General features: G+C 41.2%; 3 protein-coding genes across 3 annotated transcripts; 2 read left to right on the top strand and 1 right to left on the bottom strand.

Annotated features, from left to right (window-relative positions):
- Positions 1-9,410: 9,410 nt before the first annotated feature.
- Positions 9,411-19,232, bottom strand: RBM11 (RNA binding motif protein 11). The gene is made up of 5 exons (XM_075197094.1): positions 19,081-19,232; positions 14,275-14,437; positions 12,070-12,148; positions 10,605-10,701; positions 9,411-10,072 (listed from the first exon to the last, which is right to left on the bottom strand). Exons 1-5 carry the CDS (start codon positions 19,174-19,176, stop codon positions 9,749-9,751), a joined length of 759 nt encoding a protein of 252 aa, XP_075053195.1. The 5' UTR covers positions 19,177-19,232; the 3' UTR covers positions 9,411-9,748.
- A 77-nt stretch (positions 19,233-19,309) lies between these two features.
- LOC142140493 (stomatin-like) lies at positions 19,310-64,444 on the top strand. The gene is made up of 8 exons (XM_075198215.1): positions 19,310-19,393; positions 36,412-36,696; positions 37,493-37,590; positions 37,737-37,806; positions 48,661-48,743; positions 56,459-56,662; positions 58,328-58,462; positions 64,126-64,444. Exons 2-8 carry the CDS (start codon positions 36,561-36,563, stop codon positions 64,312-64,314), a joined length of 915 nt encoding a protein of 304 aa, XP_075054316.1. The 5' UTR covers positions 19,310-19,393; positions 36,412-36,560; the 3' UTR covers positions 64,315-64,444.
- A 7,628-nt stretch (positions 64,445-72,072) lies between these two features.
- On the top strand, positions 72,073-102,966 carry LIPI (lipase I). The gene is made up of 10 exons (XM_075198214.1): positions 72,073-72,243; positions 80,781-81,157; positions 85,287-85,395; positions 87,474-87,575; positions 89,487-89,576; positions 91,326-91,493; positions 93,461-93,556; positions 97,601-97,712; positions 98,838-99,011; positions 101,541-102,966. The coding sequence occupies exons 1-10, from the start codon at positions 72,189-72,191 to the stop codon at positions 101,668-101,670; spliced, it is 1,413 nt and encodes a 470-aa protein (XP_075054315.1). The 5' UTR covers positions 72,073-72,188; the 3' UTR covers positions 101,671-102,966.
- Positions 102,967-107,212: the final 4,246 nt, after the last annotated feature.

Here is a 107,212-nt window from a genome sequence, read left to right as displayed (position 1 = left end):
TTTTGGGGAGGAGAGTTCCCACCGACCCTTTATTCATCCATAGCTAGCAGGCAACACAACACATATATTATAAAGTGTGGTTAGGAAGGATGCAAGGAGGAGCTGCCCCTCTATCTGCAAACACTGGGGTGCAGATCATCTTTGGTGCTGCTGTGTGCACAGATTTTTGCCAAAATGCAATGGTTAGCGGAGGTTGATGGCTGTATGTGCAGAGGAGCAGACGTTTGCACCTATCAATGGGAAGAGTTGGGCAGTGGAGACGTCCCTTGCAAAATATGGAGTCTAGTTTAGCACAAAAAAGGAGATTTTATTTCGTTTGAAGTTATGTAAATGGGCGTAGAGGGCATTTCTTTGCAGTCATTTTCACTCCTCAAAAGGACTTGATTTTTGGACTTTAGCCTGTACTTTTAATGAGATGCACTTTGCATTACCTGTGCTGCTTCAGCAGAGAAGTGCATTTGTAGGCAAAGTAAATCTTCAAACACATAAAAGTGCCATATGTAATAAAGGTAGATGTAAACAAGGCTTAGTACAGAAGAATTTAGGAGTAAACACTGGAATGCGAGTCCGATCCCTAATAAGCGCTGGACGACCTATGTAGACGCAGTGGTGTAAAACAAGGCATTGCGCTGCCATTCGTAAAGTAGGTCCAGTGGACAGAGATTAGCACAGAGTAAATCAACCAGGCAATCTCCATATATGAAGCATACATGCTCCATGGTTGTATGTCACTTATATTATATGTGAATGATGCATGCCTGTATGTGTTATTACCTCTAAAACTGCTCTCACGTATTACCCAGCCTATACAGTGCTCAGTAAAATCAAACTATTATCTTTAAATAATATACTGGTTTGTGAGCAACTTTCCTTCTAAGGTACTCTGTAACTAATAATTATTCAGGCCCCCACACACAGATTCAAGTGATCCATTCACACTCTTGTGACAGCGGAGGTGGGTTGGGTACGCTTGACCAATGAGGAAAAATTCGACATCGACAAGCCCTCCAAATAAAATCCGAATTTCCGATTGGAAAATAAACAGACTTACCTTGAAGCAGACGCTGGAGATCTCCGATTGGATCATCAAGTTCTTCCGATTGGAGAAGTGTTCTGTACTGCGGCTTGACGTCATCGCGACGTCTGTCAATAGACATTTAAAGCCGCTTTAAATTTCTATTCACAGACGTCGCAATGACATCAAGCTGCAGTGCCGAACGCTTGTCCAATCGGAATAACTTGCTGTCAGCATGGTGATCCAATCGGAGATCTCCAGCGTCGGGTTCAAGGTAAGTCTGTTTATTTTCCAATCGTTTTTTCATAAATTCGGATTTTCTTTGTAGGGATTGTCGATGTCGGATTATTGGTAATCGTGAAAACGATTACCCCCGGCGGAGGTGATGGCTACTTCCTCTCTTTGCTTTGCTCTCCTTAATGATTTTGGCCCAGCGCCTCTATGTGATATTTGAGATCATTCAGGCAGGACCAATGGTGTTAATTAATTGTGCTGAATGATCCAAGATGAACTAGAGAGTGATGTGGAGGCAGGAGGTGGAGAACATGACATATAAACTGGTAAGTTGCCGGGGGATAGCTTAATCGGTCCAATACTAGCAAATGTGGGGTATCTGTGCAACAGGTGGCTGAGATTTGAAAAAGGTTTCTCTGCAATATATGGCTGGTAATGATAATAGTTAATGGTGTGTTTGGAACACAAAGGACATCTCTGACAGCCTATGATTTCGAGGGTGGGACAGTAAGGGCGTGCCATGTGTCGAGCCAATGCAGTCAGCGCCCCGATTTAAGCTCTGGGCATCTCTCAGGTATGTAATTTGCAGTCGAAACACTTGCACCAGCTACAGGTCTGGTGTAAGTACCAAGTGACAGTGATGACAGATGTGTATACATACGTTTGTAATCAGGAGCAATTGTAAAAATGCATTTTATGGACAGTAGACATTAATAACATCCAGATAAATGTATTTCATGTAAAAAAAAAAAAAAAAAAGTGTCTCATTCAATGTTCCACATATATAATGGTCACTGGATTGAAGCCTTTCCTTGGAGTTACAGACTAAATAAAAAAAAAAATAGTCATTGCACATATCTAAAGTGTATTGATCCTGGACATTCTAAAAAGTACATTTCTGTGTGATTGCCAAAATTATGACACCAAATTCTTCTATCTAGGGTGGTGGGAGCGTGAGACTGTCAGATTAAGTAACGGTTGGCACTCAGTAGCCACAGCGCAGTACATGCATTGCTAAACACCAGTATGTACGTACGTACGTACGTACGTACCCCAATCCAAATGTACTGGAAAATCTGCACAGGTAAGATCTGCAGTGAACTATTGATCTGCAGATAATTTCCACAGACACAGTAATATATGATAATCAGTGCCGTAACTAGACATTTTAGTGCCCTGGGCGAGACAGGGTACCGCCCCCCCCCCCCCCCCCAAGTGGGAGTGACATTTCCCAAGTAGGTGTGGCCAACCTAATATGGGGGTGGGGCTAGCACTTTACTGAAAGAATACTGTTACATGTCTGTAGACCTCAAACATGAGCACAAAAGCATGGAGGAGAAGAAGCTCCTCTGTAAGGTGACGTACAAGGGGTCTCATAGGCGACCACCGACTCATTCACCTCCAGCTATTATCTGCTGTCAGTATCACAGATTTACATCTCTTCACTGAGGAAATCTCAGATAATATGTAAACTTGTCTTATCCATCCCTGATATTAGTTATTGCTGCCACTACCTGAAGTTTTAGTTTACTTTCCCTTATTTAATTTGTGGGGAGCGAGAGAGAGGGGGAGAGCGAGAGAGAGGGGGAGAGCGAGAGAGAGGGGGAGAGCGAGAGAGAGGGGGAGAGCGAGAGAGAGGGGGAGAGCGAGAGAGAGGGGGAGAGCAAGAGAGAGGGGGAGAGCAAGAGAGAGGGGGAGAGCGAGAGAGAGGGGGAGAGCGAGAGAGAGGGGGAGAGCGAGAGAGAGGGGGGGAGCGAGAGAGAGGGGGGGAGCGAGAGAGAGGGGGGGAGAGCGGGAGAGAGGGGGTGGAGAGAGTGAGATAGCGGGCGGCTGCTGCGCCCCCTTAGGCTTGCGCCCTGGGCGACGGCACCGCCCGCACCTGCCTAGTTACGTCTCTGATGATAATATAATATTGCACTTCTACTAATGCTATGAAGATAAAATGTTTTATGTGAATCGCTGCATGGTAAATGCTATGACAAACATAGGCAAATACTCTGAATGAGTCCCATAATCTAAAAAAATAAATTCTTAATCACTTACAAAATATTTGGAAATATTCCCCCAACCAAGTTACTTCTGTTCCTTCACAAGTTGACCTAGGTTTGATATACTGCACTGCATGTATGTGCCATTTAAAAAAATATTTCTGTACCATAGGATACACTGTGGCAAGATGTACAGAAACACTATATTGTTGGATTAATATCATATGCTTTTCGCTGACGTTCAGTACTGACTCGTTACGCCAAATGTTATCCTTTGATGTCTTATACTGTACCACCAGTTATGTTTAATTTAAGCAGATGAGAAGATAAAAAGAAAAAAAAAGACCTTTATATATTTCATTTTAATAACTTAATATTTCCATGTCGTATCATTACCAGCGGAACTGTAAAACATACATACACCTTACTGCATTGTTCATGTATGACATGTAACATTCACACAATTTGAGAATAACTAGTCATCGATTTGCAGCCCGGATCTGGGTAAAGTGCACAACACATCACTGCCTTTGATGCAGTGCTGTATAACATTTTCAGTACATAAGAGGTTTACTACATAAAGCAATGTTTAGTGGTCCAGGTTGGGTCCATGTATCCACTTCACCATGTTCCTGTGGTCCATTTAGTGAAATACACAGACGTGTTTTGCAGCCAGTGTTCTGGATCAATGCTTTCTTCTCTTAGCTTTGTGTTTTTTGCTAGACTCATGTTTTTGGATACTCGTTTCTGGGCTGTCACTGTCCGTGTCGCTGGTCTCTGCTGCTCTCCTTCGCTTACAGGGTATTCTCGTGGCTCGGTTCACTCTGAAGTCCTGTGAAGTCTTTGAATCCCAACCCAAAGTACTTGGGCCTGCACTACAGTTTGCTCTGGGTTCATTGTATGGGGCAAATGAAGCTTCACTGTTCAATAGATGGGGGGGCATGATACCTTGTTGCTCTGGAGCCATCCAACTATATGCAGGATGCTGGAGGGCTAAAAACTGGTTCATCTAAAAGGGGGAAAACAATAGCTCCGACTATTAAATTGTAAGAATTCTCATATTTACAATTGTACTGACTTCAAGGGGACATTCATATATATGCAAAATAATCTCAAATAGCATAAAACATAATTTTTATATGTAATCTTATATTTTTAAACAACTGCTAAAGTAAGGTATATAGTATACGTGTATAATATATAAACAAGATCATGTTTTATTTTCGACATTTCAAACTTAATTATATGAATGAGATCTCTGTACAGCGCTGCGGAATCAGTGGCGCTATATAAATAAATGGTGATGATAATGATGATGCTCAAAAATGTATTGCAAAAGCTTTTTCCTAAGTGCACACAAGGATTCCTATTGAAAGTATGCGATTGCATTACCTCAGTGCAGTTTGTTTGATGGACACAAAGCACAAAAGCAAAGACAACAATGTCACAAACTCTTCTTTTTTTTTTTAAACAAAATGAACAAAACATGTTTTTCAAAGGATAGAGCTTTTTCTACCATAAAGTAGCCATAATTGCTTACCATGCCTTGAAAATATAAATATGCCTGAGAGAAATAGGTGCTATCCACAGGGGGCATAGGAACAGGGGATGCATAACTTTCTCCCATTACCGGCATTCTGCAAAAATACAGAACAACGAATAGTTATGGACAATGTTTCAGTCACCATTAGAGGCGTATATACTCAGAAACCTTGTATTGTTTTCCTGTATTTGTATAAATTATATGCAGCTCACACACACTACCATGTGACCCCTATGTCAAACAGCTTCCACCACACATGCCCCCTGTGCCAGCCCTGCATTCACCACACATGCCCCCTGTGCCAGCCCTGCTTCCACCACACATGCCCCCTGTGCCAGCCCTGCTTCCACCACACATGCCCCCTGTGCCAGCCCTGCTTCCACCACACATGCCTTCTATGCCAGCCCTGCTTCCACCACACATGCCCCCTGTGCCAGCCCTGCTTCCACCACACATGCCCCCTGTGCCAGCCCTGCTTCCACCACACATGCCCCCTGTGCCAGCCCTGCTTCCACCACACATGCCCCCTGTGCCAGCCCTGCTTCCACCACACATGCCCCCTGTGCCAGCCCTGCTTCCACCACACATGCCCCCTGTGCCAGCCCTGCTTCCTCCACACATGCCCCCTGTGTCAGCCCTGCATCCACCACACATGCCCCCTGTGCCAGCCCTGCTTCCACCACACATGCCCCCTGTTCCAGCCCTGCTTCCACCACACATGCCCCCTGTGCCAGCCCTGCTTCCACCACCCACACATGCCCCCTGTGCCAGCCCTGCTTCCACCACACATGCCCCCTGTGCCAGCCCTGCTTCCACCACACATGCCCCCTGTTCCAGCCCTGCTTCCACCACACATGCCCCCTGTGCCAGCCCTGCTTCCACCACCCACACATGCCCCCTGTGCCAGCCCTGCTTCCACCACACATGCCCCCTGTGCCAGCCCTGCTTCCACCACACATGCCCCCTGTGCCAGCCCTGCTTCCACCACACATGCCCCCTGTGCCAGCCCTGCATCCACCACACACTAGCTTCCCTTCTACTTACCTTTTTGTACACGATAGCAGCCAAGATCCGAAAGAAACGATGGCGCTCCTGCACGGATAATACAGCCTTCCAGCAGCCCGCCTAACACTTTGTACCATGTGACCGCTGCGATCACATGACCCTGTGACGTCATATAGACGTGCCAGGGTACCTAAAGCGAAGGGGATTTAGCTGCTACCATGGCTGTATGTGCAGAGGAGCAGACATTTGCACCTATCAATGGGAAAAGTTGGGCAGTGGAGACGTCCCTTGCAAAATATGGAGTCTAGTTTAGCACAAAAAAGGAGATTTTATTTCGTTTGAAGTTATGTAAATGGGCGTAGAGGGCATTTCTTTGCAGTCATTTTCACTCCTCAAAAGGACTTGATTTTTGGACCTCAGCCTGTACTTTTAATGAGATGCACTTTGCATTTACCTGTGCTGCTTCAGCAGAGAAGTGCATTTGTAGGCAAAGTAAATTTTCAAACACATAAAAGTGCCATATGTAATAAAGGTAGATGTAAACAAGCTTAGTAAAGAAGAATTTAGGAGTAAACACAGGAATGCGAGTCCGATTCTTAATAAGCGCTGGACGACCTATGTAGACGCAGCGGTGTAAAACAAGGCATTGCGCTGCCATTCGTAAAGTAGGTCCAGTGGACAGAGATTAGCACAGAGTAAATCAACCAGGCAATCTCCATATATGAAGCATGCATGCTCCATGGTTGTGTCACTTATATTATATGTGAATGATGCATGCCTGTATGTGTTATTACCTCTAAAACTGCTCTCACATATTACCCAGCCTATACAGTGCTCAGTAAAATCAAACTATTATCTTTAAATAATATACTGGTTTGTGAGCAACTTTCCTTCTAAGGTACTCTGTAATTAATAATTATTCAGGCCCCCACACACAGATTCAAGTGTTTCATTCACACTCTTGTGACAGCGGAGGTGGGTTGGGTACGCTTGACCAATGAGGAAAAATTCGACATCGACAAGCCCTCCAAATAAAATCCGAATTTCCGATTGGAAAATAAACAGACTTACCTTGAAGCAGACGCTGGAGATCTCTGATTGGATCATCAAGTTCTTCCAATTGGAGAAGTGTTCGGTACTGCGGCTTGACGTCATCGCGACGTCTGTCAATAGACATTTAAAGCCGCTTTAAATTTCTATTCACAGACGTCGCAATGACGTCAAGCTGCAGTGCCGAACGCTTGTCCAATCGGAATAACTTGCTGTCAGCATGGTAATCCAATCGGAGATCTCCAGCGTCGGGTTCAAGGTAAGTCTGTTTATTTTCCAATCGTTTTTTCATAAATTCGGATTTTCTTTGTAGGGATTGTCGATGTCGGATTATTGGTAATCGTGAAAACGATTACCCCCGGCGGAGGTGATGGCTACTTCCTCTCTTTGCTTTGCTCTCCTTAATGATTTTGGCCCAGCGCCTCTATGTGATATTTGAGATCATTCAGGCAGGACCAATGGTGTTAATTAATTGTGCTGAATGATCCAAGATGAACTAGAGAGTGATGTGGAGGCAGGAGGTGGAGAACATGACATATAAACTGGTAAGTTGCCGGGGGATAGCTTAATCGGTCCAATACTAGCAAATGTGGGGTATCTGTGCAACAGGTGGCTGAGATTTGAAAAAGGTTTCTCTGCAATATATGGCTGGTAATGATAATAGTTAATGGTGTTTTTGGAACACAAAGGACATCTCTGACAGCCTATGATTTCGAGGGTGGGACAGTAAGGGCGTGCCATGTGTCGAGCCAATGCAGTCAGCGCCCCGATTTAAGCTCTGGGCATCTCTCAGGTATGTAATTTGCAGTCGAAACACTTGCACCAGCTACAGGTCTGGTGTAAGTACCAAGTGACAGTGATGACAGATGTGTATACATACGTTTGTAATCAGGAGCAATTGTAAAAATGCATTTTATGGACAGTAGACATTAATAACATCCAGATAAATGTATTTCATGTAAAAAAAAAAAAAAAAAAGTGTCTCATTCAATGTTCCACATATATAATGGTCACTGGATTGAAGCATTTCCTTGGAGTTACAGACTAAATAAAAAAAAAAAATAGTCATTGCACATATCTAAAGTGTATTGATCCTGGACATTCTAAAAAGTACATTTCTGTGTGATTGCCAAAATTATGACACCAAATTCTTCTATCTAGGGTGGTGGGAGCGTGAGACTGTCAGATTAAGTAACGGTTGGCACTCAGTAGCCACAGCGCAGTACATGCATGGCTAAACACCAGTATGTACGTACGTACGTACCCCAATCCAAATGTACTGGAAAATCTGCACAGGTAAGATCTGCAGTGAACTATTGATCTGCAGATAATTTCCACAGACACAGTAATATATGATAATCAGTGCCGTAACTAGACATTTTAGTGCCCTGGGCGAGACAGGGTACCGCCCCCCCCCCCAAGTGGGAGTGACATTTCCCAAGTAGGTGTGGCCAACCTAATATGGGGGTGGGGCTAGCACTTTACTGAAAGAATACTGTTACATGTCTGTAGACCTCAAACATGAGCACAGAAGCATGGAGGAGAAGAAGAAGCTCCTCTGTAAGGTGACGTACAAGGGGTCTCATAGGCGACCACCGACTCATTCACCTCCAGCTATTATCTGCTGTCAGTATCACAGATTTACATCTCTTCACTGAGGAAATCTCAGATAATATGTAAACTTGTCTTATCCATCCCTGATATTAGTTATTGCTGCCACTACCTGAAGTTTTAGTTTACTTTCCCTTATTTAATTTGTGGGGAGCGAGAGAGAGGGGGAGAGCGAGAGAGAGGGGGAGAGCGAGAGAGAGGGGGAGAGCGAGAGAGAGGGGGAGAGCGAGAGAGAGGGGGAGAGCGAGAGAGAGGGGGAGAGCGAGAGAGAGGGGGAGAGCGAGAGAGAGGGGGGGAGAGCGAGAGAGAGGGGGGGAGAGCGAGAGAGAGGGGGGGAGAGCGAGAGAGAGGGGGGGAGAGCGAGAGAGAGGGGGGGGAGAGCGAGAGAGAGGGGGGGAGAGCGGGAGAGAGGGGGGGAGAGCGGGAGAGAGGGGGTGGAGAGAGTGAGATAGCGGGCGGCTGCTGCGCCCCCTTAGGCTTGCGCCCTGGGCGACGGCACCGCCCGCACCTGCCTAGTTACGTCTCTGATGATAATATAATATTGCACTTCTACTAATGCTATGAAGATAAAATGTTTTATGTGAATCGCTGCATGGTAAATGCTATGACAAACATAGGCAAATACTCTGAATGAGTCCCATAATCTAAAAAAATAAATTCTTAATCACTTACAAAATATTTGGAAATATTCCCCCAACCAAGTTACTTCTGTTCCTTCACAAGTTGACCTAGGTTTGATATACTGCACTGCATGTATGTGCCATTTAAAAAAATATTTCTGTACCATAGGATACACTGTGGCAAGATGTACAGAAACACTATATTGTTGGATTAATATCATATGCTTTTCGCTGACGTTCAGTACTGACTCGTTACGCCAAATGTTATCCTTTGATGTCTTATACTGTACCACCAGTTATGTTTAATTTAAGCAGATGAGAAGATAAAAAGAAAAAAAAAGACCTTTATATATTTCATTTTAATAACTTAATATTTCCATGTCGTATCATTACCAGCGGAACTGTAAAACATACATACACCTTACTGCATTGTTCATGTATGGCATGTAACATTCACACAATTTGAGAATAACTAGTCATCGATTTGCAGCCCGGATCTGGGTAAAGTGCACAACACATCACTGCCTTTGGTGCAGTGCTGTATAACATTTTCAGTACATAAGAGGTTTACTACATAAAGCAATGTTTAGTGGTCCAGGTTGGGTCCATGTATCCACTTCACCATGTTCCTGTGGTCCATTTAGTGAAATACACAGACGTGTTTTGCAGCCAGTGTTCTGGATCAATGCTTTCTTCTCTTAGCTTTGTGTTTTTTGCTAGACTCATGTTTTTGGATACTCGTTTCTGGGCTGTCACTGTCCGTGTCGCTGGTCTCTGCTGCTCTCCTTCGCTTACAGGGTATTCTCGTGGCTCGGTTCACTCTGAAGTCCTGTGAAGTCTTTGAATCCCAACCCAAAGTACTTGGGCCTGCACTACAGTTTGCTCTGGGTTCATTGTATGGGGCAAATGAAGCTTCACTGTTCAATAGATGGGGGGGCATGATACCTTGTTGCTCTGGAGCCATCCAACTATATGCAGGATGCTGGAGGGCTAAAAACTGGTTCATCTAAAAGGGGGAAAACAATAGCTCCGACTATTAAATTGTAAGAATTCTCATATTTACAATTGTACTGACTTCAAGGGGACATTCATATATATGCAAAATAATCTCAAATAGCATAAAACATAATTTTTATATGTAATCTTATATTTTTAAACAACTGCTAAAGCAAGGTATATAGTATACGTGTATAGTATATAAACAAGATCATGTTTTATTTTCGACATTTTAAACTTAATTATATGAATGAGATCTCTGTACAGCGCTGCGGAATCAGTGGCGCTATATAAATAAATGGTGATGATAATGATGATGCTCAAAAATGTATTGCAAAAGCTTTTTCCTAAGTGCACACAAGGATTCCTATTGAAAGTATGCGATTGCATTACCTCAGTGCAGTTTGTTTGATGGACACAAAGCACAAAAGCAAAGACAACAATGTCACAAACTCTTCTTTTTTTTTTTTAAACAAAATGAACAAAACATGTTTTTCAAAGGATAGAGCTTTTTCTACCATAAAGTGGCCATAATTGCTTACCATGCCTTGAAAATATAAATATGCCTGAGAGAAATAGGTGCTATCCACAGGGGGCATAGGAACAGGGGATGCATAACTTTCTCCCATTACCGGCATTCTGCAAAAATACAGAACAACGAATAGTTATGGACAATGTTTCAGTCACCATTAGAGGCGTATATACTCAGAAACCTTGTATTGTTTTTCTGTATTTGTATAAATTATATGCAGCTCACCCTGTCACCATTTAAAGGCACACTAACCCTTATATCTGTCTAATGTCTATTAGGATATGAAAGCATAATATTCCAGTTGCAGGATTATATGTGGCTTCTAAAAATTGTTAATAATCCTTCACACCATTGAATTTTCTGACACCGTCCTTTTGTGGTTAACATCCTACCTCGCCAACCGCTCCGTCTGTTTCTACCTCTGGTTCATCCACCTTCCCCCCACCCCCCATCAATCCCTCCTATGGCCCTCTACTCTTTTCTCTGTACACCTCCTCCCTTTGTGATCTAATCAGTTCCTTCAGCCTACAGTACCACCACTATGAAGACGACACCCAACTCTACATCGGGGTTGAAAACATAACAATTTTGGGTACATAGCCAGGAAACTCCCCAGACCTTAATCTCATTGAGAACTTGTGGTCAATCATCAAGAGGCGGGTGGAGAAACAAAAACCCACAAATTCTGACAAACTCCAAGCATTGATTAGACAAGAATGAGCGGCCATCAGTCAGTATGTGGCCCAGAAGTTGATTGACAGCATGCCAGGGCGCATTGCAGAGGTCTTCAAAAGAAGGGTCAACACTGCAAATACTGACTCTTTGCATAAACTTAATGTAGTGGTCAATAAAAGCCTTTGACACTTATGAAAATGCTTGTAATTTTACTTCAGTATATCATAGTAACATCTGACAAAAAGGTCTAAAAACACTGAAGCAGCAAACTGTGAAAACCAATACTTGTGTCACTCTCAAAACTTTTGCCCATGACTGTAGTATATACCTCATCCTCTTTCCTACATCTCTCGCTTCTTGCCCTTAGATCCTCTTACATTGGCTCAACCCATGTGTCAATTGTTTGTCTGTCCACTTCTCTTTAGATTGTAAGCTCTAGTGAGCATTGCCCTCTTCCCTTCTGTTCTTATTACCAATAACTTTTTTTCCCCAGGCTATCAGTAACTGTGTTTAGAGTTCTAGTGTTATTTGTTTTCTGTATTGTACTGTTATAACATGTACTGTCTTGTTGTTTGCCCTCTATATGGCGCTGCAGACCTCATGTGGGGGTAGGGGATAGGGTCCAGAGTCCCGACAACTCTAAGTTTGCTTAGCCAGTACATAGAAATAGCATAACATAAGTAATAATCATATGATGATGTTGAGGATAATATATGCTTTCTCCTGTATTATGCACAAGGAAACAATTGAGGTTAGCGTGCCTTTAAACATTTATGTCTCATGAATACGCAGATTCTCACCCACAGTCTGCTGGATTTCTCACAAAACCATTATCCGATCCTTGGAAGACATTGTTTGACTCAGCAGAATAAGAACTTCCTATGTAGAAAAGAAAACATTGCTGTTAAGATGCATACAGTATTCCATTACCTCATTTTCAAGGACATCTATCAATTTTCACTAGAATACTGCAAACACTCATTTTACCAAAGATACATGTAAATCTCTGCAACTAAGACAGCGATGGGCAACAGGTGGCCCTAGGGCCACAGGAGGCCCTTAGAGTCTTCACCTGTGGCCCTAGCTCCTTTCTGCTTTATCGGCATATTTGTTTGTTATAGCTTGTGTGACAAAGACACTGGAATAGTGTTTGCAGGCAGGTATATTAGTCCCAGGTTTCTCACCTACATGTTTTAAAACCCACAGGGAGAGTGTTTATATTTAGGAAATGATTCCCAGAGAGATGTTCAGCTTTAAAGGAAAAGCTGGCAAGGGTCCCGGTGATGTAAATGGAGAGAGAAGGGTGGGCTCCATTTACAAGGCCCACACCGGCTCTTCTGTTTCACTGTTAGACAGATTAATGCTTGCACCTGTGAACTGTGTTTAACAGACTGCTAGGCAGTGGATTCAGTCTCTCACTACCTGGGGAAAGGGACTGCAGAGTCTCAGAGGAGATCTTTGCTGTGAGAAAACTGTGCTGGAACTTCCTAGGTTTTGTTTTAGGTTGTTAGTCAGGAGTGACTTGTATTTAGTTAGTGCTGGACAGGCAAGGTGTTTATTTTGTAGTTTCTTTTATTTTCTTGCATAATAAAACTGGTGGAGACCAATTGTATCCAAAGCCAGTTGTAAGCCAAACGCTAGGAGATGGCATCTGTTCCCTGTAACCAAGCTACACTTGTAACACTACTGAACTATGGAGACATGGTCATGCGGGGGTCACAGGTTGAAAGGACCCACAGGATTCTAGAACCATAGTCCTGACATACAACCCTAGTTGGATTCATAAGACTAGTGAGCAGCACCAGCAATTTTACTGCAAACCTAATGCTTAGGTTTGCATCTTGGATTCAGTCTAGCGTGTCACATCAACAAAAATCCCATACAAACATGATTCCTGCGAGTGTCTATCTTTGGTCGCTAAAAGCATATCTGCAGTATAAAAAGATGCACAAAATAACTGTCCCCGATCAGCCTAAAAATAGTGGCCAGCTTGCACAGGTCATTGTACTTGCTAGGGTATTATACAAACGGGGCTCCTTTATCATCTTTCTATTGTTTTTTTGTTCACATCTAAACATTACTTACGCATATTTACTACTTCTTATTTTATACTATTAATACAAAACACCATGCACATAAAGATGTCAGAGCATATGTTATTAAACAGAGAAATATAGCAGGTTGGAGCCCATAGTTCAGTGTCATGGTAGCGTACATATAAAAGGCCTACCTTGTTATCACATAATACAGTGTATCTAATGGATTACACATACATACTTCATTCCATAAATCTGTACTAAATACCCACTCTGACAAACTGACTATGATGGAGAACAAACATATGAGATTATCCCTAATACATTCATGAGTGCTGGATGCACAGAACAAGCATGCATCAATTCTACACTATAATACCATAACAAACATATAACACTAGATAAAGGCAGCTTAAGGGGAGTCTTCTTGTTTATGACAATGACCTTGGGGGTATGTTGCCTGCTGTTTGTATTCGTAGACCTGGGCTGAAGAGCTTGCAGCAAGTTCTTATAAAAATGTCAACCTGAAAACGGATTAGCAATGGATTGTATATAATTATTATGTGCATTTCTGGACATGGGAAATGCATATGGAGTACAGTCCATGCTGTCAGCATGGACCAGTGTCGATCGTTGTAGTTCCAGGTCACTGCTGATCTACCCGCGAGCAGTTGAACAGCCTCCACTGACGGTTTTCCCAATATTTGTTTCCCAGGAGCTGAATGCAGCATTGACCGTCCTCAAAATATCACAATTGTGCCCATGTGCATGCTGCCACTTGTAGTGCTACAAGTTCACCATCTGGAAATATTGTTGCCACATCAGAAAAACATTATTGCCCCACTGGTAATAACATAAGTCTTTGTGGCTCTGTGCAAATCTGTTTTACTAGTATAATAAAATAAGCAATGAGTATAGTACATGTATTAAAATAACAATCTTTGTGTTAAATAAATCCTTTACACTTACCAAAACGATACTGAAGTTTAATGGGCCTTCCAAATAAGCGGATGCCATTTAGCAAGGATATAGCATATGGCACAGATTCAGTGTGTTTAAAGCAGACAAAGCCAAAGGACTTAAAGTTGCCCTCTTTATCTTTAGCAATAGTCACTTTGGTCAAGGGTCCTGCCTGCAATAAAAAAAATAAAAATTAAAAGACAAATGGAGAACTGCACAGAGATGCTTGAAAATCCTCCTACCAATGTAAAGTCATTAAAATAAGGTGGAATAAAATAACCATTGTGACTGCAAACCTCAATACATACACATCAAATTGTCTTCTAACACCAGGTGATTTCATTAATCTCTTATAACTTAATGGAAACACTTTTATTGTGTCAAATTCCTTACCTTGTAAGCTCTTGTGGGCAGTGCCATCTTTACATTCTGTTTATTGTCATTGTATGTTATTTATTTGTATCATGACCCCCTTAATGAACAATGCTGTGTAATAGGTCAGCACTTTATAAATAATAAAAATTATAATAAATGGGTTCCCCAAAGTGTAATATTGAAACCCCATGCCTGGCACAATGGAAGTATTGAAACCCCATGGACCCCATAGATGGCACCATGGAAGAATCAGTCGAATGATTACTGTGCCTCAGAGAACCTCAGAGTGGATACGATTTTCTGATAGGGACGGGGAGAGGATACTGGAGTTTTTTTGGTCTTACTAAAAAGGAATGAGCCCTGCGCTGAGCAGCCTGGGGCTGTTTTCCTAGAAGTAAGGGGACCTCATGCTCATGGTGTTCAGCATAGAGCGGAAAACCAGCCCTGGCTGTCGGGTATTGGGGCTGGTCGAGGACTAGGGTAGGGGGCACGATGCCTGTTTCTTTCAATAGTGTGTCTTGTTATTACACAAGGCGGCACCTGTGGTCTGAGCACCAGAGATAATCTCTTGCAGCTCTTTGCTATTCAACCATGTGCAATATTTATAGATGAAACATGGTAAAACCTCAGGACAGCAAGTTTTAGCTCAAAGGTCATAGGCCCCTGGGGGCCACACAGCTACACATTTATTAGCATACAGAGTACTAATGCAGACTACTAGTGGTATGCATTTCAGCCCTCCCTCAAAGGGATCATACGCAGCCCAGCAGACACATAAAGACATCCATAGGTTACCCTAATGCTTGGTCTGTGTGAAAATCAAATTGCTCATGCTCAGAAAATGTTGCCAGCCGAGTGGCATTAAGAAGCAGCCAGGTGGGGGCAGTTGTAATACGTTGCAATAGTAATGAAAAATGTTGGAGGATTTTGCCCACCTTTGGTCTAACACACACTGTTGGCTGTAGTGCTCACATAGTGTCTGTTCTAATAGGAGAAACAACGGTTTATTTTATTATACTAGGACTCTGTTGGGCACCAAGAGCTGGGTGGCAAGTAAAAAAATAAAAAAAAAAAGCCCAATGGAGCACCGGGGAAATAGGTGCTTAGGAGAACATGGTCTGATATTATAAAATGATGTACACAGGTAACGTGTGGCTCTCTTCTGGTACCAAGGGTCAATTGTGAAGCCCCTGGAAAACGTCACGTTACCCACCAATGGTCTCCTGCATGAACTGCGATGTCAGGTTCCAGTAATATCTCTCGTGCAAATCCCAGCTGATGACAATCATACTATATAGTATCTGGAAAGACACACATTGAAAAGCAGAGACCTAAAATAGCTGCTAAAGTATCCAAAGCGGAGCCCTAGCTTGGGATATGTAAAATATTCTATATTAACTGCTGCTAAAATCTATTGTTCCTGCAAGACACAAAGTTGGTATAAACCTGTGTGATTACTGACTAATAACGCTCAGTTTCCTGTACTGCACTGGACTCCGGCAGCCAATTGGCTACTGCTAAACAGGAAACAGAGCTATAGCACAGCTCTGGGAACCAGCAGGAGTGATTACCTGTCCTGCCTGCTGCTTGCGAGTCAGTAAGGCTGAAGATCATGGATATATTTGAAGGAGAATACTGTCCGCAGACGATCCTGTGACATACTGGCTGCCAACATCTTCATGACGCAGCAGTGAGAGGTGCAAAAGATGCTGCATTTATAAACACATTTACAGTATACGCACATAATATGCTGATGTATAGACTGTCTCCCTTTGACAGCAGTCTTGCTATTCCTCCTTTTGTTTATCTTCTTTCACTTGTATACATTAAAATGGTTTTGCCCAATTTTCCTACAGACTGTACCATCACCCCCTCAGGTTGGGCCTTTGTACACCCAATGTTTTCTTAGCGATGCAGATCTGGTGACTGGGAATTTGCAGCAGCATTAAAGGACCTTTTGGCATGGACAGTTAGCAAGCGTAAAAAGCACATTCACAGGAGGGCAAAATGCTGCTATGGAGGATGTACAACTGTTCTGTTGTGTTCACTATGTTGCTCTACTTGTATCATGTGACCCAATATGTGTCACAAAAAAAAAAATAATCAAAAAGAAAATCACTGCACAATATTATATCACCACCCTGAAATGTTAACACTTTTACAGATTGATCCATGCCTGTGGCTATATACTGGTCCCCTTATTACTACTACAAAAGTCATCAGACCAAATTATGTTTCCCAATCCTGTAGTGCACATTTTTTCTTAGTATCCTCCAACTACACCCTCTTGTGTTTTACTGGCAGGAGTGGTAGACAGTGGTGCAGTTGGCCGGTATACAACACCCATAATTGAATGTGCCCATTTCAGCACAGCAGTTAGTTGACGGTCTATTACTCTGAATACACTGAGTCACTCTCCTTAGTCCCCTTTCATCCACTGTGTGTTTCTGACTGCTGTTGGCTGGATGCTATTTGGATGGTGGCCAATTCCTTGATAAATCTGTGACACTGTCAGAAGTAAAATCTCCAGCAGTATCACTGTTCCTGATACATTCATAACGATGTACAGGCGTTCTCTACCACGCAGTTATCAAAGTCACAAATTTATTGCCAAAACTCCTTCGGAATTATACCCATACCATGATCCTCTGGAACCTGCTTTACACAGTATTGTCTGCACATATGATGTGGTCATTGATTGAGCAGATTACTTGGGATGGGCATGTGTACGTAATAATGTGACCACTCAGCATACAGCATTACGATGCACCTCTTCATCTCGCTGTTGTTCCACTGGTTCTATAGCTGTCTACAAAGAGTTTTAGTCACTAAGTGTTCTCTTTAATAATTACAAGCATCAATGCACAATAATAATTTTCATGCAATTTTTATTAAGTCATTTACAACATCACTAGTGCATTATTAACAACATATAAACCTATATTATGGCAATAGTTATTTAGTGAACCGTTTATGGACACTAAGGAAGAAATCTGCTAAAGTCACATAGATTTGTAAATGTTACCAGAGTGGACATTTTTATTAAGAGATAAGCACACCTGAGATTCAGTAAATGCAATGTAACCTTTGCACACCAGGATGTAACTGTCCATCCAGCTGCAGGGTGCTTTCGCACATCAGGCTGTACAATACATCCTTCATTTCAGGCGCTGCAATACGCGCAAGTATGGGTATTGCAGCGCCTGAAAGTGCCAGTCTGACGAAGACTGATTCTTACTTAATAACCAGAAACCAGTTATTCCCAGCAATTACATCACTCCTGTGCAGCATTTACTATATGTATGGGAAACAAAGCCTACCTCCCCATGTGGATATCAGCACTGTAGTTACGAAAGCGCTAGGAGACCCCCTGGGTCTTACAAGACCCAGAGAGACTCTGCACACTCTGCCCCTACAGTTAAAACATGTTGTTTTAAAAATAAAAAAAAATTATAATAATCCCATAGGGGGTTAAAAGATTTAAAAAAACAAAAAACACACAACATTTATATATAACATTTATTATGACTCAGTTATTGTAATCTGTAATAAAAGTACACATTTTAGTTAACCCTATAAAAACATTACAAGTCACAAAATAAATGTAGCAATATTGAACAATGTAAAAACAACAAGGTGTGAACCCATTGCTAATTTTTACCCCTATTTCCATTCTAAAATAAAATACTACCAAAAGTGTAGACTACAAAAATAACAATAATAATAAACAAAAAACAAAGCAGTTACTCCTGATGAAAGTGACTTCTGAGAATTGCATTGAAATACATGGTTATTAAGGTGTTACGCTGCATTGGTAATTAAACTGTACACTTAAAAGAGAAAAAGAAAAATCAGACCCCACCTGTCACAGTAATGATGCAGCCAGAATTGAGACTGTAAACCCTTTATTTAATACACAAATTGTTGCAGATTAGTGCTTCCAATTACAGTTCTGGAGAAATTTTTAAATGTCATTTTTATGCATCAGTAAAAAATGCCATATTTCTGTATATTTTGTATACAATGGCTAGTAAAGTAAATAAATCACAGACTGACAGCCCTGCTTTAAACTGAATTAGTTAATCGTGCTTATTTTAGGATTGCAGAGATTATTAAGCTCCTATATTCAGATATTGCATGTTTTCCTCTTCACACAGGTAAAACTTGCAGTGCTTTAGGAAACAATGCTGTGCATTGCTGATTATCAGGGTGACTAGACAGTCTGCTGCCTCTGATAGATGTTCTGCAGCATTCTCTTCATTCCCTGCCCTACAGCCTGATGTTCAGGGATAACCTCATAGACAATAACAGGATCTCAACAGATAACTAAACCTTATCCACTATGTAAATAAATCCATTATATCCCCTCCCCCGTCCAAAAAAATATTCACAGCCCAGCTTTCCCCAAACCCTGATTATCCATCATCTCTACAGAATTACCTGCAGAAAGAGCTCGTAGAGAATCTCTTCCTTCACGTTACAGTCCAAGTTTCCGACGAAGATAGTTCTGTCTGCCTCATCCTGTCTCTTTAACATGATCAGACACAGCAGAGTTATCCCTGCATGTCTGTGCACAGCCTGCAACGCCGAGAGACCCGTCACTAGAGGGCGAACTGGGCACATAGAGATTACTTTTTCAACGTCTCTCTAATGACGGGACCAGCGGCCATTTTGGTGAAGACCTACTCTCCAGGTGGAGGTGTTTGTGGCACAATGGTTAAACAGGTCGTCTGAGAGATGGTGAATTACCACGGTAGTTATTTTTCTTTCACTTTTATGGGGGTTTCTGACTTTCATGCAGCTAAATATGAACAGTTATTACTAAGTAATATACTTTGGGCTTGTTTATTTTAATATGAAGGCCATTGAGGTGTTCTGTTTTTTAAATTAATTTAAAATACGCGTGCAGTGTATGTGTTGGGGCTGTGTTCTGTGCAGGCTCCAAGAACACAGTTTCCAATCCTTACACATATTTCCTACTGACCATTTTTGGTGACACATTAATACTCTATATTAAAATTTGAACTAAAATACAAAATTAGACGCAGCATTTTAAAATAAAATGTGAATCAACAATTGTAAGTAACTTGCTCACAACCCTACACAATCTCTAGATCATTGGTGTCATTGGTGCATACTTGCCGACTTTAAGAAGATGGCGTCTGGGAGCTGCCTGGGGGAGGTGGCCGTTTTGGAGGTGGGGCAATGCAAATCGCCCATTTTGGGGCCAAATCATTCTGCCCACTTCCTAGTGAAGTGGGCAGATGCGGAAGGATGCCATACTCTCCCTACCCGGAATCCGGGAGTCTCCGGACATTCCGAGAGAGTTGGCATGTATACATTGGTGTCATATGTCTGAGGAGGGAACCGAAGCCCCCGACCCTCTACATCTGCTGAGCAGTGGGCCCCATTACCTCCATGGGCCCCAGTGGATAGCACCTGCCGCACCATTGGTAGTTCTGCCACTGGTCTTGTTGCATCAGGAGGGTGTCTAATTTTAGCCATAGTTGCCTCCTTTCCCAAAATGACTGGGAGACACCTGAATTAGGGGGAGACCAGACCTCCAAGAGAACAGGCAATTCCACCACAAGGTGTGCCTGCAAGGTGTGTGGGGATGTGACATGACGATATAAATTGTGTCATCAAACCCCGCCAATCCCAGTGATCACTGAGTGGAAAGGGGTATGATGACGCAGCTAGTGTTATCATATGTCTTGTATCGCCTGTTTTTGTTATTAAGTTGTGCCCACCTCTTCTTTTGATACCTGCCCTCTGAATATCCATCAGAAGAGGTAAGAACAGTAGGCAAGTATGATTTTTACTGACCTTTTCTTTTTCTTACTTATTTATGGAAATGTAACCCTAAGGCAATAATCCAATCAAGTTGATGTTTTTCTACAAAACACCAGTTTGCAGGAATCTATGACCTGCAAACTAGATTTGTTCTAGGGGAAAGGATTTCCACAGGGGTAAGGATTTCCACCTCGCATCAGCAAGTGGGTAAGGCAGCAAGCCTCCCGAATAGGCTAAGGCATCCTGCAAAAAACGGAGCAGTGCATGCGCGCGCTTTCCCGCGATTCGCGTGCCAGTTAGATCACATGCACGCTCGCGGTTACGATATAATCTGATGGTAGCTGATGCTAGGCCTGACTCACGTTTAGAAGCTAAGAAGTCCAATGCTAAATGGTTTAATGATGCCTGGTGAGAAGCTAAGAAGTCCAATGCTAAATGGTTTAATGATGCCTGGTGAGAGGGACCCCTTTGAGATCGTCAGAGGTCGAACTTTTTAATTATTGCGCAGTATCTAGCTTTCGTTTGGGGCCTTAAGGAGGCAATAATTAAAGATTTTGTGGGGGATGCAAGGGATACATTTGTTAGCAACCTATTAATATTGCCGTCCTAATACATTGGAGAAGTTTCTCTAGTATGTCCGCAATAACTGCGGCTAAAGTAATGTCTGCATTCAGCGACAATTGCTGCTCTGAAGTAATTTTAGGAAGGGGTGTGGATGAAAGGTATTCAGCCAAGATGGGAACTTGGGTATTTCTATGGGAGGAAGGCACATTAAGGTTATAAAGAGAAGAATAAAACTCCCTGAATTAGTTAACAATAGTTGCCGGGTCATAAGTAATATCCCCTGAAGGAAGCTGACGTATTTTATCGATGTGATTCTAGGCTACTTTTTTCCGGAGTTTTCTAGCAAGCACCGAGTCGGCTTTATCATAGTAACGCTGCTGTAGTTTCTGCATAGTGATGTCCGCTCTATGGGAAAGAAGGGTGTTTAATTGATTCTTCAATGAGGCAATCTTAGGAAGCAGGGCTGGGTCATGATGAGCTTGGTGTTGGGTGAGGATAGACGCTAATCTGAGTTCCAAAGAGGATCCGTCCTCATCCGCTTTTTTACTGGCCATTACCGACTGACTAATCAACTGGCCCTGTATAGTAGCTTTATGGGCCTCCTATACGATTCCAGGGACACGTCAGGGGTTGAATTTTCTATAACATAATTAGTAATAGATGTCGTTATATCTAGGCATGTGGATCTATTTAGTAACAGCGAGTCGTCTAGACGCCATCTACTACGCTGAGGGAGCGGTTTAAGTAGATCTATAAGGCAGGACACACCAGAATGATGAGTCCAGGTGAGTGGGGTTATGTCTGCCTGTATTACATGGTAGGTAAGAGCGTGCAAAACGTGTAGCATATCTATGCGTGTATATAGTTAGTGAGGAGCAGAGAAATGGGTATAATCCCTAGCATCCGCGTTACATAGCCTCCACGAATCAAATAGACGATGTTGTGTAAGCAACATGGACAAACAGGTAGAATCTAGGAAGGAAGAGGCGCCCCGCCGAGAGTAGGAGGGAGGAGACCGGTAGAGGACCGGATTGAGGGTTACATTAAAGTCACCGCCAATGATGATATGGCCCTGCGCCAACCACTCAATGGGGCATATTCAATTAGCTTTTGGATTCGCGGTAACGCGCCGGAACGGCCGCGAAACGTAATACATGGTACCGCAATAACGTGGATTTTCGTTCGCAGCCCATAGGGTTGTGTACGAAAATCCGCGTTAATGCAGTACCGTAATACACGCAAGAACGCGCACTTTTCGCGGTAACGCGCGTTACTGCGAATCCAAAAGCTAATTGAATATGCTCCAATGTGTTTAAAACTTTTTGTAAAAAAAGGTTTTCGTCTCTGGTTAGGAGCATAGACTGATATCAAAGTAACAGGGGCAGACCGGAGAGTGCCGTTCACCAACAGAAATTGGCCTTCCGGATCTGCATAGGTCTTGAAATGAAGAAAGGTGACTTTACTATGAATCAAAACAGCAACGCCCCGTTTCTTACAGTCCGCAGAGGCAAAGAAGGTCTGGGAAAACTGCTTACCCTGAAGTTGTGAATGGACTCCAGTAAGATGAGTTTCCTGTAGAAATACGATGTTTGTTTTTTCTCTCCTTCAAGCGCCCAAGAGGATTGTGCGTTTTCAAGGGGAGTTGAGGCTGTTCACATTGACCGAGAAGATCTTCAAAACCATGGCACTCGCACGGAGCCAACTTCCAATGATAGCACTAGACACTTACAAGGGGAGCATAACCAGATAGTTCGTCAATGAAACAATTGTGCTAAGAACAAGTGAAAAAGAAGATCATAGTCACTAAGGAAAGAAAGGGAAGAGAAAAAGAGAAGAAGCCCATTTGGACGAGAACCCTGAATGAAAGGAATCCTAAGAGGATTCGGGGACAATTTCAAAATCCAGTAGATAACAAAGTAAACAATGTCTGAGGGTGCGTGGGGAGTTGTCCTAGGTCTTTTTTTTCTGATGAGACCCAAAAGAAAAAAAATACATATTACAGAAACTATACTAGCTGTAGAACAGTGTGTGGGGTAGATATAACATAAACATTATTCACTTAGAAGAATATGGAGAATGGAAGGGAAGGAGGGATGGGCCGTGATAAAGGAGGTGGAGGGAAAGAAAGGGAGTCCCTATCCCGCTAGGGGGTAGGGTAAATAGACAAGATTATGGTGGATTATATCACAGAGTATAGACTAGCCCAGTACACATTAGACAAAAGTACCCTGGGAGTAACCCCTGTATCCAATGGAATAGCAGTATGTTAAACAAAAAAATAATTTAGTTATACTAATCACATAAGAGGGGAGGGGGGGAGGTAAGGGGGACAAAGGAAAGGGAAGGGGAAAGGTAAGTAGGGAAAGACATAGCTCTTCAGGTTAACAAGTCAAAAAGCAATATAATACAAACAAGACAACAGAGCTTTAAGTGGCATCATTGGTTGTAACAAAATGGAAAATTACAGAGAATTGACAACCAAGCCAAACTGGTGAACATTAAAAAAAAAACCCGAACTGAGTAATATATTTATACTTTTTCAAGGAACTAAAGAAACCCGAAATTATTATGCCGAGTAAACAGTTCCACCTGGCATTGAGATATCATCTGCAAAAGAAAGGCAAATTAAGGAAAAAAAACTTTGCACTAACAATGTCATATTATGGTGGATCTGTGTCCTGATGATGTCGTCTGGAGGGCCGGGACCACTCAGGCTGAGAGAGGACTGGGTGTTGAGCCTTAGAGGGTGGAGAATGAGGAGCCAAGGCCATAGGAGGGATACCCAGCTTGGACAGGAGACTCTGACTTTGATCTAACGTTTTAACAAAGTGAGAGGGGTTAGTGGCTGTAACTTGGAGCTGGAATGGGAAACACCAATGGTAACAAATATTATACTGGCGGAGAATCTTGGTGACTGGCTGCAGGTCCCTCCGTTTTTGTATAGTGAACGGAGCGAGGTCCTGGAATAACTGGATATCCATGTCCCGAAAAGAGAAAACAGGCTGATCCCTGGTAGCAAAAAGGATGCGTTCCCTGGTTCGAAATTAATGTAGAAGGACTATAATGTCCCGAGGGGGTTGTCCGCTGGTAGGTTTAGCTCTCACGATGGGCCCGGTTCATTAGACAGTCAGCTTCACCAATATTCGCGAGGATGTTGAGAAAGACTGACTTGAGGAAAGGCTGAATGTCCGTAGCTTCTTCCGACACATTTCTGATGCGGATATTATTACGGCGGGATCGATTTTCAGAATCCTGTCTTTCTTTCAAGCTTTCAACTTTGTAACGCAGACGGGAGAGTTCCTTGTCAAAAGCAGAGTTGGAACGGTAAATATCATCCATTTTTGATTCCAGGTCATCCGTCCTGTTACCCAACGAGTTTAGCTCAGTTTTGAACTCACTGACCACGTTTGTCAGCTCTTGATAGAAAGTCATCTTCACCCCCTCCAGTAGACTGTTAGTTTCCACTCGAATCTGGGGATCTAGCTCAACATCAGAAGGCAAAAAGCCAGATGGCCCCTGGCGATCAGCTTGGGGGTAAGAGGGTTTCGTTTTTGCTCCAAAGAAATTTGCTGACGTTCCTGATGTCACTTTCTTAGGTTTAGTGAACATGGTTGAGCTTAACCAATAGGCAGGCGGGAAAGGTAGGAAGGTAAAAGAGGTGATCGCGCACTGAACTCAGCTTAGATAGAAGGGGTCTGACTCAGGATGGGCAGCATAGTCAAATTAACATCGGGGCTGAAAACTAAGTATTAGACGGCTGTGTCAAATCACATGGAGAGACAGACTCTAGCACTGAATGGTAGTGGTAGATACGCTTCATTCTTATAATAAAAGACACCTCCAGTTTCAGCATTGGGGACCTCCCACATTCACTGTTCCCACTGCACTTCAATAATCCGGATAAAAGACACCTGCAGTTTCAGCATTGGGGACCTCCCACCTTCACTGTTCCCAATGCACTCCAATAATCCGGATACAGGTGAGGGAGGGGAGAGCAGGGACTCTATTGTACACTAGCCTGAGGGCTAAAGATATTAAATTGACTGCATGGCAGGGGTAGAGGTACGAGGACCTACTTCTCTGAAGAAAGGCGCTACGATCACGTCGACCGGAATTTCGCGTCCAAGAACAGGAAGTTCAGGGAGCGGGACGTTGGAAGCACTCCAGGCCGGGGACCCAGCAGGCCACACGCCGCTCCTCCACAGACCAGACGGCAATCTGCTCCTGAGCTTCATCGACACTCCCGGGGCCACACTCCCCACAGAACTGTAAACCAGGAGGCGCCCGCTGGAGGGATGCACCTCGGGGTCCGTATGTGGGTTGGGCCACTCTCACAGCTGGGTCAGTAAGGAGGACTGCCTTGCATGTAAGGGGCCTCTGGGTCACACCTCTCGTGCCTGGCCTCCTCAACAGCTGCAGTGAATAATTGGCAGCCACTGTAGGGATGCCTGCCAGGCAAAAAGGCCACCACTACTGCGGAGCTCTGCCAAGAGACGTCTCGTCGATATGGTGCCCAAGCCATGCCCCTAGGAGGCTTTTTATTTAATATTGAGCTGGTTAGGGGGAAGAAGGCCTAATTGTTAAAGGTGGGTGTTATTAATTTAATGTCGGGGCTATATGGAGGAAAATAGACATTACACTTAAATGCTATTAATTAAATTCTGGAGTTGATTGGGTGGATGTAGGCCTGTTTATTAAACAGAAAAAGCTACTGATTTAATGTCTGTCTGGTTGTGGGGAGGGGGGCCTAGATTCTTTATTCACTGGTCAACTTTTCAGAAGGTGAATAATAGCTACTTCTTTTTCAAACAGGACCCCAACATTTCAGAATTCAGCCAAACAGCAACGGATCATAAGACCAGCAGGCAGAAAGCGTTGCGTAACCACTGAGAGGCAGCATCTACTCCCACACAGGTATGTTGTGGAGGGAGGGAACCTGGTGATCCAGTGGCGAATGCGGTGTAGGCATCGCATACTAATCAATATGGCCGTGTCATCCATTGATAGAATATTGGTACTACACCTTGTACAAGATTCTATCAATGGATAACGCTGCCAAATTCAGTAGAATGTAATGGCTGCTTTTGCACGGACTGCATAGACTGCCTGCACCACTTTCTCTAATGACAGTGCTACAGGGCGCCTTCCCTAGACTACGGGAGCCCTGTAGCAACAGAGGACTATGTGTAAGTGCGATCACCACAGTATCGATGGGCCAGGGTGTCCGATTATAATCAGACAGGTATGTAAAAAAGGGAAGGAAATATAAAATAAAATGCAATATAAAGGCAGGCTTGTTTTTTGTTACATTATTTATTTTCATTATTTAAAATTTACATTTATAATGATAAAAGTACCGCTGGATTAAGCAACACTAAAATAATCTCTTTATATATATATATATATATATATATATATATATATATATATTGTACTGCAAACAACCCTTTAAGGATAGGCTGCTACTTATGGGCCAGTGCTGTGTGCTTGCCCCCCGGGCTGAAGTCTGCCAGTAAGCCCCTGCCTGATTTGCAGACTTATTTATAATGAGCACAATACCAGTTGAGAGTTTGATTCTCTGTAGAGATGAGCGCACTCGGATTTCTGAAATCCGAGCCCACCCGAACGTTGCCGATCCGAGTCGGATCCGAGACAGATCCGGGTATTGGCGCCAAATTCAAATCTGAAACTGAGGCTCTGACTCATAATCCCGTTGTCGGATCTCACGATACTCGGATACTATAAATTCCCCGCTAGTCGCCGCCATCTTCACTCGGGCATTGATCAGGGTAGAGGGAGGGTGTGTTAGGTGGTCCTCTGTCCTGGTAGATCTCATGCTGTGCTGTTTAGTTCTGTGCTGTGCTGTTTAGTTTTGTGCTGTGCTGTGCTGTGCTGTGTTCTGCAGTATCAGTCCAGTGGTGCTGTGTGCTGTGCTCTGTCCTTCTGAGGTCAGTGGTGCTGCTGGGTCCTGTGCTGTGTCCTGTTCAGTCCAGTGGTGCTGTGTCCTGTGCTCTGTGCTTCTAAGGGCATAGTTATTTCCCCAATATTCCCCTGTGTTTAAAAAAATAAAAAAAAGTTATTTAAAAAAATACCAAAAACTAATTTAATTTTTTTTAATTACCACAAAATTTGCACAACCAATCCTGCAGTATAAGCCCATTGGTACTGCAATATTACCAAGTTCACACATTCAGCAGTAAAAGTCCAGTGGTACTGCAATATTACAAAGTTCACACATTCTGCAGTATCAGTCCAGTGGTGCTGTGTCCTGTGCTCTGTCCTGCTGAGTTCCGTAGTGCTGCTGGGTCCTGTGCCGTGTCCTGTTCAGTCCAGTGGTGCTGTGTCCTGTGCTCTGTGCTTCTAAGGGCATAGTTATTTCCCTATTATTCCCAAGTTTTTAAAAAATAAAAAAAAAGTAAAAAAAAATAAAAAATAAAAAATTAAAAAAAAAATATATAATTATAACCAAATTTGCAAAACCAATCCAGCAGTATAAGTCCATTGGTACTGCAATATTACACAGTTCACACATTCTGCAGTATCAGTCCAGTGGTGCTGTGTCCTGTGCTCTGTCCTGCTGAGTTCCGTAGTGCTGCTGGGTCCTGTGCCGTGTCCTGTTCAGTCCAGTGGTGCTGTGTCCTGTGCTCTGTGCTTCTAAGGGCATAGTTATTTCCCCATTATTCCCAAGTTTTTAAAAAAAAAAAAAAAGTAAAAAAAAATAAAAAATTAAAAAAAAAAAATATAATTATAACCAAATTTGCAAAACCAATCCAGCAGTATAAGTCCATTGGTACTGCAATATTACAAAGTTCACACATTCTGCAGTATCAGTCCAGTGGTGCTGTGTCCTGTGCTCTGTCCTGCTGAGTTCCGTAGTGCTGCTGGGTCCTGTGCCGTGTCCTGTTCAGTCCAGTGGTGCTGTGTCCTGTGCTCTGTGCTTCTAAGGGCATAGTTATTTCCCCATTATTCCCAAGTTTTTAAAAAATAAAAAAAAAGTAAAAAAAAATTAAAAATTAAAAATGAAAACAAAAAAAATATAATTATAACCAAATTTGCAAAACCAATCCAGCAGTATAAGTCCATTGGTACTGCAATATTACCAAGTTCACACATTCTGCAGTATCTTGTGCTACATATAATGGAGACCAAAAATTTGGAGGATAAAGTAGGGAAAGATCAAGACCCACTTCCTCCTAATGCTGAAGCTGCTGCCACTAGTCATGACATAGACGATGAAATGCCATCAACGTCGTCTTCCAAGCCCGATGCCCAATCTCGTAGTACCGGGCATGTAAAATCCAAAAAGCCCAAGTTAAGAAAAAGTAGCAAAAAGAGAAACTTAAAATCATCTGAGGAGAAACGTAAAGTTGCCAATATGCCATTTACGACACGGAGTGGCAAGGAACGGCTTAGGCCCTGGCCCGTGTTCATGACTAGTGGTTCAGCTTCACCCACGGATCTTAGCCCTCCTCCTCCTCCCCCCCCCCACAAAAAATTGAAGAGAGTTATGCTGTCAGCAACAAAACAGCAAACAACTCTGCCTTCTAAAGAGAAATTATCACAAATCCACAAGGCGAGTCCAAGGATGTTGGTGGTTGTCAAGCCTGACCTTCCCATCACTGTACGGGAAGAGGTGGCTCGGGAGGAGGCTATTGATGATGTAGCTGGCGCTGTGGAGGAACTTGATGATGAGGATGGTGATGTGGTTATTGTAAATGAGGCACCAGGGGGGGAAACAGCTGATGTCCATGGGATGAAAAAACCCATCGTCATGCCTGGTCAGAAGACCAAAAAATGCACCTCTTCGGTCTGGAGTTATTTTTATCCAAATCCAGACAACCAATGTATGGCCATATGTAGCTTATGTAAAGCTCAAATAAGCAGGGGTAAGGATCTTGCCCACCTAGGAACATCCTCCCTTATACGTCACCTGAATAACCTTCATAGTTCAGTGGTTAGTTCAGGAACTGGGGCTAGGACCCTCATCGGTACAGGGACACCTAAATCCCGTGGTCCAGTTGGATACACACCAGCAACACCCTCCTCGTCAACTTCCTCCACAATCTCCATCAGATTCAGTCCTGCAGCCCAAGTCAGCAGCCAGACTGAGTCCTCCTCAATACGGGATTCATCCGAGGAATCCTGCAGCGGTACGCCTACTACTGCCACTGCTGCTGTTGCTGCTGTTAGTCGGTCATCTTCCCAGAGGGCAAGTCGTAAGACTGCTAAGTCTTTCACAAAACAATTGACCGTCCAACAGTCGTTTGCCATGACCACAAAATACGATAGTAGTCACAATATTGCAAAGCGTATAACTGCGGCTGTAACTGCAATGTTGGTGTTAGACGTGCGCCCGGTGTCCGCCATCAGTGGAGTGGGATTTAGAGGGTTGATGGAGGTATTGTGTCCCCGGTACCAAATCCCGTCGAGATTCCACTTCACTAGGCAGGCGATACCAAAAATGTACAGAGAAGTACGATCAAGTGTCCTCAGTGCTCTAAAAAATGCGGTTGTACCCACTGTCCACTTAACCACGGACATGTGGACAAGTGGTTCTGGGCAAACGAAGGACTATATGACTGTGACAGCCCATTGGGTAGATGCATCCCCTTCCGCAGCAACAGCAACAGCTGCATCAGTAGCAGCAACTACAAAATGGCTGCTCGTGCAAAGTCAGGCAACATTGTGTATTACAGGCTTTAATAAGAGGCACAACGCTGACAACATATTAGAGAAACTGAGGGAAAATATCTCCCAGTAGCTTACCCCACTTAGACTCTCATGGGGATTTGTGGTGTCAGACAATGCCAGTAACATTGTGCGGGCATTAAATATGGGCAATTTCCAGCACGTCCCATGTTTTGCCCACACCATTAATTTGGTGGTGCAGCATTACCTCAAGAGTGACAGGGGTGTGCAGGAGATGCTTGCGGTGGCGTGCAAAATTGCTGGACACTTTCGGCATTCAGCCAGTGCCTACCGCAGACTAGAGGCACATCAAAAAAGCATGAACCTGCCCTGCCATCACCTCAAACAAGAGGTTGTGACGCGCTGGAACTCCACCCTCTATATGCTGCAGAGGATGGAGGAGCAGCAAAAGGCCATTCAGGCCTACACAGCCACCTAAGACATAGGCAAAGGAGTGGGGATGCGCCTCAGTCAAGCGCAGTGGAGACTGATTTCCGTGTTGTGCAAGGTTCTGCAGCCATTTGAACTTGCCACACGAGAAGTCAGTTCCGACACTGCCAGCTTGAGTCAGGTCATTTCCCCTGATCAGGCTGTTGCAGAAGCAGCTGGAGAAAGTGAGGGAGGAGCTGGTAAGCCATTGCGATTACACCTAGCATGTAGCTCTTGTGGATGTAGCCCTTCGTACGCTTTGCCAGGATTCGAGGGTGGTCACTCTTTTAAAGTCAGAGGAATACATTCTGGCCACCGTGCTCGATCCTCGGTTTAAAGCGTATGTTGTGTCTCTGTTTCCGGCGGACACAAGTCTACAGCGGTGCAAAGACCTGCTGGTCAGGAGATTGTCCTCTGAAGAGGACCGTGACATGCCAACAGCTCCACCCTCATTTTCTTCCACATCTATGGCTGCGAGGAAAAAGCTCAGTTTTCCCAAAAGAGGCACTGGCGGGGATGCTGATAACATCTGGTCCGGACTGAAGGACCTGCCAACCATTGCAGACATGTCTACTCTCGCTGCATTGGATGCTGTCACAATTGAAAAAATTGTGGATGATTACTTTGCTGACACCATCCAAGTAGACATGTCAGACAGTCCATATTGTTATTGGCAGGAAAAAAAGGCAGTTTGGAAGCCCCTGTACAAACTGGCTCTATTTTACCTGAGTTGTCCCCCCTCCAGTGTGTACTCGGAAAGAGTTTTTAGTGCAGCGGGGAACCTGGTCAGTGAGCGGCGAAGGAGGTTGCTTCCTCATAACGTTGAAAAAATGATGTTTATAAAAATGAATAATCAATTCCTCAATGAAGTACAGCACTGCCCTCCAGATACTACAGAGGGACCTGTGGTTGTGGAGTCCAGCGGGGACGAATTGATAATGTGTGATGAGGAGGAAGTACACACTGTAGGGGGAGAGGAATCAGAGGTTGAGGATGAGGACGACATCTTGCCTCAGTAGAGCCTGTTTAGTCTGTACAGGGAGAGATGAATAGCTTTTTTGGTGTGGGGGCCCAAACAAACCAATCATTTCAGCCAAAGTTGTTTGGTAGGCCCTGTCGCTGAAATGATTGGTTTGTTAAAGTGTGCATGTCCTATTTCAACAACATAAGGGTGGGTGTGAGGGCCCAAGGACAATTCCATCTTGGAACTTTTTTTTTTGCATTATATGACCAATCAACAGTCGTTTGCCATGTTCAAAAAGTAAAACCAAATTTAAACAAATTCAAGAAATTAAACCAAAAGTAAAATGCCCTGTCATAATTTAAAACAAGAGGTATTGACGTGCTCTAAAACTACTGTATTGTTGTTTATATTTTATAAACACTACACTTGTAAGCTTGAGTCTTTCAATAAAAAAGTAACTGTCCATTGCACGAATATTTGCAACAGGGACAATTTTAGGGTTAAGAAAGTCAACTAATAACACTTCGACGCTGTCTGTCTTTATAAACACTACACTTGGAAGTTGGAGGAGGTATTGTGGCCCCGGCACCAAATTTACTACCGGGGCCACTCCACTGTGCAGTCCATATTTAGTTGTATCAGATATTAAACAACGGTGACAGTTGATGCCCAATTTTTTAATTATATTGTGGCCTCGGTACCAAATTGTGTACCAGGGCCACCACACTACGCAGTCCATACCCTTTTTTGGTGGAATTCTGACCCGTGGAGGGTTTTTTAATTATATTGTGGCCTCGGTATCAAATTGTGTACCGGGGCCACCACACTACGCAGTCAAGATAGATAGATGCGTATCATAGATAAAGTACATTCAGTGGTGTGGGGCAAATTGAAAAATATTCAAAATGCACTGACATTATCAAAAACAAGAGGTTGTCACATGCTAAAACTCCAACATGTATATGATGGAGAGGATGGAGGAGCAGCCGTATGTGCAGTGTAATGCAGACCTGTTGAAGGTTTTTTATATATTTTATTGTGGTGCCCAGTGCCCACTCCTCTACGCAGTCCAGATACATTTATTGGTGCGAATCATAAAAGTTCAGGGTTTTTAATATATATTGTGGTGACCCACTCCTCTACGCAGTCCAGGTACATTTATTGGTGCGAATCATACAAGTTGATGGTTTTCTTATTATATATATTGTGGTGACCCACTCCTCTACGCAGTCCAGATACATTTATTGGTGCGAATCATAAAAGTTCAGGGTTTTTAATATATATTGTGGTGACCCACTCCTCTACGCAGTCCAGGTACATTTATTGGTGCGAATCATACAAGTTGATGGTTTTCTTATTATATATATTGTGGTGACCCACTCCTCTACGCAGTCCAGGTACATTTATTGGTGCGAATCATACAAGTTGATGGTTTTCTTATATATATTGTGGTGACCCACTCCTCTACGCAGTCCAGATACATTTATTGGTGCGAATCATAAAAGTTCAGGGTTTTTAATATATATTGTGGTGACCCACTCCTCTACGCAGTCCAGGTACATTTATTGGTGCGAATCATACAAGTTGATCGTTTTCTTATTATATATATTGTGGTGACCCACTCCTCTACGCAGTCCAGATACATTTATTGGTGCGAATCATAAAAGTTCAGGGTTTTTAATATATATTGTGGTGACCCACTCCTCTACGCAGTCCAGGTACATTTATTGGTGCGAATCATACAAGTTCAGGGTTTTTAATATATATTGTGGTGACCCACTCCTCTACGCAGTCCAGATACATTTATTGGTGCGAATCATAAAAGTTCAGGGTTTTTAATATATATTGTGGTGACCCACTACTCTACGCAGTCCAGATACATTTATTGGTGCGAATCATAAAAGTTCAGGGTTTTTAATATATATTGTGGTGACCCACTCCTCTACGCAGTCCAGGTACATTTATTGGTGCGAATCATACAAGTTCAGGGTTTTTAATTTATATTGTGGTGACCCACTCCTCTACGCAGTCCAGGTACATTATTGGTGCGAATCATACAAGTTGATGGTTTTCTTATTATATATATTGTGGTGACCCACTCCTCTACGCAGTCCAGAAAGATACCTCGTTGCAACGTTTTGGACTAATAACTATATTGTGAGGTGTTCAGAATACACTGTAAATTAGTGGAAATGCTTGTTATTGAATGTTATTGAGGTTACTAATAGCATAGGAATGAAAATAAGCCCAAAAACTTGATTTTTAAACTTTTTATGTTTTTTCCAAAAAAAATCCGAATCCAAAACCTTAAATCCGAACCGAGACCTTTCGTCAAGTGTTTTGCGAGACAAATCCGAACCCCAAAAATAATGAAAATCCGGATCCAAAACACAAAACACGAGACCTCAAAAGTCGCCGGTGCACATCCCTAATTCTCTGTGGCCTAGTTGTAGTCATAGTGATTGCAGCTTCTCTGAGTATTATGCCATGTAACAGATTGTGGTCCATGATATGATGTTTTGCATGTGTGTTTATTTTAGTGCAAATTTGGTTACTTTCCTGGTATGTCTGGGAGACTCCCAAATTAGGGACAGACCTTTCAGCCTCCCGGAAGTGGGTGGTGACTATGTATATCGTGTCATCAAGCCACGCCCACCTCAGTGAAGATAGAATGACGCAATAAGAGGCATCATGCACATTGCCCCGCCCACTTGATTACGTGAAGGACGTTGTCAAGTCACCATCAGCTCTACTAGCTATCATACTTTTATTTTTGTGCAACTCTGACTTAATGGATCAGTAAGCTACATACAGAATGCTCCTTACAATAGATCTAGTAACATTCACAAGCGTACTCCTTGTGGCAAACTGTAGACGCTTCCTTTTATTTAAGACAGAGAAGGTGAAATATCCCAGACTCAACCCAAAATAACTCATACTTCTAAAGGAAATATGTTTATTTACGGAACAGGAGAAAAAAGGCAAAAGGTAGGGAGGGATGCTCTGCAATTCGCCTCTCTCTACCCTTTTAGGAAGGGTTAAAGTTACACATTAGTTATAAATTATTACAATTGAAAGATAATTCATACATAAAAAGGCAAATATTCCTATTCTGTTTAACCAACTATGAGCAATATAATATATAAATTCCTTTGGGCCAGTTTAGGTCTTTTGGCCCCCCAGCCACTTCCTAGTGCAGTGGGGAGGATGGGAGCCTCCATGACGCGATTTGCGATGATTCGCTTAATTTTGTCACTGCCCCTGCAATGAAATGACGCTAAATGACATGATTCGTCGCACCCTGACTCCTTTCCACCCTCACACTCACCTCCCCTCCGGGTTCTCCCAGAGGGGAGGGATAAAAAATTGGTAAGTGTGCTTTTACTTGTACCTGTCGCAACCTACTGTACTCCTCTTTACTATTACCTCTTTCTATGATTCCAACGCTAGAACTTTTTTTTATCTATTAATGAGCACTTTTTGTACTGTGAAGTACTCTCCTCAGCTCTACTTCCTATCTTTGGTTTACATGTAATGTGTAACACTCTCCCTTACCCACTTAATTCCTTTTTTACTTCACTTGTAGTTTTCAATTTAGTGTCCCTTTGTCCATAGCTCCCAACATTTGGGAATCCAGCCTTGGGACAGGAAGCATAGTCATATCATGATGGGGTGCGCCTAGCGTTTTTGAAGTGCTAGACTGCTCTGTATTGTCTTCCCCTTTCCTCCAAACACAGTGAATGTGACATATCTCCCAAATCTCCCATCTGCAGGACAAAGATGTCCAAATTGAGATGGCAAGATAGAGCCCTCAGAATGGGATTGTCCCATCTAAATCAGGAGAGTTGAGAGATTTGTTTTGTGTATCATGATCTACTGAATGTTCCTGTCTCCCTTTTGTCCCTTTTCTTGCTTTGACCCATTCTTTATTTTATCTCTCCCATCCTGTTAATCTTCAATATATCCTATTTTCTCCCTATTTCTGCTACTCCTTCTTTCTTCACTTTTTATTGGTTCACCCCGTCCTCCGCATGCTCCTGCCTTATCTTGACTATCCCTTCTGTAAATGATACGGCTGAGACAAGCGCACTTTCGAGAAATCCAGTGCTTCAATCGGCCACAATTTTTTGGCACATTCTCGGCAACTCTTTATTATAAATTGCCTACATTTGTCCCCCCGACCGATTCGCCATTCAAGTCGAAGGCAGTCAGTAATATAATTTGTATTCAGGCATGAATTGCATGGAATTACGTTCATTGGCATAAGTTCCGCTACGAGAAATGCGCAGATCGAAATCGTGCAGACACATCATGCAAATGAACTCACGTCTGAACGTGATTAAATCATCCAAATTATAATCATTGCTGATATCGCAGTGTAAACTAATTTTTACTCTATTCAGTACTGATGTTATTGAGTAGTAACAAATAATTGTTCCTAATCTGCACTTTGCTACATGTAGCTTTAGTACACATTGGTCATTGTTTCCAGTCGTAAGATCTGTTGACAGGAATTGTTGATGCAAAGAAGATGTGTCAAAAAGGTGGCTCAGTTATCCGTGTGGCAATAAGATGTGTTAGAGATGGAGCCAGCATCTGTGCGCCAAGAAGATGTGTTTTAGATGACTCCATCATCCGTGTGCCAAGAAGATGTGTTAGAGATGACTCCGTCATCTGTGTGCCAAGAACATGTTAGAGATTACTCCATCATCCGTGTGTCAAGAAAATTTGTTAGAGATGACTCCATCGTCTCCACATTAGAGATATCGCTTCTGTCTTCAGCTGCACCAAGAAGCTCTGGACCCAGTTTATGGGTGCGTTGACAATACTAAGTAGTGAAATATTAGAGAATAAAGCACACAGCATTATAGGTCAGGAGACATGGACCAAACTAAATAAATATTCCCAAAATTCGTTTCTCAGGACTATTTCTAGCTACTTCAATGAGGCTAGATCTTGCAAATAGTAGGGCATGGAACACCCACCAACTGAACTGTACACAATTCTCATGGTAAGGTCTCACCAGTGAGCAATAACATGGCAATATAACATTCCTAATACACCTTTCAATAGTTAGTGAAAGAAGAAGTTGTAACAATCCCACCCATGTCCCATAAAAGGATTACATCCCTACTGACAGTAGAGTCACATATAGTATGACATATTAGTGTCTTCCACTTGGAGACTCGTGAAACCCAATTCTCAGTGAGGTGATCTCCCTCATTATTATAGGTGATCCTCTTGCCATTAAAGTATCATGCTGAGGGCTTATATTACGAAAGCTTTAAGTGGTACAAATATGATATCTTAGTTACTGTTTATTGTTTACCCAGGTACCACGGCAGTAATGATGTTCTCATGTTGACTTCAGCACACACTACAACCTGCTTTCCACAAATAAATGTAATCTCTCTCCGAAGATAACAAAGTTTCTACATGAGCATCTGAGTTCATATTGAAGTTATCCTGACATTTTGCCTGCATGCACAGTGAGACAGGCCGTCACAGCCTGACCTGTATTCAGACAAACAAAGTACAGCCAGAAATGGACAGCAGCTCTGACCAGGATGCTCCAGGAGGATCCAAGGATACTGAGAAGATTGTGGAACCTCAGCCAGGTAAGATGTCTTGTTCTTCTCCAGTTCTTTAACTACATACACACAGTATTGCTGTCTATATGTGGTAAGCTAACTGTGAGGGGCATTCAGCTCATACTGTATGTAAAATAAAACTAATAGCCCTCTATGGAGTTGTACACATGGAAAGTTGTAACAAATATTGAACAAAATACACTTTTCTAAATTGAAAATACACTCTATGGAGCACTGTGGCTTCTTACAAGTCCACAAAAATAATAATAATAGTAATAATAATAATTATAGACTTCAGTGTGTATATCTCCATAAAGGACAATTAGTCTTTTCCTACAGTCAGCAGTAGGCAGAGAGCAATGCAGTTTATATCTATATTTATTCTCTTGTTTTCATTTTGAAATTCACTTTTTGAACTTTTAGTTGTCGCAACAATTGGAATTAATAAAAGTAACAAATGTCCCTAAGAGCCAAACTCAGTACTGCAGAAATGGGGTGGCATATTTTTACCTTGGGAGTTGAAAAAATCACCCCACTTTTTATTGTTACAGCGAAGCATTGACTCTCAAACCAGCACTCCCCCAAATAGTTTTCTGGATACTCCGACTCTTCCTACCCACATAAATCTCATCCTATATTGCAAATATTGCTTATTTGTTTATATTTAACTTCTAATTAAAATGTCATATAAATAACCATAAATAAAAAAAGCAAAACCAAAAAAACGTGAATTCTTCTACGTTTACTGATAGAACAGAGTGTATTTAAACAAATAAATGTTTTATTTTCTGTCCTCTTCAAATAACACTTTTCTGTGTTTTAGAAAAGCAAGAAATCGACTGCTTTGGATTTGTCCTCATCTGTTTTTCATTTTTGTTGGTTTTTGTAACTTTTCCCATTTCAATATGGGCCTGCATCAAGGTAAAGAATTAACAGAAGGATTATTCTGTACATGTTATTGTGTTTTGTGCAATACTACATTTACCTTATATGCCATATATTGTTTACCTTATCGTGGCCATACAGGAATATATTCTAAAGCTTAACAATGAACCTTCTTTTTCTAGATTGTTCAGGAATATGAGAGAGCTGTCATCTTCCGACTAGGGAGAGTTAGATCTGGAGCTAAGGGACCAGGTATGAGGTTGTATATGTTGGATTATGGACCATCTAGTGAACGTTATAAGGGTATTAAAAGTTATTGGAGAAATTTGTGAAAAGTGGTGCACAGCTAATTATAACCCAAAGTTACCAATTATGTTCTAACTGCCATTGTTCTAGTTTGTCATAGGAGTGAAAGCAAATGTTCTGTTGTTATGATGTTTCTTTTACAGTTATCTGTACATCAGTTTTCATAACATCCCCAATTCCACAGTACAGACCCTCCAAGCCTTTACCTGTGAAGGCTCTGAATCTCATCCCTGCTTTAATGCCAGATTTGTTCATTATAACTTGTGATGCTTGTTTAAAATGCCTGAAGTTGGGAGACAGACAGTATATTCTCTTCTACTGTTAACATCTAACATTGCGGATTGGTTCCAGCTGGTCCGGACAACTAAAGATCTTTTTACCTGAGATAATTCGTGCATAAGTCTGGGAGGAGTGTTTGGACTCTCTGTCATGTTTTTATTTGGAATTGGATTGTAAAAAATGTTTTAAATATTTTGATATTCTACACTAGAATTCTCTCTTTTTCTCTTCATATAAATATTATGGTATCCATATGAGAGAAACATCTTTTTTTACCCGAAGCTGTTTATTATTAGAAGAAGTATCATTTTAAATTTCCTCAAAGATACCTATAAGAAGGTTACAATCAAAAATTTATTCTGTAAGTGAAACACCAAAAGGGGTTATTTCATCAGTGGGCAATCTATGTATATTCTGATGACATCAGAATACATATTCACATTGTTAGTATAATCACATAGGGGGGATTTTATCCTCTGAATATTTGAAGAATACAACTATTTGAGGATTCAATAACATACGGATTTCTACTCTCAATTAATAAAATATATTGTTGTTGCGGCATCACACTGTTCATTTTTTCAGTTTTTTATGATTGAATATTGTGTTCCACGTTGGAGTAACGAGAAAACATTTCCCTGCTCTGGAGAAAGATTGGGATTTGGACATTTTTCTGTGAAGATATGAAAAGACCCGCCGACAGTATGGACTGCCCCAAGATCAATGGGCACAGTACTTAACACCTGGTCTGAGAGGTAAAGCCTTAGAGGCCATCGCAGATCTTTTTCCTCAAAAGTTCCCTGTTGCAGCGTTTTAACTTCACCCTGAGGCTCATAGACAAAAGTTCAGAGAGTTAAAGCGCAGTGTTCTGATACTTATTCAGGACTTGTCTGATTCTTACCAACAGTAGATTGGGGGGTTAAAGTTCACCAGCTTCGATGCTCTGAAATATTTAATGATCCAGAAGCAGTTTCTCTCTTTGTGCCCAGTGGATGTGAAAGAATGGGCAGTGGATCATGACCCTGCATCATCTGCGGAGGCAGCTAGATTGGCTGACAAGTATACTGTCACTCGGGCACCTGCAGCTAAAAGAGGGACTTTTTGCCAGGGCAGTCTGCCTGGAAAGGGGGGCCGCCAGGAGGTGTAACACCGCCCCCTCAGCACCTTAACCTGTTGTTTCTTATTCTTCTCTTGAGAGGGTGGGGGCAAAGCCTGTTCTGGATGCAACCAGGTGCAGCACATCAGTGCTACCTGTACAGAAAAGGCGAACTCTACACCCTCTTCTGGGGGCATACCTTCCCTGCATTCTTCCCAAACGATCCTGTGTGTAGCTGGACCCCAAGGAAGCCAGAAGGACAACATGCAAACAGTCACTGTTGGTAAAAAGGTAAATGTGAGGTTCAGAGACACGGGGGCTGATGTAACACTGGTGCGTTCATAACTAGTGGGGATAGAGGACATAATTCCGAGAAAATGTATTAAGTAGAATGCTATCTCAATATGTCTCTTATGATGATGTTGTTTACTCTGCTGAGAACAACCATGTTTTTTCCCAAGTACCAAGATGTAACAGGGCAAATATTTGTTTAAAATTACATGAAATACAGAGGAGAAGTTCCTAACAGAACTCTCAAAACTGAAAGTGGATAAATCAACGGGGCCAGATGGGATACAAGGATACTAAAACAGCTTAAAGGGGTGCTGGTAACACCATTAACAGAATTTTTCAACTAGTCACTAGCTACAGGAGTTATTCCAGAGGACTGGAAAAGAGTGAATGTTGTCCCACTGCACAAAAGTGGAAGCAAGGAAGAAGCTAACAACTACAGACCAGTGAGCCTTACATCAGTAGTAGGGAATTGATGGAAACGCTCTTAAAAGAAAGAATTGTAGAATATCTCAAATCCAGTAAGTTACAGGATCCCAAACAGCATGGATTAACTGGGGGGAGAATGTGTCAAACATATCTTGTTGACATTTTTGACTGGGTTACTAAAGTAATAGGTCAAGCGGGGGGGGGAGTAAATGTAGCTTATCTAGATTTTAGTGAGGCTTTAGACACTGTCCTACATTGCTGTCTGTTAAATAACCTCGAAAGCTTGGGATTGGATTCTCAGATGGTTAAATGGAAAATACCTTGGTGGCAGAATAGAAAACAGAGAGTTATAGTGAATGGGAGGGAAAGGTTACCAGTGGAGTGCCCCAAGGATCTGTACTTGGACCAGTGCTTTTTAATATCTTTATTGGTTACATTGCAAATTATATTGAAGTGAAAGTATGCCTTTTTGCAGATGACACAAATATATTCAACAGGGTAGACACACCAGGAAGGATAAATAAATGATTGATGATCTAGGTAGAGGAATGGTCAAGAGAGTGGCAACTGCAGTTTAATACCAAAAAATGCAAAATCGTGAACTTGGGTCTCAAAAACCGAAAGGCTAAATACAGTATTAATGGCACCATAATGAAAACTACTGAGGATGAAAGGGAAGAAATATACACAGTAAGGTGCGCCAGTAAAAATAATTAAATGTGGTGGATTTCTTCAATTGTTTACGCAATATTTATTACATAATATACATATATAAAATACACAAAATGAATACATATATAATAAAATAATATAAATAGAAATAATGATGCTATCGTTAAATTGTACCATACCCTAACTAGGGTCAGAAACAGAGGTGCATGTCCCCACCGAGAGAATCAACGTGATTTCTTGTCGGCTGTGTGAACCATATGGAGGGAGAGCCTTTCCCCAATAACCTGCAGACTACTTCACAGTGAGGTCTGTTTACATTCTGTCTATATATATATATATATATATATATATATATATATATATATATATTGTGACTGGATCACTTATGGTATAAATTTACTGAAAGGAAATAGCGCAGGGTGCTTAGTTATATAATTGCAAATGTACTTATTTTTGATATTGTGTGTATTTTGGCAAAGGAAATATCTTTATTTCTGAGACCAGGGGAGGAAATTTGGGGGTAAATGTATGAATCTCCGGATTCTTCATCTCCGGTGTGTTCAGCCTCTTCAGCGCTTAAATTTAAAGCGGCGCTGCATTGTAAAGGGAAGTTTCTCTTTGCAATGCAGCGCCGCTTTAAATTTAAGCGCTGAAGAGGCTGAACACGCCGGAGATGAAGAATCCGGTGATTCATACATTTACCCCTTGGTTTTTGTTTTTACTTTCCTAGAGGAAATGCATTATTTCTGAGGTATATATCTGGTTTAATAAGCATTTGTTGAGGAAGTCTTTTGTGTACTTTGGTGTAGGGAAATTACTTGTTTGGGGATTTTGTAATTTTTCTTTGGGAATTCTCAAGTCAGCAATAGAGTGGAGAATTGTGTATTCTGCAACTGTCTGAAGAAAGGACCCATGTTAATCTCATGTTAATTAGACCTTTTTGTGTGAGGGTCCAACACCTGAAGGCGCACAAAGGTTTAATTAGACTTTCTGTTAGATCTCCTCTGTGTCTATAACAAAGTGCAGGAAATCACAGCAAGTTCACAGATAAGTGTAAATATTGTTGGCTTTGCATTGCATGTAAATTCATGTTTGGGTAAACATATTGCATCCTGATACTAAAAATAGCTCAGACCTCAGGGGGCTGGGTTACCCTGTGTGGCTGTGTCCAAAACAGTATAATAAAAGCACTGTTTTGTATTAAAAATTCTTCTTCTTGTTTCATCTTACCTGCTCACTTGTATCTTCAACCAGTGTGAGCAAATAAACATCACTTGCTTCAAAGACCTGCTTGGAAACTTTTCTATTCCTGTGACCTACAGATTAGACCCAACTCTAATCTATTCCAGACTGTCTGAGGTTTGCACCCTGCTTTCCGTTACCACTGCTCTGCCCGCTACCCAGCAGCTTTGGCCAGTGTGATAGGCCAGGGGGGATCCATTCACAGCACCCCTGACCTGTAGGAAGAGGTCAGGGGTACCAGCCCAGGTACCCCAGTAATGCGGTACACTAGCAGCGTCAATTACCCAGAAGAAATCCGGTACTGGATGCCGGTAAGGAGTCCAGTGGTGGCAGCATTTGTAAGCCTCTCCTACTGTGGTTAGAGGGCGCATTTGGGATGCCGAAAGGGAATGGTGGCAAAGTAAGCCCAGTCAATTCCCAGCAACACCAGACAGGGTGGCATAGGCCATTCTGTCACATATATCAAGACTGAATATATGTCAGACTGATTCCTCTATACATATAAGTGAGATTATTCCAAGGAATATATATAAGACTGATTCCTCAATATTTATCGGTGAGATCATTCCAGGACTTTGACCTATCATTATTATTATTGACTACATACAAGATTTGTCATGCTCCGTTGTTAGAACCACCTTTGGATTTTTTTTTCCTTTTTCTATATATACGGGTACCTTACGTGAACTGGCCACTCACTTTTATAATATTTCATACACAGACATGTTGAGGTTTATGAGTAATTTTTTATATTGTGAACGATGCATCTTTTTGTAATCCATATCAGGATTTGTCTGTTTCTGTCCAAGTCGGTCCTAGTTAGGGATTGGTACTATTTAACGATAGCATTATTATTTCTATTTCTATTGTTTTATTATATATGTATTCATTTTGTGTATTTTATATATGTATATTATGTAATAAATATTTATTTTTACTGGTGCACCTTACTGTGTATTTTTGTTTCTATTGGATCACTAAGGATTAGCAATCCTTTGTAAGGAGTACAACATAGGTTTCTCACTTTCTAGACTTAATAGGTCTCCTGAGGTATGAGCGCACAGGAGTAAGTTATTTTTTCTGAGGGGGAAGGGGATCTAGGATTCACTATTTCAGGTGACTGAAAGGCAAGTAAGTAATGTAACATAGCAATGAGAAAGGCAAGTCAGATGCTTGGTTGCACAGGGAGAGGGATCAGTAGTAGAAAGAAATAAGTAATAATGCCACTGTATAGGTCATTGGTACGGTCTCATCTAGAATACTGTGTTCAATTCTGGAGGCCAAATCTACAGAAGGATATAAATACCTTAGAGACTGTACAAAGAAGGGCAACTAAAATAGTGCATGGCCTACAGCACAAAACTTACCTAGAAAGGCTAAAAGATCTTAATATGTATTGTTTGAAGCAGAGAAGGGAAAGGAGGGACATGATAGAAACTTTCATATATATCAAGGGTTTGAACAAGGTACAGGAGGGAAACATGAGGGCATGCACTGAGACTGGAGGGAAGTAGGTTCAGAGGAAATTTGAGGAAAAACTACTTCACAGAAGGGTAGTGGATAAGTGGAATAGCCTCCCATCAGAGGTGGTAGAGGCTAATACAGTAGAGAAATTTAAACATGCTTGGGATAGACATAAGGATATCCTGGGCAGAGTAGATGGGCCAAGTGGTTCTTATCTGCCATCAAATTCTATGTTTCTATGAAATGTGTAAATTGTCTGTTTCATTTTAAGCATTGTGGATATATTTACTTATTAAATTACACTTAATAAGTTCAGATCTCTGTGTTCTTATGAATTCACGCGGCAGACTTGGTTTTAGAACACTACATATTTGAAACAGAGGTGACCGTTTGGTTTATGATAACTCTGGGTTAGGGGAGATCATTTGGTATATGATAACTCTGATGAAAGTAAATTGTGATAGCTTAGGTTAAAGAAAGAACCAAAGGTTACCAGATTAAGGGCTAGATTTACTAAGCTGCGGGTTTGAAAAAGTGGGGATGTTGCCTATAGCAACCAATCAGATTCTAGCTTTCATTTATTTAGTACCTTATACAAAATGACAGCTAGAATCTGATTGGTTGCTATAGGCAACATCCCCACTTTTTCAAACCCGCAGCTTAGTAAATCTAGCCCTAAGAGTGTCAGCCTTGGTGGTGGCATAATTGGCAAGGCAAAGTTACTGCACAGACAAGGAGGGCCTGATTCATTAGGAAGCAACTTGCGTCCCATATTCTACGCACGTGTTTATGAGTTGTGCTCTCCTGAATTCATCAAGGAAAGGATCTCAAAATAAGTAGCAAGATGAATTTTTTCACAAGCCGTTTAGGTCACATAATAGTGACGTGGCGCACTCGTACGTCCGATCACGTCATCTCCATTGCAAAGAAAGCTTACGGTTATTTATTATTAAAAAAAAACACAACACAACTACACTCAACTCAGCTATGTATTTATTTATTTATTTAAATGTATACTAATGTGTAGTAAATAATATAAATAATGTATTTACAAAGAGCTTACTTTGCTGGGAAGCTGATTTTGCATCACCTACCAGGGTTTTGGATTTATTTGAATAACACAATGTATTACAGCTTACAGACCCTTCATGTAGGTAACCAATAATGTGTGTGTAATTTATGGCATTAAAAATGATGCTTACAATTGTGTGTCTGTTGTATTTACATGTTTCTTTGGGGCACTCTATACTTGCAGCCATGGTGTATGCTTGTGCTTGTAGTACTAGTGCTACATAATGGCAACCTGCCCATCCTGGGACCTGTAGTGCACCAGGGGTAAAAAACTTTCATGTATTATTATTATTTTATTTTATTTTATTTAAAATATACACACACACCAATGTTTTGAACAATTCCATTTTACTAAATAAACAAACTAGAAAATACAAAAAAAGTTATTTCATTTAAAAATGTTCTATTAGTTCTACATTTGTCTTTATTCCTTTTTAGTAATTTTTTTTTTTTTATTATTGTTTTTTATTTTGGCTAAAGGCAGGGAAAATGTGGCACATAAATATATGAATACAGTTTTGCAAAAAAATAAATAAATAAAGAGCATGCAGTGCATTAGGCACATAAAACATACCTCTCAAGACAAATAATAAACCAGGTCAAGTACACTATAAACTCCCACAATGTAAGTGTGCATCATTAAGTCTTTTATAATGGTTTATAATGTGAGAAGTGTATGCCGGTGTATGGTTCGCCCTGGCATTAGATGACGAGAGTGTCCAACTGTGTTTATCCAGCGCTGTCAACATTATTGGCTTGGACTTAGACTAGACCCCAAGCTGGTGTAAGAGATACGACAGAAATGCCACCTACTTTCACGGCCGCAGAGCCGTGGTTGTGTGCGATCTAGTGTGGCATGTCACTATTTTGCAGCGAATATAACAACACACCCCTTCCCCGCCCAGTTCACTCCCTAAAGTCGTATACTGTCGTAAGTGCTCCATACGCTCACTTTCGCACGGACATTGGTTGTGTATACAGGCGAATCTCTGTTTCTCTGGGCATGTGCAGAGTGGTTTTGCGTACAATACACTCAAAATCGTCAGATACGTGCCTTAATGAATCAGGCCCAGAGTTTTGATCATTTTTAAACAGACCAGGAGATATATTTACTAAATTGTGGGTTTGAAAAAGTGGAGATGTTGCCTATAGCAACCAATCAGATTCTAGCTGTCATTTTGTAGAATGTACTAAATAAATGACAACTAGAATCTGATTGGTTGCTATAGGCAACATCTCCCACTTTTTCAAACCCACAGCTTAGTAAATATATCCCCAAGTAGTTGTTTTTAATCAAGCCTTTGTCACACACGTCACGCAGGCTCAAGTGAGTGCTGGATCATGACAAACTGTATATAGAAAGCACTTGCAGATAAGAAACACTTTATATTTGCACATTGGACTCCTTAAAGTGATGTTAGTCTGTGAAATGGGTGATATTAGCATGTTATCAAAATATGACATTACAAATCAAATATATAAAACCATTGCAATAATATGACTTACATTTAAGATTTATTAAAAGACTCAATAGAACGTCTTACTTATTTTTGATGTGGGGTAACTTAAGTATGTTTTGATAGAACATGTAGAACATTGCATGGATGCTTATTGTAATCTGAGACAGGTAAAATATCTGCATTTAAAAGTCCCTGAGGTGTTATCACTTGTAAATACGATATTCTCACAAGAACCACCATTGTAATTAGCTGTAACTTAATATCTTCCTCACACCACTCTGCAACAGAAGCTTCAGTCGACCGTATTATATTAATGCAATTTCTGTTTTAGGAAATTTTGTATAGGTAGTGTTTATTGCTGGACCTCTTAAAGAAAAAATGATTATTTATATATTTATATTTGGAAGAGGATAATATAGTAATCATTTAATAGTTCTCATATAAGAAATTGTTGTAAAAATATGGAAGGTTTCATGAAATCACACATCCGGGAGCATGCTATTTTAGTTCTCTGGGAGGAAAGTGCCAGAGGGGTTGGCACTGTACTGTCAGCCGCCATTTCTCGGCTCCACTTTGCCTGTGCCCATTTGTGCCCGCTTGAGCAGTGCTCCTCACACTGACTTCTGACCACTCTGAATCACATTAGTGTAGAATCCCAACCAGGCTGCAATATAGTTGCCTAAAATGTTAAAATAGATTTATATGGACACATTGCAGTTGAGGCGATGCATCTAATTTTATTGTGCATGTGGGGAGATCTGAGTTTTGGTAGCATATGCGGAGGTCTGAGTGGCATGTTGGGAGGTCTGTGTGGTATGTGCAGAGGTCCGAGTGGCATGTGAGGAGGTCTGAATGATGGCATTATATGGAAAGTGAGGCTTCAGTGCTTGTGGGGGAGGTTTGTGGCATGTGGTGGAATTTTGAAGCAAAGAATGGTCCTGTCGGGGCATTTTGGGATTAGGGAAGGTCATTTTGTGACTGTTTTTTAATTCTTGACATTAGTAATACGCTTCCTGTTTGAAGGTTCAAGTGCTGCACATGCGGTTCTTGTAGTATGTCAGGTACCCCATCACTGGGGTAGAAGATGGAACATAGGGATCTAAACAATAATATCCGGGCCTTATTCTGGATCAGGCTTGGTAAAGATGTCATCATCATCACCATTTATTTATATAGCGCCACTAAGCTCTGTACAGAGTACTCACTTACATCAGTCCCTGCCCCAATGGAGCTTACAGTCTAAATTCCCTAACACACACACAGACAGACAGACTAAGGTCAATTTAATAGCAGTCAATTAACCTACTAGTATGTTTTTGGAGTGTGGGAGGAAACCGGAGCACCCAGGGGAAACCCAGGCAGACACGGGGAGAACATACAAACTCCACACAGATAAGGCCATGGTCGGGAATCGAATTCATGACCCCAGTGCTGTGAGGATGGAATGTGTCGTTTTGGAGGATGGAGTGCTGTGATGGGCCAAGGATGGAGTGCTGTGGAGAATGGAGTGCTGTGATGTGCCAAGGATGTAGGAAGACACAGAGTAACACAACTTTAGCAACAACGGATCTCTGCACTAAAGTGATGTGAACTGGTCAGGATGACTGGCTCAGTATTTGTTTATGAAAATGGAACTCTGCCATATACAAGTCACAAATAAGGAAACATGTTTTTGGAACTCCTAGGTGGTGGGGTATGTATATTTTAGGAGAATATATGACTTTATGAGGAAAGTGGGAGGATCAGATAGGAAAGGTTTAAGCTCCTGACTCTCGGTGGCTGCCAGCCAACATCTCATCGGGGCCCTAGGTAAACTTAGTGGTGGAATAATAGAACAGAGTCAGTTTGAATGGAGCTACCCTGGATGTCTCTGTCTTTTTAGCTATTTACCAACATACCAGTATGACTTCATTTATTACCATGGATGCAGTTATCAGTATATGCAATGGAAATGGAAGGATGAATGCTACAGGCTTGTCCTATGAGGAAGGAGTGTATGAGCCAATGCTTAGTGCATTGATACGAGCATGAACTTCTGAAAGAAGCCTGAGCATCTGCCTACATTGGTCCTAACTCATCCCTTCAGTTACTGACACATGTAAATTTTGCAGGTTCTGTGGGTAAGTAAAACTTACTAATTCCATTCATCCGCAGAATCTGTATAATTTATATGTGTTACTAATTAAAAAATTAAAGAGGCAACTCTCCCGGGGTGGCTGTGCCTTGTGTATAAATCAGCATTTCATCATCATTTATGTAGCGCTGCCAATACCGCAACACTGTACAGAGAAAATGTTGTTTTTGTTTTTATATTAAATGTAATCCAAATCCATCCTACTGCAGGCTCAGAACTAGCCCCCCGGGTGAAAGATCTGCCCAGTGTACACCAATGGGAAGTCCGACCAGGACGTTACCCCCCTAGTATGTCTTCTGGGATCCAATGTTACCAGTCTGTGAAGTCTCCATCCAAATCCATGCAGTGGAAGGCTCAGAACAGGCTCCCAGGGTCAAAGTTCTGCCCAACATACACCACCGGGACCCTAACCCCCCTAAAACTTGCCCAGGATCCAACTGAACACCTCGCATTGGTGCAGGCGTGTCCGAATGCATAACCGGACAGACAAACAGACCAATTATTTTTATATATAAGATAAGTCATGAGAGTAAGAAGACATCAGAACCCTTTATTACATGTGTATTATTTGTATATTTTGATGTGGTTAATACATTGGCATATGTGCGCACAAAAATATGTCCGTATTATTCATGGGTTCATTCACTGTTTTCCTGTTGTAGGGATTTTCTGGATTCTCCCGTGCACCGATGATTTTTGTCGACTTGATTTGAGAACTGTGTCGTTTTCAGTCCCTCCCCAAGAAGTGAGTATTAATTATTAAGTAAATATATGTGAGTGTGAGAGCGAGCAAAGCATACAGAATGGATTTCATTTTTTGTTTTGCTAAGGCACTATGTGTATTTTTACACAGCTATTCTTTTATATTTATCTAAGTACCACTTACTTGGGCAGGACTTGTAGATACTGGCACACTTTGTGTGACAGCCAGTGCCAGAGAACTGGGGATTATAAATCCCCATTTACTCTTATATCTATAAGTCTTTTTCTTGTTAATGTTCTTGCTTTGACTAAATGTATGATCAGAGATAATGCTGTGTAGTGTATTAAGATGTAAATTTTATTTCTTTGATTTTAAGCAATGTTCAGCATCAGTACACTAAAGCAAGGGTTAATGCCTCCTGTTAGGGAACTGTGTGAGGTGCGCTGAGCCCTGCCCCATGGCGCAATGAGCCTCCTACTACACCAACAGACCATCCAATCAGAGACCAGTTTGAGATGCTGGTGTTTTTAACTGAATGCACCTGAGACTCTGGTGCATGAGCGATAGAGCATCATGAGAGAAGACAAGGAGCACTGAGGAGGAGATAAGCGAGACGGAGGACAGCGGGGGAGAATGAACTCCACAGCACAGTAGAGAGAACAGTATTGGCCGATAGAACAGAATAGCAAACAGAATATTGGGATCAAATGTTTTGTCACTTAATAACCTACCTACTCCTTAGAACACCCACATCACCTTCTTCTACTGTGAGGGGGATTAGAAACCTGTCTTGTGCAGGGTCCCTGAAAGTAGGCTCCAGCTCCCCCCCTTAAATTCTGGAGCTGTCAGAAACAGAGCTGCAGGATATAACTGTCACAATACAGTCCCACTACATTCTGGCACAAATTAAGCAGAAGGTACTAGGTCATACTTGCCGACTTTCTTCAGCTCTCTTCCGGGAGCCAGGCAATGGAGGGGGGCGTGAGAGGGGCGGGACGGCCAAAATCGCGTCATTTTGGCCCCACCCCATGTGACGTCATGACGCTAACGCGTCATTTGACAGCGGGGGGCGGGGCCAAACACCGCGATTCACCGGGAATCGCGGCGTTTGGGATCTAATTCTGCCCACTTCACTAGGAAGTGGGGCACTTCCTAGTGAAGTGGGCAGAATTCGGGAGATTGCCACACTCGCCCGGGAGTCCGGGAGACTCTCGCAAAATGCGGGAGTCTCCCGGACATTCCGGGAGAGTTGGCAAGTATGTTTAGGTAGAGATTCAGCATTGTAAAATATATTTGGTACTCTGATGTCAGAATATTATAAGTATTATAAGTACATTTTACTAGGATATTGAAATCATATGTATACTATATACAGTAAGTAAGTTATATACATAGTCTCCAGGGACAGTCTCAGGATCTAATGATCTGTCTCTACATTGCTGTCCTTGAAAATGCCTCTATTCTTTAGTAGTGACCAACTATGCAATTACACTTCTATATTTCTGTATGTTAGATGTGAGTTATTACTATTTAGGCCTTATAAGTAAATATTTATTGAAGATGAGTATTTAAAGAGTAAAAAAGTATATTAGAATAATTAACATGACATAATGGAAATTGTATAACAACAAGTTCCACCAATGTCATACTTATATTCACCAGCTCAGTAGCAAAGCTGGAAATGATTTGCTGAATATTGTATAAGGTATATATGTATTAGGCTTGTTTTTTTGTTGAACAGCAGAACATTGAAACTATGAGTATTAATAACTGAACATACCTTTAATTAATTGTACTATACTTTAGAAGTTGATGATTAATAACAGGAGTTTGGAAATTGTAACCTCTTGCTGATTAAGTAAAATGTTACATTCATTGTCTGCCATCTTCTGGTCACATAGTATAACACGGTCTTACCAGATTTTTTTCTTTTAAAGCTGTATTGCTAGGTTGGGTGAAAAAAGAGGATTTTTACACTTATGATAAATCTATTTCTCTGATTCCATTTGGGGGACACTGCTACCATGGGTTGTGAGAGAGGAAGTGGAGTTGGCACTTAACAGGTTAACTTTGTTAATGTATCAAAGCTGACAACCCCCCCTCCTCTGCACCCCCTTTGTAGCCTCTCCAGTCCAAGTATAAAGTCCCAAGGAAGGGGAGACAACCAGAGACCACACAGCTGAAGAACAGAAGGGAGGGATCGCAGTGTCCCCCAGATGGAATCAGAGAAACAGATTTATGTTAAGTATAAAAATCCTCTTTTCTCTTTCATCCTATCTGGGGGACACTGCTACCATGGGGACGTTCTAAAGCAACCCCCTTAAGGGAGGGTCAGCCCGGCACATAGAGCACTACTGCCAAAAGCAGCGTCTGCTGACACAAACACATTGAATTGATAATATGGACCAAGGACCACGTGGCTGCTCTGCACAACTGGTCAGCTGAGGCCCTATTTTGTGCAGCCCAGGACGCCCCCTGTGATTGGGTGGAATGGGCTCCAATACGATCTGGTACAGGTCTGTTAGAACTGACATAAGCCTGCTTAATAGTAGAAGTAAGCCACCTAGCAATCAATTGCTTAGAGGCTGGCCATCCTCGTTTAGAGGAGTCAAACAAAACAAATAACGAATCCGTGCGTCGAATCTTTGAGATCCTCCTGACATAAATTCTTAGAGCCCTGACCAATACCAGAGACTCCATGGAACCTGTCCCTGAAGACTGTGGGCCTCCCTTTAATACCGGAACCACTATTTCTTGGTTCACATGAAAGCTGGAAACCAGGAAAGCAGAAACTGTTCTGAGAACCGCCTATCATCGTGAAAGATAAGATATGGTTCACGACATGAGGGAGCACCCAATTCTGAAACTCTACGAGCCGATGCAATAGCTAGTAGAAATACAACTTTTATAGTCATGAATTTTAATTCTGCAGTGCGTAATGGTTCGAAAGGAGGCCCTTGAAGCATATTTTGCACCAGATTAAGATCCATGGGGGGCGTTGGAGGAACATATGGAGACTGGATATGTAGGACTCCTTGCAAGAAGATCCTGACATCCTGGCATGTCTGCCAGACGCAGGTGAAAATATACTGAATGGACCAACATCTGTACTTTCAGAGAACCTAGATAAAGGCCTGCATCCAAGCCATCCTGGAGAAAAGCTAGAACACGTGGAAGATGAAAGAAAGCCATGTGACATGGTCAGTTTTCACTCCATTTGATGTAGATTTTCCAGATACTCTGGTAAATATGTGCCGGAACTGGTTTTCTAGCCCGAAGGAGGGTGTTCACTACTCGTGGAGAGAAGCTTCTGGACCTCCACAGGCTTGCCTCAACAGTCATGCTGTTAAATTGAGACAAGGCAATTCCTGATTTGTAAATGGTCCTTGCTGAAGAAGGTCTTCTTGAAGAGGTAATTTCAGACACGGACCTACCACTAGCCCCAGAATTTCTGCGTACCAAACTCGCCTTGTCCAAGCGGGAGCCACTAGAATGACTGGGCGTCCCCTTGTTTCACTTGTCGAAAAACTCTGGGAACCATAGGGATGGGAGGAAACAGGTAGCCTGAACTCCCATGGCATCGTCATTATGTTGATGGCCACCACCAAGGGGTCTCGCACACGAGAGCAAAACTGAGGCACCTTCCTGCTGTGACATGATGCCATTAAGTCCAGGTCCGGAATCCCCCATCATAGGACCAGAGACTGGAAGACGTCCGAATGGAGCGACCATTCACCCGGCAATATCGCATGCCGGCTGAGAAAGTCTACTTCCAAATTTTGGATTCCTGGGATAAAAAATGCTGATATAGCAGGACGTGGTTCTCTGCCCAGGTCAAGATCTGAGCAGCCACCCTTATTGCCCCCGCGCTCCTGGTGCCCACCTGTCTGTCAACATAAGACACTGCAGTATCACCTGGGCGCTCTCTAAGGCCATTAGCATGGCTTTTAGCTCCAGAATGTTGATGGAGAGAGAAGCATCCCGAGTGGTCCAGAGTCCCTGGAGCCGTAACTGACGTACCACAGCCCCCCTTCCTGTCCTGCTGGCGTCTGTGGTTACTAAGATCCAGGATCATGGGGTAAAGGACCTCCCCACTGTCAGATTGTCCTTGACTGTGCACCATCTTGGGAAGCCTTCGCCTCTGGTGACAATTGTATCCGCTGTCTCTTTAAACCTTTTATTTGCTGGTATCCATGATAAGTCCCAGAAAGGTCATTTTCTGGCACTGAATCAGTTTCTCGATTTTTGAACCATCCGTGCGTCTCCAGGGTCCTGATAGTGAGGACCAGGTGCTGATTCAGCAGGAGAGCTGAGGAGGCTTTTATGAGCAGATCGTCCAGATAGGGCATTATTTGCACTTCTCTGGAATGAAGACAGGCTGCCATTACTGCCATTATTTTTGTAAACACTCTTGGTGCTGTCAAAAGGCCAAATGGGAGAGCTCTGAATTGGTAGTGAGATGGTCCCACTGTAAATCTGTGAAAGGCCTGATGAGCCTTCCAGATAGGTATGTGAAGGCAGGCATCTTTGATGTCTGTAGATGCCATGAATTGATCTAGTTCCAGTCCATGTCCATTGATGACTGACCTGAGGCATTCCATTTGAAACCTGACCACCCGTAGGTGCCGGTTTAACTGCTTTAGATTTAGCACAGGCTGGAACGAGCTGTCTGGCTTTGGGACCAAAAAGAGATTGGAGTAGAACTCCTGTCTCTTTTGGTGTTCCAGAACCTGGCGGATGACTCCTGTGAAAAGTAGAGAGGCAACACATGTAAGCATCGCCTCTTTCTTTTGAAGGTTGCGGGGTAAGCTGGCTGCGAAGAATTGACGAGGTGCTGGACCTGATAGATCTATCATGTATCCTCTCGTCATGATCCCCAAATCCAACGGTCTTCTGAGGATGCTGCCCACTGATCTCTGAACAGTAGCAGACGTCCACCCACTCCCACAGCTGCGAGGAGGGTAGGGAGACCGTCAAACTGACTGCTTTTCGGGAAGCTTGGGAGATGGAAGTTTCGTGGAGGAGGAAGACCTACTTCTATACGATTGTCCTCTAGAGGCCGAAGTTCTCAGTCTATATGTCTGGCCCAGGCCAATGGAGCCCCCACGAAAGGAATGCCGAAATGAACCAAACCTCAGTGTCCTAGGTTTTGGAACATTTACAGGGAGGAAGCTGCTTTTGCCTCCTGTTGCCTGGTAAATTATGTCAGGTCCGAATAACACTCCCCCTGAAAAAGGGAGTATTTCTAACGACATTTTTGATTCCGTGTCTGCATCCCAGGACCTGAGCCATAAGGTTCTCCTGGCTGCTACTGCGGTTGCAGAAATAGATGAAGAAATGGAGGCTGCGTTCTGGGCGGCCTCGTATATTTATCTGGAAGCATCCTTGAGATGAAGGGCAAGGGGGAGCAATTCTGAATTTTGCAGACCCACTGCTAATTAGTCAGCCCATGTTTCCATAGGCCTGGCAACCCATGCCGATGAAAACATAGGTCTGAATGATGTACCTGCGCCAGTGTAGATAGAATTTAAAAATACCTCTATTTTGCGGTCAGTATTGTCCTGCATGGTGGCTGTCCCTGGGATAGGGAGTGTGGTGTGTCGTGCTAGGTGCGCTACCGGTGAATCAACCCTTGGAACCTGTTCCCAACGGTTGAGATCCTCCTCCTGGTTATAAAATCACATACCTTTGCGGAACAGTACATTTCTTATCTGGTTGTTTCCAGTATGCTTCCGCTATTTCCTTCAGTTCTACTGATGATGGAAAGCGGATTTGATCTGATGTTCTAGTCTCTTCTAGATCCAGAATACTTAATGTCTGAACTGCTACCACCAGGTTGTCAATACCCTGATATCTGGAAGACTCTTCTGAGTCTATGACCTGTGTAGAATCAGTGTCTTCGATCAGTTCATTCTCCTCTTCTGATGATCTTTCAGAATCAGAGAGGGTCAGAAGGGGGTTAGTGAATTGGAGTCTCTTATTTTTGGGTAAGGGTCTTGGCGCATCCAGGAACCGTTTTAACCTATCAAGTCCTCTAACTAGGGAAGCTGACCAAGCTGCTTCTCCTACAGGAGGGTCTTGTGAGGTGAGGACACATGGAGCCCCAGCCTGTCCCAAGTTTGTGGACTCGGCGGTTAACGTAGTCCTGCCTGATACTAGGGGTCAATTGCTACTGAGGTAGAGGGGAGATCTGCCGCAACCGCTGGAATCGCTGGAGTGGCGACCTCCAACGCTCCGATTTACCGGTGCTCTTTGCCGTTTTGGCAGCGCTGGTATCTGGGTCTTGTAGCAGCCTGTCAGCAACTATAATCCGCTTGACAGCGCTGATCGATTTTTTTAAATCAAAATAGATTTAAAAATCTCGGCTCTCACTGAGTGACTAAGTGTGCTCTGCTGGCTAATAGAGCACACTGCTGCAACAGTTAAGTTAAATTTTAGGAAAAAAAAGAATAATTACTTCCTGCCATGAAAGTAAGCCCAACTCCCTTGGGCACTTAACTAAGACTGCAGAGGCTACAGGGCGGTTGCAGAGTGGGGTGGGGGCGGGGGGTTGTCAGCTTTGATACATTAACCTGTTAAGTGCCAACTCCACCTCCACTCTCACAAGCCATGGTAGCAGTGTCACCCAGTTAGAATGAAAGAGAAATTCACTCTACCCAGGGTGCTACTCATTGGAGCCCTGGCGGCTGCTCTATGCAACCAATTTTTTCCAGGGCTCAGTCATTCATCTCACGGCCTGTACTAAAGCTGGGGACTGTGTGAAGCTGGGCAGGGGGTGACCAGATGGAACAAGAAGAAGCCATAATCGCGGAGTTTGCAACTTTTTTTTGGTCCTTCCAAGGACAAAGGAAAAACTATTTTCCGGATGTAAGTAGAAGTGATGGAAAAAGAAACAGAAGCCTACTTTGCATTGCTGCTAACATATAGAAGCAGAAAATACTGGGCCCCAAGCATGGCCGGATTAAGGGGGGGCACAGGGGGCACGTGCCCCGGGCCCCCCTCTCTCTGAGGGCCCCCCGCCGCCTGCATGACCCCCTCTGCTGACAGCAGCCACGGTGCTGCTGACACAGATTGGTCGCATATGTCAGTGGCGACCCCGCCGCCCGCCGTGACTGACAGCTGTCATATGCGGCCGGCGGGGTCTCCACTGACATATGCGACCAATCTGTGTCAGCAGCACCGCGGCTGCTGAACAATACGAAATGGCTGCAGTTCCTCCTCGGCATGAAGAGAGTAGGTGAGTCGCCTACTCTCTATATCATTAAATATATCTAGAAGACCATTCATTTTGAAGGGTCTTCTTAAATATGTATATACATATGATTATTCATCTTATGTATATACATATTTACGAAGAACGAAGACCCTTCATAGCATGATTATTACTTGACTGCTTGATGTGTATAAATATGTATATATATAAATATAATTATTTATTTGATCAGGTATGTTTTTCAGTAAATATACATGAAACATTAATATTAGACTGGTAACGCCAATGTGGCAGATTTTATTTTATTAATCATTGGTAAAGTTATTACTGAAGCCATCCACTTATATTAAAGTTTGCATAAAATAGTAGTATATATATATATATTTATATAAACATATTTGTGTAATCTAATTAAAGCTTTAATATAAGTGGCAGGCTTGGATAATTACTAATCTGCATCAGTTTTCCGCCATCCCCTGTTTCATTCTCTATCTCTCGCAGTGGGATTGTTGCTTATTGCCGGTTTACTGTATTCTGCCTGCAGGTTCTCACCAAAGATTCCGTAACCATCATGGTTGATGCTGTCGTCTTCTACCGTATTTTCAATCCAGTTATTACAGTAGTTAAAGTGGACAACGCCAATCAAGCAACTCAAATGCTGGCTCAGACCACCTTAAGAAATATGCTGGGGACCAAAAGTCTGTCAGAAATTCTGGTAGATCGTGAAGAGATGGCCGACCAGATGGGTGTAAGTATGTCCACCTATATATATTATTCTGATAAGTCTTAGGGCTAGATTTACTAAGCTGCGGGTTTGAAAAAGTGGGGATGTTGCCTATAGCAACCAATCAGATTCTAGCTTTCATTTATTTAGTACTTTCTACAAAATGGCAGCTACAATCTGATTGGTTGCTATAGGCAACATCCCCACTTTTTCAAACCCGCAGCTTAGTAAATCTAGCCCTTAGTGTAAGAACAAACATCGTTATAAATGGCTTTTAAAATTATATTCCAACAAACAACTAACATTCAGACACGTACCCTGTGGCTCTAGCTGTTTCTGAGCTCAAACCCCTTGTTTTGGAGCTTGTAAATACAGCAATAGTATTTTATTGTGTATATATAATTACCCTAGGTTGGTGATTCACAAACAAGGCTTCCTGAGAAAGTATACCCTTACACCAAAATAGGAATTTAACACTATTAATAATTTAAAGATTTTGATTATCATTTTAATTTTTGATGTCACACTGTTATGGTCACCAATATTGTATGGATGAATTCATACCTCCGCAATAGTCAAAATAGTAAAATCAGGAGACTTCAGACCACACCTCAAACCCCCCCCCCCCCCATCTTTCGCAGCCCCATGTAGTGACACGTCCACTCAGCCCATGCCTGTCCTGGCTGACCAATCTACCAATTGGATGTGGCTCCACCATCAAATAGGTCCCTGCCTTTTTTTTTGCAGTGACAACTGGAACGGTCCTTCAAAGTGCAGGAATGTAGGTGGTTTTGGCAATTTCTAAATGGTTTAGTTTGGATTAAAAAGAAAAAAAGATGCAAGTCTATCAATTTCATAATTTTTTTATGTACTCTTCATTGCTTGTTATGCATTGAGTAAACAGACAAAATGTCATTCAAACATGAAATGAACATTGTGACAAAAAAAAGACACATGAACAATTTTCTAATTAAACCAGTAAGAACATTAGGGTAAAGAGGACGGGAAGAAATTGGGGGGAGGGGTGCATTTGGATAGAGACACATTGTTTCATAGAGACTACGGTCCGATATCGAGTGAAGGGTGTGAGTAACATAGTTGCCAATCATGTAACAAGCAAAAGAGTGCCAATTGCAGAGTTACATCTCAAACAGGTGGAAGGGATCAGCAGGGATATTTTGTTAAGAAGACTGGGGCATCTGTAACACCTCAACATAATCTTGTATTGCAGTTCAAAAACAGAAAGGCTAGAGGAGTAAATTTTTGCCATTGTAAAAATCTTCAGCCAATGACTATCCTCTAGGGGAATTGACGTATAGGTAGTTTCCAAAATTATTTGGTAGAGTTGTGATATGGCATGGGTTGGGCTCTGAGATATAGAACAAAGTTCTTCAAGGGTGTTAACATCTGGGAAGGACAAGCACCTGACTCAGCTCCTGCAAGAAATGTTGAATTTGTAGATATGTCCATTGCTCTTGATAGGGAGCGAGAGAGTTCCAGTAAAAAGTGGCTCACCCCACCTGAGTCTACCAGCTGACTGAACGTATGCGAACCCCCGCTACACAAGTCCAAGTGTTTTCTCAAAAGAATTTGAACTCCTTTTAAATACTAGAATGGATGTTTGTATTGTGCTTCAATCTAAGTCATAAAATAGGTTCTGTTGTAAGATTGTCGCCCTTCCATCCTCAGAGATTCTTATATACAGCTACAAAAGAATGGGGGATTAAAGTGGAACGCGTGGAGATAAAGGATGTCAAGTTACCATTATCCCTGCAGAGAGCGATGGCTGCCGAAGCAGAAGCTTCTCGCGAAGCCAGGGCAAAGGTCACATTTTATTTTGTTCTCATATATTTAAGTGTGTTTTGAGGAATTTGATAGAGTGTAGGATGAAACATTTGCACACATCCAGGCAAAGAGTGGGACCAAAGCTGATCGTGCTGTACACAACGGACATCTTGAGCTTCGTACATGACCTCCACTGACACTAACACCTGGGCACTGAAGATGTAGCACAGTTTGGTATGCTGATTGCATGCTTGACATAGTTGTCCAAAAATTGGCAAAAAATGTATAACAAAGTGCATGAAAAATTCCCCATTCAGGATTAGAAGACATGAGTATTTTGTGAAAAATGCAAATGATGAAATAATTTTAACAAACGATACACTTACATAATATAAAGTGTCCATTGCGCCAAACAGTAATCCAAAAAGACTGCATATTTGTAGATACTCCGTTTATTCACATGAATTCATGCAGACATGCATTCAGATTTGTAGGATCACTGTTCATTGCAAATCCAGTGCAGCATGTACTATGACTTTCAGATGTATAACAGGTAGTGACTGAATCTCCATCATCACCATCAATATTTATTTAGAAGGCACCACACAACTCTGCAGCCCTCAACCAATTGACTTAGCCATGAGTAGATTGTCGGTCACTTTAGTAAGGGCTGACTTGATGAAATGCGTAAGGCCTGTATCAGAGGCTCGTGAACAGAGTCATGCTTCCAACTATGCAAGCCACGCCCCTGTGACAGCGCGCCACCGCTGTGTGGCGATACATCTTACTCCACTATAGGGGTGTTTCATCATCATCATCATCATCTATTTATATAGCGCCACTAGTTCCACAGCGCTGTACAGAGAGCTCATTCACATCAGCCGCTGTTCCATTGAAGCTTACAGTCTAAATCCCCTAACATATATACACACAGACCGAGAGAGACTAAGGGCAATTTAATACCGGCCAGTTAACCTACCAGTATGTTTTTGGAGCATGTTAAAAAACATAGGGTTATTAATTGTTTCAGGGAGAGGGAGGGAGAGGGGAGGCCCAAACCAGTATCTTGCCTAGGGCCCCATGAGGCCTAAATCCGGCTCTGGGTGGAGGGGAGGAGTTGTGAGTAAACTGGGTCGAAAGGACAAGTTGATTGTAAATATGGAAATCACTAAGCAGGAATGACATAGGGAATAGAGAATTCTAGAGAAAGTGTAAAGGTTATTAGTAAACTATGGGGAATATCAGAAAATGAGCCCCTGGAAGAGGGGGTGTGAGGTAAAAAGTTATAATAGGTTGAAGGTAAGGTCACAAACAGCGTAACAAATAGAGGCTTACAGAGTTGTAGACAGTTCAATAGGTTTCCAGGCAGTTCACTAATCTGCAATTAATACTAAATAGACCTTATAGTGCTTATTTGATAGGCACAATAAGATAATTTTACATTCTCCAAATTTAATGGTACACAGAAAGTTAACTCTATTCATAAGTGGTCCCCTAGGTCCTTAAATTGAACGCACAGTGCAGGCAATCATTTTGTGGGCTGAACCAATATTTAGGCTATCAATTCAACAATATGAAGTGCCCTGTGCCACATGACTCAGTCTTGTTAGTAGCTTATAGTGAATTGATAGGCTTAACATATAGAAAACATAAAGTCAATATAAAAATAATGTGCTGAATTCTTATCCCTGCAGTGTTTTCAAATGGACTTTCCTTAATTTGTTAATCAGTGACTTTTATGACCAATTAAAGAATTCAGCCCAGGTGTTTATAATCGGAATAAAGTTATAAAAGCAGAGTGAGAGTATTATCACACTGAAACAGTTGTCAGGCATGTACATTGTAAACTGTATTTAAAATGAGTTTATTCAGACCTGCCCTAAGGCTCTCTCTACTACTCCCTTGTCACAATGGAATCTCTCTACAGGTCCACATGTGCTTCAGTTATGTGTGGGTTTTCTCAATGTCTCGAATACTAGCTGAGTAATTAGCAGGCTGGTGAGAAAATACTATCTGTGGAAAAATAGTACAAACGTAAGGGATAATCAACATTTATTAACCTTCTAAAAAGGAAAAGTGGAGATGTTGCCCATAGCAACCAGATTCTAGCTGTTAATTATCTGGTACATTCTAGAAAGTGATAGCTAGAATCTGATTGGCTGCTATGGGCAACACCTCCTCTTTTCCTTTTTGAAGGTTTAGTAAATTTATCTCTTCGTGTTTTTGAGCATGACTAGTGGGGCTTGTCAGTACAATTATATGGATACCTCTATTTATGGCTTATTTAAACAAGTTTATTTTTATGTTTGCATGTTTGTTGCTATGTTATGTTATTTCCGTAGTTAGGCAATTTACAGTTTTAGTCATACTTGTCACGATAAGCCCTGATTGGATGTTTTAAATCACTTTGATAGTGATCCCTATCTCCAACGGGACAGAGTAACACACTGCCAAAATCTCTGGGTGAAGCGGTCTCACCTAAGGTGACTCCTGTGACTTTTTCCTAAGCTAGGTGAATGTACTGCAGAAAATACATAATTTAATCTCCCTCATAAGTGACTTTAATGTTTACACATGATTTCATAGACTGCATGCCCACAAATTGGCTGCCTGCACTCTATGTTGCTAACAGGTGCACTGTAATAACTTCTGGTATTAATACCGGTGGTAATCGCTTCAACAATGACGAGAAATCCGCACAGAGAAGACCTACAAAAAAAAAATGATTTCAGGAAAAAACTACTGCAATATACACAGACTTACCTGAACACCGACTCTGGAGATATCCGATGGCAGCAGAAGGCTGACAGGACCTCCTTCCGAATGGACAGCTCACCGGCAGTAGTGTCTGACGTCAGTGCGACCTGAAAGAATTTTAATTTAAAGCGGCAAAGTCGGGACCCCGCAGGTTAGCTGTATAAACAGTTTACAACGTTTAAAAAAGTTAACCTGCGAGGTCCCGACATTGCCGCTTTAAAATAAAATTAAATTAGGTCGCAGTGACGAAATCCTGAAAGGATGACCTTTTGGAGGAACTTGATTTTACTCTTTCGGCCAACTACCAAGAAATTGGTAGAACTGCAGCTTGGCTTTTACCATGCAGAAAATGAAACAAAACAAAAACAAAACGCCTTTCCCACGTCGCAACGATATATTTTCCTGCAAGTGTTTTGATTACTGTGTTTTTTTCAGTGGTCACAGTGTATATTGTTTTTTATGAATTGCTGCAGAAAAATCACGCAGTAGTTTATTTCTCTCCGTTACACATTCAACAATTAGACTGCGTAAATAGAGCCAGCGGTATAATATTTGAGCAAGACAACTAGCACTTGCCATGCAGATGACCTTGTACTTAGCAGAATGAGAACAATGGGCTCCTGTGAGGTAAGCAATGTCATTATGTGAAGACGCATATCTAAACATAGCATATAGCATATTATCAACGTGACAATCGAGCTTTATATTGGATTGCAGTTTACAGTTATAGCTTAATGATCAAGGAGCCTATTTATTATGAAAGTGGATCATTATTTTTAACACAGCAATTTATCAAGAATTCTCAACAAGGCAGCTGAGCTCGGGTCCGGAGTGGTAAGGCTTAACGTAGCGCGTCACCGTGCCAGCGTATACGCATGTGTAGTGGAACTGAAAGCTTAAACTTGGGCAACATCTTTTATAACAGTGAGGTGGAACCGGCGGCCATAGGGGATACTATACCCATGTTCATATTGTGCCATATTATAATATAAACCCCATAAATGTGATCACAATAGATCTTATGACTATAATATGCTTTTTTGTTTGCATGTTTATTTGGGGCTGATATGGAGAGGCCAGAAACTGTATAAATACAGGATAATGTTAACAACCTGTGTATTATGCTTTCGTTATCTGGTTACCTGTTCAGACAATCCTCCACACATGACCTGTGCTATATTCCCTTAATGTTACATTTTTGTATATACTACTACAGCACGGTGGCGTAGTGGTTAGCACTTCTGCCTTACAGCACTGGGGTCATGAGTTCAATTCCCGACCATGGCCTTATCTGTGAGGAGTTTGTTTGTTCTTCCTGTGTTTGCGTGGGTTTCCTCCGGGTGCTCCGGTTTCCTCCCACAATCCAAAAACATACTGGTAGGTTAATTGGCTGCTAACAAATTTATCCTAGTCTGTGTGTGTGCATCTGTGTCTCTGTCTGTCTGTGTGTCTCATGTGTGTGTCTTAGGGAATTTAGACTGTAAGTCCCAATGGGGCAGGGACTGATGTGAGTGAGTTCTGTGTACAGCGCTGCAGAATTAGTGGCGCTATATAAATAAATGGTGATGATGATATGAGAGATCTTTAATTTGCCAAACTTGTGATAACAGTTAGGATTATGTACCTTTATGGTAATAAACTAGGCAGCCTTATTTATATATCCACCAATTTACATTTCAGCACAGTTCTGAATTACTTAGTAATTTTAAGTTGCAGCACTGGGCACAGGAGCTGGCACTCTCTGCCATAATGTCTCCCACCTCTGTCTGTAACACAGTTGCAGCCACAACAGTTTCTCTCACACTGGGTATACATCTGTGTCCCTTGCCACAATCGCCAATAAACACCCGCACTCACACTACTCGACTCCCTGACAGGTAAGGTCAGAATGATCTGGCTCCACAAACTTTCTCAAGCTCACTCCCCATCTCTCCTCTCCTCTAACACTGGGTTGCAGAGCCTTCAATTTGTAATTTGTAACGCACTTAATCTAATATTGGCTGGATTAACTCCAATATAGACAGGGTAGCAAATGGGACACAGCTCAATCAGGCACACGTACCTGGCGACCCACAAATCACTCCAGCTTCCCCCAGTGTCACACTTGCTCCCACATCCCATGGACGTCACTCACTCTCCCATGCACTCAAGAGGTGTTACACATTATTAAATAATTCCATGTTAGAACAGACACAATTTACACCCTTTAATAGCCGTTTTCATGGGGTTCTTCCCTTCAGGCCTACACAAAGGAGTAGGGCATGGCATAACCTGTCCGTACTCAATTGAGTCTTAAAGCTGCTTCAGCTGGCTGGCGCCAATATTCGTTTCTGCATGTCAGTATGTCATCTTGTTGAAGCAGTGTAACGATACAGTAGGGAGATGGACCCAACCTGCCACTTACAATGGTACGGCTTCTTCAGGTGCCTGTAGAACAGAGAAACAGTATACCAGGGATGGGGCTTCCACTATAAACTACTAAGACCATTTAATATTAATTTGCACTATCCTTTAAGGGACATTACCAGTCTCCTCTATCGTCAGTTTTATCTGCTGTAATTGTGCCACTGTTTATATAAGTAATCTGTGTATATAGCTGTATTTTTAGGTACGCTTAATTCAGATCAGAGCTTCTACTGTATTCATTCTTCAAAACTGGTTACCAAAGGATGTGCAGCAGATTAAGTGGTCTGCAGTTGTAGTCAATGGGAGCGTTATAATGTTAATAACAGCACAAAGTATTTTAGCTCAGCCAACTTTTGTGTGTCTATGTGTATTCAAGTTTGAAGTGGGAGGGACTAGACCAACAACTAGCCAATCTGAGCAACGTTCACAACAGCACACAGTAGTGAGTCAAGGTTCTAGTGCAACTGCTGCCAGAAGATTGCGTCAAACGCATTTCTATATGACACTAATTGTATATGTTTAATTTGGGTTCCATGCAGGTGATTGCAGCAGAGGGGGAGATGAATGCCTCTCGGGCCCTGAAAGAAGCAGCTGTTATCATGTCTGAATCTCCAGCCGCCCTCCAGCTCCGCTACCTGCAGACTCTCTCACACATCTCTGCAGAGAAGAATTCTACTGTCATATTTCCCATACCCATGGAGTTCCTTTCACTACTATCTCACAAATAGGCAAGACTAACAAGTTTCAGCAGGGCTATGCTCATAATACAGGCAGCACATATCTACTGCCATGTAATTCCTTACTCGTGTCACGACATGAACTCTCATATATATATATATATATATATATATATATATATATATACACACACAGTAACTGTATTTTCTCACCCCTGTCATCTGCAGCTTTTGTGCTCATTCACATCATTGCCACCAAACCTGTATCTTTAGGAATGCAATACAACTAATGATTTATAAAGGAATAATCTAACTCATTTGTAACTAGAATTTGGTATTATTATAGAATTATTCAGTTACATAAATGGGCAAGTCATTTAGGACAGAGAATGTCCTCTGTATATCTGTAACAGGGGCGCACGCAGGATTTTTAAGGGGGGTTTCCCCCATTCCCCCCCCCCCCCAAAAAAAAGCGAGAGAGCTGTATACAATACAGCACCGCCGCGGACGCTTCTTTGACAGCGCTGCGGCTGCTGTATAGTACAGTGCCGCTATGTAGGGGCACTTCTTTAGCGGAGGGGGTGGGGGTTTCTGGAGACCCAGAAACCCCCCCTGCGTGCGCCCCTGTGTATTGCTTGTGAGTAGAAGCTGATAGATTGTTAAGATACTGCCACCCTGTGACAAAAAAAGTCAAGAAAAAATAGAGAATTCTTGTTTGTCCTGATAAGCAATAACTTGTTACAAATTAGGAATTCATGGATTCGATGTGTACTGATACCATCAATATCAGGTTTTCTCGATTATCTTAACAGGTCATGTTTTCAGGATTTGCGGCAAATGGACATAAGGTGAGATAATTACTGGCTGTCAAATATGCAAATTCACCCGCCCATGCATTATTAAAGGGTCCTTGAAATAAAATTAGACTCTGTGCAAGCAATTCCCCCAGGTTGTAGTATCATAGGAAACTATGTCTGCGGTTCTGGAGTTACCACATCTGCTACTCAGGTCCCATCATCTCCCTGGCGCACATTACGGGCTCAGTAGGATTTAATGTCACATCCCCTCTGAATACATCTTGGCAAATACAGTCTGAGCCATAACCACAGTGGAAGGACAGCACCAGTACCCCTACACACCATGGACCACCACTGACTTCTCATCTTATGTCATCTCGGGTGAATAATACAAATAGACTATATGCATTCTGATTTATGTTACAGACTTACATCTTAATGTATATGTAGTGTATGCAGGTATGGACATTTATAAAATGGAACACTGCAACTTCACTTTTGTGTCCTTAAACTATGGTGTAAGGATAGTTTGTAAACATCATAATCCAGGATTTTGGAGGAGATCTGTTTATCCCTGGAGCCTCATTTTCTGTGTGTCATTGCTGAGTTTAGACAATGGTTGCAGAGTTCTTGTGCGTTCATTTACGCCTTCTCATAACAGACCTAAATATACATTGTGCGGGGCGGAGTGTAGTAAGTAAGAGTCTATAAAACTAGACTTTTATTAATTGATTTTTTTTCAAATTGAAACGGGTATTTCATCTCTTCCACAACTCTGTCTTCCACTAATTAATCTCTTCTCTTTAATCACTCCTGGGGGTAATAAAATCCTGCACCAACAACAGTGTTACGTCTAAAAGAGAATGCAGTAGCTGTAGAATTTTATTTGCCAAAACAAACTTTAAGGGGTCTATGCACTAATAATATTGGTACCTGCAAATATGCATTGCTGCAAATCACGCATGCTCACAGCACTTCCACTGTAACAGATTCAGCAGAATCCCATAGGAAAAGACAGGTAACGCCCAAAGCTTCATGCATTGCAGAACATCGCAGTCCCCATATTAACTATGGGGACTGCGATGCTGCGTGGTATTAGCCTAAACGGAGGAGATTTCTGCCATATCTTCTCCATTAGGCATAAATTGCATAGCTACTAAACTTGAAAGAGGCGGAAACAGCTGTTGCCAAATTAGCTTGATGCATATACCCCTAAAAGTGTTATAAACACCACATTTAAAAACCTAGCGGCATTCAATAAAAAATAATCACTTTCTAATGAAAATATATTTTTTTACGTTTATTGCATCTGTCAAATCCAACATATTCTATCCGTGGATTGATGCCGAGCTTATACACAATCAAAGAAAATTTTCCTGCATGCATTATGATCGATTAGAGACCAGAATATACACAACATCTCTTCTGTATAAAGTCTTTTCTGTTTCATTGCATACAAGGTAAGTCATTTCATCGTTTTCCAATAAGCATTGTCTAAGCGATTTCTTGTGGTTCCAAAGCACAAACAATATATTTAGCAAAAGCAAAAGTTTTATCAGTTCAATAAACAATTATAATACAGTACAGCCGATACCAAATAAATACATACATACATACATACACTGCGCTCTGCTGCGGCCTCTGCTGGGTCCAGCTAGAACAGTCCTTCAGTCCAGAAGACTATGGTCAGTAATGACTGTCTTAGCTGGTCCCAGGGAGCTGTATATATACACTCAGTGATACAGAGAAAACAATGCAGATGATGTGGCTTGCTTCTATAGGTCCAGGCTTCAGGAGGATCCAGTGTAATGCAGGTCATAGCCCAGTTCAAACGAAAATATCCAAAGGTGGGGTCAGCTCTCCAGGGGATGTATTCCGATTTTCCCACCAAGAATCCAGTTTAAACTAGTCTATTTACGTTACACAGACAGTATCATTTTAAACATTTATTCCCTAACATCGCTAACTAGAGTATGCAATGTGCGATCCCTTCGGGGAATGAACCGGACAACTGCGGATAAATAGGGGATTAAAATGATACCAAACAGGACATATTTCCTGTAACCTGAACCTTAAATATCACTAAAGTGTACACATAACCTTATAATATATATAACTATAAACAAATACCATCTACTCATAAACGACTGTGGAATGGAACCATTATAAATATGAAATATATAAATAGATGAATGTAAAAGTGCGAGTGTATGCATGCGTGTTTTATCGTGCAATCGCGCCATGACACGTAACACGTGGCGTACTGATCGCAATCGCACGGTAAAACAATATTAATCAATATACTTTCTTTCATCCAATTATACGACTTCAACAGCATATACATTTATAGTACGTTTGAGGAACTTGTTAATGTGCAAAAACAGTTGATGAATCACAAGATCAGTCTCCTGACAAGCCTGCGATTATACGTGCACTTTAGCCTTATGGTGCAATTTTCCAAAAAGCCTTGAGGTAGTAGTTTTATTTGTAATCCGCTAATTCTGCAGATCTCATTTTTACTTCTGCTTCTAAAATTCTCTGCAACTTCTTACAAATTCTAGAATATATCCCTCAGCATATTAAAATGTGAAGCATTCTTAAAGGTACACTACATTCCATATAAAATACATTATCACATCCTTCATCAAACTGAAATTCCAGCTAAATGGAGGATCAGAGGTCTCATGTACCCCACATTGATCTATGTTGCTGGTGGGATGATGTAATTAGCAGTTATACCATCAATGTTGTGCTAGAGCTAAATAGAAATCAAGGCTGGGAAGGAAATGTGCTTTCCGTGCCCTCCATTGTTTGAATCTTGATGCTGAAGTTGAGCACATTGAACTGCATACTGCTGATTCCCTCAGCATTACACCATACCAGTGCCGTAACTAGACATTTTGGTGCCCTGGGCGAGACTGGGCACCGGCGCCCCCATCTAAGTGGGAGTGGCATTTGACAAGTGGGTGTGGCCAACCTAATGTGGGTGTGGCTAGCACTTTACTGAAAGAATTTGTATATTATTATATATATATATATATATATATATATATATGGTAATAATTGGTAGAAGTTTTTCTATAAATAACGTGGTTTACTAGATACAGTAGGGATCATACATGTGTTACATTATGTAAGGGGTAATTGGGGACCTATTACAATATATGTTCCAATATATACCACAATTGAGACTACTCTTCTTTATCTACTTACAACTCTGCGTTGCGCTAGAATTTCTAGTCCCTTAGTGCAAATGAAAAAAGTCCTTCAGAACCTCGTAAAATGTCATCTTTAACTTGTTTCAATTGCAGTCAACGCGAATCAAGAACCATTGTTGACTCACAGGGGCCATCGTGGGTGAACAGAAAAACGTCTCTGGACAAATCACACACCACTCCTTTTTGATCAATTACATATTTTAAAGGGAGCATTAGTTCATCACCCACAGCCCGATACCTGCCTCCGTGCCCAGAGGAATCGCTGCTCTAATTCAGCTCCCCTACAAGCAACAATCCATTCCCGGCAATGCAGTGAAACGCATGTGCGTTCCAACAACAGGAAGTTCCAAATGCCGAACTTCCTGCTTTCACATGCGTTCCACTGCATTGCCGGGAATGGATTGCTTGTAGGGGAGCTGAATTAGAGCGGCGATTCCTCTGGGCACGAAGGCAGGTATCGGGCGGCTGCGCCCCCTTGGGCTTGCGCCCGGGGCAGTCGCACCGCCCGCACCGCCGTCGTTAAGGCTCTGCACCATACCTTAACAAAGTTAATCTTAACACTTTACATTCTTAACTACAAATAAAGACACCAACAACTTTGTAGTGGCAAATAAAGTAAACTTTTTATTTATTATTATTATTATTATTATTATTATTATTATTATTATTATTATTATTAATTAACCTATAAAAGGGTGGCGCCGAGAGCGATACAATTAGCTAACAACTAATAGCGAAACCGAACAGTGTATGGCCCACAGGCACTAACCACTGGTCCCAGGACCACAGTCCTTTACAATCGGCTGGTGCTAAATCTGGCGTCAACGTGACCACTCCCCTCTGGGCTCCCCAAGACGTAGGCGCACAGTGCAGGTCAAGGGGTCCTCGCACAGAGGTACCAAGAGCCAGAGTGCTTCGAAAGGAGCAGTGATGTGCGGCCAAACAGCGGTAGCACCGTATGAATTAGTTGCTGATTGTAAAAGCTCTCCTGCCTGCCAACCTTTTTTTTTTTCTCATCTACCTAACCCTAACTTAATACCAAAGGGGAGGGTGGGCGGTTAAATCCCGTTGACTAGAGGAAGTTGAACTGCCTCAGCAGTGGTATATATCAAAAACTCCTCCTACTCCACCCCCTAACATCCAGGAATAGCAATCCTCAAACATTTAACCCTGTAATGTCCGTGCCTACTTCGTGACAAGCAGCTGCGTTTATCTGCATTCAGCTTAAGGGCTTCATTTTTAATAAATAGAATATCTTGTGATCTATAGTAAACTTCTGAACGAGTCCCTATACAACCCGTCCCCCCATCAAATTATCCAGCTCTGCTCCATTATTCCAATCCAACATAATACCAGTACACAGTGCAATTCACAGTGGCTAAGTGGTTAGCACTTCTGCCTCACAGCACTGGGGTCATGAGTTCAATTCCTGACCATGGCCTTATCTGTGTGGAGTTTGTATGTTCTCCCCGTGTTTGAGTGGGTTTCCTCCGGGTGCTCCGGTTTCCTCCCACACTCCAAAAACATACTGGTAGGTTAATTGGCTGCTAACAAATTGACCCTAGTCTCTCTCGGTCTGTGTGTGTATGTTAGGGAATTTAGACTAAGCTCCAATGGGGCAGGGACTGATGTGAGTTCTCTGTACAGCGCTGCGGAATCAGCGACGCTTTATAAATAAATGATTTTTTATTTATTAAACTATATATAGCCACATTTATCCACATGCGCCAACCACGTTTCAGTTATCCTCCTAATAGCAACTAAAAAGCCCATTGCTGCTTGAATCAATATGCAGGCAAACCTAGAGGGCAGTTACTTTTATTTATTTACCTCTAGGTCACTTTGGCTACTGGGTTCCAAAGCAAAAAGATTTTGATTTGTTGTAAAGAAGGAGGAACTGAATTTAAGAACAGCTCTGTAGAATCAAGAGTAAGTAAAATGTGCTTATTGCACCCTGCCATATTTGTGTGAAAGTCCATGCTCCATCTCTTTTACATATAGAAGTAAAGCATTTCCGACGTTATACACTTTGTTTTGCTTTTGGCACAGAAAGCATTTTGACATATGATGGCAGCCCCCAAGACATAAAGGCTGGGAATGTAGAACTGCTAGAAGTCAGTATGAAATGCAGAGGTATTGATTACTCATATTTGACTAGATGCCTCATATAATCAATCTTAAAATAACTACTTTATTTTATTAATTTTAGTTTACTTCCATTTTAGATAAAAAGCTTATTTTTTGCCCCCCATTAACGATTGATGATACAGATTCTCAGGAAGGTTTTAGATCTGCAAAAATGTAGCTGATTATTTCCCTAGAGCAAGGTTGGCCAACCGTGGCTCTCCAGGTGTTGTGAAACTACAAGTCCCAGCATGCTTTGTCAGCCAACAGACAACCGATCACTAACAAAGCATGCTGGGACTTGTAGTTTCATAAAACAACTGGAGAGCCACAGGTTGACCAGACCTTCCCTAGAGTATATAAGGAGTGCTTGCAGTTCCAGTGATGGGGTTTTTAATTTTATTTTTCTCTATACATCCATGGGTTATTGCCAGCCAAGGCCTTTCCATACATTTGTTTGGGGAAGCCTATTAAACCGGCATCACTGTGGTACATGCAGCAGTGCAATACATCTACTGGGATCTTCATCTAACATGCGTCAACCAGCAATCTGGCTCATATACAATCCCTGAGGCAGCACATTAACCCATATCTTCCCAAGCCACTATGACCAGGGCAACTGATTATCGCTCAGCAGCCCGGGTAATATTTATTTTATTTATTGGTTAGGGAAGGGAGTTTTAATCTCTGTGATAAGCAGGGAAAAAAAGAAAATGTACTTGGAATGCTTTTCGAACCGATTAGCTCCTATCCCATCAGGGAACCCTTGATCTGTCTGGTTAGAGACATAGAGCCTCCGTCCCACGTTTATCTACAGTGCACACTTGTGAACCAGTTAGGAAAAACTTCTTAAAGTTCTTTCTAAGCTTTCCACTGTGTGGCTTAAGGGCATGACCTCCTGCATACTGGTATTTATTCCCTTAACATAGCTACAAAAATGTTATCCGACATGTTATGTGTTTAAACAGGCCACAGATGGTATAATAATTTGTCACCTGGGAAACCTGCACTGTTAGGGGCCCTGAAGACTGGGTTTAAGAAACACTGATCTACACTATGCAGTGCAGCCTTAACAATACAGATGTGTATGAATTTGGTTGGGTTAAATATGATATATATTTATGTATCAGTCAATTACTAGAGAAGTTACTAATGTAGCTAAAATTATTATTATGATTAGTAAACAGAGACTCTGGGAGCAATGAACTCTTGGTTCTGGCTAGTAAAAGTTTAGAATTCTGTAATTAATACGTTATAGTACATAACATCCTATGTGAGTGTTGGCTAACCTGTGACAATCCAGATGTTGTGAAACTACAAGTCCCAGCATACCCTTCTAGCAATATGCTGCTATATATTGGTAAAGCATGCTGGGACTTGTAGTTTCACAACACCTGGAGTGTCACAGGTTAGCCAACACTGACCTATGTGATACCCTGGTTTTACTTTTGTTTTAATCCTGTGGAGTGTGCCATATTTTGATAGGAAAACCCAAGAAAAAAAATGTCATGTAAAGTTGAAATACTGGTTAAACCGGTCGCTGGTTCTACAGCAGCTGACAGATTCCAGCAAGTTTATGGTTAATGGAAGAAATTAAATCAGCTTTCTGGAAACAGCCTATCCCTAATAGGGAGGAGTCCAAGTGGCCAGCACAGGAGAAAGGTGTCACTTGCATTCTGAGAACTTCCTGCTTGTCACTGAGCCTTCTGCACCAGCAGGATAACCAGGAACTTTCCTTGGGTGGGTACCATCTATTTCATGAACTCTGTGAGCGTAATCTGTACCTATGCTGCTGAAGTTGTATTGGATTCTCTTATGTCTCACGTACTCGGTGAAACCTGGTAAGTCACTTAGCTATGAAACTCTTCACTGTTACTTAATGTTCTACTGTGAATGTTTAACACCTAAATAGTGTTTCCAAGTTTACTTTTTCATTTGTCCTTTTATGTGTAGAATATTGCTGATTTGTTATTCTATTCATTGAATGTCTTTATCTGTATTTTACATTGAGTGTGAATTGACAAAGTGTCAGAAAAGTCATAAACTGCGGATGGTGGACTTTGCTCTATTTTTCATCAATGCTGAGAAATATTACCATGTTGGTTAATAACTCACTAAGAGTATGCCACACATTGTGTAAACAGTGACGTAAAGGAAAAATTATAGAGTATACAGTGGCTGAGCACATAATCCCAGTACAAATGCAATTATTTCTCTTTTTCTAAAATTATTTTTCCCTTATTTTATGCTTAATTCTGGCACTTTGCAATTTACTGAAAGTTTAAACTAACGTCTATGTGAGAAAATATAGCTAAAGAGCAGAATAAAGAATGACATTATACTAAGCTAAAGTACATTCTCCGCATACCAATGGTTTTGTATCTGTATGGGGTTAATAACCATTTTGAGTACCTGAGATCAGTTGTCCTTTAGATGCTACACTTTAACTTTTGAAAATTACAGTAGATAAATCATAATGAGAATTTTAAGAATTCTAGGAAAAAAATATTGTTTCTAGGGCTTGTCAAGTCTCCGATCTGCAACTATCTGACTGGGTCAGACCACAGCTCCTATAGTCATCGGTTACTTGGGTTTCCCAAACCCAGTCCTCAGGGCTCCCCAACAGTGCAGGTTTTCCATATCTCCTTGCTGGAGCACAGGTGTAATCATTACTGACTGACACATTGTAACAAATCCACAGGTGGTCCTAATTATGTCACATGTGATCCAGAAAACCTGCACTGTTGGGGAGCCCTGAGGACTGGGTTTGGGAAACCCTGGGTTAGACCATGATCACATTGACACATGAGAACCATAAGTTTGATGATATTTGAGAGCAGCACGGTGGCTCAGTGGTTAGCACTTCTGCCTCACAGCACTGGGGTCATGAGTTCAATTCCCGACCATGGCCTTATCTGTGTGGAGTTTGTATGTTCTCCCTGTGTTTGCGTGGGTTTCCTCTGGGTGCACCGGTTTCCTCCCACACTCCAAAAACATACTAGTAGGTTAATTGGCTGCTAGCAAAATTGACCCTAGTCTCTCCCTCTCTGTCTGTGTGTGTGTGTGTTAGGGAATTTAGACTGTAAGCCCCAATGGGGCAGGGACTGATCTCCAAAGTGCCACACCTCACACATGCTTATATCAACTGAGAGGATACTTGCAATGCCCCTATATTAACATTTCTTTGGAAACCGCATATTAACAGGGTTGCAGTCTCCAAGTACCATAAAAGTAGCAGGAGAGGTGGATATAACACATAGGATTCCTCTTTGGCTGAACGAAGGTCAAAAAAGTCTGCTCCTCTTTGGAACAATCTATCACCTGCATTGGCTGCATATAAAGACAGCGATGACTATTTGATACCTCTGTGGACCAATCTTGAGTCTACTTATATCTTATCATTGTACTTGTTGTGGAAAGGGATTTTATATGGCAGTGCATTGTGGGGTGGATCACCATTGTCAGACCTTACAGCTGCCAGGGTGGAGAAAGGAAGTTTGGAGTCTTTAATGTGAACTTTTGCACACATATCACATGTATGAAATTTGTCATTTGTTGCAAATAGTATTTTTTATGTATATTTAAAATGGTTGTGTAAAAAAAAAAAATACTTCCCTGTGCAGTAGAAACATTTGTATATAGGAGATTATAAAAAGGGTGTGCGTGCATACAAAGAGGTAGGTATTCTCATGGCATTCCATTCAATATCTATTTACTGTACATTACATTTCTCAGCACTTCATTCATCTAAGGCTGGGTGTGTATTCTGGAATGTTATCGCTGAGAATACTTAAAGTGATAGTGCATTAATATAGCATTAGAACAAGTTAAGCCAGGAAGTTTAAAAAAAGGAAGTGCCATTCGTGGATGCAACGAGACCTAGAGCGTGGTCCCACCAATGTCACTGGGCACATAGGTAAAAAGAAAACATGACAACGAAAGTGTGCTTTGGATGCGTTACAGTGATCTGCTTTTTATTATGGTTTCCATACACTTTTCATACATTGTCATTTACCAATATAATCTAATCTAATGTCCACGCTTACTAGCGCACGAGATATAAATTGTCCCAGGTTAGAATGTTTCCACTTCATTATCACCGGAATACTATGTATAGAAGTGATGTGTAAGATAGCTCTTTGGGAAGAGTGGTTGTCAGCAATTTGGATAAATATAACATTTTTATTTTTTTTACATTTAAATAATATTTATGTGCACTTTTATACATACTGTAGATTATAGTTATTTATTAGTGTTTATTGAAGAGCTTGGAGCAAACAACGCGAAAGCAACCGGTCAGACATTTGTTTTCAATGTCTGTGTCAAAAATAGTTTAGTAATATTTAGGAGTAAGAGAAACTCATCAATAATAATGATACTGAAAAAATCTGCTAAAGACCTCCTTTAAAAACCCGCCGTTAGTGTCCTTTAGACAAGTCACTTTGTCCCCTGTGTCCATGGCACAAAAAGTACAACTGGGCAAAGTGCTGTGTAGAAGTAGCTATCATCCATTGGTCATACTGCAGAATATAAGCTGACATCCCTCTACCACAGATAACACCTACCACATACAGATAACTCCAGGGACATTTCCTACCTATCTTACATGGGCCTCTATGACCTCCCCTCTTTTATGCCCCTCTAATGAGTGCCCCCTGGCTCTAGTCCTCACCCTTGTATCGTCATCTTATACCTTGTGTCCTCCCTATGCCCAAGCACTTTTGGAATAAAAGGAATTTCAATTACCCTCCTTGTTCCAAGAAGTGGGTGCTTCCTTGGCTGCTCTACAAGCCGCCATGTACGTGAGGACAGTGGAGAGCAGACTGCAATAGGCAATCAACCCAAGGAAACAGCCATCAATACAGACTAAAGGCATTCAAGCAATCATCATTATCATCAGTTATTTAAATAGCGCCACTAATTCCACAGCGCTGTACAGAGAACTCATTCACATCAGTCCCTGCCTCATTGGAGCTTACAGTCTAAATTCCCTAAAACACACACACACACACACACACACAGACTAGGGCCAATTTTGATAGCAGCCAATTAACATACCAGTATGTTTTTGGAATGTGGGAGGAAACCGGGAACACCCGGAGAAAACCCACGCAATCACAGGGAGAACATACAAACTCCACACAGATAAGGCCATGGTCAAGAATCGAACTCATGACCCCAGTGCTGTGAGGCAGAAGTGCTAACCACTAGGCCACTGTGCTGCCCACAAGCAATAATGTATCTAAGACTGTGCCTTTAATTCCTTCATTGGAATCATATTTTATATCTTGGTAACAGAACAGCAATTTTGTCTGGTAAACAGAAAATATTTTTTGGTTACTAATCCTAGTGAATCTCACAGACAGGCAATTAGTGCAACCCCGGAAACTTATATCAACAATGAGTCTGCTAAGAAATACCTCATATGTGTACAGGGTTTGACACAGTTATAGGTCATAGAAACTGAACTTAGCAGTATTCCTGCAACTCCCTCATACTTGGAGAGGGAAGGAGTGGTACATTACACAGGTTAGTCTCACCTCTAAAACACACGGTCTCCATCTGAGTCATGTTCTCGCTTCGAAGTTACAGATCTTTGCAAGGTATAGACTTAGAGAAACACCAGTCTGACTTACTGTAAATGACTGGGGATGACACACGCACAAGTTAAAAATGGAAAAGTCGCTTCCTGCATTTATTAAATGGCCTGGAAGGCAAATAATTAAGGAGTTAAGAAAGAGGACTATGTCAAATATAAAATGGTGTTAATAATTGTATATATGCATATGATAAAGGCAATAATGCAATTTCAGTGCAAAACATAAGTTGAACAAGAACAAAAAGTCATCACATTCTGTAATAGAATTAAATAATGACATCTGGTAATAACATTCAACAGAAGAATCAGCAACAACATTGGTGACAGTGGTAGAATCAGCATTGACAATAATAGTTTTAAATGTTTCAGTCCTTGTATATAACTACTCAAACTTAGGGCCTGGGCAATACTGACATATAGACCTATAGGCACAAACCCTAAACTTGGCTAAAGTCTTTTTAAGGAGACCTGAATTCATGGGAAGACACAAGAATCATTGAACCCATTCTCCGAGATGGAAAAAGATGAGGATCACCACAACAGCTGTAGTATGAAGACAGTAATCAAGAATTACATTTATTTACATGGGTTCCTTTATAATAAGAGCACTGAAGAAGATGAGGATTGTAGTCCCAGCAATAGTGCTTATTGTTCATAAAGAAGATAATGATGTGGGTGGTAGTCCAGCAATAGTGAACTATCAATAAGATGGAGGTTAGTAGGTTATGATATGGTTGGTAGTTCCAATAACAATAATAAATACAAATTAGGAAGTGTTTGGCAGTTCAAGGCCAGACGTCTAGCTCAGGCGATCCGCAGTACTGATCAGTCCGCAGATTGTGTTGCAGTATGCAACAGGTTACTCACCCCTGTCTTGGACAATGGCCAGCTCTGGGCTCTTGAATTACAGATCAAAGTTCTGGGTAGGTCAACCAGTGGCTCTCCACAATAGGCTGTAAGGTAGTAGCAAAGGTTGTCATCTGGAACAAATTGGAGCACTCTTGAAACTATTGGAATAGTTCTGGTCTTGCTCTGGACTAAATCTGGACTCCTTTTTCCACCCTCAAATTTGACCTAGACTCCCTGGATCACCAGACTGGATTTTATTCACCCTGGACCTCTAGAGTTAAACTGGACTCACTCTGGACCTCTGGCAGCTTGTACTCCTTCATTGACCGCTTACTATCTGGTAATGGTCTCCCCTCTGGGAGCAGTTCCTTATGTCAGAGGTGCTCAAACCTAGTTCTCAAGAGTTACCAGCAGCTCATGTTTTCAGGATTTCTATCTTTAAAAACAAGTGTGATAATTACTGACCCAGAAAAATAGATTAACTCACCTGTGCATGATTAAAGAAATTCTGAAATCATGAACTGTTGGTAGCTCTGAAGGACTGAGTTTGGGCACCTCTGCCCTGTGTGCATCTGGCAGCCTTCTCTAATAACCTGGCCGCTCTCCTGTTTATTTGGCAGCTCTTTCAACAAGACTGGCAGTCTCTCTTAAACTTGTAGCTTTCTCTGTTTGATTGTCATTCTTTGTAAGGGATTTACAACTTTCTTTGTGGTCTTCATTCCACCCATTAATTGAGTTGCCCTCTCTACATTCGTCTCTCTCTGCTGCACCCTTCTCCATAGTCCACACTCTCCCTTACTCTTATACTCACTAAGAAGTTATGTGGACGTAGCTGCATTGGGAAAACTCACTTTATTGCAGATAATATTGCAACACTGCTGAAAATAGCTCCAAATTGTAGATTATTATCTATTTGTAGTATAACATTTTTGTTATACAAAATATATTCATTTCTGTAACCTGCAGTGGTCCCTTGTCACTGTATTTACTTGAAGGTATTATCTAACTGATGCTACTAGGTGGATTATAGCTAGAGTAGATAATGGAGTAAGAACTTTCTTAGATCAAACAGGTATTTAAATGCTTTAACCCAGGCCTGTCCAACCTGCGGCCCTCCAGGTGTTGTGAAACTACAAATCCCAGCATGCCCTTCCAGCTATCAACTGCTTGTCTACCGGCAAAGCATGCTGGGGCTTGTAGTTTCACAACATCTGGAGGGCCGCAGGTTGGACAGGCCTGCTTTAACCCATTCTGGGTATTTTATACTTTTATGACCAAACTACATATAACACTATTTTTATGTGTCAATTAAACAGAAAATACCTTTTTAACTACTTTATGTTCACTAATGAATGTCACGTTGTGTTTTTTTGGGACAGATAGGGATTTATTGTGGTAGGTTATTAAAGTACTTATCAACATGTTTTAAAAGCATTATAGTGACAAAAACAGAACAAAATATGATTTTTAAAAATTATACCCATAGTTACTTTGACACAGTTCATGTAACGCCACACCAAAAAATACTCTGCTAAGTATAGGGATGGCAAATATAGGGCTTACAAATAAACCTACATTTTTTTTATTTTTTTTTATGTATTTGACCTTTTAGCTTAGTATATATTTTTTTTCTTTTAACCAGGGGAATCTCAAGTGTTCTCTGTTGCCAGCACTGATAGATTCAGTATAACCTGAATCGAAAAGCAGACAGAGATCCCCTGCTACTGCCTGGATTTACTATAATAAAAGGGAAACTTTATGAAGTTATTTGACAAAGAACAAGTCTCATGCACACTAGTCTTAGTAACGTGATCATTGACATCGATTGACATTGATCAAATTATTTTGCATTGTAAAGAATGATGAGAGTGTGCTTTCTCAGCCAGGTGTTCTGGTCAACAGTGACCATACTTCACTCACACCCGGCATTCATTTTCTTGCATGAGTGTGTCTATCCTTTTCTCACTTTAAGGATGTCTCAGAGTCTCCTTCCACCAATGTTGACACATTGTTGCATTGATCTGTACACAGCGATCACTTTGAACACTGTGCTTAGAGATTGATTTGCTAGGGACTAGATCAGTGATGGACACTCTGATATACTTCAAGGGCATCATATGTGGCCCTCCTCGGCCCTCCTACCTTCAAAAGGGCCACATATTACTTTTAATTTCAGTAATGAATAAACAGCACCAAAATGACCTTGTCACCCCTTCATCACTCACATCACAATGTAGGGAAAATATAAACCTCCCATTCAGTCCTTTTGCTTTTTATGAAATAAAACAGAGAATAAGTCAAAGTGGGGGCTTTGTGCTGGGGGCTGTAGGTGACAGCTCACTGGGAACAAGATGCTAAGGACCACATCACAGAAACTCATGGCAGCTATTAGTACCTGGATTCTGGATGTGGGGACATGTATGGTCACCATAGCCAGCAGTGTTATTGGACTGCCAATATGAGAATGGCCAACTCTCCACCTTATTGTTACACTAGTTCTATGCAGACTGCTTATACTCCACAGACATTTTATCACACAATAGTTACAAGTGAAAATCTCAAACAATGTTTTATTATTATAAGTGGTTCTGATCACATTAAATACCATCAGTAAAATATTATATGGATTGTGGCTTTTTCTGCACACAGAAAATGTATTTAGGGTGTATAAAGATGACTCCTCGACTGCATATAATACAAATAGAAGAACCCATAGATTCCTGATTGGAAAATCAGGACATTGATAGACCACGTCACTCAACCCAGACCACTTCTGGTTACTTGAAAACCAAATCACCAGATCATGCCTCTCTTTTGCAGGGGAAATCGGGACTGCCCCACCAAAAACTTGACCTTAGATAGAATGAGAACCTTTTCCAATAAAGAAGTCATTTGCATGCTTTAAGCTAATATAAGAACAGTATTACACTACTAAGCAGTGTAGGAATGGGGCCTTCAATGACCATATGCCTGAGTCCTATTGACCCAGGTCACAGCCACCAGTTGAACACCTTTGAGACCTTTGCTCATATACACTGATACAGTGGTAAAGTAACCACAGCAGTCACCAGAGAGCAGAGTCTTTTACAGGAACCCCTTACACGACCATAACACAAATGTGGAGGCCTCTGGGCTAAATGAGGAAGTCCAATATTCACAGCTTCTTCTGAACTTATTTGTGCTCTGTGATGACGTGTTACTGTGCAGTTCTCTGCATCATATTAATGTAGTGAGTAGTTGGTCATGTATGAGAGGTGATAGAACGAAAAAAAAACACCTCAAACATACTTCATATGATACAGATAAACAAATCTATAACTACCAAGCACTCATATACAGACAGGCCAGTTGTCACAGAGGAGGGCTGATGAATGGTCTACAAACTTTACAGCGTTCTCTGAAAACCCACCTCTTCAGACAAGCTTATAATATTCCTCAACCACCCTCTTTACCTCACTAGATTACCCTATTACCACCCGTTACACAATTTCACACAAGACAACAACCCCCTGACCAACATTATTGTGTGACGGGATCATTTAGCTTACGTATCACTTTTACCTTTGTAGTCTGGCTGGATCGTAATGCAAAATGTAGACTTAACCTCATGTGTCCAACTCCCATTGTCCCATAGATTGTAAGCTTGCGAGCAGGGTCTTCTCACCTCTTTGTCTGTTTTACCCAGTTTGTTAATTAGTTTACTGTAGTTTACTGTGTATGTCCCCAATTGTAAAGCGCTACGGAATAAGTTGGCACTATATAAATAAATGATGATGATAGAAGAAGGGAGGGAACTGACTTTGAATTTTCTTTTGGGCCCAAAACCCTTTAGGTACGCCCCTGTCCACACATCACCATTTTCCTGCTGCAATAATGTTAATGTAGTCAAATCTTAATGTATTTTTAACTTCTTTCACTGTTGTTTTTCAGACCCTGAAGAAACATGCCATAACTTTACAACCCTCAGTTTGCCGGATTCCATTATTGGAACAGACCTAGAGGTGCAATTGTTAATTTACACCAGAGAAAACGTAAACTGTGCCGGGGATCTACACAAGGAAAATACAACCGCTTTCAAGTATCTGGATGTAAAAAGAAAGACAATTTTTATCACCCACGGCTATAGGCCCACAGGAAACCCTCCGGTATGGTTAGATGAGATTGTACAGAAACTGCTCAGCATTGATGACTTCAATGTCATCTTAGTGGACTGGAATCGAGGGGCCACGACTTTGGTGTATCACAATGCTGCTGCAAAGACCAGGAAGGTTGCAGATATATTGAAAACCATTATTGACAACATGCTGGTAAGATAATGGTATCTTGTGTGCAGTGACAATGCTGCACCTACCTCTGTTGTCCTGTACATTATGACTGTATGAGGTAGGCAGCTGGTGGACTTGCTGGGACTTGTAGTTCCACAACAGCAATTGTAAAAGTTTTCCTAAGCCTGCTGTCTATTTTTTACAGTTTACAGCAATACAGTTGGGTATTATATGGTATGATATTGCTGAATAATTTCATACTATGAGAGCATAATGCTTTAATCATGATACCACAGAAAATTAATAACATGGGACTTGTATGTGCAAGAAATTGCATATGTTGAATTGTATTCAGTGAGGCTATTTGATTATTATGATGATGGTGATTATTGTGGCTGTAATCACATTAATGCGTTTGCCCCTTTCTATGGTCTAAAAGGAACATTTTCATATTTAAGGATGCCCAGCTCTCAGTGTGATGATGAATACACAGCGGTCCTGTTGAACCTCACACTGCTGTAAAAAGTTTCTTTTACGGGTCAACTTTTGCTCAAGAATACAAAGTAACTCTTTATAGTAGATCTATATAAATGTGTAACTGGTAGACCACATGTCAACCTTGGATAATTTCATAGGATTTCTTCCTGGTTTGAGAACATCTCTAGACTCTGTTATCCAAAGGGTTCCGACATGTCTGGGTGTTCAAAGGACAGTCTGGCGCCAACAACAGCTTTTGCAGTTATTTTACAGTGATATGTTCAACTTTACAAATCTGATACGTTTATGACCATTTTTTTCTAGGTCATCAAGAGTGTGTCTTGAATGAAATGGTTCCCTTCAACATTCATTTCTTATTTATGCTTCTGGCAACTCCTAGCTAGAACAGTATAGATGTCTTTCCTTTCCCTGATTTGTATCATTATCCTCTAGTCTTCAGTCAGTGACGTGGATGCACCCATGGTTCTTGAGAGTGGATGCAAGAGGTTGGAAGGTTAAGAATATTTATTCAACTTGAAATTATCTTCACTTTAAGTTTTGAAGCAAAATAAACTTCTGCATATACTATATTCACTGCTTTATTTCTTTCAACAACAAAAATGTTAAACTCATCAATAGTAATTTTTCAGAAATATGTCATGTTTGTTTGTACCTTTTCTCATATAAGCTTGTGTTCACTAGATCTCTAAGCAAAATCAAGTTAAGCATTCAGTTTGTCCAGGGATGTCCAAATTTTTGCATAGAAATTGAAATATTAAGTTGGTCTTAATAATGCAGTTTATGTTACACCTTTAGTATAGAACATACTTGACAACTCTTCCGCAATTTTCAGAAGACTCTAGAATTCTAGATAGGTCTCTCGGACTCTAGGGAGAGAAGGCCATTGCGCACTTTCTAGTGAAGTAGGCAATATTGAAGCCTCAATGATGTCATTTATCGTGAATTCTTCTTTTTTGCCCTGTCCCCCTCTCAGTCTCATTCTTGCCTCCCCCCCTCTCTCTCTCCCCCTCCCTCTCTCCGTCTCTCTCTCTCTCTCCCCCCTCTCTCTCTCCCCCTCTCTCTCTCCAACCCCCCTCTCCCTCTCTCCCTCCCTCTCTCTCTCTCTCCCCCCCCCTCTCTCTCTCTCTCTCTCTCTCTCTCCCCCTCTCTCTCTCTCTCCCCCCCTCTCTCTCTCTCTCCCCCCCCTCTCTCTCTCTCTCTCTCTCTCTCTCCCTCTCTCTCTCCAACCCCCCTCTCCCTCTCTCCCTCCTTCTCTCTCTCTCTCTCTCTCTCTCTCTCTCCCTCCCCCTCCTCTCTTTTGCAATGTCTCAAATAAACCATGTTACTTTCGATTTAAAATGAGTCACTTTCGTACAACTGATTATGAAGGAATGTAATATGAGTAACAAACCAGTTTGTTCAGTTATGTTAGTTTTGTGATCATGTACATTGTAGAGCAAAGGTCTTGGTGATACAGTAAGTCCTCAGTCATAGACCAGATATGGCATCAGTATCATATCCGCAGAGTTGACTTTAATAAAATTTACGCTTCCCTCTATAGTAAAGATATATATTTTATAACATATAGAGATTATACCAAACAAAAGGCTCAGATATCAAGTGGATCTTAGCGGTAAATGGACGCATATTACAAGATAGAATGTTTGAGCTATTGCAGACAAAGTTCAGAAAGAAAGATTTATTGTCTATTTATTTATATAACTCCACCATATTACGCTTTACTGTACAGAGAATATTTATCATTCACATCAGTCCCTGAACCATTGGAGCTTACACTCTAAATTCCCTACCACACAAACACTAAGATCCAATTTTGTCAGACACAGATTAACCTAATAGTATATTTTAGGACTGTTAGAAGGATACAAATCAAGTGGACAACAACATACAAATTGTACACGGATAGAGCCCTGGTCACAATTAAACCCATGACTCTAGTGCTACAAGACAGCAATTCTAACCACTTTGCCTCTTGCACAGTTGTTAGCATTGCTATAAAAAAGACTTCTATATAAAAAGACTTCTGTAAACCTTTTGTTTCTTGTGCTAAAACAAAAATTACTATTTGGACTTCAACAGTGTGGCTTTATATGGGGATGAAACGTCTACAGTCATGGCCAAAAGTTTTGAGAAAGGCACAAATATTATTTTTCACAAAGTCTGCTGCCTCAGTTTTTATGATGGCAATTTGCATATACTCCAGAATGTCATGAAGAGTGATCATATGAATTACAATTAATTTCAAAGTCCTCTTTGCCATGACAATGAACTTTATCCCAAAAACATTTCCACTGCATTTCAGCCCTGCCACAAAAGGATCAGCTGTCAAGGGGTCAGGGATTCTCTCGTTAACACAGGTGAGAGTGTTGACGAGGACAAGACTGGAGATCACTCTGTCATGCTGATTAAGTTAGAATAACAGACTGGAAGCTTTAAAAGGAATCATTGTTCTTCCTCTGTTAACCATGGTAATCTACAAGAAAACATGTACAGTCATCATTGTTTTGGACAAACAGGACTTCAGAGGCAAAGATATTGCTGCTAGTAAGATTGCACCTAAATCAACCATTTATTGGATCATCAAGAACTTCAAGGAGAGAGGTTCAATAGTTGTGAAGAAGGCTTCAGGGTGCCAAAGAACGTCCAGCAAGCACCAGGACCGTCTCCTAAAGTTGATTTAGCTGCGGGATTGGAGCACCACCAGTGCAAAACTTGCTCAGGACTGACAGTAGGCAGGTGTGAGTGCATCTGCAAGCACAGTGAGGCAAAGACTTTTGGAGGATGGCCTGGTGTCAAGAAGGCCAGCAAAGAAGTCCCTTCTCTCCATGAAAAACATCAGGCACAGACTGATAGTCTGCAAAAGGTACAGGAATTGGACTACCAAGGACTGGGGTAAAGCCATTTTCTCTGATGAATCCCATCTCAGATTGTTTTGGTATCTGAAAAAATGTTTGGAGAAGGAAAGGTGAGCGCTACCATCAGTCCTGTGTAATGCCAACAGTAGAGCATCCTGAGACCATTCATGTGTGGGGTTGCTTCTCAGCCAAGGGAGTGGGCTCACTCACAATTTTTCCAAAAGAGCAACTTCCTCCACCTATCCAAGAACAGTTTGGTGATGAACAATGCCTTTTCCAGCATGATGGAGCACCTTGCCCTAAGGCAAAAGTGATAACTAAGTGGCTCGGGGATCAAAACATCAAAATTTTGGGTCCAAGACCAGGAAACTCCCCAGACCTTAATCCCATTGAGAACTTGTGGTCAATCCTCAAGAGGCGGGTGGACAAACAAATACCCACAAATTCTGACAAACTCCAAGCATTGATAAGGCAAGAATGGGCGGCCATCAGTCAGTATGTGGCCCAGAAGCTGATTGACAGCATGCCAGGGTGAACTGCAGAGGTCTTCAAAAACAAGGTTCAACACTGCAAATATTGACTCTTTGCATAAACGTAATGTAATTGTCAATAAAAGCCTTTGACACTTATGAAATGCTTGTAATTTTACTTCAGTATATCATAGTAACATCTGACAGAAAGGTCTAAAAACACTGAAGCAGCAAACTTCTCAAAACTTTTGTCCATGACTGTACTTATAAAACATCAAATTACTGTTTAACCCGTTTTGAAACATAGAATATTTTCTGGTAATGATCTAATATGTATTGTGTTTACAGAGCCAAGGGGGATCTCTGGATTCTATCTATATGATAGGTGTTAGCCTTGGGGCACATATTTCTGGGTTCGTTGGAAAAATGTACAATGGTTCTATTGGCAGAATTACAGGTAATTGTTCTTCATTTGGACACTGATTCGGTTTTATTGTAAACTTTTTATTGAATCATTTATAATCTAGGTGATTTGATTTGCTCGGTGAATAATTCTAATAGATACTACATCACACATTTCATCTGAAGCATTCCATTTACCAAACCTTTTTTTTGCACACACTTGCTTCTTTTCTCTAAACATATAAACAGAAGAGGAACTAGCGCTCTGTGGGCCCCGGTGACAGGAAGCTTGCTAGTTCCCCATGCAAAGGGCCCCATTATCTCCATGGGCCTCAGGGCACCACACCTGCTGCACCAATGGTAGTTCCCAGGGGCAGGCTGGGTTGGGGGGCAGAGAGGCATCTACATCCCGGGCCAGTCCCATAGTGGCATATCTTAGACTGGGTCACTGGGCCACCTACATTTTTTTTCCTTTAGAATGTTCCTAATAGGCTGCTAAGTCGAGTCTTGTCCCCTGGGCTAAAATTTGCCAGCCCTCCCCTGGTAGTTCCGCTAGTGCACATTGAGTCATGGTCATAGAGCATACAGCAGTAGAATTCCCGAATCCCGCTGTCATCACTTTAGATGTCTGCGCGCCTATCATATTCATTTCTTTCCAGGGTGCATAGAACTTTATGCAGTTGCGGTTATAACTAACCTGTAGTCAATCAGTACCTTAGAATGTTCAGAAAACTAAACATAACCTACAGTAGCTAACTGTAATAGCGAGAAAATATATCTGATGGGTTCCTAAATTGATAACTGCTCTGTATCTTTGTGTTCAGTGTTTCGCAGTGTATAAAAAGCTGTGTCTTTGCTATACTTATATAATACTTGCCCACTCTCCTGGGAATGTCCGGGAGACCTACCCGGAATTCAGGAGTCTCCTGGGAGAGCAGGCCATTCTCCCGCATCCAGCCCACTTCCCAGTGACGAGATTTGCAGTGAATTGCATAATTTTGTCCCCGTCCTACGGAAAAATTGCGCTATAGCATTGTGGGGCCAAAGTCATGCGATTCGCTGCACCGTGCTCACTACCGTCCTCGCATTTCAGCTCCCCTCTCGGATCTCCTGGAGGGAAAGAAGAAAAGTTTGGCAAATATGATTTATATGTATCTATGCCTCGGGGTGTCAGACTTCTCTTAAATATTGAACTGTTCGAAGGTTTGATATTCTGCAGTTACTAACTAGTAAATCACAGCAGGCCCGTTCCCTAGCACTGTATTCACATGTAAAATTTTCACTGTGTTACGGCAACCAATCAGCAATGACCTTTTGTCCATCTAGTACAAGGAAGACAGTAGACTGATTGTGTTCTGTGGTTTAGTGCAAATGTTGTACCTGAATACAATATTAATAGAGGAACACTTCTGTCTCATGTACACTGACATTTATAAATGATGAATTGTTACTGATTGTTTTATAGGATAACTATCAGGAAATGTGTTTTTTAAGTTATTAATAATTGAATATTTATTTAATTAGAAAAATGCATATAATAATATTGTAACTGTTTTTATTATATTTAGGGTTTTTGTAACGATGCTCCTCCTGATTCTGAATTGCTTTACAGGGGCAAATGCAGGATTTGTAGAGGGGGATTTCCACACAATGCCTCCAGTGGGCGTGACCAGCATGCATGGGGGTGTGGCTATAATTTTAGAAAGTGCTCCAACTCTTCCTACCCCCATAATATACATGAGCATTGCTGCGTGCACTACTGTTAGGTGCACGCAGCTCTCCCTTTTCAATCAGAGCCGTGTGAAGGGGGGGCAGGGTCCAGCCACCTCAATTATACAGTGCCCCAGGCTTAGAGGGGGGTTTCCAGGCACTAGGAACCTCCTCCCCCCTCGGTTTGCCTATGTTTTAAGTTACGGGCTAATCATCTTAATAGATAATCAATAGAATACATGACACTTTCTGGTTGTAACAATTTCCAAGCCAACATACTAAATAAATTACACATCATGACAAACTATTATGCGATATAAACTTATGGTAGTTAATTGCAGTTTTTTATTCTATTCATATCCTGTTATTTTATGCAATATTTTATATATCCTTGTTTTATAATCGTCCTTGTCTGATTTGTAGGTTTGGACCCTGCTGGACCTTTATTCAATGGGAAGTCCCCAGAGGACAGATTGCACTACACCGATGCCAAGTTTGTGGACGTCATTCACTCAGACACTGATGGTAAATATAAGTAATTAGAAGGGTTCTATAACTCTTGCTGTATATGGATGACAGTATTAGGTGTGCGGTGATTCATGGTGATTGGTCGGTGATGCCAAGCAGCAGCATAGTGTGTGTGATACCAACCAAGGGATAGAGGGAGGGCGGAGCAGAGTGGAGAGCAGGCTACCAGCAGGTTCCCCTCTGCCCAGCCAGCCCCTGGCTACAGGGGTGGGTGGACATGCTCTCTCTTTTCTTTTGTCATTTCTGGAAGGCAGTAAATTTTTCACACTGCAAATCAAATCATCGGCCTGTCGTAGGGAGTTAGCAGACTATTATTTTGTGCCGTGATGTTAATACCTCTAATTTATTATAACCTGCACAAGTTAAGTTTACCACTGATGTCCATCATGACGTTTAGTTTGAAGGAGACAATAAAACATTGGGGGCATATTTAATGGGGGCAGTGTGCAGAATTGAGCCGCAACCAAATTCTGTCTAATCTCTAATGTCGGTCATAAGATGAAAAGAATTGTGTGTTAGTTCTCTATATGGTACAACACATTTGTGTCATTGCACCGTGTTCTTAAATAAGTCCATAAGTGCAAAACAATTTACTTTTTTAATTAACTAAATTGCAATATTTAGTTTTATATTTAACTTTACAGTCTATAAAATGTGTATTTTGAGAATATTATGCGGAGAAAGTTATTTACAATTTATGTGTTGATTTAGCACAGAAGAGAGACACTGGTCCATCTGCACTGAACAATCTCTCACAGTTCTCTAAGGCTTCAAACTCAGTAACTGAAAAATTAGCAATGGCTTTGCAAGCAATATATGAGTGTCTTATCTTCTGTACTGTAGCACAATTATATGAAAGCAAAGATATATTGGCTATGATTTCCTAAACCGTTAGATAAGAACGGGATGTTCTTTTAACAGTTTCATAGAATGGAGGTTGATAAGACAGCTGCCATTTAATTTATTGGTGATATTTGCATATAATTTTTTTTTGTTTTATTCGGTACTATATTTACACTTACCTCGGTCATCCATAGCTTTGATCATTTAGTAAAATATTTTAATAAATCTATATCTTGTGTATACGTGGTGTTTACACTCGCTTTTCATTTCTGTAAATGTTAAAAACAATGAGAGTAGTTGTGGAGGTTTCTGTGAACCGCTGTTTCTATAGCGCCTCACACGGTGAACAGAAAAACCTTGAGTATTGGAAACAATTCTGAAATGGGCTGCAGTTGGCAGAGGCTCCGATAAGGTGTGTGGGGCGGATGGGGCAGTATAAAGGGCACAGGCCTCCTTTGCAGTGGATTATGGTGGGGATGCTTGGGCTACGGTCCCATCAGATTGTAGCCAAGGGAATATGACTTAATCTAATATCTAATAACGTCCAATTGGTTTGCCTGGTGACAGCCATGCAGCCAAGGAGTGGTCGCACTGGGCCCGAGAGTCTTCTTGACACCCCAGGCTGTAGGTGGGTGTTCTGTGCCAGCACAGGGCTGTACCATACTCTAAGGACCGGGTGGGTGAGACAACCACTCAAACAGCTGCTATGTAAACGCTATTCTTCAGAGGTTTAATTTACCCTTGGAATAGCTTATTAGTAAATGATTGGCAAAATATTTTGTTATGTCGGTATATAGATGTCTTTGTAATTATTTATGGGTTATACTGTTTGACCTGTTTATGTAAAGTGAATTATAACCTATTGTAATCATCCATACACCACACATGTAAAGAATTCTAATATATAGGGTAACATTTACATTGTGATCACCAAGCAATAATTGATGTACTTGTAAGATGATATGTGGATAGCATGCACTGATTTTAATATATGTAAATCTTCATTTAGTTTAACTTATACTTATTAATTTAAACATGTGTTGTTTTCTAAATCTCATCTTGAAGGTCTTGGCTATAAGGAGACTTTAGGTCATATAGATTTCTATCCAAATGGAGGAACTGATCAACCGGGTTGTCCGAGATCCTTATTTTCAGGTAAATTAAATTACTACATTAAATACATCTAGGACATAAGAGCAACACTTGACACGGGGCCCTTAAATACCCCGGCTGGTGCAGAAGAGTCCTGGGGTGTTGTCCTGTTCTTCTTTCCCATAAGTTCCTGGATAGGCCGCCGCTACGTCACAACGCTGCCTGTAAACACCCTGAATCTGGTCGTTGAGCGCAGCTATGGCTGGTTTCTCCCTAACCAACCTGGCTTCCTTTCCTTTCCTTGCCCTAGGGCCTACCTTCCCCCAACCCCCCCCCCCGTCTCCATCTCCTAGATCAGTGTTGACTAACCTGTGACACTCCAGCTGTTGTGAAACTACAAGTCCCAGCATACCCTTCCAGCAATAAGCTGCTATATATTGGCAAAGCATGCTGGGACTTGTAGTTTCACAAACAGCTGGAGTGTCACAGGTTAGCCAACACTGACCTAGGTTGTGCAAACTAAACTAATACTCTGGTAGAAATCTATAGTACCTTACTAACTCGGCCTCAACTAAATAAACCTCCCTACGTTCACTATGTTGTATGTGTGCTAGATTTGACCAGTAACAACTCATCGCTCTATTGCTCTTATCACTAATAATCACTAATTATATTTTCCTGATTACCGATAACTATCTCCCTAGTAAAGATTTTGAGCTTGCTGGATCTTTAATATTCCTAGTTATGTGGGTATCTGTGGGAGCACAACGAGATTGGTGGTTATTTCCCTCCTCTTCTGTAATGTTTATTCTACCAGTAGAACAGCCAATGGCATCGTAGCACTTACTATAGTTGCTACCATGCATAATTGGAAGCAGTGTTTACCCATTTCAGAACCTTAGTGGTAACTTATCTTCCCCAGTTCTGCCAGATCCTCGGTTACCCAGCTTTGGGTGTACCTGATTACCAGGACTTGGGTTGTTGGCAATCACGTAACTAAAGGCTATCTACCAGCATACACCCCAGGCCATGTCTCGATCTGGAATTAAGTTAGGTTTTATAGAACTCTAGAAAAGGACATACTAGGGGCCTGATTCATTAAGGATCTTAACTTAAGAAACTTCTTATTTCAGTCTCCTGGACAAAACCATGTTACAATGCAAGGGGTGCAAATTAATATTCTGTTTTGCATATAAGTTAAATACTGACTGTTTTTTCATGTAGCACACAAATATCAACTTTAAATTTCAGTGTACAAATAAGCTATCAAGTATTTGTGTGCTACATGAAAAAACAGTCAGTATTTAACTTATGTGCAAAACAGAATACTAATTTGCACCCCTTGCATTGTAACATGGTTTTGTCCAGGAGACTGAAATAAGAAGTTTCTTAAGTTAAGATCCTTAATGAATCAGCCCCTAGATTCTCAAATCGCTGGAGATAGGACTAATGGCGGCAGCATTTGTTTATGCAGCTGTTGTACCTGCAGTGAGTTGGACTGTGGCAGCGGCTTATATCTTCCAAGAGAATATGATGCATATCCTTTTATTAACAGAAATTAAGAATGAATAAATAATTGAATCAATGATCGAAGTGGGCTGGTATATGGTGGAATGCCACACCGCCATTTCTCCAATTGCCTCGAATTCAAACTCCATTCACTTACGTTTCCCATACAGCCACTTTTAAATATTCATACTTACTCTTTAAATTACATTTATCTTTTTTTCAAAAAATAAACTGTTACTTTGTTGTTATACAAAAGGATGTGTCCGAATTATACCATTTACTGTATTCTTTTTCTATGAGCAGGTTCTGAATATTTCAAGTGTGACCACCAGCGCTCAGTGTTTCTGTACATCTCATCCTTAAACAAGACTTGTGATATTCACACATTCCCATGTGGAGATTACAGAGATTACAGGATAGGAAAATGTATGGACTGCAAAGCGTACGCCCCACTTACCTGTCCAGTTTTAGGTACAGTAAGTAGTCCATCTGTTTGTTTGTTTTTTGACAAATGTGACTTCAGGTGTTACGAATGAACTGTGTTACGCTATTACTTACACCTGGTATAAGTAGAACTATATGGGTAGAGCTGAGGATATTGAGTGAGTCCTTTTTTCATTTATACAAATATCAGTGATTGCTAATGTCAACATTAAAAATAAATGTTTAGGAATTTGTCATTTATTTTAAAATTGAACAAAACGCTGTTGAAATTAATATAGTTATTATCGTTTTGTAGAGCAAGTCAAAAAGGGGCATATTCAATTAGCCGCGTTACTGTCAAAAGTAATGTGGCTTGCGCACTATTACCAATATTACAGTAATAGTACGCGGAATTACCGTTATTACGGTACCTTTAACGCCGGCTGTGGGAAATCCGGGTTAGACTTGCCGTAATAACGGTAATACTTTTAAAGCCCCGTTACTTTTGCGGGTAACGTGGCTAATTGAATATGCCCCCAACACTTGGCAGACATGTGCAGCGCAAAAAGCTTTTTTCGGGAACCTCTACTATTTTTGTTGTGTGGAAGGGGGCCCAAACCAGCGCCCCGTGGGGTCTTAACCCAGCTCTGCAGATTATTTAGCATACAAATGCGCAACCCTAACGCTATTCAATAGTCGACTCCTAAAATAAAGCAATGAATACAAGTCTTACCATTCCCTGTAGTTTTACTTAACACTTTTTTTGATGCTTATTGCAGCATTAGAAAATCGCAGCAATAGCCAAGGGAATATCACTATAATTTAATGGTAAAATCAGCTGAACGATATTCGGCAGCCTCGACAATAGACCCGGCGTGGTAAGGGTTAACTTGGCGCGTCCCCAGGGCAGTCTGAAGGGATAGGCACATGTGTGACGCGGCTAGTTGGTTTCACGCATGCGAACTGAAGGTACAGACTTGATTTATCACTTCCACTTGGTAAAAAAGTCAGTAGATAAAAATAGTTAAAAATATATTTAAAAATATTTAAAAAAATAAAAACTATATCTTAAACTATTGCTGAATAGGGAAAAAAAATGTGCTTTTGTTATCAAATAATAAAGCATTTGTCATTAATTTCTTCTATTAGCACTAGAGATGCTCAGACTCAGTTCCTCGAGAACCGAACACACCCAAACATAGGGGATCCGAGTACCGAGCCGAGCCAGCTCGGTATTTTCGTGCGCCCTCAGAAATCGAAAGCGAGGCAAAACGTCATTGTTACGTCGTCCGATCTGGCGATTTTTGGATTCCTTTTTAAGATCCAACATAATCTTGCACTATTTTTCTTTTCTGCCACTGCTGTGTGCCAATGTTTCCTAGATGTGCTAGGAACTGCCGTGTGTTTGTGTCATTGCTCTGTCGCTTACCATCCAGCCAGGTCGCTGCAGTATTTGTCCGAAAGTGTATGAAAATAATATTGTGACCTGTGAGGTGGTCAAAATTGACTGCAAATGACTTGAAATTAGTGTTATTAAGGTTAATAATAATGTAGGAACAAAAAAAGAGCAAAAATATGTGATTTTAGCATATTTTAGTTTTTTTTCTAAAAAATACAAAACCAAAACACGAAGCTAATCCAGATCCAAAACCAAAATCAGTTCACGGGGGTCAGTGAGCATCTCTAATTATCACCATTCTGGTATGGCGATAACAGAAATAGAATTTGTAGCCCCCCACAATCATTAATACCTGGAGAATTTTGGAAATTGCCTAACTTGCACTAGACCGAAAAGCTTATTGTTGATTGGTTGCTATGGTTTTATTGCAGATTTACACCTTGCAGCTATGTAATTAAATGATCTTCGGTACCTTTTTAAAAATATGTACCGTAACAGAGTAAAATATTTTCATGATAAATTCGATTTTAATTTTTGCAGAAGCGATTACCCAAATGTAATGCAATTTAACAACATTTCCTCGGTCTCCTGGAATTAGTGTGTGTGTGTTTTGCAGGTTTTCATGCTGATAAGTGGAAGGAATATCTGGTGGTGAAGAATCCTCCAGTGACGAAGGCTTTTTTTGACACGGCATCGATGAAACCATTTTGCAGTAAGCGAAAATTAAATTTGCATAATATAAAAGCTGTCAGACTGAGATAATAGTGGCTTGGGGAAGTTGGCGACATTTGCCTGAAACGCTAATTGCTTTAGACGGAATAATGTGAACTGTGAATAGTAATGATGAGAAAAAGGCTGCACAGGGTATAGGTTTTGTCTTCCTTTTTGGCCTACTTCTTTGTTGTAGTAGAATTAAGGCTGATCTAGGCTCTTCAGACATGGATTTCTTTTCACACTGGGACCTATTTAAATATTGTTGTGTGGTCGCGGCAACAGAGATGCTTTTGTACTTCTGGCTGTGTAGTGATCTTTAATCTTTTCTGTGCTGCAGGGGCGTACATAAACAGAATCTATCCCCGGCACTCTAGGGATTGACTAAACCCTCGTCTCTCTCGCAACAGAGAGAACAAGTGAACGGCTTGACCTTGATTTTGTCAAACTGCAGTAAATATGTGAGGAACCTACAAATACAATTAGCGCAAGCAAGAAAATAGGCCTCCAGATGTAAACCTCTAAGTGGAATTTTTAAAACACGGGAATTAATCATTCAACAACTGGATAATTACATAATGCCACTGTCAGAATAACAATGTATTTTACATAATATGACACAATAGGGAACATACCTATGGTGATGTACAGATGAAGAAGAGGTCACCTCATGGTGGGCAGTTTCTTTCAATAGAGTGGGGGTAATTTATGAAGTGTTAGGCTTATGAGCAAATCTGTATATGTGCATTTCTGTGCATTATAATTATCATTGTCTATTTATATAGTGCCAATCATATTAAGAGGCGCTGTACAGAGAATATGTAGCCATTCACATCAGTCCCTGCCCCATTGGAGCTAACAATCTAAATTCCTTATCAGTCAGACACACACACACAAGGATCTATTTTTGTCAGAAGTCAATTAACCTACCAGTATGTTTTTGGACTGTGGGAGGAAATTAAGCACCCAAAGGAAACCCACGCAAACATGGGGAGACCCACGCAACCTCTACATAGAAAGGGCCCTGTTTGGGAATCGAACTCATGACCCCAGTGCTGTGAGACTGCAGTCACTGTGCACAATAAGGGCCTCATTTAGAGTCGGACGCAAAGTCTGTACTAGGCTCTTCAACCAAAAAACCACTATCACGCATGTGCAGCAAGCACCATATCCGCCTGCATCTTGGACGCAATTAACACTTGCGACAGCTTGCGCCTTACTACAAGGGAAAGGGCATAACGCGGAATTGTGAAGGTGTGACCCCGTAAGTAAATCCTAGACGTAGTAAGGCGCAGACGCAACACACGTCCAAAAAGGGCTAAAACTGTGCGGGAGGAATTAGGTGGCGCAAGTAGTTAGCTAGCTGCACGAACTGGTCGCAGCTCGGTAGGGTATTACGAGTGAGATGCAACTGGGGTTGCTTGCCACTCGTAATACCCTACCACGCTGTGGCACACTCCCACTCCTACACGTCTTGCGTGCGACTCTAAATAAGGTCCTAGGTGTACAGAGGACTGGACCATAACTAGCATATATACCCATAACCAATCAGCTTTAATGAACTTAATTAGCCTGACTTCTAACCAATTCATTATTTGGGCAAGTGTTCAGTCCTTTTTATACACATCTGAAAGGGCTGTCTAAATGGGCTTAACCAAAATGTGGTTTTTACATTGATGGTTGTATAAAATTCTAAGCAGTGATGACACTGATCCTTCCTCTGTAAGTTATTAGAATTTACTCTGTGTTGGTCATTATTATGGGTAGCGCTCGCATCTCAGGTAAGATTCAGTCTAATACATTTGGTTAGCTCTCATCATTGATTTATAGTTTTATAAAAGAAAGCATCAGGACGGCATTTATTTTTATTGTTAAATAGTTTAATTTTCTGTTTTAAAAAAAACCATTGATTTCTGTGAATTTACATGGTGTGCATCACACCTCAATTCCGGCATTAATAAAGAGACTTAAGTTATTTAAGTATAGACCTCATTTATCTCTGATAGGTGCAAAGTTAGGATCATTTTGCATGAAGACCTGCTGCATTCCGCAAAATCAAAACACAATCAAACATATTTTTTGCACAATTTCCCAACAATTCCTGATCATGTTAATATCTTGTCCTGGAAAATCAAAACTGGTTACTGCTTCCTGAGTTGCATTTTCCACCTAGCCTGCTGCTTAAAGAAATGCCATATACACTGTACCAGCCAACAGTCGTGATATCCGGCATTTGGACTTGGCTGAAGGGAACGGGGTTTGGTGGATCAGGACAGATTTGGTGGGCTCATGTGATATAATTTTCCATTTGGGAATGTTGACAGGTATGACCCAAACACCAGACCATGTTCTACTCAGAGATTTGTTTATTCCAGGACTATTTGGGATTTGGGTGCTGATCTGACCCCCTTATCTCCCCTCAGTGCAACCCCACTCCCCGTTTCCTTACTCAGTGTGAAGTGAAGGGGGGAAATGGCTGATTCTATTCTTAGGAGTGTGGCACTTGTCTGCGATCCCCTGATGACAAGACACTGAATGAGTGATCACTCATTCAGTGTTTTAGGGGCCCCCTACACCCCAGTGCTCTAGGAAGCTGCTGGCCCTGTCCATAGCAAATGACTGCACCGTCCCATAAATCCAGGCATATTGGCCACCAATATTGATTCGTGACATCAAAAAGCATTCACCATTTGAAGATATTTTTGAATAAAGCTCACTTTTGCAATTTAGCAATCGCTGAATAACTCATTTGATTAATCACTGTAATACGCAGTAGGCTTCCTGATGCACATTCCGGTTTCAGGTTCCTCTCCTCTAAAAATCAACTCCAAAGTCTATTGTCCCCCTCCAGACTCTGGGCCTGAGTCATTAAGGAAAGTAAGGTAAGAAAAAGGAGTAAATGTTCTCCGGGGCAAACCATGTTACAATGGAAGGGGTGCAAATTAGTTTATTATTTTTCACATAAGATAAATACTGACTGTTTTTTCATCTAGCACACACATACTTGATGGCTTTAATTTTACACTGAAATGTAAAGTTGAACTAGGACATGTCCTACTCCAACTATAAATCTGTGCCTACATTTTACATTTACCTCCCCCTCCAATGCAACATGGTTTTGCCCAGATTCAAAGTTACTCCTTTTTTATGCTTTGCTCTTCTTAATGACTCAGGCCCTCTATGTTCACTCTTATTCAATAAAAAAAAAAAAAGTATAAATAATTGTTTTCACTCTTTATTGATGATTAGCATAAAAATAATATAATCTAAAATTATATTATACATTTACATAATCCATTTTTATAGCTTACTTATTGATTTAGCAAATCCAGCAGTCTGTCTACCTTCGTTTTTTCATGTTCCAGCTACAGCGCAGCCACTAAATGGATAAATATTTCAGCTACTATAGATATCGGTACGTACAGTAACATTCACCTGATGTCCCAGTGTGAATAGCTTGCCACTAGCAACCAGGGAATGCCATTTAAAGAACTGGAGCAGTTGCATTTGACAAAAATTGTTTTGACAATTAGTAACAATTCAGTTTATTGGCCTGGTAAAAAATCCCTCCCCTATTTATTATTGTCACTTTCATCAATTCCCAAAGCAAACAATTATAAAGTGATCATTGGAATAAAATACAAAGAGATGTGATTGAATTATAGGATTAGTGGTTGCAGACATGAGGTTTGAACATTCCCAGGGGTGGTGCTTTTCAGATTTGCAAATAATAGAAGGGTGGGTACCTAAACATTTTCTAGGCACCTACAGTTTTACTGAAATGTGATAAATAAATAGGAATAGCCGTTCCTCTGGAATATTGAATAATTTGAGAATAAGAGCATAAATAAAAAAACTTAAATAGACGCCTTTATTATTCACAATCCAGTAAAAAAATTCCATATTTTAGGCAGCCAATCTGTGAGCATGTTTCACCATGAGCCCATCCCTTCTCACTCCGGAGACTGATATATACATTTTGTGAAATGTTGGTTCAGTCTAAAACTTTTTTTTTATGCCTTTTTTTGTATCCCATTTCTTTTAGTATTTCATTATTACTTGGACTTTATCACATCCAATACTGAAACACGGAGGGGTTATATTAGAATTAAACTTGTGTCTAAATCGGGAAACGTAACGGAATCCAATCTAAACCGGTAAGTTTTACTGTTCCTCATCTACACCTTTCTTACAACCTATAGTCTGTTTTACGTAAGACTTTTTTTTCATGATGTGTGTTGGCTTGTTCGGCGCAACATAAAAAAGTTTGTGAACCCCTGTTATAGACCATAGTGAAGAGTGTAATCGCTGTGTCGCAGTGAATGTTTTCCGGGTTAACAGTGCAACTCTCTTTACTTGCACAACCCTGGCAACGCCATAGTTCCCATCCTACATTTAAAGTCTGACAATGGCATTGTAAATAACCGGTGTTTGATTTTAATTATTCAGTAAGAACATATTCGTTCCATTCTCAAGTAGAGCTGTTATTACAGCTAAAATGAAAGGAAAAATACCACAAATGGCTGCTTCTCTTCTGAACTATCATTTTTGCTCTTGGTACGTTAGGTAAACTATATTCACTAAAGACTTTACATGTAGCATGGGTTTATAGTTATTATTTGCCTATTTTGTAGGTTATCCTTAAATTGTATCTTATTTTGAGAGCACGAGGGAGCTTCCCTAAGAGTGTGTTCAGTTTTAAGAAAAAAAGCTGGTAAGGGTCCCTGGGGTGTAAATGGAGAGAGAAGGGTGGACTCCATTTACAAGCCCAGTCCTGGTCTTTTGTAATGCCGGTCTGACAGCGAGCTGATTGGTGGTTGCACCTGTGATGTGCATTTAAAAGGGATGTCAGATCAATCATACTCTTTCAGACCTGGGTAGGTGGTTGGATGCCTCCTGGGAGACTCTGCAAATGGTGAGCAATTACCTCTATGTCTTGTATGTATGTAAGACACAAAGTGCTTCACAGGAGACAGGGTTAGTACCGGACAAGCAATGTGTTTATTTTAAGTTTCTTTTTATTCCTTCTAGTTCCTGGACTTATGTGACTTTTCTGCTGCCGTACACTACCATCTACCCCTGGAGATGGCACCTCTTCCTCTAACCCAGTTCATATATATATCATCACTGTACTTTACAAGAGAAAATACAGTGTGTTTTTGATGACTGTGGACCTACCTGTACCTCTTTATTTAGGGATTGTTAGATTGTACTGTATTTTCTATTTTTTAATATGTGTTATTTTTTAAAATGTGATAACTGTATGTCTTATTTCCCTCCAGAGATCCTTCAACGTTTGAGCAAAATAAAGAAGTCAGCCTGCTGGCCATGTTTGATCAGGAGTTTGACCAGATTTTAAAAGTATTTGTGAAATTTACAACTGGATCCGTAATAGGACCAAAATACAAATTGCGAGTTCAAAGAATGAGACTCAGATCTACTTCAGATCCACACAGGTGAAACATTCTCTTCTACCAGCATAATTCTATGTGTATCTAACTTACTGACCTACTACAAGTTCTTGTGTCCTTTTTATAACATAAGAAGAAAGTTATTCCCATGGGCAATGAAGCAACCACATTTATGGCTAGTTTAATCATGTGGTCAGCCAAAACGCATGTAATGTAAGCATTGTGGTTGGCGGATGACTGCTCACACCAGCCAATGGGATTTACAAGCCAGACCAGTAAAAATGCAGCTCTGATTTTCTATTTCTAATTAGTTATGACCAAATTGCCACACGCAATCTCTCTGTGGCCAGTATTAGCCCTGTTCCTGTATTCCTGAATCTATTTGAGTTTATGTTCAAATACTTTACAATCTGCTACCTTGTCTTTTTCTGTCCCCTTTTATTTATGAATGGTTACATCTGATTTGTCACAGTGTAAAGCTAGGTACACACTACAGGTTTTTCACCCAATAATTGTGTCAATCACATGATAAACGACTGTTAGGTCCAATATCCCATGAGTGTGAACACTCCCACGTTCATGTTTTATCGTACTAAAGCTTATCGTTTCTCTAAAAACGGACAAATGTGGAAGTGTGTGTGCACTCACAACCAGCAGTGTAGGCAGATCTCCAGAGAGTTTACAGAGTCACAATCTTTTCAGCTGATGGTTATGACAGATGAAGAGCACAGATCTGATGGTAAATCTTGTAAAATGTGTATAGTGTGTACACATGAATTGGCTGCTGATCGGGACATTCAGTCGTTGGAACACTATTACATATATGTCATCGGGATAAATTTTCTGTAGTGTGTCCCCAACTTAACTGGTTCTTATCATGATCGACTTCCCCGCTGGTCCAAATTTCTGATACAAGCTTATTAAAGGGACCATAGAATTTATTTTATGTGAATTGTGTGCTGGAACGTAAATGTGAAAATACTGTATGTTTTTTTGTTCTCTATTTGGCTGAAGACCATTCGGTGAGAGTGACTGTGTTCATATACACACAACTGGCAACCTTGAGTGGTCATTTTGTTGCCTCAACATTTTCTTCTCCTCCCACCCACCTCCCCCTCTAGACACCAAGTAGTTCTACCTGCAGTTTGGAAGGGGAATGTTTTATCTAAAGCAACAACAAGAACAATACTGGTTCTTCAATGGGACTGTTTGACATTTGTGTGCCATTAAACAGTTTACCCAACCCAAAACAGTTACTTTGTTTAAATAAAATTCACATTTTCATGTTGAGCTCTTTGTAGGTTTGTGGTTAAAGTCAAATCTTCGTAAAACATTTTAACTACGGATCACATTATTGGTCGGGATAAACTTTGAGCAGCAAGTTGAATGTGCCCTATCTCCAATATCCAAAAAACAGGCATTGGCATTAAAGCTGCAGTGAAACCTACAAATTATTTTTGTAGGTGGCCCTGCCCCCATGTTGTAGTAGCCTTGCAGCTGCTACGTGCAGCCATTTTTCTGGGGCTCTTCTGCCTGAGGTGAGCCGGAGGAGCAATCAAGCTTGTGATTGCTCTCTGCCTAATTTGGGAGAGATTCCATTCAGCTCACGAGTAAGAGGTGTGTGTGAGGTGTTAATTTAAATTACTGGGGTATAAAAACACTGAATAAATAACGTTATGTCACTCATCCAGTGTTCTAGGTCCCCCCGAAACTTTGCCGCTTAGGCCGCCTAGTGGTACCTTCAGCCCAGTTGAACTAACAAATTATTTAGGGGGAATTAAAGTTCCCCCAGAATAACGCAGTGCTAAGTGTACTACCGTTAATATGGTTATATTAACACAGATTTCTGCAAAAAAGCTGGGGTTGAAATTACTATATTAACGGTAATTATGCGCACTATCATCATCATCATCATTACCATTTATTTATATAGCGCAACTAATTCCGCAGCGCTGTACAGAGAACTCATTCACATCAGTCCCTGCCCCATTGGAGCTTATAGTCTAAATTCCCTAACATACACACAGACACAGAGACTAGGGTCAATTTGATAGCAGCCAATTAACCTACCAGTATGTTTTTGGAGTGTGGGGGGAAACTGGAGCACCTGGAGGAAACCCACGCAAACACGGGGCACGGGAGTAACGCGGCCTGAATTTCCCCCCTTTGTTACCCCAGAACAAAGAAAAAAAAAACACGTGCATTTATCTTTTTCAGTGGAGGATTATTGGAATCATATCACCATTCATAGACAATTAATATTTCAAAATTGATACTTCCCAAATTAAAGCTTAATAGATCTGAATATAGCTGCCTTGCTGGAAGGCATTATATTCCCAGCGGAAACAACAGTGTATAACCTAGGTTACAATCAGAATCCTGTGGATTCTCTGTGTTCTTTGAGTAAAGAAGTGTCCGTGGGATACTGCTCTTAGCTGTGGAGCAAACAATGTACAGTAATAAAGGTAATACAATTTTCCTGGCAAATATGTCTTTTGATATTAAAAACTGTTTTCTTCAATAATAAAACAGCTTAGTACACTGTTATAACTTGTTCTATGTTCTTTCTTACAGGACAATACTTTGCCGCTATGACTTTGTGTTAGAAGAAAATGTTGAAATGGATTTTCCGCCAGTCCCGTGTGACAACTCCAATTTTTTTACTTTGTGTTGCGGTGAAAGTACTACACAGTGCCCTGTGTAATGAAATCCGTGCTTTGTTCTAAGCTGTAAACACTGTAGCTGGCAACCAATGCTGGCGGGAAAGATCTTCACTCCACTTCACTGAGTGGGTATGAGACTAATCTCACAAGTCTCAAAACATCTGAGGCCGTCCTTTATCAAGCCCTGCTTACATCCCTAGCAACGACGAAGTCTATAACTCTGCTGGAAGTAATGGCTTTCTCAATGAATTAATGTGGCACTTAATTTGTTTAGGTGTTGTTGGTGTTTACATTTAGGGGTAAATCTATCAAACTTTCTAAGAAGTAAAAGTGAAGGCGTTTCCCATAACAACCAATCAGATTCTTCCTATCATTTTCTAGAAGGTGTTGGATAAACGATAGCTAGAGTCTGGTTGCTATAGTAACACATCCACTTTTCCTTTTCAGAAAGGTTTTTAAAGCTAACTTGTATACTTCAATGGGAAGTATGGTCCTAAATTGAAATGAATTATATTTCTAGTATAATGCATCGTAGTTACAGTTGGAGTGTGTTCTGTTTGAGGTGCTAGAGTTCTCCGTAAATACCACACGGGCATATTGATCACTAAAATAGTGTGATTTATGGAAGTAGTAGCACACGTAGCCTCCTTGTTGGGTTTCACAATTATAGTGTATAAATTGTAAGTCTGTGTTCTAAACACAGCTTTTGTTTTTTCATTCAGCTACTGTGTAACTTTGATGAGCCTTCCAGTCCACTAACACTGAGTGTATGAAGTGAGTAATCTTGCACAATTATGTTTTAATGTTTTCAGAAGACCACTGATGTTGAGCTGCTATAAAACAATAAGTCAGGCTCTCTATGGCTTTCCACTTGTCGTGGAACTACAAATCCCAACATGCTTTGACGGGCTTGCTGTGTCTTGTAGTTCATCATCTCAAGAGCCATAGGTTGCCTACTTCTGTATTATTTACTTTGTGAGTATATAATATAGGGACCTGTAAATAGCGTATCCAAAACTGATCATTGATTTGAATGTAATGTTAAAGGTTTATTGTGCAAATTTAATCAAAACTACCTTAATGTATCACAAGAAATGTTTTTTTTAATTGTACAGATGTTTTATATGTTTTATAGTATTTTTGTTACAAAATATTACTGTACATAAAATTTAATTATTTATGTCAAGTTTTTATCAGATATATTTTTTAAAAAAGTTCTGTCTGACAGTTTATTTCAATTGCACATTTCCTGTACACTGTAAGATCAGTTGTATTGTTGTCTCCATAGAAGTGTAGAGACAGTAAAGTGAGAGATAGAAAGTGGGACAGTCCCACAACCAGGGCCGGTGCTAGGGTCCGTGGCGCCCTAGGCACATTTTCAAAATCGGCGCCCCCACCCTGCACACTTACAAAATAGTGTGTAAGTGTGCAGGGTGGGGGCGCCGATTTTGAAAATGTGCGTCTTTTCTTACCTTAACTTGCCTCCTCTCTGCTCCGTCTGCTCCCCTCCACTCACTGACACTGTCAGTGAGTGGAGGGGAGGAGACGGAGCAGAGAGGCGGTGGTGGTGAGCAATAGTCCCTCCCCCCCTCCCTGTGGATGTATCTGAAGCTGTGCGGCGGCCGTGAAAGGTATGGTCAGTGGTCGCCGCACAGTTTTAAAGGAATTTTTAATCTGTGGCGCCCTCCAGAGCCCGGCGCCCTAGGCAACTGCCTAACCTTGCCTAATGGGAGCGCCGGGCCTGCCCACAACACGAGCATGTCAGCTCTTATGCCAAGTGAAACTACTGCCTATGTAAGTACGTGAACTGTGGTGGAGAGTTAAAGTTGTAAGCTGTCAATAAAAATCTAATTTATTATGATATGAGATGGGCTGACAGCCATTCATTTTAACACTGGTATCTGTGCAACGCTACAACTTGTGTATCTGCACGTCACACACTTTGCTGATATTAAACCTGCATGTGCGCAGACATCTGTTTGCTGTTCACCCAGAGGCTGAGCTAATGCTGGATGTCTAACTCAGGGCTGTTAGCCAGGTAGGTATAATGGAGAAACATACCACCAGCACCCACCAAGTAAACGGGGGGCTGCATCATCATTTCTGTGGGTGCCCAGGCACAAAGTATGTAACATGGACCCATGGCCTAAGTGTCACCCTGGGTCTTTAATGCTCCATTGCCCTTACTGCTGCCCATTGTCATACAGGCCATGTGACCTTCACTGATCAATTTGGAGACATGGAAGTTTCACACTTGAGGATCTATTTGTACAAATAAAGGAAAAGGTGGGTAATGGATTGGGGGCAGGGGAAGAAATGCATAAAGGGGAGGAGCATAGCAGAGTAAATGAGCATGTAGCAGTCATTTTATACGTTCAGAATCCTGCATTCCATAGTGTACATATATGTGCAGAAACACGTCTATACACAAGTGTCTTGTATCTCAAGTCTTCAACCTCAGTAGATTATTTCTGAAGGTTCCAGTATACTCTGGTGGTTTAAAAGATAAAGACCTTCTGCCACAAATAGAGGGGTCTTCAGTCAGGAATCGGGAGGGGCCAGGTGGAAAGGTTGTTAGAGTTGGATGAGAAATGGGTTTGTAGAGCGGAGCAGTGCTCTTTGATTGGGCAGCTGGAGTCCACCGCTAATGTGGGGGTAAGACCTGGGATACATGTGGTTATATGTTACTTAAGCTGTCATGGTTTTATTGCCCAAGCAGCAGGGTGCATTAAATTCTTTAACAATGGAGACCAAGTGGCTTGAAAAGAGGTGGATGGACTGTTTAGAATACATGTGTTACTCTGTTGATAACCGCGTAAACTCAAGGGGTCCTTTCAAGCATCCACAGCTTTACAATCTGTGACATTCACTATGTGCCTGATACGTTTTCTAGTTATTTTATTGGTGTCAGGGGTTATACAAGACAGGAGGATGCAGGATGGGCTATTATATATGAAGGTCTTGGTAATATCTTATAAGTTGTTGCACCACTGTCCAAAATGTTGTAGTATTAGGACACAACCACTAAACTCACAGAGAATGCCAATCTGGTAACATTTCCTTCAGGGGTAAGTCGCGTGTCTGGTGGGGAACATTTACCCGGGATATTCCAACTTCTAGAAAGTTTTGTCTTAATTGCAGACCATGGTCAGAGGTTTAGAGACCCCCCCATTTGTCCTGGTCCAAGTATCTCAGTGGCTTTTTGATATCCACTCTGGATACTAATAGTTTTTTTTTTATATGGTTGAAATCCATCCCCGACAGGAGTATTCTAGAGCTTTATATCTGGCGGAGTGTAGACACTAAGAGAATTGACTGATTAAAATGTCTCAGCTGGAGACACTGGAAGAATCAGTAAGGTAAATCTAGACTGAAGTTCACTGAACGAAGGAAAGATCCTCAGTCATCCAATATCATTTATAAAGATGTTATTCTTGAGTCCGGGAATACCAATTCCTGGGTGAAATTCTGCCTTGTTCCACAGGGGGAACATCAGGAGTGGAGAAGATTCAATTTATGCATCCCTGAGTCCCAAAGTGAAAGCAAGAAGTAAGCATTTAGAGGCTTTTCAAAGCTATTTTATTATTATTATTATTATTATTATTATTATTATTAGCGTACATTTGTAAGGCACCGCAGTGCTCTGCATCCCCATACAGTAGTTTTTTTTTTATCGTTTAGAAGTTTTAACTATGTAGTAATTGAAGCCTGCCCCATCAGGACAACTTCAATATTAACCCATCATTATGCAAAAGGGGGCCAAGTGCCATAATATACATTGTGTGATATGTACGGCCATATAGTATTTATATATGTTTAGGAGTACAAGACCACCGTCTGGTGACTTGCAGGATTTCCATTCTGATCCTGTCCTCACCAAACTAACCTATATAACATTTGATGAAGATTTTTCAGCATTTTGGTATTTTTGAAATAATAACAATAATCTATGAAGGATGTTCATCTTGATTGTGGTTACAGGAAAATAAAACTTTTTCTGAATTGTCTCCATTAATTCATTTTTTTTCTGAATTGATCTTTTAATCTCACGTTTCTATGTATTTGAAGATTTCAGAATATAGTCATGTCAGGGGCTTTGCTAATGTCAGCAGAGGAAAAATGGATGCCAGAGGATTCCATAATAGCTCTGATAATAGTAGCAAGGGACTCTCAAAATTAATTCCAAATATCAAGGTGTACAATGGACATTGGTGCATAGTGCAGTTTTTGATATTGAAAGAATTTGTGTTAAACCCGTTTGCGGCTACTGTAGTTGATGGGTTGAAATAAATTATAGCAAAAAATTAAGAAGGAAACAAGCGCTAGATACATGTCATACATACATGTGTGAGACATACATGTGTTATGGTCTATTTGGATCTGTATTATACGCTATGTTTCCTGCACCTTCTGGTAGGGGCAACTATTGTTTTTTATTATTTTAATAAATTTGTTTTTAAGTAATGCACCTAGATTGAGTTCTCCTCTTTTGAGCTATATCTGCCCTGAAAGAAGGACATAAGAGAAGATACAAGACCTCCTGGTGTACAAATTTCACTTGTGATGTGATCCACTACCATTTGGGGTTTTGATGGAACCTATGGTGATTGAGTCTACATCTGTGTTTACCACTTTAAGAATTTTTTGGGGGTGTATGTGATTTTCCCCTCACTTGGTGAGGTATCTTTTTTTGGATACTATCAGTTGTACAATCATTACGTACTTCACCATTATATGTATCTTTTTTCTCCCGGTTGACTCTCCTACTTGAGGATTACATAACGGTGAAGAAGAGGGAGAAACAGAACTACAAAGAGTGACACCTTTTTTTTTTGGACTATTGAAATGTTGCTGGAATTTTTTATATGACATGTATCTAGCGCTTATTTCCTTATTTGTTTGCTACTGATTATTTAGGAGGGTGGTGTTCCTGTTGTTGTGATTTGGGCTGCTGTGGTATAATTTTTAAGGGCTCTGGGAAATATCTTTGCATTTATTTTGTGTTGAAATAAATTGTCATGACTGATAAAACAATTTCTCTATGGAAACACAAATGGCTTACATTTTCTACACGAAGGGCCAGGAGACCCTATCATAGAACTTTTCCACATCAAATGTCATAGCTAGCGAGGAGGATCAGATTTTATTGATGTGAGATATTAGGTTTGGACAAAACCAATATGGTCAAGGTGCACAAGAGACAGCATGACCGTATGTAATCTGGCTGCAGGGATGTTGTTTAATATCTTAATATGAATGTTTAATAGTGAGATTTGGTGGTGGCCTGGATTGTTTTTTTATTATAGGATCACCACCAATCCTTGGCCTGGTGGAATACTCATTAGATTTGGTGCAGTAAAGAATCAAATTGAAAAGATCCAGTAACTGGGGAGAGAGAACTTCTGTGAATTTTCTATAGTAACTGACTCTAAACCAGGTCCTGGAGCTGAGAAGTTCCTAAGTGTGGATTGTAAAGTCTACATTCATGTTCTCTTGCTGGAATTGCGAGATATTAGGTAGATTACACAAAGCTAGATCGCTATTTATTCTAGATACTAAGACTTTCTGAACATGAGTCATGTT

This window comes from Mixophyes fleayi, chromosome 2 (genome assembly GCF_038048845.1).
Source record: "Mixophyes fleayi isolate aMixFle1 chromosome 2, aMixFle1.hap1, whole genome shotgun sequence".
NCBI lineage: Eukaryota > Metazoa > Chordata > Amphibia > Anura > Limnodynastidae > Mixophyes > Mixophyes fleayi.
Note: the sequence above shows the minus strand (reverse complement) of the source record. Positions and strands in the feature narration are given on the sequence as shown.

Coding starts and splice junctions, on each gene's coding strand:
- RBM11 (XM_075197094.1), bottom strand. CDS start 19,176: ATGTTAAAGAGACAGGATGAGGCAGACAGAACTATCTTCGTCGGAAAC. Junction 12,149..14,274: donor TAAACTTCAGTATCGTTTTG/GTAAGTGTAAAG, acceptor TTTTCTACATAG/GAAGTTCTTATTCTGCTGAG. Junction 10,702..12,069: donor AGAAATCCAGCAGACTGTGG/GTGAGAATCTGC, acceptor GTATTTTTGCAG/AATGCCGGTAATGGGAGAAA.
- LOC142140493 (XM_075198215.1), top strand. CDS start 36,561: ATGCACAGTGAGACAGGCCGTCACAGCCTGACCTGTATTCAGACAAAC. Junction 37,807..48,660: donor ATCTGGAGCTAAGGGACCAG/GTATGAGGTTGT, acceptor TTCCTGTTGTAG/GGATTTTCTGGATTCTCCCG. Junction 48,744..56,458: donor TTTCAGTCCCTCCCCAAGAA/GTGAGTATTAAT, acceptor TTCTGCCTGCAG/GTTCTCACCAAAGATTCCGT.
- LIPI (XM_075198214.1), top strand. CDS start 72,189: ATGCTGCTGAAGTTGTATTGGATTCTCTTATGTCTCACGTACTCGGTG. Junction 91,494..93,460: donor ACTTACCTGTCCAGTTTTAG/GTACAGTAAGTA, acceptor TGTGTTTTGCAG/GTTTTCATGCTGATAAGTGG. Junction 93,557..97,600: donor ATCGATGAAACCATTTTGCA/GTAAGCGAAAAT, acceptor CATTTCTTTTAG/TATTTCATTATTACTTGGAC.